Source organism: Pholcus phalangioides, unplaced genomic scaffold (genome assembly GCF_987345545.1).
Source record: "Pholcus phalangioides strain wild (caught in Gottingen) unplaced genomic scaffold, Ppha-v1.0 ptg000008l_1, whole genome shotgun sequence".
Lineage (NCBI taxonomy): Eukaryota > Metazoa > Arthropoda > Arachnida > Araneae > Pholcidae > Pholcus > Pholcus phalangioides.
The window spans coordinates 27,993,029-28,123,002 of NW_028301601.1; the positions used below are offsets into that span (position 1 = coordinate 27,993,029).

The 129,974-nt window shown below is 36.4% G+C and overlaps 4 protein-coding genes and 2 non-coding genes across 6 annotated transcripts; 4 read left to right on the forward strand and 2 right to left on the reverse strand.

Moving 5' to 3' along the window:
• The first annotated feature begins 18,703 nt into the window (after positions 1-18,703).
• LOC149084147 (uncharacterized) lies at positions 18,704-40,897 on the forward strand. The gene is made up of 2 exons (XM_089235451.1): positions 18,704-18,786; positions 38,763-40,897. Exon 2 carries the CDS (start codon positions 38,767-38,769, stop codon positions 39,193-39,195), a length of 429 nt encoding a protein of 142 aa, XP_089091577.1. The 5' UTR covers positions 18,704-18,786; positions 38,763-38,766; the 3' UTR covers positions 39,196-40,897.
• TRNAG-GCC (transfer RNA glycine (anticodon GCC)) lies at positions 25,416-25,486 on the forward strand. Its single transcript has one exon. It is a non-coding gene; the product is annotated as a tRNA-Gly (tRNA).
• Positions 27,074-27,144, forward strand: TRNAG-GCC (transfer RNA glycine (anticodon GCC)). Its single transcript has one exon. It is a non-coding gene; the product is annotated as a tRNA-Gly (tRNA).
• Positions 40,898-48,117: 7,220 nt separating the features above from the next.
• On the reverse strand, positions 48,118-52,429 carry LOC149084150 (uncharacterized). The gene is made up of 2 exons (XM_089235452.1): positions 52,321-52,429; positions 48,118-48,613 (listed from the first exon to the last, which is right to left on the reverse strand). Exons 1-2 carry the CDS (start codon positions 52,379-52,381, stop codon positions 48,198-48,200), a joined length of 477 nt encoding a protein of 158 aa, XP_089091578.1. The 5' UTR covers positions 52,382-52,429; the 3' UTR covers positions 48,118-48,197.
• Positions 52,430-53,558: 1,129 nt separating this feature from the next.
• LOC149084151 (uncharacterized) lies at positions 53,559-66,991 on the reverse strand. Its single transcript, XM_089235270.1, has 12 exons — positions 66,725-66,991; positions 65,924-66,151; positions 63,726-63,881; positions 60,825-61,127; positions 57,596-57,618; positions 57,382-57,476; positions 56,995-57,100; positions 56,618-56,807; positions 55,700-55,769; positions 55,205-55,357; positions 54,039-54,216; positions 53,559-53,943 (listed from the first exon to the last, which is right to left on the reverse strand). Exons 1-12 carry the CDS (start codon positions 66,921-66,923, stop codon positions 53,761-53,763), a joined length of 1,884 nt encoding a protein of 627 aa, XP_089091396.1. The 5' UTR covers positions 66,924-66,991; the 3' UTR covers positions 53,559-53,760.
• A 2,404-nt stretch (positions 66,992-69,395) lies between these two features.
• On the forward strand, positions 69,396-79,199 carry LOC149084152 (uncharacterized). Its single transcript, XM_089235271.1, has 7 exons — positions 69,396-69,530; positions 70,351-70,488; positions 72,369-72,410; positions 74,276-74,302; positions 76,714-76,941; positions 77,685-77,861; positions 78,637-79,199. Exons 1-7 carry the CDS (start codon positions 69,396-69,398, stop codon positions 78,865-78,867), a joined length of 978 nt encoding a protein of 325 aa, XP_089091397.1. The 3' UTR covers positions 78,868-79,199.
• The last annotated feature ends 50,775 nt before the right edge of the window (positions 79,200-129,974 follow it).

A 129,974-nucleotide genomic window follows, 5' to 3' on the forward strand; every position in this document is an offset into this window, starting at 1 on the left:
TTGATCCAATATGTATATTACATTCAAGACATTTCCGGAAAAAAAAGACTAAAACTACCCACAAAAAACATAAAAGTTGAATGCCCCATAGCATTTTTCATCAATTTTCTATTTCTTAAAATTTTCTTTTCCCCATTCGAGATAACGTTTCCGGAAGAAGAAATTTTGTATCTGATTTCTTCTTATTCAAATGGATAGATATCATTTCCTGTTTATGTCCCGAATTTAATGCATGTCGACATCTTTTTTTTTGAAATGTATTCGTGTATAAAATTTTAAAAGACATAATTATCGAGCTGAATATGACAATATTTGAATATTTTTAACAGTGGAAAAAAAAAGAACTATTAATTCATCCAAAAATGTTCTGAACACTTTCGGTAATTGAATTTTTCAAGAACTGCATACAATGATATCTCGATACTCTGCGGACCAAGAAAAAAATATCGTTGTATAAAGGTTATTGTTGTATTGAGAGGTTATATTTTAATATATACAGTCAAACCTCGTTAGTGCGTCACCCGGTTAACACGTCACTCCGCTTACCGGGTCACTTTTTGGATGTCTCAATTGTCCTCAGGCAGGAATTGGCACAGACAGGGCCTACTCCGTTTAACGAGTCACTCCGCTTACTAAGTCATATTTTTGCTCTCCCAAGAGTGACTCATTAACGAGGTTTGACTGTATATGCTCTCCGTGGCAAGACTTTCTAACGGGGAGATCGGCTCGCATTCGTGCTTTGAAGTTGAGTGATCTCTTGACACAAATTCCGGGATTTAAACTTCCACGAAACCATTAAACTGCCGATTTATCTAAAGCAGTCATTTTCAACCTCTTGCTCGCGAGCACCGTGGTGTATATTGTTATATTGAGGCTATTGCTTATCAGTCGTCAAAAATTTTTTTGCTGTTGACACATCTCTTCTGAATTGGCGTTGTTGGTACAACCATAAAAAATGCAATTGTAAGAATTTATTCGCAACAAAAAGTTGTAACTGATTAATAAAATTCAGTTGGTCGTTCCACACTGTAAAGTGTTTATCGCAGAACACTTTTGTGTATTACACAAAAAAATTAGCTTCACATCAACTTTATAAACACTTACAGAATGTATAAATTCCAAAATGCCGGTGTTTTCAAACACCTTTGAAAGAACAAACACTGAGGGGAAATTCGAAATATGCATTATATTGTAGCGATTTTGAAATATCGTAGAAAAATGTCTTTATAATTGTACAGAGTGGGCAAAAAGCCCATAGAAACTTTAAAAATTTATAAAAACCGGAAAAATAACCTAAATAAAAAAAACGGTTTCCAGGGTTAGCATCGCTAGGTCACGGAAAATTTTTTAAGACAGGAAAAAACTCAAAAACCAGCCGATAGGTGGCGCTGACGTACACCAGTCAAAGAAAAGATACGCAAATAACGAAAAGAATGCGTCCAAATCGTTTTTTACAGCAGTATGTGTTCCACATGACCACCACCACCACAGGGGATAACACATTGCAGGCGAGTCACAAATCTAGCAGCGGCATAGTGCAGCAGGTCCACGTACATGGTTTATAACGGTGAACTGGTTGCGGATTAGGAGCGCGAGTTTTCTCTTATAACCGTCTGATTTGAATATTTCCACTGAAGACGCTCGTACTAGCGCCACTTATCGGCTGTTTTTTTAGTTTTTTTTCCCGTCTTAAAAGAAATTCCCGTGACTTAGCGATGCTAACCCTACGAACTGTTTTTTATTTCAGTTATTTTTCCAGTTGTTATCCATTTTTAAAGTTTCTACGGACTTTTTCGCCCACCCGGTATAAAATGGTGAATGATATCGTGGTATCCAAAAGAGTTTAACATTAGATAAATAGGAAATTCCAAACAAGATTTGTAAAAATACCGTTGTAGAGGGAGTTATTGATATATTGATTATCGTTGTAGCGAGGTTTCACTCAATGCTAGTGCATTAAAATTAATATTTTATGATAATATGGTGATATTGAAGTCTACTAAGTTGTTCAGTTTTATCAACATCGTAATCTAAGGCTCTTGACATTTTTTTTTAGCCGTTAACCAAAATAGACAATACGATAACGTCTGCGACAAAATCCTATTTCGAATTTAAAAATACTATATGTAGTTACTAAATATTTCTAAATAATGAAATGTTTGGTTTTTTCAAGATTTGTGAAACCAGTCAGGTAATGTTAACGGACCAAACGGGGGTCCCTGAGCCCAGGATCGAACAAGATCTTCAATTTGTAATTACTTCTTTCAGGAATTAGGGTTTTTATTATTAATTCTGGAATAATTTACCTCATCATATTTTTCAATCATTAATTTCGTAATCATTTCAATAATAAAGATTATAAATTATTGTTTTGTATATATATTTTCGAAAATATAATTTTTTCGGCATTTCTGCGCATTCGTGTAACAATGTTATACCCTATTTTGGCACCCACTTCCTCCAAAAAATTGTGAAATCATGGATCACAAAAAATGTCTGGGTCTCCATCGAGGCCACCGAAATCATAAAGATACCCGCGAAACCTGTGATGCAACGAAAGAATTAACAACATGATAGTAAGCGGATTCGTACGACCCATTTCAGAAGCCTTCAAGACCTATGTTTAGGTCGCAGCACTTACGTAAAGAACCTCTGTCATAATCGGTGTATTTTGAATGCATATATTTCTTAAGTGATCGAAATACACATTTCAGGTACCTGATGTTAGGATTTAAAAAAAAGAAAGAAAACAATGTGTATATATATGTATATAAATACATATTAAAGAACACCACAACGAATAAGGCAAATGCACGAAAATATGGTTCGTGTATTTCCCTTATTCTCGTTGGTGTCTTCTTAATATTATTGGGCAAAGTTGACCAACTCTCCAATGTGTGTGTATATAGTAGCAAAATTGTATAAATAGTGTCTTTATGAAGTCTATAGATGCTTTAGATCAGCGGTCTTCAACATCCCTCGAGTCACGAACACTGACTATACGCATCATCAAACGAAGAGCACCTCGTACGGCACAACTTTGACATACTTATGCCTGAAATTGTAATCCTTTAATGAAATTTTTACAGGGTGTTTAATTGAAGCGTCGATCAAGTGCTTGTGAGCGCGAAATCGGATACCAGCATTGAACACACCTGGTGGAGCACCACGGTGCTCGTGGACAACAGGTTCAAGATGACTGCTCTAGATGTATCAGCAGTTCAACGGTTCCGTGGAAGTTTAAATCCGGGAATTCGAGTCAAGAGATCGCACAAATTCGGGACGCGAATGCGAGCCGGTCTCCCCGTTAAGAAGTCTCGTCACAGAGAGCAACAGGCCTACAACGATACAACTATTCAGTCATCATTACATGTTCAGTCACAATTAGAAAAAAAATTGACGGCAGATGGCAGCACTACACACACAACAAGCATAAGACAGAAACAAACTTCACGTTTGGTTCACAACACACACACACAGCTTCCAGCACGGCCCAGGTCTTCGATCACCTGCTAAAATCTTTTCATTGAGAATAAATACTCATAGAACCTGTTTACTTGATATTTCCTTCGAAGTAACTACCTAGTGCAGTAATGGTTTTTGACATTGTTTATACCAAGGGCGAACACATAGCTAGGCGACCACGAGGTATGGGAGTGCATAATGGAGACTAACGACTAAAACGATTGCATTTTTTTGTTCTAAATCGCTCGACAGGAAGAGAAAGAGGCACTCAACGAAGTGTTTATTCTCACCTCAAGGTGGGGATTTTTGCTATCTGTTGATATATAGGTCCGTTTCTCCCCTTTTTTCCCTCTATCTTCTGAGAAGACATCATCATCACACCCTTACCATTTAAGAACACCTCCTGCTATTTTCTCTATCCTCTTCCTCCATCCCATGCATTTTTTCTCCCTGGTCGCAATTTTCGTAAAGCTTATCTCTTTGCTCGACTATAATAGCGGCCTAAGGCCGAATGCAAAGTGAGGTGCGGGATTCGCAAACTGTGTTTGTTTCCACCTCGAGGTGCTGATTTCCGCTATCTGCTGATTGGTCCATTTCTTACCCCATTTTTTCCTCTCCCTCTTCTGAGAAGGCATCATCATCATCACACCCTTACATTCAAGAATCCATATCCGGCTATTTTCTCTATCCTCTCACTCTTTTAATATGCGCGGACGTGTCTTCCTCCAACCCCTATGCATTTTTTTCTTTCCAGTCGCAATTGTAAGTCGTATCTCTTCCCTCCACTATAACCACAGCCTAAGATGTGTATTGCAAGTATTTTTTGTCATACCCTCCATCGCCTTCGTTACTGCACTTCTTCCGAACTCGAGAATCGTTGCCATTTAAGTAAATTCTTTATCCGAGGAAACAGTCACACGGTGCAAGATCAAGGGAATAAGTTGGTTGTGAAAGTATCGGAATGGGATGTATCGACAGGTGCTTGACTGACACCAGGAGGGACCCGCGAGTCCTGAAAAGTCTGCATGATTAGGTGAGACGCAAGCGACCAAATCTTTGAAAAGCCAAGTCGTGGTTGCTCCATCACGACTATGCGGCGGCACACGGGTCTCGCCTGTGCCCGATTACCTGTCGAAACATCACATTCCAATACTTCGGTCATCTTCAACCTGTTGCTCGCGAGCACCAAAAGTGCTCAATGCTCGTGTCTGATTTCGTGATTGCGAGCGCTTGATCAACGCAATTCGAAACTTTGTAGATTTTTCAGGCATGAGTATCTCAAAGTTGCCGTGAGAGGTACTCTTCGTTTGATGATCGGCATAGGCAGTGCCTGCGGCCTGAAAAAGGTTGAAGACCCCTGCAATACATAAGTACAATACATAAGTATTGCAGGCCCCACAACCAGCTTATTTCCTCCAATCACCCCTGTATGACTTTTTTCTCGGATGAAGAATTTGCTGAAAGGGCAACGATTCCCAGGTTCCGAAAAATTGCAGCAACGAAGGCACTGGAGGAAGTGGCAAAAAAGGGCTTGAATTCCGCATTTTTAATGAACATTAGTTTAAAAAAAAAACATAACTGCACACGGTATTTACTTTGAAGGAAATACCAAGTATAAAAAGGTTCTATCTGTATATTTCACCCGTCCGTAATAAAATATATTCCGGAACTTTTTGAACGAAATGGGTGCATAAGAAAGGGAAGACGGTTATATTGAAAAATTTTAAACATCAGATAAAGTAGCTTAACTTCAAGGTAAAAGAAACGAAGTAGACGAAAGTACACATACCACGTTTCCAAACTTATTAAAAAATTGTTTGATCAACATAAAAAACTGCGTTTAGCACTAAAATATCTATCATGGCCGAGAGTTATTTTAAAGACTAGCAAAAAATTTTTATTCACAGATGGCACGATATCACGAAATATTTGACATGATTATAAATAAAATGACGCTGGCACAGGGCATAATTCATTTTTATTGCGATCTCTGCGTTGCATAAAACTACGACACTTCCATATGAGCACCCTTTGTAGCTCGGGCTATATCTAAACGATACCCAGTTTAAATACACGCATCTGCTGATATCGACTGCGTGAGTCTCGATCACTTCCGTGATTATTGTCTTCATTTTTCGATGTTGGCTACACCGGTGTTCTTCAACCACTGGGTCCGCGTACCGGTGCCGGGTGCGTGGGAATTTTCTGCCGGTCCACGAAACATTTCGCCCAATTCATGCAGCTGCAACATAATTTTAGATTAAATGAATGAAATACAGTCGAACTCTCCGTTATATCGCCAACCCCGCTTAGCGCCACAAATTTTCAGAGAGCAAATCTTTGAAAGTGCTGAAGTAGAGACTGCGTTTCCTCTTAACTTCAGGAAATAGTTCCCAGGTGGGACGTTCTTTTTAGCATGCTTGCCCAGTTTGCAAAAGAGTGCAGTGCCTTACTTACTTACTAACCGAAACGGCTACCCAGTTCATATTCCGAAGAACTTGTAACCGATAGGTCACCGCCGGGTAAAAAAAAAAAAAATTAGGACGGGCAGAGAGTGTCAAGACGATGTGTTAGGAACACAGTATCGAAAAATACACGGACAGTTAAAAGCAAGAGCTGCAGAAAAAAAAAGGGGGCATTGGTTACAAAATTGGGTATGCATGAAATGGCACTACTGGAAAGGGAGAAAATTTGCACGAGATACTGAATATAAAAACTACATTGAGAAAAGATGCAATTGTGCGCCTGCGGAAGAAATGCAGAATTAGCGGCTGGGAGAAGGGTATACACACATGAAAGTCCGTTGCAAGAGGGGCCTGGGTTCGAGTCCCGGTGGGGACAAGATTACTTTTCTTTCCGAGTTCACCTCAGCATAATATCCAGAAAATATGTTTCCTTGACATCTGGGGCTGCGAAAAAGCCTTCTATCCCTCTCTAAAAAAAGAGAAAAAAAACCCTAATATTTGTATAATTATTTTTATAGTTCTTTTCCTCGAATTTTCCATTAAAATGAACTTGCGTACGTGACTCAACTCAAATGAATCCGAGAAAAACATCCTTAGTGGAGAAGTTCCCTCATAAGAAAACGCAAAATTTCTTATTTTTCAATGCTTAATTGGTTGGACGAAGCAAGCGAATAAATATACAAATACTAATGACAATAATCGAAAAAGTAATTGTGGAAATAATTCAATGAAATCGGCAGTAGAGCGATTGCAAACTATTGTAATTAACATTGTAGCAAAGCGGGAGCACACCTCGGTTCTGTTTGATCAGTGAGACGTCACGCATGACGTCAGCTGGTACCGACGCCAGTGCCTCGTGAGACAGCCTTTATTACATCTCTGATTCCGAGCATGATCCGATACGACGCCAAACTCGTTATATAGCCAAAACTCTTTGGGACGGTGGCGTTGCAACGGGGTTCGACTGTACATGGTGTAATGATTGAGTATTTTTCTCCAGTGGTCAAATGTATGCTATTGGTTAACTCCTGGTTATGTATTTGCTTTGTCGGTCCGTAAATTGCATAGGTTGGTGTTTTTAGTAGTGGTAACTATTTATTTTCTAACTACATATTACACATACAAGGTTCTAAGTTTCGCAGGCTTTCGATGTAATCACCAGTGTTGAGTACAGCGTGTTCCCAGCGATGACGAAGCCTTTGGATATCATTGGTAATGACTAATCTATGGATGGTGCGAAGAGAGCGATCTATTGCCTGACACTTTTTCGCGTTTTCCTTTGTAGTTTCTTCACACCTTGCTCCATTTTTTACTACTTAACCGTACATGAACCTCGTACAAATTCCTCTATGAAATTTCTAACGAATTGCTACATGCCGGAATGTGTGTCCTGCTCGCCATCTCGCTACTGTTCTGTAAAATTATTCAGATGGCGTTGTGTGTTAAACAGATGGCAGTACTAGTTCAACACACAAAAAGCATCTCTGAGAAACAAACTCTACGTTAGGCTCACCACACATACACATATATATACATATATATATAATATGTACTCACTCTCATTAAAAATTCCATAGAGGGACAAGGTGCCTGCGTGCTTTAGTACTAGTCCTGGGTGACACAGCCGAGCATCGCGACCTCTAGCACATTCAATTTTCAACTAGATCATCTTCTCTTACGTCGAAAAAATTGCGACAACATATTCTGACTTGCTCGTCCACAATGTTCCTGATCCTGTGATCACTGCACTGAGCATGGGAGGGGGGGGGGGAAGCTGGTTCATTTGTTCCGAGGAAAGGTAGGCATTTGCCTTAGTTGTCATGTTAACCAGTGGTTCTCAACCTTTGGAAGCCCGCTACCCGGTAAAAACTCGTTTATGTAAGTGAAAGGCCCAGCCATATACACAACTAACGAGAAATTAATGGGAAAATGAAACTGCGAATCACTCACGACACGGTGTGACTAGTGTCAGAGTCCGGCGATTGAGAAACACCGGTACAAACAACATGGCCTGGCTCTTTTTCACATCATTTCTACAGCACTGTTGCCACTGTTAAAAATAAATCCATATATTATTTCCCTTGTACATATATTTTTTGCCGGTTTCTAAAATATTGGTCTTATTAATTTATTTATTGCCGGTCCCCCAATTATTCCTTCCATTTATTCATTTTTATTTTGCGGGTCTTCAAATTATTTTTCTTGGTTAAGTATTTTTTTGCTGGTCCTCACAAATTATCTTACATATTTATGCATGCTTTTTGCCGGTCCGTATATATTATTTCTCCTATTTGTTTTTTTTCGTCCACAAATTATCTCTCTTTGTTTATTTTTTGCCGGTCCGAAAACTATTTCTGCCGTTTCCACTGGTTCGCGAAATTTTTCAAACATTTTCACCGGTCCGCTGTTGTGAGAAAGCTGAAGAACATTTAGTAACACGTTCAGTGCAAACTTTTCCTTTGACGCATTGGCAAAAGAACAAATCAGGAGAGGGAATATTAAATCCGGAATCCCAGATGGACATAACACCGGGATTCATTTCGCCCAACAAACAACTACGCCGTGATAAGTATTTTGGTGCAAACCGCACTTTTTTCATTAATTAATTCATTTTTTGAAACGTTTCGTGGGATTTTCACCTACCCTGCACATTTTCATAAATAAAGGCAAGTTTTATAAAACTTTTATCAATTTTTTCATAATAAAATATAACACACACACCTTATAAATGAATCTGTGTCGCCTGGATTAAACCAAGCGGACTCACCGCCAGTGTTATCGTATTCTCCTGCACTAGCCGGCATGCCGTGGAACACCAGCATTTTAATTGTTGCTGGACCGTTTCGGTCATCCTGAGAAGAATGAGTTTTTTTTGGGACCACAGATATGCGTACCGCAAATTTAATGAATTTTTCCAACAAACCTATTTATTAATTGTCCAGAATCTGCGAATCGAATTTCTCGGCATGCCGGAAAATAGGAGCATTTCCGTCATGCTGGTCCCCTTCAGTTTTCCCAGCATGCTCTAACGAATGCGGGGGAATATAATACATAATTTTTGAGCATCAGTTGGCCGTGACTCGGCTCGTCCCTCTTCAGACCACACCTTTCCGCGTGTAGCCCGTGCCGTCACCGTATGCTGGCCATCGAACCGTGTCAGTTTGCTTTAAGATTTTGACGCAGCCGGTTCAGCAAATTTAGTAATGGTGATTTGGCTATAACAGCCCTGTCGTTAGAAGAGGAGAATTTGAAAAGAAAAGATGCAAAATCGAGAAAAAAAATGTGTATAAAAAAGCTATTGCATTGTGTGCTTTGGGACAAGTAAATGAAGTTTATATATCTAATATTTTTATTAACAATCACATCTATTGCACTGAATTCAGTTTTTTGGGACGGCAAAACAGATTTTATAAAAATATAAATGTCTCATGGATAAGATGTTAAAATGTGTGTAGTTATTACGCTTCCATTTAAATCAGATAAAATTTTATTAAATTTCGTTAATGTTTGTGATACAATCAATCTTCTCCCTACGCTACGAGGCCATAATTTATTTGAGATTATATCCACGCGTTAATAAGAAATTATTGTTTACTTGAGTTTTAGATTAAAAATTGTTCAAGGTAAATTTTTTTTGCAAAGGTTTTTATTTGGGTTTTCAATTTTGAATGTAAATTCTGAAATATTTAATGTATGTGTAGAACAATTTAATGTATGGGATTAATAAAGTAAATACTACTGCAAATAATCTAACTTTTTCTGTCTCTGTGTGGTGTTTTTTATTTGGACCAACCTCCACCAAATTGTTTTGTATGTACCAAACAGGAGAACTTGCAACAACTATAGAATCTTAAGAGCAGCTGAGAGTTAAAAGAGAGATGGCCAGGCGGGTGCTATTTGACTGTGTATATATATATATTTTTGTTTATATGCCGTTGGCAGAGAGGGAATAATTTCCTGGAGAGATATATTGGGGCAAAAAAGACACTAAAAAAGTAAAAAATACCTGTGGAGAGAGTACTCTTCCTCACACACACACACACACACACATACCACACACACACACACATTTTCTTTTCTTTTGCGATAAGACCCCAGCTGTGGGTGTATACCCTTCCTCACAATTACATAGAAACAACATATCCCACTTTGTGTACGTATGTAGAATCTTCTAACCCAAAATTCGCCCCTCTGCACATTGCGATTGGTGACAAATATAGTGAAAATCATTGGAAGTGTTTAGTCTCCCTGAGCGTTTTTTTCGTTTTCATAGCAATATTCGATAATTTAAAGTATTTATTGCCGAAGTCAGTCTCTTGAACAGCAATGTCCGATTTCATGGGCTTTCACAAGAGAGGAGATGGTGGAGCACCGAATAGTGTTCAGTGGAGGAGTGATGACAGAGCACCAGCCCAGGGAACTAAGACGATTATTATCCCTTTTTTTCCACTCCATAAATTTACTACACAGGATCCCATAAAAATCCCGATCTGGAAACCCACCAAAGATCTCAGCCCAGGGGTCCTGTTGCAGGATGTGTGTGTGGGGGGCATGTCGGATATAGCGAAGCATGTTGCGTGTTCTGATTCATGTTCTTTCATGTTGCGTAAGTACTAAATTTAAAATGTTTCCTATATTTTCATATACGGTAAAAAAAGTTTGAACCATTGTCTATCGAATGCATGTTCGAACCGAAATAGCGTTTTATTTATGGAGCATTGGGGATTGAACACATTCATCTCCGCGGTGCGGAGATGTGTGAACGGCTGCATTGCTTAGCAAATAATTATTCTTTGACCGTACGATGACCTACACTCGGCCGATGCACGTGTCTTGCACGGTGAGGATATGTGTGTCCAAACCTTAATGCGGATTAGGAAAATTTTAAAACCGCTTAAAGGGTAAAAAAAGTACTTAAAATTTGAAAGAGTATTTTCAATCCTCAACGAAATTTGGTGGAGTAACATTTCATTTATTGAGGAGTAAAATCTCACGCATCCAGATGGGAATAGGCGAACACTGCTCATCGCTTTCTATGTTGACAAAACCAATTTTTCTGTTCTACAGCTATTGGCTGTAGCGACAATGTTAACGTCACACTTCGCACAAATATGGTGAATGAGACAGTCTGGGTTTTCCCGCTGCTTTAGATAAATCTTATATTTAGTATTTTTTCTCTTCATATGTAACGGACTATAAGAGTTACGAAACCCACTAATTGCTGCTCCATAACGTCAGTTTAACGGTATTTATGAGGATAGGAAAATCTTAACGATGTCCCGCATTGTCACGAGTGTTGTGCCTCTGTTTAAAGATATACAATTAAACTACTTGGGGAAGTATGTGTCGGAAAATGCTCTTCATTAAAACGAGCGGGGAAAAACATTGTTTGTAAAGTTCTGGGATTTTAATCTGCTCTTAGAGAATAATAATAGTCGAAGTATTTAATTGGTTCAATCAGATAATGGGACGCTAAATACTTTACACACACGCGCTTCATTTAATCCAGTGTTAACCGTTTTAAAGGAACAATTATATAGTAAACTCTTTCTCTCTGATCATTTCATTACCATGATCACTAATAATATGTTTCAATAAATTATATGGTTTAATGGGTAATTGTTTATGAAGTACCATCGGATAAATACATGTTACTGAGTAATTACTGGGGAAAAAATTTACACTGATTTTGAAATTACTGTTTACTCTGTGAAGGGCTTAAGGTAAAATTTTATGTGTGCACCTCATTCTCTGTATAATGATAAAGATTCAATTATAAGATAATTTCTAAATATTGATAAAGGATAAATTGAGAACTTGAAAGTTTGTTATGATAATTTATTTAAAACTGAACAAATACAATGTGATTAATTGAAAAAAAAAGTTTTCTAAATTTAATGCAAAATATTTTTGCAAGTAGTTTTTTTCATGGTTTTCATTTTTAATTCTTTAATGGTGAAAAAAACCAGCGATTTTTGATTATTTTTAAAGTTTTATTTTTTGAATGAAAATTTCAACTAAAAATTTAAAAAAATATTCAATTTACAGACTCTTTTAGTATCAAATTATTAGTGTTATTCAAAGATTTAGGAACACATATACATCTAAATATTTATACATCATTTCTAAATTTCCATATTTTACGATTTGCAACTTTTGAATATCTCGAATTTCTCGATGTTTTTTTTTTTGTTTTCATTTTTGCATTTCAGCTTTTTTCTTACTGAATTTAATTGCCGTAAAAAAATGAAAAAAAATAATTAAATCTCTAATTTAGTTAATTTTCAAATTTTCCGTTTTCGCACATCTTAAACATGAATGACAATATAATTTTTAGGTTCATATTTTTCGAAACTTCAATTAGTGAGCTAAATTTAATATTTCTACCCTAAAAGTTTTTTAAACTCGAGGTTTGTAATAATTCTGCAATTGTTTTTTCCCGCACAATATCAGCCACCTCGTTGGGCATTTTGCCTGCTGTGGCGTTGTATTTGTATTTGTATTTCATTTCAGATATTTTTGTGGCATTTGTTTTAATTAACTTCTAAATAATTTTATCACAAAGTATACTGTTGATAATGAAAGATATAGAAATAACAAATTTACAAAACATTTATTTGTTACTATATTTTAAATACAGGGTGATTATGATTAAAGTTTCTTCACTCTGTGTAAGTAGTTTTTTCGACCCCGGGGTGAATAAGTGGAGCTTTTTTTTTAATTGAATGTGGTTTTTCCCCCGTAGTGCATATAGCGTATATACCAAATTTCAATGGAATATGTCCACCAGAATGGGCGCTTCACAGGTCTGTTCCAGTATTCTATTGGAAATTGGCATATACGCTATATGGACCATGTGAAAAAGAAAAATTCAATAAAAAAGAGCCACTCATTCGCCTGGTGTCTAAAATTGAACTATTTTTTTAATTGTATAAATCTCTCTCTCCCCCCAGGTCTCATAAAGATATCCTGAAAATTTGGTTGTATTCGGACGAGCTTTTTTTTTTTTGAGTAAAAAAACACACACACACAATGTGCATGATTAGAACTCGGATACCATGAACACCAATCTCGGAATCATGACATGATGAAAGAGTAGTGCTAGTGATAAACAATATAACATTTTACGAAGGATAATATACGAGCCCAAGTAGATCATGAAACAACCTACCAACCTTGTCCTATTACGAACCGTTTTCGAGTTATGGTGAGTAATCGATTATGGGAACAAAATAGGTGAAGTCTGAAAAAACCTGGATTTGTGAAATTTCTGAGAGACCTATACGCAAACTGAGCACATATTTGGAAAGCACAGAAAACGTCCCATAAGGTCACACCAATTTCATTGCAATATATGGATTCAATGGCGAGCTACAGGTTCTAAAAGATTTACGATGTTCAAAATCGAATTGTCGCCAAAATTTTTAATTTGCCAATTCCGCAAGCACCCTTATAGCTGCAATCGGTCGAATTTGCTAAAAACTTGTCCATTCCAGTAGCTTTTAAAAGAGCCTATAATAAACCAAATTGATCATGTAGTTCAGAATAAATTTACCATTTGTTTGCAATACATCACTGAAATCTGCATTCGTCGAAGTAATTGTAGTAGGTTTTGACGTCAATTTGATTTTTCACTTCACCGATCTCTCAGCTCTTGTAGCTCGCCATTAAATACGGATATCCTGTAGAATGTAGATACAGGTAGTGTCATCTTATAGCATTTTTTTGCAAAATCAAATTGTCGCCAAAATCTTTAACTGTGAATTCCGAATTTTCGTCGAATATATACTTTGACAAACGCTGATTTCAGTGATGTATTGCAAACAAAAAAAGACTAAACTTTTCCTGAACCAGAAAACCGACATGATTTATTGTAAGTTCTTTTGGAAGCTGATGGAATGGACAAGTTTTTGGCAAATTTAACCGATTGCAGCTAGAAGGGTGTTTGCAGAATTGGCGATTAAAAATTATAGCGACAATTCGATTTTGAACATTGCCAATCTTTCAGCTCGCCATTAAATCCATATATTTCAATACAATTGGTGTGACCTTATGGGATTTTTTTTTTTGCTCTTTTCAAACGTGTGCTTATACAGTTTGTGCGCAGATCTTCTAGAACCTTCACAAATTCTTGTTTCTCAGACTTGACGTATTTTTTTTCACAGTAGATTATCCACCATAACTCGAAAACGGTTCGAGATAGGAGATGGTTGGTGGGGTGTTTCATGATTCACTTGTACTCGTCTATCACCCCTTTTCGTTTGGCAGATCGGATTTACCATAGACTAAAGATATAAATAGACCGCGCACGCTATTCATAAAACTTGTCGAACGTGAAGAAAAGATGAGCTGTATTGTCGGGGGAAGAACAGGTTCTGCGCTATTACATTTGGCTCGTTTTCGCAGAACATAGTGATTTCGTGTTAATGCTAGGATGTTGCTGTAACGAAATTTGATTCGATCGAGTTGATGAAAATTTTTCTTCATTTGTTCAATGAATTTCATTCATTCTTTTGTAAAATATTTAGGGAATGTGGGATTTGAAAAAAAAAAATCAATTCTATATAATATAAAAAAATATTGAAAAACGAAATTGTTTTATTTTCCAAAAGGGATAATTCCTAATAATTTAAGACTTTTGAGTTTTTAAATCTTATTATATAACCTACCTCTTATATATACAGCCTATTTCATTTATATTTTTAAATATTCTCTTCTCATTCACTTTGTCACTTTTAATTTCGAAAATTTATTTTAACTAGGGGTTATTAAAACATAAAAATTATCTTCCAAGAACATTAAAATTACTCTAATCATACATTTATTGTGAGTATATAATTATAATGCATCATATTATGTTATGTACTGTAACACATTCACACTCATACCATATTCAGTCATGAAATATTTAAACAATAAGTAAAAGTCATTCTTGAAAAACCTTTTATAACCTTATCACCCAAAAATATAAACACTTACATAATATTTCAGGAATAAAATGAATTTTTCAGTAAAATAGCAAAACCTCATCGTCAGTACTTTTCTAAATTATAAGAAATGAAATTTCGTGTAGCGTATATATGTAATAATTTAGAGTACGTAAATGTATGTTACATGAGACATTTGTGTAACCTCTTCGCTCCAGAAGTATACATATGTGAATCTTCATTTTTTTTAGGCATTAAGTAGTTTTTAGAATGATTCTTTCTTCAAGTTAACATCTGAGGTACACATAGTGACTTCAGATCTTAACTCAGATGGTCCTAATAAAGATATTGACTGAATATTAATTAATCAATTAATTAATTGATTTTTCTTGTGTGAGGGCAATTTCACATATACAACACAAACACAAATTAATCAATAAAAAAATTTCTTTTCTGTAATAGTTTTATCTCAAGCATGAAGAGAGGTAAAAATACTATTTTTAGAGGTAGTTATACATTTTTATGCAAAACTGCCATTGTCTAGAGGGTGAGTTTTCATTACATTCTATTTAAATAAAATATTTGCCATAAATTCCTCATTCTGAAAAGTATATTTTCTTCAAGTTGAGCGAAACTCGAATAAACTCACTGGCTCGCCAAATCTCGCCAAATCTTGCGGAGACGTATATTTCAGTTAAAAGTTAATAAAACTCATTACTTCAATCATTTATTACCAAAAATTCTATTAAAACATTTAATAATAGCTCATGACGTTTGAATTTTACCAAAACTTGGAACTTTAGTTGAATTATCCAAAATGGAATCGTTAAAAACTGAGACTACGTCAGAAATCCATTGAATCGTCAATTTAATATTCCAATTTTTAATTTATAAGAAGGGGAATAAGCAAAAAAGTACTCAATTGTGAAAGGATACTGGTCCTCCTTTCCTAAACCGTTCAGAACATCCGAAAGCTGCGTAAGTGTTGGCCATTCTAATCAAAAATAAGACAGCGCGTGTAGATCATCATACGAATAGCCATAAGGAAAGCATTGAAAGCGAGATTCCCTGACCAGCCTTTTGACCGGAGTCACGTGACTCCGGATCTTTGCTTCACATTGTAACCCCTCGCGCGCTCTCTATATTATTCTTACTCTGTGGGATTTACCATGTATTAATCAATTAAGAATACACGGAAGATATTGACTCGCCAGTTATCATAAAAACTATTTTTTTAAATACAGTTGAAATCAAAACGATGAGATCACAATTGAGTGAATAATGAAGTTAAATGATTACAAATGCATTAGCAAATAAAAATTTCTCACCAATGCTTGATTTACAGTGTTTATTCACAGCATTTTTTTCTCGATTTTCTTAATGAATATTCTTAAGAACACATTTTTTTATTAATTAAATTAGAAAAGCATATAAATAACAAAAACTCTGTCTTTTTGCGTATGAAAAAAACAAAAAAGTTAGAATTCCGAATTTTCTTTTAAGAGGGACGTATATGATGCAAGAGACAGGATAATATCCTTCACCATGTTATAAGTTACATTCTTCCTTTCTCTTGAGATCCTATTTTTAGAAATACTCGAGACGTTGAGTATTGAATACTTACATACTTTGTACTTCTCTTCGAGCTAGAGTACTTTTCCCTTCGTAGGAAAGAATCAAGGTATTTTCTATTAGGATATTAAAAAAATTTTCAGGATATCGGGAAGGGGATGGAGACGATATTTCAACAAGACGAATACGGGACTCATCACTAATTGTTCTCAAAACTGCAGAATATATTAACGAGGACTGGAAAATTTATTTGCCCGACATGCCTGTAAGGTACGTAACAGGCACGTGTAAGCTATGTAAGACATGGCATGTAAAAAATTTGACCAGACATACATTTCTTTTCGTAAACATGCCTGACGCGGGAATATAAAAAAAACATTCGTATCTTTAATTTTAAGATACTCCTGAACGTATGTACCAGAAGAGTAAATTACGTTCCCTGGAACATTAATGAATGAATTCGGATTCAATTCGCTTTCCAGTAGGGGCGCGGTAGCCCAGGTCACCTAAAGTACCAATGGATGTGTTAGAGGAGTTCGGTACCCGGTTGGTCCCGGTCAGAAAATTTTCCTGACACAGGGGGGTACAACAGAAACGGCGACATGACAGCAGAAAAAATTGCTACCGCAGAAAGTCGTGGGGTTAGCGTACCCACCTCTCGATGAGTATAAAAAAAGCATAAATGAGGGAAAGGAGAACTGTCCTTAAGTTTTTGCTGCAATTTCACAATTTTTCTTCGATTTTTGAATTCAAATATCTTGGCGGATATTCCACTTAGAAACATGGAATTTTTTTATGTTGGCCTCAGGAGATCCAGGGCGAAAATTTTCAAATTGGAAGTTAGAATACAAGGGGGACTGTAAAAATTTAGATTCTTTTATTTTGTTACATACTGTGTTTTCACTCCCTAAACTGATACAGGGTAGTTTTTGAGCACCTTTGAGCATTTTTTAAATTGGAATCAAATCTCTACGACGGACGGTTGATGAGATAAAGGCCACAACAGCACTCACAGAACAGCCTACGCATATCGATAGTTATTTCTCATTTATACGACGTTTGTCTTTGGTCACAATCGGTTCCTATAAATTTTAAGTTTCAAATATACTATACAGTGTAAAAATGAACACCAATACGGTGGCTATGCATAATTACCAATTGTCTCTGTAAAAAGAAGTTTGATTAAAATTTTACTATATTTATCACTTTTACCTGAGATTATGAGTGATTTTCATGGGGGGAGGGGAAGTGTGATATACATGGAAAAAATTGCAAGCTTTCTTTTCTACAATTAAGTATTTCCACCCGACATGATACGTGAACTACACGTATTTTGAAATGAAAATTGAATTAAATTCAAAATAAGTATTAAGAAGATAAAAATAACATTATCAGAATTTTTAATGTTGGCTTTCTTCACATGCATCAACATGTGCGCGAACACATTCAACATTATCATTCGGAATCACCATCCTGGTCCATAGTTATGTTCAGTTAATCAAGTAATTATTGAATTATTATATTTGACATATGAATTATCATATTTACCAATAAGTGCTTGGAATTATACATTATCATCGATGAATATGATAAATTACCGATTTATGCACAAAAATAATAAATTTTAATTTGGGGGGAGTTTTTGCCTGATTATATTGTCCGCTATCGAAAGTGTCTGCTAATGAGGTGGTAATATTAAATTCCTATATTCCACGGGATTCCACTGTATATAGGTCATATAAAAATTCTGAGTATCAAATCAGGAATTAATTAAAGAAATTTATTACATATATCATAGAAAATATTTTAATAAATATCTCGATCAAATTATATTTCACTTCCTTTTTATATGAAATAAAACTAATGAGAATTCTAAATTTTAACGAGACCTAAATGGAATGAATCTGGATATTCGAAATTTCAAAATCATTGAAAATTTATGAGTCTGATAAAACCATGAAATAATGAATCATGTAACGATACAATCTGAATCAAAATTACTCTAATAATGATAAATTAATTTCAGCAATAAGATAAATGTCCGAATTAATATATGAAATTTACTGGGCACCAATTCATTTATGTATTCTGAATGAAAAAAAAAATTGGATGGGAAATTTTTTCTATTCAATCGAATTCTTTGATCATTGGACCATCTAATTGATACCGGAGCTCTACGATTGGCTGAGACGTGTCGTGACGTCACGGGAAACAAAGACGTGGGTCTTGGGATCTGAGAAGTTTTTCTTATTCGCTCTACTAATTCCGGCGGAACTAAACTTCCGTTGTTTTTTGTGTTTCCGGGGTTTGAATATTCCGGGAAAATTCCAGAAATACATTTTCCTCTCTTCTGAATTGTAAGTTTATTATTGACTTTATAGTTTCAAGTTTTTCTAAGATAAATCTTATCATTATTTTCTTAATTCTTCCAATTATTTTTTCATCAATTTCATTGATTATAAAACAATCTTAATCGAATTATTTCATAAACTAAAAAAAAATCACGATTGAAATTTCATTGCGGAAATCGATCATGTGAATTCAAAATTTTAATGAGACTTCATTCTCAATAACCTAAAAAAATAAATAAATTTTGATTTGAGAAAATATTTGAAAATGGAACTCTTATTCAAAATTTTCAACTAGAAATTTAATTTTCCAGACCTAAGTTTATTATATAGTTTATATTATAATAGATGTTTATTTCTTCTGAGAAATTTCTATGATGAAATTTAACTCGTGAAATTTTTTCATTTATCAGATGGAAATAACAAGTAGAATTTATTAATATTATATTAAAATTCATTTATACATAAATTACGCATTTAAATTTTTTCATTGTGTATTAAAATTTTCAGAATTAACTACAATAAGCAGTATAACTTTAATTTTGTTTCAAAAGTAACATTTAAATTGTTACAATTTTGATATATACCTGGCGATATACTCGTACATCTGGTTTTTGATATACACCTTGTGACTGCGAAAGAAATTTCATTGAAACACATTCACACACAATCTCGAATAACAATGATTTTCAGAACTGTTACATGAGTAACAATAGAGTGAAAGTTTTCTAGACAACAATGATCATTATAAACCACGGTAAAAGCATCTTCAAAATTTTCAATTTATAGAACCTTCTACGCATCTAGTTCATCGTGAATTCACATCTGTTGTTAGTTAGTTCATTTTATTGTGGAAAAGATAGATAAATTTGAATTTCGATTATTTAATAAAATAACTAACACAATAATCTCTATCTTAAAAAATTTGTATAATTATATAATAATTCTTGTTATAACTCACGCATGAATTTAACGAAATTTTAATTCAATCACCAATTTTCTATTAGTTGATTTAAAAAGAAATTATAAGAGAAGAGCAAACTTTTTTTTTTACGCAAACTAAAAATGTTTTACCATTTTATTCAAATGAAAATTGAATTCGAATCAGTTTCACGAATTTCTCGAATAAGCTGATGTTTTGACAATTTGATTCAAGTCAAATATGCTTACGCATATGGGACAGGGTTGCGGTGCCTTTTTTAGCGAAGGGACCTGAAATTTCCGTGGCAAGGTGCCATTATTTTGTCACCATCTTGATAGATGTGGGATATGATGGGAAATCGTGCAGATTTCGGTTGCTCAATGTGAGAGTCGTCGCACCTCTGATGTAGGCATTTCATTTGATTTCATACCGTGCACCGCCCAGGCTCTATCGACCATTGTCAATTTTAGCCATTGTTCCGGATGAGGGGCTGGGCCGTGTCGGGTGATTTATTATGCATATAAAATGCATTACATGAATATAGACACATTATTAAAAAAAAGGTATATACAGATTTAATTACTTCTAATTATACAAAATTTATATTGATGAGCTCTTATGATGTCTTTGTATCTCTATTGCACCCTTTGTTGTTCTCTGTGGCCAGGCGCCAGGTCATGAACCACGTTTTCCCTCGTTGGCTTGTTGAATCGGGTGAGCCATCCAACGTGGCGAGGCCAGGTCCTGGACCACGCAACTTCCCTCCTAGGCTTGTTGGCTCGGGTGTTCTTTGCTCAAGTGATCTGGAGATATGAAGCGGGTCACTTGTGTGTGATCTTGAACTGTGCCATGGGCCACTTGATTGATGCAGAACGCAGGTCTCTTAAGTTACCTAAGTTATCTGTAGGTGTGCCACTTGGTTAACTTTCACAAAATTAGGGTTTGAGGTCGCGTGTCACAACATATTACTCCGAGGGCCACATTATGCCCGCGGGTCATAAGTTGAGCATGTATGCCTTACGCAACGTTTACATACGTATGACTGAAATCTGCATTAATCGTAATTCATGAATGCAATTTGTACAGGGTATTTAATTGAATTAGTTATTTTTAGAAATGTCCTCTTTTTTTGTACCAGTAATGGTAAAATTGATGAATTACCTAGATTTGCAAACATGGCAGAGAAGACATCATCACATATTCGATCACGTTGAAGTTCATTTGCATGAAAATATTCATATAGTATAATCCTCTTTATCTTCAAATATCAGTATCTTCAAGCAGATATTATAATTTTCGAAACAAGTTTTAGGATTCTATAATTTTTGAAAAAAAGAGGAAAAAGTCATTTGACATTTTGAGGGACATTCAATCTACTTTATGCTAGTTTTTTACTACCGCCCAAGCAAAATTTCTTAGAAGATGAATTCAAATTATAGTCATAACGTGAATTTGGGCTTCCCAATTAGAGCATTTCATGAACTGCGTTCGAGAGTTTTTTTCAATTGTCTATTATTTGAAATAAACGTGTAAGTCTAAAAAGTGGCTTCAAACACAAATTTTTCAGCTTGAGGGATGTATTCTTTATAAAACCGATTTTGCGGGCCGTAATTTACCCGGAATAAATTTAATACCGACGGAAATTTCTTCTTTAGGCCGTATAACAGCAAAACTACGTTTTTAAGAATTCATTGTGAACGAAAAGTATTAATAGGAAATTTTGACGTGATAATAAATTATTTTAAATAATTATGTCAACAACTTATGTTAAAATGATAAAATCGAACTAATTTTGAATATGTTTTTAGTTTTAACTTTTTATTGTTAATTTTTATGATGCATAAATTTATGATCAAAAATTACATTTGATTTCACGTCTGATATTGTGAAATAAATAATTATTCTTTTAAATGCTTTACCGTACAAGTTTTCAAATTGGCTGGATTTTGTATGTCATTGCACGACAACTACCTCGCAAAACACCAACTCCGGCCATATCCCCATATTGCAATTCACTGCCGTTAACGAGTTGGGCTGGAAATGAAGGCGCCATCTATCGGTGATCGTCTCGAGTTCGTTAGGGAGAATATCTTGTACTGTATTCTTCTCCCCGGTTCGCACCAAGGACCAGACGGCAACGTTGGTAGACAAGCATCTTACAATCACGCCACTTAGGCGCGAAATGAAACTGCATCGAACCCGGGGCGCCTGCGTGGTAGGCGAGCATTCCACCACTACACCACCGCTGTATATATATAACATTGCAATTTAATTTCAAGATTTAGAGAATTGTTATTAATTTTATAAAGCTTTTGTTTATGTCAAAAAAAAAGTTGTCTTTTAAGTTCTACACGGATAAAATTAGTTGTCAAAGCAGCTGACGTGTCATTGCGTCGTATGACCTTTAGGAAAATGCTATCAAACGCGTAATGCATTTTCACTGCTCCGTGGAGTGGAAATTTTCAATTTATAGTCAATAATTGAAATTTTGATGACATGATAAGTTTCAAGCTGCGAATTTCGCTTTTGATAACGTTATTAGGATTAAAATGTGGCAAATTGAGGTATAAATCACGTTTGTCTGATGTTTCAGGCACAAAAAACGGGAAATTTAAAAAGTAAATTATGTTCAGACATCGGAGAAGATAATTTCTTTTATCTTCGATCAATTTGTTTTGGGAGAACGGACAGTTAATAATTTCTCGATTATTTCTGTTTTCTATTTTCGAATTATCGGAAAGTTTTTCTATGTCCTAGAGTTAGTCGTAAATAATCCGTCTAAGCAAGTTTGGACCTGGGGTACAATGAGGTCCTTCCCTCTTTACAAGCTCTGTAAAAAATGTCGTTCAAAGGGAACAAAATTGATGGCGAACTGCTTGTAAAACGAAATATTAAAGCTAGATACAAAATATTCAATTATAAATAGAAAATATCCATATTCATTTGATGGAACTGGTTCAAGGTCCCTATGCATTTCTAAAAAATAGGAAAGTATCTTAGCTATATGCTATATCTATGAAAAAGGCTTCTTTCGCGCTTCAAGGGGAGTGCCCCATGAAACACGTAGGACACTACCAATTCCACGGCACCCTAGGTAGTCGTGCACTATTTCGGTTACACTGTTATATAGGTTGTATTTTTCATTCTGTACTCAGAACCCCTGAGAACCTCGTTGGTCAATTACCAAATGACCCATAGACCAACGCTGTGTTATGACCACTCGTTATTTTTTAATTTTTATTTATGCTTCATTATGATATACGTTCTTCAGGACTCTTAGGAACCTCTTGCAGTGGTTGTTGAAACATCTCTGGAGCCACCTTAGGGACTTGCCTTTGAGTTAAGAACCTCTGTATACCTTTGAGTAAAGAACCTCTGTATACCTTTGAGTTAAGAACCTCTGTATACCTTTGAGTTAAGAACCTCTGTTTATCGCAGCTGGTTGAGATACGAACGAAGTGATTTCAAAGAACCAGGGTAGTTTTGCGGAAGTCGCAGACAGGAGAAGACCATGCCCCAACAGTAACTGTTTTTGTTCTTACTGGTTGGCCAAATAGTGAGTCTTGTGGGTTTTTTTGGCCCACCAGTGAGCATATCAAACTAATAGTTGGAAGGACGAGTAAAACGAAATCCTATATTTATATATGCTACTGTCAAAGCACGAAACGCGGAAAAATCGCTAAGTGGTCGGTGATCCCCGGCCAAAGTTCGATGTCCTGATGTAAGAAGGTCCTGTAGGCTCCGAATCCATTTTTTTCATCGTCAACGTGTGATACATGGCTATACTATATATATAATACAGTTGAATCCCGTTATAACGAGACCGTGGGAATCACTTCGTTAAAACGAAATTTCGTTATAAAGGAATTCCAGGTTACCTAGCATTGTTCCTATGTAAACTTATTTGGGGGATTAGAAAAGTGTTCGTTAAAACGAGATTTTCGCTATAACGGTATTCGTTAAAGCGTGATTCGACTGTAGTAGCTGTAGTGGATAAGTTCCACGTGACGAGAAGGAAAAAAAAATAGAAATTTGAGAGTAAAAACTATAAAAATAATCATATAGGCATTTAGTTTTTGCAGTCGAATTTTGAAAAAAAAGAAGGTTACAGCATGACCCTGAATCATGTCTTTTGTTATCCAGCTTTGGCCAGGGATCTCCTGCCACTTCGCAAACTAGATGGCAACACTCCGGAATTTTGGCCGATTCAATTTACAACATATTTGGCCAATTCGCGAAATGACCAATTACTGCCAAACTTTGACAGTAATGTCCTTGGGATGGTGATCGTTTTCACGTCAAATGTTTCAAACTATGCTGGTGTTGTTTATACATAATATTTGTACAATATGAAGGGAGATTATAATTAAAGTTCCCATGTATTGTGAGTAGTTTTTCCTCAAAAACTGCTCACCCGAATACAGCTGAATTTTTTAACATATCTTCATGAGTTCATGGGAGAGAGATTTATGAAATTAAAAAAAAAAGTTAAATTTTCGACTACCAGGTGCAAAAGTGACACTTTTTCATTGCATTTTACATTTCCCCATGGTCCCTGTAGTGTATATACAAAGTTTCAAAGAAATACGTCGATCAGAACGTGCGTTACGTAGGGCTGAATAGTTTCAGTATACTGACACACTGCTCAGACCAATGTAGTACATGGAGGAATGAATGAATTGAAAAATGTGATTTTATAACCTCCTAAACTGTAGTGTCCGTCAGTATGCTGACACTCCTCAGACTTATGTAGCGCCCGTTCTGGTAGACGTATTGCATTGAAACTTATATACGCTGTATGATCCATGGGAGAAAAGGAAATTCAATAAAATGCGCGATTTTTTCACCTTGTGGCCGAAAATCAAACTATTTTTTTAATATCATATATGTCTCTTTTCCTTGGTCTCATTAAGATATTCTGAAAATTTGGCTGCATTCGGATAGGCAGTTTCTGAGAAAAACTACTCCGCGGACGGGAACTTTAATTATAATCACTAGAGCCCGGAAGTTTGGACACTAAAAATTGAAATAGGCAGGCAAAAAGACACTTAAATTTCTGAAATAGGCACTAAAAAAAGGCATTTATAATTTTTAGAAGGCAGAAAAAATAACTAAAAACAAAGATATTAAGGGTCCAAAAACTAACAGAAAAATTGGTTGCACTTAATCCGTCTATTGTTTTAATTATAGATTATAATAAGTGCATTATTATCCAAGTTAAATTGATTTCAAGCCCAAAAAATAAAATGTTATTAGACCCTCAGGATTAGACCTATTCCATGGCCGCCATAACCAGACACGGGGCCGGTAGAGAAAATGATCTGTGGGGCTCCTTTTCAAGTTGTGAATAATTTTCGTTTATTTGGTTGTATTATTTGGAATTATACTTTCTACAGTTGAAACATGGCTATTTTCTATTTTTGTATTTAAAAAAAAATTATTTATTATTTTTTTTTAAATATTACCACGTATTTTAGAGTCCTTCAAGCGCAGGGTCCTGTGTGGCCGCATCTATCACACACCCACGATTGCGAGCTGGTCAATTTAATCGAATACTAAATTCCATGTTAAAATATAAGGTCAAAAAATAAACCTCAGAGAGCATATCTAGATCTTCTTTTCATTGTCATTCTTTGTAGCAAACGTTTCACGGGGAGAAATCGGAATGAAGTTGAGCTTGATTGCAGTGGTATGAAATGGCTACAAACGGTAGCAAGCATCGGTGGTTCAGTGGTAGAATGCTCGCCTGCCACGCGGGCGGCCCGGGTTCGATTCCCGGCCGATGCAGCTTAACTTTTTTTTTTTTAAATTTTCATTTGCATTATTTTTCCGAGTTACAAAATATAAAAAACATTCTTTTGGTGTTCAATGCCTTTCTCCTTTCAAATAAAATTTATAACTTTCCGGTTTTTCAAGTGCAGTGCAGAGCTGTTGCCCGAGAAGCCCGGGGCATGTAAAAATTCCGACCATGTACTTTTCTTTTACCACATGCCCGACGCACGCATATGAAACCCCCCTCCCCAAAAAAAAACTAATTTTAATTTGAAAAAAATGCAATAAAATTTCGTTTTCTAATTTTTTTATCGATGATGATACAAGTGTTCTTACACACACATGAGTGAAATTCACACGGAAATGCTTTCTTTGGTAGCTATTATACAAATCCGTAGTCAATGTATTTTGAACTGTTTTTTAGGCGGTCTTGATATTTAACAGCCCATAGTGTGCCCCAGAGCACTGTCTGCTCCTACCCCCGCCTTGTGTGAGGCATGACGTCAATTCATGACCTCTTGGGGACAGTCATCGGTCAGCTATACATAACGCAATCTAATGGCTGAGAGAGACACATTATGTGAAGTACGTGAAGAAACAAAAATTTCTTATGTTCCTCTGCTTTTCCAACACGGACTGCGTTCATCTGAAACAAAATCGTTCACGTCTAACGCCATCCGGTCAAAGCAAAGTTTTTTGGTTGAATTTTTCTAAGTCTTTTTGGTCACGAGGTTCAACACATGGCACCACCGATCATGACACATCAGCAGTGCCGTCTTAATGCATGGGCTCACCCGGGCACGGCCAGGGGACCTCACAAAAATGAGAAGTGATTGAAATTTTCGAGAATTTTCCAGGTAGGGCCTCAAAAACATCACTTGGCCCAGGGGCTCATGAGGCTCTTAAGACGGCCCTGCACATCAGATCACTTATTTGAGTGTAAATGGAGCTGGAAGGGGAGAGAGCGTTTTCTGATGATTATTAATACTGAAAGTTTTGGAAATAAAAAAACAAAAATGCACAAAAAGTATCCAAGTTTTACCGATTATGGCCTCTGAAATTTCCTAATGAACTTAAAATTATGTTAAAATAGACATTTACGGGCACAAAAATTTCAAAAATAGGCATTTTCGCCAAAAAAAAAGTGAAAATAGGCAAAGAAAGGCATTTATGGCATTTTGTCTGAACACTTCCGGGCTCTAATAATCACCCTATATCTTTTCTTTTGACGTTGGAATGAGTTGCTTTTATTTGTGAAACACGTATACGAAATGAAACCCATAATCTAGTGTTTTTATGATCGTGTTTCTGCAGCAGCTGTTTTAACATCGTGACGATGTCCTACCACTTATTAATGCCAACAGTAAAATAAACTCCAGTAACTCGCCAATAACCTGTTTCGTCCTTTCAAAAGGTCGGTTCTCAAGCTCAAAAAACCATAGCTTTGAAAAAAAGATAAGTAAAATATAAGGTCAATAAACCTCAGAGCATACCTGGATCTTCTTTTCATTGTCATTCTTTGTAGTAAACGTTTCACGGGGAGAAATCGAAATGAAGTTGAGCTTGATTGCAGTGGTATGAAATGGCTACAAACACTAGCAAGCATCGGTGGTTCAGTGGTAGAATGCTCGCCTGCCACGCGGGCGGCCCGGGTTCGATTCCCGGCCGATGCAGCTTCATTTTTTTTTTAAATTTTCATATGTATTATTTTTCCGAGTTATTAAACGGAACGGAATGAAAAAAAAAATTATTTTCGCATTAAAATGTTTTTCTCCTTTCAAATGAAGTTTATAACTTTCCAGTTTTGAAAGTGTGAGCTGTTGCCCGAGATGCCCGGGGCATGTGGGCAGTTTCAGTGGTTTCGGCTCGGCATGATTTTTCTATATAATCTTTGAAACCTCTTTTGACGAATCAGTCACTACATGTTATTTTATATACAGGATGGGCAAAAAGTCCGTAGAAACTTTAAAAATTCATAAAATTCGGAAAAATAACCGAAATGAAAAACGGTTTGCGCAGGGCTAGCATCGCTGGGTCAAGGGAATTTTTTAAAGACGGGGGGGGGGGGGGGAGAGAACTAAAAAAAAAACAGACGTACACAAGTCAAAGAAAAGATACGCAAATAATGAACAGAATGCCTCCAAATCGTTTATTACTATAGTATGTATTCCACATGACCACCACCACAGGGGATAGCACATTGCAGGCGAGTCACAAATCCAGTAAACGGCAGAGTGCAGCAGGTCTACATACACGGTTTACAACGGTGTGGATTAGGAGCGCAAGTTCTTATAACCGTCTCATTTGCATATTTCCACTGAAGTCACTCGTACAAGCTCCACCTATCGGCAGTTTTTCAGTTATTTTATCGGCCGAAGAGATTTGTTTTACCCATTTTCATGAAACAAATCCTTGGCGATATAGCAAGTATTTACTAAAAAAAAAGTATTAAGAATAAGTTTTAGATTCTTGTTGCCTTTTTTTATTATGATTGAAAATTTCATTGCCTCTAAAGTTAAAATAAGACACAAACAAGTACCACGAAAACTAGGACGTTTCTTTGAAAACATATGTTGGACATTCCGCTGTATAATGTGGGTGAACGTAACATGATAAACATTTGACTGATTAAATTATTCTATATCTTGCAAGCTACATGTACACTTTCCTATTGGCTCGAGAAGCTGAAAACGCAAGATTTATTCTGTAGACGCCTTTATTTTTGGTATCAAAGCAGGTTAGTAGTCAGCCAGCCCTTGTGATGCGAAATATGGAACACTCTTCATATTAAAAATATTTTCCAGTCAATAGCTGTTTTAAAGCAACCATTGCCGATGTTAAAGCCTTATATTATTTGAAAAATTAAGTTTCTTAGTGTAGATTGCGCCACAGATATACAACATCTTTCCCAAACCTTTTATTTCGGATTCAGAAATTTGATGTTTTGCATTTTGACATGCTTGTTTGCAGCTAGTTGCTAGGCACAATGGACTGCAATCTTTAAATATCACCTGTATCCCGAGCGTGTATTCTTATTTGAAATGTGGCAAATTCATGTTTCGTAAATAGTTATAAACATGGATGTGCTGCGTAGCATTTTATGTGTAATGCCGAGTTTTTCATGATGCATTACCATCTGTGAGTGGAAAAAAAATTGTGAACTATTTTTTTACTTTTCTAATTTATCAAAAAAAAAAACCGTCTACGCCATACATGCTCAGTCCCCTGCCCGTGGGGCAAATATGGCCCTTGGAGTCATCTGATGTGGGCCGTAACCTCAAACCTGATTTTGTAAAAATGAACTAAGCGGTATGTAAACCACATCATTTAATTGACTCGCGGTATATGTACAGGAATAGCGTGCCTGCCGCACACTTCCGTGATATGGAAGTGTGCCGTGGAATAAATTTTATTAGCGCCGTGGATGTGAATTTCAATTTATATTTTTGAAAATTTACAAAAAAATTAAGTTTTAAAGATGTGTTAAGCTCATACTGACATATGACACCATATGCAGTTAAAACTATGTTTACAAAAATGGAAATACATTTTTGGGCAAAAAGTCCGAAGGAACTTAAAACCGGATAATAGTACGTGGCGCTGGTACGAGCGACTTCGGTGGAAATATGCAAATGAATTATAGGAACTTGCGCTCCTAATCCACATCTAGTTCACCATTCTAAACCGTGTATGTGGACCTGTTGCACTCTGTCGTTGCAGGATTTGTGACTCGCCTGCAATGTGTTACCCTGTGGTGGTTGTACACATACTGCTGTAATAAACGATTTGCGTATCTTTTCTTTGACTTGTGTACGTCAGCACAACCTATCGGCTGGTTTTTTCTTTGCTGTCTTAAAAAAATTCCCGTGACCTAGCGATGCTAACCCTGCAAACCGTTTCTTATTTCGGTTATTTTCCTGGTTTTATGAATGTCTTTTTTTATGAATTTTTAAAGTTTCTACGGACTTTTTGCCCACCCTGTATATAACAGCAATGGTTAAATAGTATTTTCAATGATATTTCTTCTGCAGTTTTCACTATGTTAAAAGGTCTGAAACCTCTTCAAACAATCTGCGTCATCACATCTAATCTCACATAAAGTATTGTGAAAGTCAGGGAAGTGACTTGATCGCGAAACAAATGGAGATTTAGGCCTTGGAAAAAATCGATTATCTTTGAACAGAAACAAACACGCAACCGAGCGTTGTTCGAATGAAAGCTTTGAATATAAAAAAAAACGAGCAAAAAATACGTGGATCAATGTTTTAGTTATTTGACGGGGAATGCCAAACAAATGCCGTATAACAAGTACCGCTACTCCTGAAAAGAATCCATCATCATCTATCTCGGTTCGTGGACCTTCAAGCAGAAAACTGAAAGAGAGATCCAACTTCAAAAAAAACTAATTCCCGTAAGGTAGCAAGAGGTTTCTTTCCCGCTGTTTCATCGCTGGGGCCTCGGTAAAGATAAATCTACAACAAAACCAATTTCGGACAATTTTGGTTTTTGTATTTCCGATTACAAACTTTTTTTTGATGAGTCTGAACTTCATCCCTTATTTCAAGAGCAAAAAATGTCCCACATTCGTATTCAATTCACGCTACTGATAATAACAGTCGAATCCCGTTTTAACGAATAATGTTACAGCGGAAATCTCATTTTATAACGAATACTTTTCTAATCCCCCTGATAAGTTTTCATAGGAACAATGAACAATGTAAAAAACCTAGAATTCCTTTATAACGAAGCGATTTCTCCGGATTTCGTTTATAATTTCGTTATAATTTCGGGTATCGACTGTAAATTTTCCGCTTTTTATTGCGATCAAGATATTTTAGAAATGGTACATTTCTGCATCTATAGCTGCCAAAAATTACGGTAATAAAATTTTTAATAGTGATAGACCTGAATTGTGGACGGAAGTTATTAAGCTGATTGTGAGTTTGACAAGTCTTTTAACCACTTAACGTTCAAGGTTTTGGTAAGAAATTTTTATTTTCTCTATTTGACAAACGGCGATAAATATGGCCACTTTGTCCTAACCTACTTTCTTAGAAAAACGAAGAAGGGGAAAATATACAAAGAAAACTTTCAATAGATAAGGTAGACGAGAATTTTTTTAGAGTCCACTTTTTAACCCTCACCCTACGTGCTTTCTTTTACTCTCACATGTATAAAAACATACATTATGAGTGGGAAAAAATCAGAAGTCAAAGGAGGTTAAGAAAAAGCAAGGGTTACTACAAAGTTTCGTGACGGTCAAGAGAGAGGAAAGGAAACAAAGAGAACGTGTTTGAATTTATTCCACTGGTGATTGGACGTAATATTACGCCCGTCATCATAAAAAGATTAACCCTTAGGCTACGGGATTAGTGGGAGAAATGTTTCTCTCAACAGGGCAGCATAAAATAATTACATTTTTTCAGTTGTCTTTTGTGAAAGATAGATGGCACTCTCAAACTCATACGCTGTAAATACAGTGAAACCTACTTAAGATATGGACTGTATGAGACGGAAACCTGTCTTTCACGGAATAAAAAAATAGTTCCTACACTGATTAATGCTTTTATGTGCACCTTTATAAAACGGAAACCTGTCTAAAATGGAATATTATTTCAGTCTCTTGGCATTCCTTTCCCCAAATTGTGAAGAATGCTTTTATGTGGCGTATCAGAGACGTGATAGGATAATATAAAAGTGGAAAGCTATCGGACTTGTTTTCATTTAAAGAAAAATTGCCAAAGTCGTCGCATATCGTGCGATGAAATCATTCGCGGCCATAGTCCATTCGAAAGCAATAAGAAAGGCTATAAAAGGCATTGCAATAGCTTCAAGCCGGTCGAAATCCAGTGCCTGATCTGTATTTATTCAACGTGTGTCCCGAAAGCCGAAAGGTCGTTGTAGTACGCAAAAAAAAGAAAAAAAAAAGAACTTGCATGAAATATTATAAATGATCCGAAGGGGAAAATTCCAATATAGGGTGTCCCGGAAGCTTAATTACAATTCCTACTCTCTTAGCAACACAAGAGGCATTAGCACGCAGGTGATTGGTTACTACGAGCAAGAAAGACAGCAAGACGTCACGGGGGCGGAGCTTTTGGCGAAACTGAGAATTTTGCCAAATAACATACTTAAGTTCGACGAATCAAGATGAGCAAAATTTCTATAATGTTGCTACGAAACTAGGAATTGTTTATACGCGTCCCGGAACTCCCCGCACTAACTCAGTACCTCCTAGAGGTTCTAACTTGGAGGAGACGTAGAGAACATCGTTAGGAATTATAATAACATAGGGAAGCATGGTCGGAAATGCAGCGGTAGCGCGGTACGTGACCTCACAAGGGCGCATGGTCCCCAGATTACCATTTATGTCCGCTTGATATTTTTTCTCTGGAGTGCCTTGAAGGCTATTGTTTACGAAACGCCAGTAGATTCAGACATGACCTTGGTGGTACGAATCACCATCGCTGCTGCTACGATCCACGAAATGCCCGGTATCTTTGGAAATGTTCAGCAATTCATGCCGCGTAGATGTCATGCATTGATGTAATTGAATTTATGCATGATTATGCATAATTGATGTAATGCATCAATGCCAATGGGCGAGATTTTGAACACCTCCGGTGATGCTTGTTATTATTATTGTACTTTTTGGATAAGAAAGCGATTTACACTGCTTTCTGTATTATGTCCTCACTGTGCCTTTGTCTCTATTTAACTTGAGGGTGGCATTTCCGACCATGATTTTCTATGTGCTTATGATTGCTAACGATGTTCTCTCCCTCCCCTCCAAGTTTCTACATGGAGTTCTGGGATACCCTGTAAATGCAGCTCGTAGACGGATCAGAAAAGCTATTTGATTCATAAAAAAGTTGTTAGGAAACCGCCTCTCACAAAGAAGCACTGAAGGGAGGTGGAGAAGAGACAAAGAAATGGCCCGAAATCATATATTTTTGGAGATCAATAGCTTCGTATCATATTTAGTGGTGCAAAAACATGAAGCTTACATGCCATACACCGATATGGTCTTCTTACTGATACTTTTGAAATTGGCCGTCTAATCTCTGATGCTTACAAGGACCCTCGAGAACAATTTCCTACCCATTAGAAAAGATTTAGGAGGACAAGCTGGACACTTCGACATTATAATCTGTTTATTCAAATATTAGCTGCCACAAAACAGATTTTTAATCGGAAAAATATATCGGTTTTAGATTGGCCAGCGATGCGTCTTGACTACAATGGATGTAAAAATGCTACAGGATTTATCCATCGGGAGATGTCAATGTTACTCTCCGTATTTTTCTGGTTGTTTTAAGAAAAGTGCATTAAATCTGAACCTTTAAGACGGAGTGTATCATCTCTATCGCCGAAAAAAATTTCCCGTATTTAAAATTTCGTAGTACTGTAACCGTATTTCTGTGTTGAATAACAGAAATAATTCTCGTAGTGATGGATTTGCTTTCTTTCACATACTTTCTACACGGAGAAGAAAGTTTAGCCGGAACCTTGAAAAGAAATCTCTAATTATCATTAAGTTTTTCTGTTATTTTTGTTAAAATCTATTTTTTCTTTATTCAACTAACATTCCTTCTTGTAACTAGCGAATTGCATTTAAAGACATCTTTCTTTTAGGTATTTACCATCATGACCTTTATTTCCTCTTCTTATATTTGTTTCGATTTTATTCAATCCCATTAGTGTCTGAAGAAGTTTCGAACTTTCTTCCCTAATCGAATCATCGAAGTTCATTCTTAAATTATGCACATTAGATTTTTATATACCTCAATGTTCCGTAATTCAACTAAAGAAAAACTTTTTACTTGAGGTTTTAGTCAAGCACAATAAAAATATTCATTTGCCACTTAATTTTTAAGAATATTTCTCCTATTTCAATTCACACATTAATTCTACTGCATATTTAAAAACCATGTAATTGGTGAATCGTTTAAGAATACCTGATTTATATATACTAATCATTTTCCGCAACCAGATAAATTCGTCTACGGGGACTCGAAGTGGTTTTGTCATCATTGGTTATTTGCCACAAGATCTATATATATAAAACTAGCTATAATACCCGGCGCTGTCCGGGTTTTCTTCAATGAGGCTTTTTTGGATCACGTGATATCTCCCTCTCTTTTTCTTGAGGGACATACAAACCGTGTCCAAGTTAACCAATATAGCGACCTGCGCGATTCATGAAATAAACAAATCTAGATTTACACAGAAACGTAGAAATGAATATATATTGTTCTTTTTTTAAGGGGCGCTAGGTATTTCGATTCCCCCCCCCCCTGAACTTCAAGTTATCCATCTGTCTGTTCCAGCTTCCAAAAATCCTTAGTTAAAGCTGTGGAATTTTTTCGATGCACTTTTCACGGGCTCATAACTAATTTTAAAATATCCTAACCCACATGAATTTATGCAAATAAATATCAAAAGAGACAATATGGAGACATTAATTTTCATACTTGAGAAGATATAAATGAAATCAATGATATTGCTCGAATATCCAACTCAAAAGTATAGGTTTGGCTAATTACTTCGTATTTAATCTCCTGGGCTTCGTATATCTCTAAGCGAACTGAATATTTCAAAAATCGAGAATTCAATACAATTTTTGAAATTATTGATGTGTGACGGAAAACCCACCAAATTTCCGCATCTCTACAGTAAAATCGACAATTTTAGCACTGATTTCTATGAGGATCACCCTTTTCCCTGGCTCTCAAAGCGATGCTGATGATGATTATGACGTCTATTCAAAAAGCCTCATTACTGAGAGTATATTGAAAATGTGGCAAACCATTATAAAGGCATAAACTATTATACATATACTAACAGGATTAAAGAAGTGACAAACCGTTGTAAAGGCACATAGACGTCTGAAACGCATTGCTAGGGAACCACGGTAACCAAAGTAAACGTTCGGAAAGTGATTGTTGAGGCCCAAAAACCATTGTTGCCGGACAGTTTTTTGCCCATTTGGGGCATTTGCCCTGGTCTGACGAAATTTTAAAGTAGCCTATCGTTCAAGTCGGGTCCCATTTGGTATATATGCAAAATTTGGCGATGATCGATCTAAAATTGTAGATTTGTATAGAGAACATACACACACAGACACACAGAAAATCAATCTTCTATATATATAAAATTGATTTTCTGTGTGTGTGTGTGTGTGTGTGTGTGTGTGTTCTCTATACAAATCTACAATTTTAGATCGATCGTCGCCAAATTTTGCATATATACCAAATGGGACCCGACTTGAACGATAGGCTACTTTAAAATTTCGTCAGACCAGGGCAAATGCCCCAAATGGGCAAAAAACTGTCCGGCAACAATGGTTTTTGGGCCTCAACAATCACTTTCCGAACGTTTACTTTGGTTACCGTGGTTCCCTAGCAATGCGTTTCAGACGTCTATGTGCCTTTACAACGGTTTGTCACTTCTTTAATCCTGTTAGTATATGTATAATAGTTTATGCCTTTATAATGGTTTGCCACATTTTCAATATACTCTCAGTAATGAGGCTTTTTGAATAGACGTCATAATCATCATCAGCATCGCTTTGAGAGCCAGGGAAAAGGGTGATCCTCATAGAAATCAGTGCTAAAATTGTCGATTTTACTGTAGAGATGCGGAAATTTGGTGGGTTTTCCGTCACACATCAATAATTTCAAAAATTGTATTGAATTCTCGATTTTTGAAATATTCAGTTCGCTTAGAGATATACGAAGCCCAGGAGATTAAATACGAAGTAATTAGCCAAACCTATACTTTTGAGTTGGATATTCGAGCAATATCATTGATTTCATTTATATCTTCTCAAGTATGAAAATTAATGTCTCCATATTGTCTCTTTTGATATTTATTTGCATAAATTCATGTGGGTTAGGATATTTTAAAATTAGTTATGAGCCCGTGAAAAGTGCATCGAAAAAATTCCACAGCTTTAACTAAGGATTTTTGGAAGCTGGAACAGACAGATGGATAACTTGAAGTTCAGGGGGGGGGGAATCGAAATACCTAGCGCCCCTTAAAAAAAGAACAATATATATTCATTTCTACGTTTCTGTGTAAATCTAGATTTGTTTATTTCATGAATCGCGCAGGTCGCTATATTGGTTAACTTGGACACGGTTTGTATGTCCCTCAAGAAAAAGAGAGGGAGATATCACGTGATCCAAAAAAGCCTCATTGAAGAAAACCCGGGCAGCGCCGGGTATTATAGCTAGTACTATTATAAAAAGGGAATAGTCTCATGTGTTGTCACTCTTAGAAGTGACTGAAGAAGTTTATATGGTTTTCAAGAAGGCAACTCCCACCGAACACCACTACCACAGTGGGCACACCAAGTCTCAGACAAAATATCTTGATGTTATTTTGGATGAAAAGCTCAGTTTCAAAGTTCACATTCATGAGGGGAAAGTTCGTGTCGCTAAGGCTGCAAGACTTCTAAACAGAGTCTGTTACACACTTAGCCTCAAAAACAAAACCATTATGTACAAGGCAGTCAGACCAATTATGTGCTATGCAGCACCATGCTTTTCTACAGCGAAACTCTTTTTCATCAAACAATTACAAGTACAACAAAATAAAATATTTCGGTGACATACTGAGCACAATGGAATATCAGAAATCTTGACATAATGAAGAATTTGAACATTGAAACCATGCATGGCTATTTAGTCAAACTATATAGAGGATATTTTGATAGGGCTGAAATATCAGAATATCCAGATTATCAGCACATAAGAGACATCTCCCCTTATCCTGCGGGAGAGATGTTGAGGTGTCTTTGACCTAAGAACATACTGGCCTGATATGAGTCAATGAAATGGCTTAGTTTTGTGAAAAGTGTAAATAGTTCTAATTCTCTCTTCATTGATTGGAGGCATAGTGTTGCATATATACTAAACGCTACTACCCATATTTATCGTATTTAATCTTGTATCCACATGTAATTATATATATTGTATTTAATCACGAAATTAATGAGAATGAACATATATATATATACTCTGTTGTAATCATTGGATGCAGGATTCCACAATTTTTTTGTAAATTTTTTGCTGAGATAATTGACAGTTAGATTTTGTAATTGCATATGAAATGCGTTCTTGAATTTTGATACTTCACCTACTTCGGACATAGCTCTACAAATTGCAAATTTCTGTGATAAGTAAGCCACAACTTATTGAATTCATATTTTCTAAAATGATCTTAACTAATTTGACATATACTGACTCTCTGAGTACCGCATAGGCTGTAAATTTTATTATCTTTTACTGACACACCTTTTATTCGTACACTCACACACCCAACTCTATCGCATACAAACAGTTTCTTAACTTCATCCAGCTCGTACGGAGCAGCATCGAACAGGGAAGCTTATGGGAGTCTTAAAGACTCGGTACGCCCTGATAAAATGTATCTACCTCAGTCAGTCAGTCTAATGATGCCCACGTGGGAAAAATTTTCAGCTTCTGATATGGAAGGAGCATTACCTTTCTTTTCCAGAACCAGAACGAAATAATCGAAGTTTTAAAAGACTATTTTACGGCAATTTATTACTTTGTTGAGCTCCTGTTTCAGTAAATTGCTCAAGAATTAGATCTCTTTGTTTCTGTTTCGAATTATCATTAGATTCCTTTTTAGCATTTTTCCTTTGCTTCAATCTCTTCTTTCGCTATGCAACTGCAATTCATTCTGGTAACTTGCTAACATTTTAGTAACTTTTAAAGACATCTTTCCTTTTTGGTATTTACCATCGCGATGTTTGTTTCGATTTCGTTTGGAATCCCATTCTTAACAGAAGACGTTTCAAAATTTTCTCCTCTAATTGATTCATCAAAGATTATCCATAAATTATGTACATTTAATTTTTCTATCCCAATTTTTCGTAATTATTTCATGGGGAAATTTTCTCAATTTTTTCGTCAGCATTTTATAAATATTTAAATTTCTTCACAGCGAGATTTTTGCGACTGAAATTATTTTAGAGAAATCAAGAGTTCAAAGTATTTTTTTTTCTTCAATGATTTGAAAATTCTGCCTCTGAAAATTTCTTTATGTTGTTGGTACTTTTTTACAGTTGTTCAAATAACAATGCATATATTATCAACAAATTAAGAAATCCGCCATAGAAGCCTGAATGGACACCAGAACTTTACCACTGGACTTATCCCATTCCCGAGATCTCTTCCAGCCCAGCTTCGTGGCAGAGTCCGGAACATAGAAGCCTATAAAATATATACGATATATTTTGTTTGGTCTAATCACAAATGCTCGTTAGTGCTCCTCGGAAGTGTTCATTGAAAAACTCTTGAAAACAAAGAGTTTTATATTATTAATACACCGTTTTTAGAGTGTTATTGTTATTATTGATGATTTTTACATGTACAGCCGAGTTTGGTTAATTCGAAGTCCAAAGTCACTGGAAAATAGTTTAAATCATTCAAAACATTCGAATTATCCAATAAGTTGTAACTTGATCATCAACATTTACATAGGATATAATAAATATCAATTATTAAAATTTCATTTCAATGATTTATAATTATAATGTAATTGATCTTAGCTGCTACATCATTCTACTGTTCTGGAATCGACATCAATGCAGAATTTCTTGACCATGTTCGAAGCCTGATTTACGGAAACAAATCATGATCATCCGTTACGAAACTATATCCCAAATTTTGCTTATCATGTTTATACTATCAAAGAAACATACTTTCTCTCACTAACGTCATACAAAAATCTCAACTTTCCGATACTTACCATACTCTTAATGACGACAAAAATTGTGTTACACCTTGGTCTATAGGCTGAAAAAGAATATTGCGTCTCGATGCACTCCAGTTGAACAATGTTAGAATGAGTATTAAATTATCAAGAAAAAAAATAGTAGAGAGAACCAAATTTTCACACAATTTTACGTCTAAAAATTTGTTGGATATCAACTTGATCGATAAAAGCAGTCTGACATCTTGTAGAATTTTTCCAAACTAAATTTGATCATAGAAAAATCATGATTTTTTTCCCTTCTAACGTCAAGTTATCCAAAAAAATTCGAAAAATGTTCGAATTGAACAAGAAATTTCAACATTTATATCCCAAAGGGAGTGCGAATTGTCAAAGATTCGAATTAAACAAGATCTACTGCATTATTATAACTTATTGTTATTATCCATTGATATTGGAGAATACTGTGTAAATTCAAATAGTCAAATCTTATGTTGCTATTAACTTTATGTGTCGCTGAATAGTTTTTTCTTTTACACCTCAGGTGCATGGCGAGTGCCGTGTACATCGGAATGTTGATCACTTATGTGATGGCAATGCTGTTCCTAGTACCTTCAGAGCTGAAGCCCTCCAATATGGCGCAGGCGACGGTGTTTCATCACCTTAAGAGAGGTCAAGGACCACTCGAATCGGAAGCGTTTTCAATCAAAGAGAGTTACGACAGCCAGTCACCTATGTATTACGGATACCATGCACGACGATCTGGTTCATCGAAAGGGCACCACCGAGCCGAAGATCGGATGTCGTCGACAACGTGGCGTAAAAAGAAATCTTTGTCTCTATTCACTAGGAGACACCACAATGTATTTCCGAGTCTTCTGTTTCTACCGAATGGCATGGACTTCTACAATTCCGTCATACGAGGAGACTTTGGTATGCCGAGGTTCGACAAACCACGTCCATTGAGATGGGGATGAACATTCATCTCCGATATTTTGTGTTTTGTGTTTCTTCAATTTTATCTGAGTTTGTGCTTCGCTGAAACGTTTTTAAAAAATGAATCTCTTTAATTCTCGCTTCAATCCCGTCTTCGGTTGCAAAGGGCAATAGCTTCATGTTAATTTTCCATTAACATTATTAAAATTACAAAAATACACTACAATATTGCATTAACCTTACATAACTAAACTTTAATCAGTGTTACTCAGTAACTAATCTGATCGGTAGTCTATTAGACCCGGATTACACTATAAAAGTTTCATAAAAGTTCTTTCATAAAACTTGAAAAATCCAACCAATAAGCATATTGGTTACATTGGAGCAAATGTAACTGATGATCTTATTGGGTGCGTTTTTCAACTTTTATAAAAGTACTTTTATCAAACGTTTACAGTTTAATGCCGACCTTAGACGAATGTTTAGTTATCTAGGGTTAAAAAGTACTGAAAAGAAACAACAGTTAGGATGCGTTATGTCAGTGTTTCTCAACCTTTCTGAATTCAAAGATCATTAAAATGTCGGAAATACAGTTCATTCCGCTTAATGTGATCACATCGGGATTTGAGGTTTCTGATTACAATAACCGAATGATAAGTACACCATTAAAAAAAAAAAAAATCTCTTTTGCAAGTACTGTGACCATACATTCTGTTTGGCAGAACGGGACAAAAATTGCAAAAGCAGCCCCTTACGTAGATGAATCACAGTCAATACACAGATCGATTACGACGGTATATGTGAAAATTTTTGCAACAAGAAGAAAGTGGGGAGAAAAATATTCTAGCCTCCTACGAAGTCTTGCAGGCTGATAACGGTAACTTACAGGAAAAAAAAAATTAGTCTGGGGTTACACCTTTGCTTCAAAATGCGAAGGAAAACATTCAACAGAAAAAAAATTGATAACAGTATCCAAAGTTCCGATAATAACAAAATAATTTTCTCCCACGTAATAACATTGGTCCGTTCCGGTCTATGCGAAAGTGACAACAATATTCAGATGATCACATTATTCGTGATACTTGTAAGCGACGTCGACTGTAAGAGTTACGTTCCGACTTGCTCGTTGACATACTATACGAAACATGAGTGCTGTACGGAACATGAGCGCTGTACGAGACATGACTACTATAGAAAGCGTGACCACTCTACACGAAACATGAACACTATATAAAATACTTCTTTATTTTGCTTTCTCGAATAATTACCGGAAAATGCCTTTTTTTTTTCAATGAAGATTGTTTTCATCCCTGATCTTCAATAGAATCGGGAATAAAGGTAATTTGCATGATTTTGAAAATTATGCCGTAATGAATATGACAACGAATATTCACACATTTCACATATTTGCTCAGATTTTCCATCCCCCTCCCCCACCCACAAAATGCATTTTAGCAGATTTGTTCTGTAGCGTTTTTTCCCTCACAGAGGGTAATTAATTTATAAACAGAATTTGGCGATTTCGTCAACATTTGGCAACATTTTTGACGAGAATTTACTATCCCATTTTTTCTCGTGTTTTTCTTTATCGACCTGGTAACCCTAATTACAAAGAAATAAAAAATCCAGCAAAGTATTTGATTGCTTCTTAATCATATCCCATCAAAAAAGTGATAAAAATGTCAACCTCGGTTGCAATGAAACTTCAGTTATAACGACAAAATTTTATTTTATTTTCGATATACTTTTTTCGAGTTTGACTGTTAATAGAAAATGAAATTGTTGTCTCCTTACGCAATAAATATCTATTTTCATCATGAACTCATTCAATATCTAAGTATTTATTTTCCAAAAAATTACAGAATTACATATTTTATATGGTTAATGGGTCTTGTAAGCCATATTTAGTTGAAAACATTTCCATGTATTCACATGGTTAAAAAAAAAAACCACTCTTTTAACGACAGAAGGTAGAGATAGTACATTATATTCATTGGCATAGATTATTATCATTTATTGACTTTTAAGCATTTGCTTTTTTTTAGAAATTGTGGTGATACAAAAATTTTGAGTGGCACGTAATTTTGATTAACCTGCTTTATTTATCGGAAACATTCCAACAACTCATAATGTTGAATGCCATTACTACTCATAATGCCATTGAATGATATCTCAAGTAAATTATGATTGAGATTTCCATTCCAGATCCGAGCATTTAATTTTTTTTAAATGTTAAAGATATTTTTACATATTTGATACACAAAAAATACATTGAAAACATAAACATCAGTAAATCTTTATTTTATTTTTAAATGTTAATTTTTTTTGGTGAAGAAATAATTAACTTCATTTAAATTTTTTCAGCCAAGATGATGCAGGGTAAATTCATCTTCGCATGCAATTTTTTCCAGAATTTTATATAAAAAATCACACTTTCTCCGGTGATACTTTCTTCTGGAAGCCATATATTAAAACCTCCTGAAAGTTCAACATTAAATGCCTCTGATGAAAGTCTCCACAATTCGTATACATTATATTTCTTACTCGAAATTCATATAATTCTTGAAGTCAGGGTTTAACCTCCTGAGATTAAAAAAAATTTCAAACAGTGAGAAAAAAAGCAACCCGTGTGCATGTCTGAAAGGGATACAGAAAGTTTTACATGGCTTTTTAAAGTTTGTCTGGAATGATACGTTTTCTGATGATAAAAACGATGATAATGCGTTTTTACAATCATAAAACGATAATGACAACGTATCTGATGATGTCTAAAATTCTCAAAATTAAACATTTCATAACTCAGTTAGAAAAGTATTTTTTGTTTATGATGTCAGTGCATGATATGCCTTTTTGAATGTATTGAATTTTCTTTGTATATGACTTAAATCAGCGTTTTTTCAACCTGTGGTTCCCAGATCCCTGTGGTTCCATGAATAGTTTGGAAGGCGTCCACGCGGTCATTTTCATTTACTACAATCGCATGAATTAGTCCCGTAAAATTTTAATTTTTTTCGTCAAGTTTTTGATATGCAAATTATGTATAAAAATACATTTTAAATTTTATGGGTCAAAATTTACCTTCGCTACTGAGGGTCCGCGGAGCTTTGACCTTCTCTACAGGGAGTCCACGACATCGAAAAGATTGGGAAACACTGACTTATAAGAACCAGGAGCCGTGTGGAAAATTAAATTTTTGATCTTATGAAAAATTTTCGGGTGTTTGGCTTTTTGTCGTCGGAGATAGTGTCCTACAGCATTCGAAATTTTTTGTGATTGTGGAAGTTTCCTTAATAAGAATTAGCTATTTAAAAGAAATTCGATAAGAATGTACTAAGAATTTTCTAAAATAATTAGCAATTGGACACCGATCAATAACAGTGGACACCCAGTATGCATAAATTTATGTACAAAAAATTCAAATTTATCAATTACTATACTATTACCTAATTTATAATTTTCTTAGATTTGGAAGCGATCTTGAACACTATACGAAACCACTCTTTACACTAGGTTTGCTTTTTCGTGCTGACGGGAGAAATTGGTATTTGATTGAATTTACGGATGATTAGCATCTAATTTAGCTGTGCTATTATTTTAAGGAGCTTCGAGTGAAAGCATGTCACATATCTTCGTTATCAGGTGTGGATTATGTAATCTTATATTGTTGCAAATAGAGTAGTTTACGAAAACCAGTGTAATTCGCTTTATTATGTGTGCATGTGTGTACGCGTTACAATTTTCGTTTTCAAATGTGTAATTTGATTTATCTAAATTATATATTGATTGTACTCATGTTAATTGATTGTATGCGTAAATTGTGATCGATCAGCAGAGAAGAAAATGTCAAAATTGTGTGAATAAATTTATTTGTTTATTTTGCATATAAGTAGTATTTATTTGTTTATTTTGCATATAAGTAGTATTTATTTGTTTATTTTGCATATAAGTAGTATTTATTTGTTTATAAGTATTATTTATTTGTTTTTCCAATTCTCGAGCCGTGAATAGATGAATCTAAGGTGGCCCAAACTTTATGGGACATACTGTCACGCCATCCCATCATAGGCATGAATTTGTTAACCAAAAAAAAAAAAATGCAAATTCATGCCTGTGACGGTATGACCACATATCAGTATATATCTTACTGCCAAAGCCCGAAATCAGGTGGATTATGAAATGACCGATCCAGTTGACATGAATAATGTCAGACTTTCCATCTTTGGCCGGCAGCGATATTCCGATTCCTTTGATCGTTAGGGTTTCTATAGTTGCCCATAATTATATGAATGGCCATAATTATTACCAAAAATACGCCAACTTGGCAATGACCTGGATGACTGGGATCGAAGAAAAAGGATATGTAAGAATCGATATATATATGGGGGCCCAATAAAAGTCCGAAATTTGGACATTGGCCGGGTCAACTGGGAAGGCCAGTTCGCGAAATGGCTGATTTCGGGATTTGACAGTAACATATGAAAAACTATCTTGTAATATTTGTGCCATCCCAACTTTCCCCCTAAAATGTCCCGTTTTTTTACAATGCTTATGTTCTATGAAGTTAATATTCATTTATCTTATATATTTTTCATGTAAAACTTTCTTTTTCTTTCGGGAATCGCATTTTAATCCACTGTGATTTGCAGCAAAGCTTCATTTTTAGCGATTGGCGATTTTTGCTTGATTTTAATGATAATTGTCTAGTTTACTCGCATTTGGCAACTTTTTTGAGCCAAACATAAGTATTTTTTTCTCGAGGATTATTTGGTCAGCGTACGTAAATCTGTATTTGCAATAGAACAAGCTAAAAATCTTCCTGTGGTGGCAAATGATGGATTGTTAGAAATTAAATTGTATAAAAGGTAACTTTAATATAGTAATAATTTATCTTGATACAGTCAAGTTCGGTTAGGACATACACATTTGGTGATTCGAGAAGTATATGTTAGAAGCGACGTCTTGGAATCGGCCGAATTAGCAGTTGCATATATGTGTTACTGCCGAAGTTGACCCAACCAATGTCCGAAATTCGTTCTTTCGCCAGGCTTTGGCCGGCCCTTATATGTCGATTCTTATACATTCCTATATACACTCATTGCCATAAAAATTTGCTCACCCAGAAGAAGTCGTCAAAATGAAATGAAATTTTACACATGTAAGTACTACGTTGATATAAGTGATTAGAAAATCCAAGAAAAAGGATCATTTATTACAGAAAAAAGTACAGATGAACAGAAGTTTTAGTACTCTGTTGGACCCCCTCTAGCGCGAATGCACGATGCGATACGAGCGGGCATTGAGACATACAAGTTCCGTATGATGTCCTGAGACATCTCGTTCCACAGTTGCTGTAAATGTGCCTCTAGTTCGACCAACCTCGCAGGGTGTCCAACTTGTCGTCCCAAATGATCCCAGATATGCTCGATTGGTGACAAATCTGGGGACAGAGCAAGCCAGGGAAGGGTGGTAATGTGGCGGAGGCAGTCTTGTGACATCCTTGCTGTGTGTGGCCTAGCATTGTCTTGTTGAAAAATGGCTCCTGGGAGCCCTGCCATGAGTGGCAACACATGTGGCTGAAGGATGTTATGGACGTACCGCTGGGCTGTCACTGTGTCATGGATCAATATTAGGGGTGACCGTGTATCGTAAGGAATAGCACCCCATACCATGACACCAGCTGTGGGAGCGGTGTGTCGCTGTAAAGCGAAGGCAGGATTGAAGCGTTCACCACGGGGCCTCCACCCACGAACACGATTGTCATCACTGCTCAAGTTGAATCTCGATTCGTCACTGAAGACGACCTGGTTCCATTCCGTTGCAGTCCAATCCCGCCGTGCTCGACACCACTCCAAACGGAGGCGTTGGTGGGTGGGTGTCATTGGCAGCACACGTAATGGGTGCCGCGATACCAGATGTCCTTCAGCCAGGCGCCTTGCGATTGTTCGGGAAGACACAAGGGCCCGTAGTGAAGCTGCTGCCTGTGTCTGGATAGTGGCCAATGAGGCAGTTGGCTCTACGCGTGCGTTTCGGATGATCTGACGGTCTTCTCGACGACTGGTCTGTCGAGGGTGTCCTGAACCTGGTCGCCATGTAAATGACGTCTCTTCTGTCCACTGGTCCCAACACCTCCTCACAGTAAAATCAGAACGGCCTAGTTGACGAGCTACTCGCCGAGCTGACCACTCAGCTTCCATCATCCCGATGATTCTTCCCCTATCGAACTCTGACAACTGCTCATATGGTCTTCGACGGCGGCGTAACGGCATGTCTACCTCAGCATTTCCTTTGCAAACGATTAAATACACTCCAGCAAGCTCTGCTTACCTGTTTTATACTCCAAGGAGAACGAAGTTCAACGCCCTCTAGTGGCATTACGCAATGCGCAATCACGCTGCATTTCTAATCATTGGCATATCTGCCCGACATGTACCTTCAGGCCAACTTTCGTTTCGATCCCACAATTACTTCTTAGTGCGCAAATTTTTATGGCAATGAGTGTATATTCTAACTCCGGCTTCATACTTTTCAAAAAGAATTAACCATTCACAAAAATTGAAACCCATTTTTGCATCCACAGATTGTTCCAAATTTAGTTTCTTTCCTCGAACAATAACTGACTGGAACAACCTCCCTTAACATTAAAACAAACATTATTGATTGTGAAACAATTTCCGATTTTCTTTGTGACATCAATCAACTCTGTCGAACTTCATCACCGCATTCCCCTTTTATAGGCCTCGGCCAACCAATATTGAATAAATAAATAAAATATGTATCACTGAGATATCGATATTCAGATTCCTTTGATCGTTAGGGTTACTATAGCTAATCATGATAATTATGATTAGCTATGGCTTATTATAAATGACCATAATTACCACAAAAAATACGCCAACGTGGCAATGAATCGGGAATGTCCTGGAAAACTAGGACATATGGTCACCTTGTGTAGGTGGATCGCCGGTAAATTTCTTCTCAAACGGGGGGTAGGCGGCCAAGATTGAAAAGGTTTGGGAACCACTGCCTATGACTCGTAGCATCCTCCATAAAAAATGCACATTTTGATCTCATTAGTCTGTTTTATACAATATTTTTTTTATACGTGTGTATGCTTTTATTTTGCTTTTATTCCCCCCCCCCCCCCATACAGTATGTTATACAGTAGAATCCCGTTTTAACGAATACCGTTATAGCGAAAATCTCGTTTTATAGCGAACGAACACTTTTCTAATCCCCCAGATAAATTTACATAGGAACAAAGCTAAAACCTGGAATTCCTTTATAACGAAATTTTGTTTTAACGAAATGATTTCTCCGGTCCCCTGAAATTCGTTATAACGGAATTCGACTATATTAGATTTTTTTCTGGCTTATGGGAGTCTTTTCCGTATGTTATAACCACAGTGTATATAATAACAGCAATGAAAATGTATTGAAGTGAATTGGACAGAAATAGGGGATTACGAAACCATGTTATATCCACGAAGTATCTTATATACAGGGTACTTTCACGTGTACTCGAATGTATTTTTATTTTCATGAAATAAATATAGCCAATCAGTTTTTTTTTTTCCAAACTGAGTATGATATATTTTTGAGATCATACAAAAAATAAGGTATGTTTCTTTCTGAAAGAATTCTGCTTCTGTGTACTATTCAGTAACACGCACCAGGGAAAAACCAATATTTCATTCATGAAGTCTATATCGGTACTTGAACCGGTCAGTGAAAAAGCAGATTGATGGTCTTAACCGTGATACAGCATACAGCAGGACCTACACTCAGTTGATTAAATAAACGGAACGCTAGAAATATCAGCTGTATATACGAGTTATTTGTTTGATCACAAATGTTTGCTTTACATAACATCTACTTAAGTGAGTAAAGCCACCATGAAAAAACATAGACATTGACCAAAATAATAAATAACATTACCAGCAAACTCTCTCTTTTTCCCTCTTTCAGAAATTATTGTTGTTTGATTGGTTCCATCCATGAATGAGGTCGGTCATTAATATGAATAGGAGAGAGAGTTAATAAACGTATTATTTTCTTATGATACTCTCTTTCAAGCATTAGAGTGGGGATTGAATGAAGAAAACACGGACGGCTTTACCAATAATAAGCCCGTCACTGATCACTTCTTTATAAGACAATATGGAATGAAAATAGGCTATATCTCAAATGTTTGCGTAAATTAATTACCCAATAATAAATCTTATTTAGAGCGGTCTGCAGCTCTAAGGAATTGTCGAACCGATGCCGGAATTTATTGCATGCGATATTCGAAGATTTTCTGCAACAGAAAATAGTTACAAAATCAATCACCCAAAAGGGATAATTCCATTCCCATGTAATTTGAGTTCATATTTTCGTACTTCTATTCCGTTACTAAATGTTTCTAATAAATTACTTTTAGACGTCCCCCGACGGTACCTAACATGCCCCAGAACTCTGTGGTGACTCAGCTGATCCCAAAAAATGGGCCTCGATCACTACTGATGGTGCTAGTCCTTTTTGAATATTTCTTTTCTCTCTGTCAACACATTTTCTAGTTCAAAGGATGATGTCACTCTCCGCTATCCACATAAGGTTTTTAACAACTGGCTGTTGCGAAGATGAATTTTCGGAAAGAGAGAAAATTCAACTGCCTTTTTGTGGAGAACCGAACCCACGTCCTTTCACTTTCGAAAAATTTATCTTCGCGACAGCCAGTTGTGGCCTGAGTCAGGTCCGCACCCCCGTATCACCGCCCATGCCTACTTCGCTTCAAAAGTAAATATAAATTTCGTTTCCGATTCATTTTATGCCTACCTTGCACATCGTGAGAGTGACAAGCAATTCAACACAAATCATTTAACAAAATACGTTTTAGCAATTTACTGAGATTAAACTCATGAGTCGTACCGTGGAATGCAAAGCGTTTTCATGTCGAGCTAGTTTCTTACATGTTCTGTAAGATTTACATTAGTTGTTTGATTGTAATCAATAACGTTACAATAAAATTCCTTATTATACAGCATATTATTGTATCGGGGTTTAATTAACGTCCCCATCTTAACGGGTTGCCTTTGGGTCTCATTTTCGGTACCTTCTCTTCTCGGAAATTCAGTGCTCTCGGGAAGAAGCTTCTATACTTCCTATAAAGTTCTTTGTCCCCGAGGGGGCTGTGATAGAAGACGAATGCCCTTTTCGGAGTATAGACGATGCGTTGTTCTCGGATCCTGTGCTCAGTACCTGAACCAGACACGGCAACTGGCAGCTGGGACAGATTCGTCACCATCGTCATCATCAGATCGGATATTTTGATGTTTTTCTTTGGCCGTGATATAGGAGGTTCGAAGTCGTTCGGATCGTTCGCGTGCAGGTTCGGTTGGTGAATTCCGAATGACGAGTTCATCAGTGTATACGTAAGAAGCCATATCAGCACGCTGAGCGGCGGGATCAACATCTCTCTTTCTGCAAAAAAAGAAGTTTATACATTTTATGAAGGTTGAAAATATGTTTCCCACTCTTCAAATCTATAAAGAGGTGCATGAGAAAGTCTTTTTCAACATGAAATAACTTGCGAAAGACGAGTGGTACTAGGTACGCAAGTATACAAAATGACCATGTCGGATCAGATGCAAAAAGACACAAAAAAAAAAACAAAAAAACAGCAGCGCATGAAAATAATAATAATCAAGACAAAAATACAAAAATTTATATTTGTATACTGCAATAATTTTAATTAATGAAAGCTGAGACTTACTCTGTTATACCAAAAGAAATTTCGGAGAAAAACTAGCTAAGATAATATCGGCAAATACAATTCCTTATTTTTTCCTACCTTCTGCTGTACTAAATCCAAGGCTATGTAGTATAAGAAATGTTTCATCTCTTTGATGTTACGTTTGCCGCCTTGACTCAGTGGCCGTGGTCTCGAAGTTGATGTCTGACGTCAAGACCCTGCTACTTTTTCTCGCAGACGTACGTCATCAGCTTACAAAACGTACTTTATTGATGAGGATTACATTACATATTAGTTGCTTATATTAACTATTTCAAGTGAGAGATTTCTCATTATATAGTGTTGTTTTAGTGTCATTGGTATGCACGGGTGGTATTTTTACATACTTTTGTGATACTTGTGTGAATCCGAGACAAATAAATATGAGTTTTTGTGTGATTGCAACGTACAGAGGTATACTATAGAGCAATTCTTGGAAAAATTTCTCTTGGATAAAATACTTTATCGTTTGGTGGATTAACAGTGCCGTCGGAGACATGGAGAACGGTTGATGGCTTCGAAAAAGAAGTTTTAACTCTCCCCATAGTGAGCGCAAGACATTCAACCATCAAACAGGTGTTATTAAAGCGCTGAGAGAGAGACTTAGAAAGGAGTTTCCAGATATATGCAAACATTTATTCTCTAGGTTAAGAACTTTCATCAGAATTAACAGTTTGAATATAGGGATAAGAAGTGAAGTGCATTCGGAAAGAAATGCGAAAAGCAAAGAAATAGATAAAATCTAAGAAATTGTTGGCAAATAATTATCGTGTGTCTTTTGGGATATTTCACATCGAATTTTTTTTTATATTTACTTCCCATGTTTTTATGTTGCAGTTGTATTGGTAAAAACGAAGTGAACAGCTGCCATCTAGCTTCCGAATTCAGAAACAAATAACTCAGCAATTTATTTTGCTTGCTGTATTATGAGTGAATTTTAAATTTTGTTGTTGATGTCTACCGTAAAATATGCCAAAAATCAAGTATTTCAAATATAGAATCTCGGCAAATTTTTACTTAAATAATACGAAGGGTAATATTGTTTCGAGTAAAACTTCACATTCAGAAGTTATTTCAGGTTGAAAGGACCTACCTATGCACGCATTGTACAGTGATATGCCTCTTGTTCCGTACATAGGAATATTCCATCTTCAATCAAAGTGGAAGGAAAAAATAGTACTCTGTTTCTCAAACAGATGATCCCCCTCTGACCAGACTGTTGTTTGCTACCACCATGGTGCTCATCGAAGCACTCAAGAACGTTTAATTGCTTGTGCGCAATTTTGTGCTTTCAAGGTTTCCGTTGACTTTCAGACTGATCAATCTCATTCAGGTCGAATCATGATAATGTTATGATCAGTCAAATATGGCGAATTCAACAAAAATGTCTAAAATTGATTTTATGTGTCTGTTTTAAAGTACAATTATTGTAGCATTCAACACTGTTTCAATGACGAAAAGCGAAGTTATTGCTGGTGAAGAAAAACGGAATTCATGTTGCAAGGGGTTGTAGAGTTACCATGACATTGATGTCATGGTATTTTATCATGTGCACAAACTGTTTTTCATGCATTTTTTTATGGAAATTTACAAAACATCAAGATACTTTATTTCAGCAGAGGATAGCACATACAATGAAGAACATTTATAAGAACTTTTGTTTATTTATAAGAACATTTATTGACTTTTTTTGAGGAAAAAAGTAAGTAATAATTTTTTACAATTGTATTTCACGTTCGGAATTTTTATAACATAAGATAATTATTGCAATCAATTGCAAAAATCAAAATGTTTTAACGAATAGACAACACATTATCCATGGTAGAAGGTAAATCGGATTGCACAGGGGGTGAGGAACGGAAAACTATCAAGATTTTTTATTATTTATTATGCTTTCATTAGGATTATTGACTTGGCATCATGAATCTTGAATAAATTTGGCATTATGAATTCCGCTGAGAATATTCCCTCGAACGAAATCCAGAGATAATTGCTCGTATTAATCACATCTCTAACTCTGAAGCGAAAATGTAAAAAAAAAAAGTAAAAATTGAAGAAAAAAAATTTGAATGATTTCAAAAAGTTAAAAACCCTATGAAAATTTATAAAATGAAAAATAAAAAAAATGAAAAAAAAAAAAAATAAAAAAAAAAAAAAAATTAGTAATGCAATGAAATGAGTATTGAGTAAATTTTTAATGCAATTGATAAAAAAGAGACGGCTCAAAACATTCTGATACAGTGTAACCCGCTTATAAAGTCCTTACTTGTTAGTACAATTTATTTCACAGTTGCAATTCCGACTCACGCTTATCGAGATTTCTCGTTCAGAGCATTTTCCCACTTACACCGTTTATTGTAAATGCAGGATCTACCGTAACATTCGTGAGTTCAGCTGTATATTAATGAACCTACATGTAAGTGAAGAATATGAGATGGTTTGTATATCATCAATCACAGTTTGAAGTGGATAGTATCTACCGTATTTTCCTCCATATAATACGTAATTTTGTATATATATGTTACGGAAAATGGAATAAATGCGGTTATTACACATAATAATCAATATTAAGCATAATGGAAAATTAGTTGGATAAATTTTCCTAAATTAATAACTTTTAAAGGCGATTATGCATAGCATTCAAGCGTAGTAAATTCAATAACTACTAAAAAATTATCACTTTTCCCGGCGATTATGCACAATACCCAAGCGTTACGTCGTATGTAAACATGATAAAATCGTACTATATGATATACTATACATAATTCAACATGTATTGTATCATTATACTGGGGAACAATCGTAAAATTTGTTATTATATCGGGGTCCGTCTATAATCATCACTGATACCAGAACCATTGAAAATTTTTGCATATTTACCAAATTCACCTAGGGTATTATGCAAAATCACATAATAAAGGTGATAGATTTCAAGTACTTATCAAATATTTCAACGGCGCTTAGGTATTATGCATATGCGCCGGTAAAACCCATACATTTATAACACTTACCAAAACGATTGATAAGTATGCATAGAAACCAGTTATTATGTATAATAACCGATTTATTATATTTAACGTAGCATATGCAATCCATAGATGCAAATTTCATTTACAAATAATGAAATCCTAATAAATGTAAAAGATCATTAATCAAGTTTTTGCAAATCATTGCTTCCCTCTATACGTTCACTATAAATCGTGAAAGAAAATTCTCGAACTGACTTTTAAAAAATATCCATTTCTATTCCAACTTTTCAGATAATAAGCAATGATACATAATCCATACTAAGAAATCCTGATGCTCTATTAACGTATAAATCGGGGATTATATGCAGGAAAATATTGCATAATGTAATTTAGATGTTGAAGAAAAAGAAGAGAGAAGTGCCACTTACCGTCCGTGACCAGTTGGAAAGTTGTAGTGTTTCGATACAGATGTTTTTCAAGTGTGTTCATCGCTCTAGTAACATCTTCACTTAAATACTACGTCGTCTAACACCATCCACGAACACACAATGAACATATACCAGTAGCGGTAAGACGAAAACTCTTCTTTGTGGTGGTGGATTTTACTAAATGGATTTAACAAAGAACGTGTTTTCTTCTGCCTCATACAACCAGAAGTACGTATTTTGTTTATATACAAAGGGAACCCGAACGAATAATATCTCAGTTTGGGATCAGTGACGTACAGTGACTTTTTGATTCGAGTCACACGCGCCTTGGTTTTAGCAACGGCATCGAATGAAAAATTTACAATTTTTTTTTACGTCTTTGGTATTGGGGTTTTATTTGGAAATGCCAGATTATGCAAATTTTATACATCTTTTTTTTGGGATTCAACGGATTATAGTCCCATTCGTGAAGGGGGAGGAGCATGATTTGCATGCACTTTGCAAAAGAGATTTGTTCTGTAGTCTGTCGTGGTCGGTAGTTGTAAATTTTTAGACACGAGTTTGAAAAGGTGAGATGGATTTATTCAGAGGTAGATTGAAGCTCACTCACTCAATTTCACTAAAAGTGAGAGATAGATAGAGAGGCAGAGGGAGAGAATTATTTGGGTTAAAATCGAGAGCAGGTTTTTACGTGTAAACGTTTGTGATGAGTCAATGATTTTGTTCGTCAATGTGAAACTATCCGTGTGTGCTGAGAAGTCTGAAGGCCTAAACTGTTCTTATGAAAGTTACCCGTAAAAGAATCCCCCCCCCCCCGACTTCCCCTATTATATAAACGATTCTTTGATCTCTGAGGTCTCCCATTATAAATACCTGGGCATTATAATCTCTTCCGATCTCCGCTGGAACCTTCACGTTGATTATATCTTTAATAAATCTTCAAGACCTGAAACAGTCGAAAACTGAAGCACCACTTGTCGATGAATTATGTAACTATTCTAGCAATACATTTTATTCTATTACTATTTTTTCTGTGACATCCAGAACACCTCGTACATTGAATACCCACAATTTTGTAAAAATTTTAAAAATTGTGCGGAAGGTTTTTTGCCCATCATCGACACGCACAGCTCTTTATTCTCTGCAAATCGCTTTTGGGGATTGAAAACAATAGTACACTGGCACATTCATTAAACGACAAGTTCACGTTAGCTCAAAAAATGATATTGACGAAATTTGCAAGTACCAACGGAGTGGAAATTTTTATTTTTGTTGTAAGGATCACCAGCTGCGTACTGGAAAATTTCTCATATAAGACATGAGTGTTTTCTAAAATGATTAGTTTTTTTGGTTGCCTTTACAATGCTTCATAAAGTGGGAATAAAAAGAGAAATAACAAGAAATCCATATTTTAGTCCATGGAAACAAGGGATATGGTTACTATTGATGAGAGATAGTGTGACTATTTCTCTTTATCTTGAAAAGTTTCTCCTGACGATGAGCGTCATCAGATTCCTGGACTTTTCCCGATATAGTGAATTGTGGTTCTTCATTCTTCACGTGATTATCTTCTGAGCTTGAAAACACCAACTTTCCCAAAATTTCTTTCAATTTTTTCGTAACCTGAGAAGAAAAAATCAGAATGATCAGGACTTTCTATTTCAATATCTCATATTCTCATTAGCTGAGTAAACTTTTTGTTCGTTTTCAACAGTTACCCTTGGCTCGAAGATGATTCTAAGAGAAGGAACGGCAATCGCCATGATGCAGTTGCAACACACGAAAGTGCAGCCGAGTGCGAAGTTCTGCGAGAATGATGCAAGCATTCCTGTCATCCATGATATCAAGGTTAGCAGGAGTATCAACAGTGACACCCATCGAGTTTTCATGATGACACTATAGAGAAAAATAGAAATCTGATATAAATATTAAAAATTCAACTGAATTTGAAGATCTGCATAGATTATGCAGGGTCAGTATATTGCCTGGCCCGTGTGCTCATGATGCTGTTAAAATAGGACCATGAGGTCATGAGGACCATCCGTATTTTCAAAGTCCTGTCCGTATCCGTACCTTTATACATGACCGTATTTTTTTTTCTAACAATTAACAATCTTTTCCATCTCATCAGCTGATAACAAATTATAATAATTCGAATAGTTCAAATGTTCTTTTAAAATAACGCGATCCTCACGTATTCCGAAAGATCGGTTTTATCTGACCAGGGAATTTGTTAGCGTTAGGTCTGTATTTAAATTCAAACACAGACCTGCACAGTTAAAGACTAGCTCCCTAACCGTGGGTAATTCGAAATTTTAAATTAAATTAATTTTTTATTACAATTATTTTTTAAAATTAAACTTTAATTAAGTTAATTTTTAATAAAACTAAACTTTTAAATTTAAATTATTCGAATTCAAATATTTAAATTTTTAAATATTGAATTGAATTTAAATCATTAGAATAATTCAATGGAATCCAAATCAGTGTCAGTCAGTTGAATGCAAATGTTAAGATTGTATGACGCAAAGTAAAACAAGCTGTGAGAGTGACTCTGCGTATAACTTGAGTTGGCCATGCACTCCATTTGTCGCCATGAATCAGTCATCTTCTGGTTGACGTGAACTGATTTTGTTAATCATATTTGATTTGATTCGTTATTATATGTGACTTTGGCTATTGCTTGTAATTAAACCTGCTGCTGGATGTCAAGTGGTGACAATTCTCTGGCTGTCTCGCTGTAATTTAAAAAAAATATATATGATCAGACATAAATGTCCGTTTTTTTGTAGAGTAAAAATCTAAACACCTCGAATAATACTGTATATGAATTATGAATGATATATTATGAATAGAACAATTTATCTCACACGGCATGACTTACTTCGCTCTTTTTATGTATTTAGTAGATAAATTTTCTTTCGGTTTTTGTTCCCGTATCACCAAAGGCAGCAAGAGCATGAAATGAATGGACGCGAACAAGACCATGGGAACAACTGATGGCATAAAAGCCGTTCCGGTCATATCGATCCAACAACTGGGGAAAAAAATAAATAAGTAAATGAACTCATAAGAGACATTGCATTGCATGCAAAATTTTTAGATGGCGTTGAATTTCAGTACAGTTCACTAAAACTTCCAACATAGTTACTTGCATTTATGCATGTGTTACGGGCTTTTCTAAAGACGAAATAATGAATGCAGTTTTTGCATGATATCAAAACAAGTCCCAATATGTTTCAAAAATTCAAAAAAAAAAAAAAAAAAATCGTGTAATGCGTGGCAATGCGGATGAAAATAGTCGGTTGAAATTACAAATGTAATGAAATCCAAACTTATCAGCATGAACAAATTTCCGAGAAAAATTTAGAAACGTTACTTGTTCGGTTCGTTCACAAATTGGTTCTTGGCTACCGCAACAAGGACTCCCGTGATAACTGCCGGAATGCCTAAATATAGAACAGAATTGGATATTTTATTGCAATATTTGGTAGGGAAGACCAGGTATCAATAATTCTACATAGAAACGTAGTTTGAGAACTTTCAAAAGATAAAAAACGAAAAAAAACTATGTTTTTTGAGAGATGATATATGAGTGTTACGTTACGGAATTAATGGAATTTTTGATTGGCTATAAATATAGAATCTTTCGAAACGATAGATTGATTTCATATTCGTTTCAAGCATGTCGATATAAACAAATAGAAAGCCAGAACGGACAGAATACTCAGCAAGGTGTCTGACGTCGGGGAAAAAAAATTAAATGAAAACGGGGAAAAATACATTAATAAAAACAAATTCCGTATTTGAACATGATTGTTAGTCGGTCTGTATTTTTATTAATATTATTCTACAAAATGAAATGACTGCCTTGATTACATGTGAATAATCAAAGACGGAAAAAAAATGACAGAAACATAATGGTACCATATTCCCCGCATTAGTCAGTTTACCGTGAAACACGAAGGAAACCGACTTTTTGAATGTTTGGGATGTGGTCCGTTTCCATCATGCCGGGAAAAGCAAGTTTTAATAAAGGTCACAGCATGCATTTAGCCAATCATTTGATCATTTTCGTTGCAGCACGGTCATTTTCTAAACACGAGGGTAAATTAGACCGGGGTCTACAATTTATTGTTGATTCCGAACGGCAGAATTTTTTTTATATTCACCGAGAGGTTGGTGCGCTAACCCCTCGATGTGGGTCTACCTGCGGTACCAACTTTTTTCTGTGGTCATGTCGCCATTTCTATGTAGGAAAATATTTGCGAAGAAAATCATGACTTTGCATTCTCACCCCATCCGTAGAAAAGCAAAGAAACTGGAGTAAAAGTCATAACATCAGGCAGTTGCTTGAAACATCCATTATCCAATAACTGGCCAATTTCCATTGCTTCGAATACCGAGAAGAGAAATGAGGCTTGAAAGAAGAACTGTATCAGTATTGAACATACCTGGCATACTTTGGGATCGGCATCCAAACACATCTATAGAAATATCAGAATAAATCATTGCTGCTCTTGGTATTTTACGAGAGAAAGATGCAAATTATTTTAGTAACTAACGGAAATTGTAATTGTGAGATTATTTCTGTTGATTTTTTCTTTAGTAATTTGTTCTTCATACTCTAATATTAGATAAGTTTGGAAACTGTAAAATGTAATCATCACAAACTTCTCCTTTGATGTAAGCTTGGGTGCTCGACACAGCAATACATGTATAGGCTCCCACTAGGCTTAAGTCAATCGACGTTCGAGCTACACAATCCAGGTACAATAACCTTCAAATTTAAATAATTAAATACCTGTTAGAGATGCATTAAGCTCTATTAAAAAAGAAAATTACTCAACAATGATATTAATATGTTATCAAAATACATATTTTGCTTGCGAGCAAAAACAGGTTGAGGTTTTAGAAAAAAAATCTAAAATATCGTTTGAATCATGTCTCAAATGCTATATTATACACTTAAAATTTTGTGACAACATATCAAAAATCATAGATTATTATTGGAAACCCGCACACGCGGTGGGGGAAAATAAATTCTATATAAATAAGTACCTGGCGTTAATGAAAGCGCATGCACTGAAGAACGAAGCCGCTGCAACAACGTAACAGCTTAACGCTTTAGCGAGGGTCAGCGCACAATACCCCATCTATAAATATGAAAATAAAAAATTAAAGAAAATAGGAAATTCACATTTTTGGGAACGAGTGAGTTCGTGCCATTGATGAAAGGCAATTCCAAATAAAAATGATTGTAATGAAACTTTACCCTTGATGCATCCAGTTCTGAATCTGAAACAAATAAGGGAATGTGAATTTTGAATGAAAAAAAAAAAGAAATTAGAAGAAAATATGTTAATTATAAATATTGACAAATAAATAACAAATACCACAAATTCACGTAAAAACAAAGAAAATGAAGGTTTGATTGAAAACGAAAGTGAAATTCAGCAACTTCAACGACAGATGACGCTACAAACATGACGTTTGTGAGTTAAGTTTCGATTTTCCGTGCGGAAGTAGCTTTGCAAGAGAAACTAACACAAAAGTGTCAGATCTTTGGGATGTTTAAGACGCCATAGAGCAGTGATCAGAAATAGATGAGAAAAAAGTCAAATATAAATTTTTTTTAATATATTCAACATCTATAACAAATAAAAATTTTGAAAATTCATAAGAAATAGATTTGAGAAATTCACATTAAAAAACTGAGAAATTAATAAGTCGATTGAAAACAAAAGTGAAATTCAGAAACTTCGACAACAGCTGGCGCTGCAATAATGACGTCAGTGAGCTGAGTTTGATTTCCCGTGAAGCATAGCAAGGTACACTGATACAAGGGTGACAGATCGTTTGTTTTCTGAGCCACATAAGAAGAGTTTCGGGGTGGAGGGGAGCGGTGGTTCAAAGCTTAAAAATTATTGCTGATAATGAGAACTCCTTAATCTCAAAATTTATATTTCAAGTCGAGTAAAACAAGCCGAATAATTCTCAATGCTGTAATAGTAAATATACTTGAAATGTTCTTTGAATTGTTTATTGAAATTTTAACGAATTATTGATTGATACAGTTCAGATATACTCATTGGGTCGCATGCAGACAGCGAGTCTTGAGTAGGACAACCATGCATATAAGTGTAATAGAAATTTTTATTCTTTTCCATGCTATAATTGATTTGATCATTTTGTCGCAGCACGGTAATTTTCTGCACACGAGGTATAATTAGACCGGGACCTACAATTTATTTCCGAACGACAGCGTTTTCTTACACTCGCCGAGAGGTTAGTGTGCAAACCTCTCAATGTGGGACTCCCTGCGGTAGCCATCTTTTTTTGTGGTCATGTCCCATGCTATCGGAGTTCGCCATTGAATGTGAAACATATGTCCCACCCACGAGTCCCCAGACATGGCTCGGATAGAAATATTAAAGATGTTTTTGATAATAATTAAGTTGATTTGAAGTGTCTGTTGTTTGGTTTTAACATTAAAGCTTGGACTATGAATAATTTCACGAAATTTGGTCTAGTAGGCATATTGGTCTAATTTGGTCTGGTAGGCCAACAAAGAGAAAAAATCACAACGGCTGCCCGCGAAATACAGTCCACGCAGCTTAATGTGTTCGCATCGAAACACGGGGTTTCTGATAACAATAACCAAATTATAACTTCATCTGAAGAAAATCCAGTTTGCAAGTACGGCGACTATATACCCCGTTTGGTCAAACGAGACGTATGGTAAACAAATATTGGTAAAGTGGGACAATTCTGTTTTTCTTTTGTACATTATTGGTTGCAAAATGTTCAATCATTCCATTTTGTTTTCCAAAACGGTACTTCTTTTCCTGTAAGCTAAAATCCTACTTTTTTCTTTATTAAGTTATTGTGGGGCGTTAGAATGGAACTACAATGTATATCAAAAAGCCCACTACTTTTTTAAATGTATAATACGTTTCATTGATCCTTTGAGAATGTCTCTCGCAAAGAGAAATTTGAATGTAGTGAACTAAAAGGAACGAGAACTGAAAGTAAGGGCATTCTTTTGTCGTACATTTGCTATCACTATAGGAAGGCCATTGCAAAATCAGCTCCATTCCTATAGGATCCAGCGAATACTACGGACTGATTGCAACATTGAGCAGGGCAGGCATCTTCAACCCGTTGCTCGCGAACACCGTGGTGCTCCCTGGAGTACCTAGACTGCTGGATGCTCTTGACCGATTTCGTGCTCGTGAGCACTTGATAAACGTCCCAATTAAACACATTGGAGGGACTGCATTCGGTTGATTGAAATCGTCATTTCATGCTTCCGTATGTTGAACTTGACGTAAGGGGTGTTTTCCTTTTTATGATGGGTACAGGCAGTGCTCGCGACTGGAAAAAGGTTGAAGACCTCTGAAGTAGGGAAATGTTTGTCAATAAGGGAAGGAGGGAGAGATTATATGCCTTCTAGCCTTTTACATAGACTTGCAGCCTCATAACGGCAACTTACAAGTGAAAAAAAAAAATTGGTTAAATCCTAGCTTCAGAATGCCCGGAAAAAGCTTTCAATGAAAAAAATATAAAATTATCCGAATTCTCGATAACTATAAACGAATTTTTCCCCATGCTATGGTATGGGTCTGTATAATTTTTTGTGGAAAAACTGAAAAAAATATAGGCGTCCCTCGCTTTACGCGTTTATTGGTTTCGCAAAATAGTCGCATCAGACGAAATCACGTAAAGTGATTTGAATTTAACATGAGGAAGATAGGGATGTTGGTTTTTTCCAGAAGTATTTAAAAAATTGATCTCAACAGCAAAGAAACTTTTAATGGATGAAACTTTTGAATAAATCCCGTGAATTTTTAGGCTATTCGAATGAATTAAATCAATACTTTTTCCGTCCTTACTACTTCTGATTGATTCTAGTGAGTGTAGATGTTTTTTCCTGAAGAGCCTGGTATGATAAACTGATAACTCTTTTTAATGCAACGGTCGAGATTCGTCCGATAAGCAACATTTTTTGTCTTTTTATAAATTAAAATCCGCATGTTTCTTGCAAATATGAAAATTCTACTTTCCCTGGAATCACTTTTTTCAATTAAATTTCTCATGGCATTGTCAACGTATTACCAAACGTTGTTCAATAGTGAGATCTGGTGAGTTGTATCTTAGAATTTCTCTCATATTTGTCTCAGCTACATCATCAAGTCCAATGTATTCGTCATCAAGGATTTAACCATGTTATATATGTATTTTCAATTTCTAAGCCAATTTCCAAGATTAAAGTTAAACTACAAGCCGAATTTCGCAGGTTGGAATTCCTAAAATCAACTTTTAAAAATCGCATTATAGCGAAATCGCGAAAAGCGAGGGATACCTGCAAACGAATGCTAACATTATCCATGGTTCTATTAAACGGCGTACTTTGTACCAAATTTTTTTCCAAACCGAATGGTGATAATGTTTTGCGTGACTCCTAATCACAGTTCGATGGAAAGAATGCTGTTTTTCATTACCTGTCTGCTTGGTAGTCACCAGTACCGATGCACTCACTGGCATTGCTTTCCTGTTAAGGGCAGGTGCGACAGTGACCTTGTAAAGAGTAGCTGGACGCAAGTCCCGGATTTCAGCTTCAGTTTCGGCCGTGATAAGTCTGTTTTCTTGCATGAGTTGACTCTCTGGGTCATTGACGTCGTCCCATACCACCGCGTAGGCCATCTCGTCCCATCCGATGAGTTGTCTTTGCACCCACGATAAACGGATAGTCGATGCAGTCAGTCTCTCGACTTTTAAATTTTCGATTTTCCCATACTCGGGATCTGAATATTATTGCAATGAGAGAAGGAAATAGAAAATTAGCATTTAAAAACAAAAATTGCATTTTTAATTATTAGTATCATTGAATATTGGTGACAAATCTTATAGTACAAGTATCTATTAAGTAGTACCCCATTCAAGTGGATTTTTTCCAAGACGGAAATTGAACGTTGAAGGACCGGACCCACCCCACTTCACATCTCGGAGAGGTATCGAAATATTCTCGAAGGATGGGTGTATCAGGAATTTTATTAATTTGTTTTTCCTTTAAGATGGACAAAAAGTTATATTCGATAGTGTAACGCGATTAAGAAAAACATTATGAAAGAAAGTCAAGGTGCACATTTTTCATCAGAAAAAATCAGCGTAAGCAGAAGCTGATTCAGACGTTAATCCAGCTTCTTGAGATGATACTGTAAATAAGGACTTTGGTTTGTCTGCTGCATTTACCCACTGAATTGGCTGTATTACCTCGGACTCATAGACTTCGCATGCACAAATGTGTGTGATTGCTTTTCCGCATTGTTGAAATATTTTTTTTACTTCGAGGAGATAAGCCCTGAACTTTCAGGGTTTTTTAAGATGACTTCCAAAAGAAAGTGCCTCCGGGAAAAGTATTACTTATTACATAAAATTTAGCATTAAAATTCTAGAAGAAATTGTACATGTAGATGAATGTACTTTGTATCAGCTCGGTTGAAAAAAAGTTGACGAAGTGAATTATTTCTCCGCAAAAAAATGTAAAATTTGAAAGAAAATATGGATTTACTGACATTTACGTTTTTAATGAATTTTCAGAGCATCAAAAATGCAGCGTTCTTGTAAATTCCAAAAACATGAATGCTCGGGTTTGAAAGGGATATTGCTGGTATTGGGTTGGAGGCACGAAAAAGTTAGGAGGTTCTAAGATCACCTATGTTTAGAGGCGTACTCAGGAAGGAGCATAGGGGTGCATGACCCCAAGACGACACAAAAAAGTATTTTTGCAAAAATTAAAATCAAAATAAAAACCTGTATATGCTGTTTTGATAAATTTATTTTAATTTAAAATGCTTTTTGAAGGTTAGTAACTGAAAATTTCTCCAGTAGAAAATACACGAGCTCTATCAGAATTGGGTTCTGCGTACTTTTCTGAATACGATCTGATCTGTCACCATATGACTTTCTTTTTTGAATCAATGGACTTGGATGTTATGAATAAAATTGTGAAAGATTCGTAAAGATGGGGGATCTGTCTTTTGTGTGTGTGTGTGTGTGTGTGTGTGTGTGTGCAAAAAATTATACCGCGTAATAGTTGGTGAGGAATATGTCAATGAATATACATTGCCTTCCCAAGTATTTCACGGACTGTACCCGACGGAATTGGATGAGTGTCTGAACATCTACGGTGACTTCTAGCAACCGTAAGTGCATTCTGGCTTCCTTATGGATTACTCTGTTCTGTTTTTCTACACCAATAAGAAAACTTTTCATCCGACCGTAGTCAGAAATCCAGTCCTTAACAAATTCAGTATAACAGAACTCGTGGTTTGAACGTGATCTAACCAAGCTTTTCCGTCATCAGTTTGGCCGGGACGAAGGCAAAAAGCATGCTAGAAAACTTTGATGTACTGATTTGTTCAAATGAAATTCGTCCGAGTGCATGAACGAAAAGGTGCATCTGGTAGCATGGAATAACTAAACAGAGCAATCTAAAAGGAAGCGACTATGCACTTTTCAAAACGTAAACCTCTATATGAGCTGAGATGAGCATTAAAATCAATATTTTAATAAAACCAATTCAATTTGAATAATGCACGTGCAAAAAATCAATCGAGTTCACAGAATAATCCTGCAATATTAATTCGCTTCGAATCACCTGCACAATAACAACTTACTTTCGTATTGTTTCAATCATAACAAGATATTTCATTGATAGAACTTTAATTGCATTCAGTAAGTGATTCAGTAATTATATTCTGTAAGAATATACATGCAAATTATACTCAGACGTATTATTTCTTTTGCTATTACACTTTGGAGAAATAGCTTTTGAAATGAACGTATAGGGTATTGATCAATAGTTAATTGAATATTATTCTCTGAAGGGTGGAGCTTTAATTATACTCGAAACCCAAACCCGATTGTGATTACTGAGAGAAACAATACAAAAATATTATTTTAATTAATATCAGCGAGATATACACGAGTATAATAGGTCATAACACACGCTCCCATCCGAATAACATATCAAAACATGTATTTTTCGGGACGTTTGAATTGATGCAGCTAATATCAGTTATGCAGCTATCAATTTGTTTCAATTCCAAATTATATTATTTTCCGTCTCAGTTTCCGAAGAGGATATTTTTTGGGTGTGAATGTGCTGTCACTGGAAGTTTTTATGACATATTACGTGCGTGGGAACATCTCATTTCTCGCTCGCATTTAGTATTAATGTAAATTAATATTAAGCCAGAGAGAGAGAGTCCATTGTTTTCCCCAATTTATATAGATATTTATTTATTTATTTATTCATTAGCCTCATGTTGTGCATTTTACATGTACGTAATTTATTTCATATAATACAATACACGTGTTTAAATTAAAAATGTAATTACTTGGGATGTCAGTGATGCAGATGAAGTTATTGACTTCCTCGCAGCATCCACACGACAGCTGGATTTCTTTTACTCTGTCGAAGTTGCACACGCAACAGTTGGTTTCGTCGACATTTGTCTTTGGTGATCCGACGTTACAGGTATCACGAATATTTTCTATACATTTAAAAGACTCGAATTACATTGTTAACTACTTTAAAAGTGCAATAAGTTTTAAATATATATTGATGAGAGCAGAAAAACTGGTACGTCATCCAAACAACATATTGGTTGCATTCGGCAAATATATAACATGTATAACAAATATATACATGTCATAAATATATAATAATCATCTCTGCAGAATCTAAAACATACGTACTGTATATTAAAAAGACTTGGAACAGAACGTTGGTGATCCCGAGTTTTGTACCAATATACAGGGTGAATAGGAAAGCCTCCTTATCCTGGAAAAACTCACGAACCGTCGATACTAGAAGCGTACTTCTAATTTAAAAAAAAAAAGGAATCCAAATAACGTGCAGACCTCAGATACGTCACTCATATTGCAAGAGGTTGTATAGTTATCATAATTAAAATATTAACTTTTTATTTGGTCACCCTGTCCTAAAAAACCAAATTAGAGAGAAAGTGGTTGCCTTAACTCTTTTGAGCCAAAAAAAAGGGGTTTCCTTACGTACACCACTGGTTCTGTAAATGCAATTGATGACTGCGTCTCACGGGTTTCACTAATTTTAAAGACAAAACCTATTGGTGATTTGGGGTCGCTGCTGAAAAAGGTTAAGAACCCCTGTCCTGGAATATGGTACTGTTTCATGGGCTCCATGAAGGTAAAAGAATTTAATAAGCACTATGATACATTGATTATCGATTTCTTTTTTTTTTTTGAAGAATCATAAAAACATCAATTTCTAAAAAACCGTTAGCATAACAAGAATAAATACATCCAGACGAATGAGAAATTCCAAGTTTTAAGTGCAATATTTGTGTATGCAATATTTCAATTCAAATATTACTGAAAGTGTACAACACAAAATGAGCTTATTCGTTCGTTTATGTTTTTGTTGGGCTTATGAGAGACAGGGCAACAACTATTCAACTGGGCTTTTCAGGACAGGGTGACAAAATAAAAAGCTATTTTATTTTAATTTTAACAACTGTACAACCCCTTGCAATATGAATGACGTATCTGAAGTCTACGCGTTGTTTGGACACTTTTTCTAACTACGAGACGTATGCTCCTAGGATAAACGATTCGCGCGTTAGCCCAGGATAAAGGGACTTTCCTAATGCATCCTGTATACCGAAGTTTTGCACATTTTTTACACAGTACCTTGCATAGTTATTTTCTGTGAATATTTCGAGCTTACCGAAATTGGGTTTTTTTCAAGACCCTTCATTCGACCACTTCGAGAGGAATCAAAAGGAAAGATGATAAAGTTGGTGAAATTTCTTGAACAACAGCCGGAGAAGATACACATCCGATCAAACATTTGATTGCACTTTTTGCGATATGATTTTATAGAACTTTCGATATAACTATTCATTATTGATGCCAGTTCCACACACTTTGACTTTCACTTGATTGATTTTATTCTTCGATTTGCATAGTTTAATTACGATGCACTAATGTAATCTTTCACGTACTAATAAATTCTGGTTTTACCGGAGATGTCTGGGTCCCCCGGGGACCGAAGTTCTTATGTTGGTTCGTATAACTCAAAAATAAATTTCGATTGATTTTAATACATCGTCTGTGTGTGATATTCAACAGAAAGTAACACTTGGAATATACGTAGTATTTTCCGATTCTTTTATAAATATACTATTATATTTGTCGATAATTAAACTGCGTATAGGATAGCCGACAGAACGTAGTGAGTAGTAAACGCTTGTCTTTTATATTAAAATAAATTAAATGTCATTGATTTACTCATAACTTCTTGACTGATTTTGTACAGTAATGCTAGTGCAAAAATTTATGCATAGAAAAATTTATGGAGTTTTACAACTCAAAAAAATCCACTTGTGAGTTTCATATGAAATCCTAAATAAATTTACAACATTTGAAAAAAAAAAAAAGAAAAAAAAAATTATGGAGTGGTCCTATACGAATGTGGAATTATAAATACGAATGGACATTATTCATTGTTTTAAGATATATTTTGAATTTCTACATATTTTGCGCATGAACTTACCTTTGGTTATGGTATAATCGGTCATGCCAGTGAGGTTGACCCAGATATTGGCCGAAAAGGACTTCGTACGATGCTCGCAATAGATATCGAGGTAATACTTCTCTATAGGTTGGAAGATGCGGCCACCTGGGCCACATGACTCACCGGCCTTGGTCCAGATTTCTTTCTCTTTGTGTTTCCAGATACAGTAACCTCCACTCCCTGTTCTTCCTTCGGGACAATCGGAAGCTGTTTCGAAGCAGAAAAATCTTGCTTGAGTTTATACAACTGATTTGATCGTTAAGAATTTTGTATAAAAAGTTCGCGTAATAATTATGAATTATGGCTTAACCCCTTAAATGCATAGGGGCCACACATACACTTCGAACAAACATTCCGCCATGTACCGATTTATTAGAAATTCATGCTACTTGACCGAACTTGCACCTTGTACACATTCCTCTGTGGGATTTCTAACGAATAGGTACATGTCGGAATGTGTGGTATGGGTGTATGTGCGGCCCATAACATATTTACGTTATCAGAATTGCGACTTAGGTGTTGCTGAGTTCGGGACTGCTTCAAAAGTGTTTGATGCAACAACTCCATTTAGCTGCTCCGGATGGCATTTACGTGATTTTGGATTGTTATCGTATGCCTGAATAGTCCTTGCATTTTGGTGATATTTTTTTGCCTTTTCATTTGGCGATATCGAAGAAAAAAACCCCAGTCCCATGGGTTTGAAATATCAACTTGTTGATTTTCGGTCGCGGCTGAAAAACGTTAACTCCTGCTGTAACTTAATCAGAAAAAGTAACTTACAAAGATAAGAATCTGATTTCGAGTGGCTAATCGGCTGACCGTCGTCACCAATCCAAGTCATCTTGAAATTGTAAGCCTTCTGATATTTCAGACCTCCCAGTGTAACATTCTCAGCCGGACCAGTCCGTTCCATGACCTTTTCCATCTCCAACGTGAACACTTCCACTGTCACAGTCTCCGACCCACGGTTTTCGGCCATGAGTAGAGGGCTCTTCACTTTCACAAATCCATTGGGATGTACCAATACGACTACTGGCTTGGGTTTCTTTGCTCCTGCAAAGTGCGACGACAGTGATAAGGCGTTAGAAATATGATACAGGGTGCATACGTAACAGCACGCTCTGCAAATTACTGTCAATTGATGCTCAAGCAGTGTTTCCCAAAGTGGGCAATATCGCCCCCCCCTGGAGGGCGTTGGAATGGTCCAGGAAGGCGATATAAGCTATGGATTTGACATAGGACCTATGGGTTCGCTTGACTTGGGGGCGATGAGAGAAAACAATTTCTGAAAAAGGGGGCGATGGAAGGAAAAGTTTGGGAAATTATGTGCTTGAGGCATACATCCAATTAAAAAGAATATCCGAATAACGTGTAGACCTCAGATAATATCGCAAGGGGTTGCGTAATTATTACAATTAAAAAAAAACTTTTTAGACGGATACGCTGTGCTCAAAACCCAATTAGAAAGTTTTTGCCCGTTTCTTTTGAGGCCAACAAAAAAAAATTCCACGTTCCCAATTGCATTTTGATATATTTTGAGATATTTGAATTCCAAAAACAGCATAAATGAGGGAAAAAAAGCGTTTCATGCTGTTTTGCCACCCCTCAATTTTCTCATTTTTGAATTCAAATATTTCAGTGAATATTGCACTTAGAAACGCGTAATTCCTTTTGTAGCCCCTCACGAGAGACAGGGGGAAAAATCTTCATGATTCGGTTTTGTGCACAGGGTGTCCAAATAAAAAGGTCATTTTTTTTATTTTAATAACTATACAACCCCTTCTAATATAAATGACTGTTCTGAGGTGTATATAAACGTTATTTAGATACTACTTCTAATTGGAAGTTTGCCTCAACGATCAACGGTTCGCCAGTAATTTTCGGTGCGTGCTGTTCGCTTTGTGCCCTGTATATGTTACGGTAAATTTAACGAATCGGTTATTATAGATACGTACATCGCCATTCCTCTGATGAATGAAAGTTTGATTAATATATTCACTTTTACCGGCGATTATGCATAACATACAGGTGTCGTTGGTAAATTTCATAAATGCTAAAAAATTAACACTTTTTTATCGATGATTATACATTATACCTAAGCGTACCTGGTGAATTTGATAAATAGTAAAAAACATGATAGTTTTACCGGTTATTGTGCATACATTCCCCGTTACCCTCTAGGCTGATTAGTGAATTAGAAAAAAAAATTCCTGTCATATGAGATTTTATTATACCAGGGTATAATCGTGAAATTTATTATATAGGAGGCCGTATAAATCAAGGTCCGATTATAGAATTCGTTAAATAGGAGTTTCTTCTATTAGGGCGTGATTACATATCCACAAAAACTTGTAAAAATTCGTTAAATCGAAATATTTGTTAAATGAGTGTCCGTTATATCGGGGTAATAGTTAAATAGGAGTTAAATATAAGAGTCGTCTCGTGGATGGTCAGAAAAAATTCATTGAATTAGAGATTATAACCGGTTCAGACTCTGGCTCACAAGTACGGTCATCCACGTAATACATTTTATTACGGCAACGGAACCGATTTTCATATTTACCTATACGAAACGGCGATTATGCATAATTAACCGGCCAATCTTATGAAATTAATATGATTTATAATGTTTACCAACGACGCTTGGGGTATTAAGGATAATTTCCGGTAAAAATGGAAAATTTAGGCAAATTTATCAAACTTACCAAAATGGTCGGAGATTATGCATAATTAACCAGATTCATCACATTTACCGTAACGCATGCACAATTTTTGATACCAAAAATGTTTTCAACGTTACCTTCAGCGATTAATTTGACGTGATATAACGTCATCCATAACACTGTTGCACGAATTATACCAGTCATTGGGAACTTCTCTATAAAAGAAACTCTAGAAACTGAGTGTATCAAAGAAGAACGCCACGTTATATGCGAATTGAAACAGCGTTCGTGGACTGGGCACATTAGAGGAGTTTACATAAATACCCAAATAATTAGTTTTAGCGTCGACATTTTGAAATTTAATTACACGACGGATGGCACGGGATTCTCTGTAAATAAACGTCCGTTAAATAACGTTGCTTATTGATTAGTCAAATAAAATAAACTAATCAATCTCATAAAGATAGATGTTGAGATCCGAAAGTAAAATATCTACACGTCAAAAAATCACATTAATATAGCCTAATAGCCAATGCAAAGCATGATTTGCAATTCGTGTTTGCAATCCATTACAATATGTTCATCTTATCCTTTAATGGAACTATGGAAAACGTTTGTTGATTCGCACGGAGAGCAATCGCCTCGAATTGAGCCTAAATTCACGTAAGTTCAGTATTTGAATTAAGGTTTTGGAACGTTTTTTTTGTAAATTTTCACGGTTATGGGGTTCTGTGAAGAACATTATTTATGATTTCAGGATTTAAACCCGCGCAGGAGGAGAAACAAAAATGGGAGAAGAAGAAGCCTATAGGAACAAGATTAGGCTACGGATCGAGAAGTTGATGGGCCCCAAGAGGAAACCGGACGTGACGTCATGCGAATTCATGAGGGACTTGGAGAAGGCCTTGTTTGCGGAATACAAGGTAACTTCGGGAAGTTATTTTAACACTTATTCAGTCATTCATATCACTTCAGGGTACCTTACCCCACCATCGTATACTAAACCATCTTCAGACAGTGTGGGTTTTTGAGGAATGCCTCGAGTTTGAGGAATTCTTTTGGAGAAGTGGGGGGGGGGGGTTCTGATGTGAGTTCCTCTAGCATTGTCTAGATGTTCCTCTAGAATATGGCAATGCTTAATAGTGAGTTCCCGAAATGTGTATGTAGTGCCATGAAGTATGCTGCCCTGACCGAAACACATGATGGTTTTATTGAGTAAACCAGATCGTTTTCTCAGGAAATGCATTATAGGATGGTTCAGGCATACTAACGAATATTTATTTCAATGGTTGCCACCTCCGCCTACGTCATTAATACTTTTATTTTACTGAACGATTTTGTTGAGGAGATCGCCCCCTTCGTTCTTGCCCTGTATACACTTATACACGCAGGACTGACTTGATAATATTCACTGATAAAGAAAGAATCCTGGGGAGAGGGTATCATATATCACAGTCTTGTCTTTGACGAAAATGAAACCCTGAAGTTCGTCTGAGTCGTTAGCCAAGGACGCAGGAAAATGCCAGTAAAATTGAACCCAATGCGTGCCACGCATGTTTCAATCATTTTTTCATTTTTGCACAATGAAAAACTCCAGGGCAAAAGTAGCCAGTGTTTACGGTTTATGTTTATTTATTTTTTATCATGATTTTGGGGATTTCGATATGAAATTGAGATAATTAGATATTTTCTTTTAAATGATTGCCGTTAATTGATAATATTTTTTGTTGTCAATTCGCTTAGTCTGATATGCAGCGTATGATTCGAAGGAGGGAGTTCCAACAAGCGATTCATAGTCATCATAAGGTTCAACCATTGAAACAAAAAGAGGAACAAGATCCAGAGAAGAGTTTCTTCAAAGAGGATTCTGATGACGAATGGGTAATTTCGAAAAACATATTACTATTTTTTCAATGACTCTGAGAAAAAAACCATTTCTGTTTATATAAATCACACAGAATATCAATTTCCATTCGCATCCATATGAGGACTGAATTTGAATTGAAGTAAAGATCGAGGGCATAGTTATTAACTTCACAACGGAGGTGCGCGAACTTTTCAGTCCGTGGGACAGATCGGCAGGTGCTGGACAGATACGGTTATATCCACTGCTCGCGGGCCAGAAATGTGTATGTGCTATGTGACCATACGAGCCGTATTTTGCACAACATCCCTCTATAACTTTTACTGTCTCAACTTTTTTTAGTAAATGCCCTTTTTTTTCTATTTCCCAAGGCTCAGTTGAATTGTTGCAATAAAGAATTAAGACTATTTTCATGAATTATCAAATATATTACGATAATTATGACTATTATTAATCACAGTCATATAAATATATTAGTCTCACATATTTGTCAAATATATCATGCTAAAGTCAGATATTGGCAAATTCGTGATTGGTCAATTTCATTGTAAATTGACCCAGAAAATGGCCGAATTTCTGGCTTCAACCAGCCAGTTCGCGAAATGGCGAAGATCCATCACCAAATTCTGATAACAAAAGATATGATTCGGAGTTATCACCATGTTGTATTTTTTGGTGATAATTACGCCCACGTTAGCTATGGCAAACAAGCAAACCGCAATCACGGATATGAGGTGGAAATTTTTTTTTTTTCAAATATGACAGGAAAAACTATATTTCTGTATTACAGTCGAATACCGCTATAGCGAAAATCTCGTTTTAACGAACACTTTTCCAATCCACCAGATAAGTTCATATAGAAATAATACAAAAACCTGGAATTCCTTTATAACGAAATTTCGTTATAACGAAGTGATTTCTCCGGTCTCTTGGAGTTCGTTATAACGGGATTTGGCTGTATTATTTTTATAGAGATATTTTCACTGAATTTTCTCTTCGTTAACTCTCGTCACATGGAGCTAATCCGATACAGCTACTATACATAGCCATGTATCACACGTTGGCGATGAAAAAATTGGATTTTGCGCCTACCGTACCGTCTTATATCAGCACATCGAACAGCTAAGTATCTCTATGACAACTTCGCGAATTGCCCTTCCAAAACCCGAATCATTTTGGTCCAAAGTCCGATTTTCGGACTCTGGACACAACACTCGTTATGTGGCCGCACTTCGAGTTTTGGCAGCAACACATATACAGTGCACCGTAAAAGTTAAGGCACTGCTTGAGATTGCGCAATATCTGAGAAATACTAATTGCATCATTACAAATCAATTACTACTTATCAAGGAGGACACGCCCTTTATTTTCAAAATAATAAAATTACACCATACACTTTATGGACGACGTTAATCAAGATATAGACAAAAAAATCATGTGGTTATTTGAAAATTTTACTCAGTGACAGTTTTAAATTTGGTGTTCTATTAAACAACCTATTACATTATCAAGATATACGGAAGACTGGATGTTGTGATGATATTTATTATATTATTATATGAGATGTAAATTTTTTAAAGGAAGGAAAAACTCATCTCTGCTTCTAGCGGGAGTCGAACCCGGGTCCCTCGATTGCCGAACGAGTGCTCTGACCACTAAGCTACAGAGGAGATAGAGATTTTCCTTCGCTAGAGCGTATATATGTGTCATCAATTGATAATTTTATAGAGTTGCCAGGCACTATCAGAGATAAATTCATTTATGTTGATATATAGTTTTTCATTTAAATTTTCGCTTTCATTTCTTTCGATAGTTCTCTTCTGGTTTTTTCTGGCATTCTTTTTTAACGCCAGGGTGTTTTCGCTCTTCGCAATTTGATTGAAATATTTTTTTCTAGGTTCCTTTCTATTCTGAAGATAGTGACGAAAGTGATCACGATGTAAGTGTGCTTTTGAATGCGTATTTAAATTTTGCTCAATACAGATCTTATTAGAAATTTGAAATGCAAAAATTCGGTATTCTGTAATAACGCTTTAACTAGTAGTTAGTGGATGATTTATTCTTATAAGTCAACGCGTGCGAAGGAAACGGAAAGTAAATACTATATCTCTTCGAGGCGGTGTTCGACATACAGTACGTAAATAAGAAAGTAATGAGGGAATAGCACGGCCGCCCTTACGAGACGTAGGGGCCCGGCCCAAAAATAATTCCGGGACTGGAAGTGCTTTAATAATTTCGCCTCTAATTTGGCCCCGATTTTATGTCTGCTGTGGGAGTCGGGAGTTGGCATTCGAAAATTCATATATCGAAAATATGGAAAATAATTGACAGAAATAATTTCAGCACCTATGAAAAAATTCCAGAATGGATGAAATACGCAATTTTTGAAAGCAGTAATTCTAGTTATTTCGTTCTGTATGAAATCGCAGATTTCTATTCAACTGTTTATAAAAAACGGTTTTTTATTAATTGTGAATATATATATATATATACCATATATACATACATAAATATGTGTGTTATATATATGTATATTTATTTATATATAGGCGGTCCGGAGGTTGTGCACTCCTGCTGTATAGTATACAGGGTGTTTTGTAAGTGCTAATACGGCCTTTATCTCATCAACCGTCCGTCATAGAGGTATATTTTCAATTTAACCAATGCTCAAAAGGCGCTCATAAGTTTCCCTGAACCAGTTGCGAGAATGAATCAATACCTGATATAAATCAAGTGTTTTGTATATAGTTGTATAGTTTTGTATATAGTTGTACAGTTTTGTATATAGTTGTACAGTTTTGTATATAGTTGTACAGTTTTGTATATAGTACAGTTTTGTATATAGTTGTACAGTTTTGTATATAGTTGTACAGTTTTGTATATAGTTGTACAGTTTTGTATATAGTTGTACAGTTTTGTATAATGCTTATTGTATAGTAGTTGTACAGTTTTGTATATAGTTGTACAGTTTTGTATGATGCTTATTGTATACAGAAATTTTTTTTCGCTCTAGGACGGATCAACTCGGTCCCTAAGAGCTGCATAGCGTATGTATTGCTTTGTTGCGTTGCCTTTCATTTGTATTTGTATTTTTATTTTGCATTTCGTGGTGCGCTGTCTGTGTTGTGTTGTTAAAATATAAAAAAAAATAAGTAATAAATTAAAAAAAATGAAAACGAAGTGCGTAACAAAATGAAGAATCAAAATTTTGATACGGTCCCACTGTCCTCTAACTTCTAATTAGAAAGTTGTTGCCTTGTCTGTCCTGTGTGTGTGTGTGTTTGTGTGGCGCCAACAAAAAAGTTCCTAAATGCAATATTCGAATTCAAAAACAGAGAAAAGTTGGGGAACGACAGCATGGATGAGGGAAAGGAGCGCTGTGTGTCCGTTAGTTTTTTGCTGTTCTTCCATAACTTTACTCCGATTTTTCAATTCAAATATTTCAGCGGATATTGCACTTAGAAATATGGAATTTTTTCTGTTGATCTCAGAAGAAACAGGTCAAAAACTTTGTAGTTAAAAGTTGCAATCTAATAAAAATTTGGATTTTTACTTTACATTTTTTTACACACTGTATTTTCGCTCTCAAGACTGCTATATGCTAAATTTTCAACGCTTTTTGAGCATTTTACAAATTGGAGTCATGCCTCTACGACGGACGGGCCGCATTAGCATTTGTATACGATGTGATATTGATTATAAAAATTCTCTTATAATTTCAGATGAAACATACATTTCTAAACATTCATTTCATGAATACAATTTCTCATTTACCATAAAATAACTACAATTTCGTAATTTCAGGAAGAAGATCTTGGAACTGTCAAACAAGTAAGTAGAAAATTGAGTGAATTAATTTAATTATAAGTGTCTCTAAGGTTTGCTTCTCATGAAACTGCGGTGATCCAAATAAAAATTAATTAATCAATCACTAATATTAATTTGCTTTACATCATCTGATTGACGTATACTTAATGAACTAAAAAGTAAATAAATTGATTTAGGGAAGAAAAGAATAATGTGAATTCTATCTTTCACTCATATTTTTTGTGATTCTTTTTTATGTTACGAGTTAGAGCGGATAGATGGCAGCACCAAAACGATATTAATTCTCCGCTTTATATTACTCGTAATTTACGAGTGGCAGCTTAAGGGATGGGGCACCGTGAGAGTATCGTGGGTCCTCCGGGGAAGAATTGAACAACACACAGAAAAGTTGGGAAAGGACAGCATAAATGACAACAGGAGCATTTTTCCGTTAGTTTTTGCTGTTCTTTTTCACCGATTTTTGAATTCAAAAATATATTACAGAATATTGCTTTTAAGAGAGCGAAATCGGCATCCAAAAATTCATATGTTAGTACGAAATATACAGGAATGCTGAAAAAAAAATAGACATAATTAAATGCAAATTATCAAAAACGAAATTTATGAAAAATTAAAATTGAAATTTTTTTTTGATTAATGAAAGAAATAGTTCCATAATTCATGAGAGTTAAGATTTCCAGAACGGATGAAAATACAGATTAAAACAAAAAAATAATTGCAGAATTAGAATCATTTTTTTTCTAGATGAAAATGCAGATTTCCATACTTGATAAAAAATCAGAATTTAGGAAAGAAATTATCATTTCCGTAAGTGTGGGACAACCCTCCCAAAAGTGAATTTATAGGATAAGTAAAACATGAAACTGAACATAGAAGAGAGAGTTCATGAAGTTCACAAATCACACACTAACGAACGTGATTCCAGAACGATTCGTCTTCGTTAGCCGAGGTATCGCTGTAATATTCAAATGCAATATATCGTCGTTGAATTTGATTGTCAGTATCATGGCAATAAAAAATCTTTCAGTTACCCGTTTTTTAATATTTATTTAAATAATAAATTGCATAATTAAAATTCAATATACATTTTAATCATTTGAAATTACCAATAATTTTATTTTCAATTAAAAACGACAATTTTATTGATAATTTTGATGAATTTTAGTAAAATTGATATTCGGCCGTCGAATATTCGGCACTCGGCCAAAACATTAGCCGAATAACCGGTGTTCGGCTAAATCACTATTCGCCCTATCTCTACTAGAAATTCCCGAATAAAAGACGTGTCGTTATATTGCATATTAATGCATAAGTTATTTGCATACAAAGTTTTCTTTGAAAATGAATATTCACGCACACAGAACAAAGAAATAGAAAAATATACACGGGAAATAAAGTTTAATTTCTTTGAGAGAAAGTTCAGCTTTATGCGCACAATTTTCTCGGTTTCAGTAAATATTTCTTGATTTTTTTTTCAAATATTTTTTTTAGGGTTCTTTTTCATTTCATATATTCTGAAATTTTTATTGCATATTTTGGCATTTTTAATGAATATTTTCAAAGCATATTTTGGCATTTTTAATGAATATTTTCAAAGCATATTTTGCCAATTTTTTGCCATTTTTATAATCCTGGCTTTTTTTTACCATTCTTGCTACTATCAGATTACTGTACGAATCTATAGTTTTGGTTTCTCGTATCCGTTGATAGATGGCAGTTTCTGTTGAAGATTTCATTTATGTTAACAATTCTGAAATTCTAACTCAGGGGTGTACAACTTCCGGGCCGCGGGACAAACGCGGTCCACCAAGCAGTTCAATCTGGCCCGCCGTAGTTGCTACAGTTCGAAAGTATCAATACACGCAACATGATAAATACCTAGGCTGATCATATTTCTTTCATAAAAAACATGGGATATCGTCAAAAAAGTTTTCAAGGCAAGTAAAATTGCCAGTTACAGCGGGAGAAGTTTCAAACACAAGTAACGTTGTCATTTATAGCCAAAAATATTATAACAGACAACAAAAGTTGCCAGTTACAGCCGAAACATTTGTCAAAGTTACTTACAGTTTGTTAATGTGGACAGTTACAGACAAACAGACATGACCATTGAACGCTCAGAGGATGTTTGGATCATCTGGGGATGGTTTTGCGTTCTCTCCCATTCCTCTTTCACATAAATATTTTCTACAGTGTGGCCAGTTACAGCCCAAAACATTTCAAAGGCAAGTAGAGTCGCCAAATATCGCTAAAACTGCTGCAAAATCGCCAAAAGCGGAAAATGGAAAGTACTGCGAGTCAAAATGTAACGTCTGCCTATGATAACAACTGTCTATGACCCTGAAAGTTGAAACAGGCTTTGCTTAGTGTATGGTTATGTTGTAATGTTTTCGATTCCATTTCATGTGTTTTAGGTTGTGGAAAAAATCCAGAAACTCAGCTTAGAGGAAATAGAAAAGATGACTGCAGGAGAAGAATTAGAAGGAATACCCGAACCCACTGCCTCAGCAGGAGAAGATGAGACTGAGGAAGTTCAAAGAGTTCTCGCGCAAGAGGAAGTGGATCAGGAACAGGGTTTGGTGATTGAACAGAAAGATATAACGGCGACATCAGCTGCAGAAGGCGAAGGAGCCAAGCCAAAAGTAATCCGTCATTATGATCTCATATTAGGTAGATATCAAATACACACCAAAATGAACATACAGGGTGTTTTGAAAGTGATAATACAGTGTGTCACAAAGTGAAAAATATAAATTATAATACTCCAACTTCTAATTGGAAAGTTGTTCTCCTGTCTCTCTTACGGCCAAAAAAAGAAATTCCAAGTTTATATATATATATATATATATATTTATATATTCTAAAAATTTAGATTCTTTTTATTTGGTGATACACTGCACTCTCAAAACTGGTACAGGGTAATTTTTGAACGCATTTTGAGCATGTTTTATAAATTAAAATCACACCTCTACGACGGACGGTTGATGAGATAGAGGTCGCATCAGTACTTACAGGACACCCTGTATATAAATTTAGCTAAGTTTCTCTTCTCGATTGCCCATAGAACGAGAATTCAGATGCTTTGAAAATTTTCAATTTGATACGATTTAATTATCTTTTATGATTTTGATTCCATCTCATTTAATTTTATCAACTGAACGATGATTTCTTTGTGGCACATTGTGCAGTCGAATCCCGCTTTAACGAATACCGATATAGCGAAAATCTCGTTTTAACGAACGAACACTTTTCTGATCCCCTCATATAAATTTGCATAGGAACAATGCGAAAACTCTGGAATTCCTTTGTAACGAAGTGATTTCTCCGGTCTCTCTATGAGTTCGTTGTAACGGGATTCGACTGTATCATAAATTTTCTTGGTTAGGTTTTGGAAGGTGACGATGTCCGTGAAGAGTCGCATCCTGACCTCGGAAGCGAAGTCTCGATCATGGAAAAATACGCTGATGAAGATGAAAAAGAAGAGAAATTGGAAATTTTTGCCGAAAAAGAATCTTTTCCGAAGTATCGAATGCCAATTAGCGAAGAGATGGAAAATGTTGACGTAAGGTTTTTATTTTTTAAGGTTTGGCGTTATTCGGTGATTTTTAGAGAGTGCACAACAGCACTTTACCATTAGGAAATATCATATTTTGCCGATGGATTTGCTGCAATAAGTGCAATCAACCATTCGAGGGTACAGGGTATTGTAATGTGGAAGTTCTTCTCATGGTGTAACCTGGGAAACGCAAATTCTACCACAAGTCATTATAGGTCTTGATCATTGTTTGGCGCAGCATAACCTTGATGGTCCTTGAACCAATAAAAAACAAACTCCAATCCAATCTGAAAGTGCATATGCACCCTCAAATATATAGCATATATCGCCGCGAATCAGTCAGAATAATATCACATCTGCTTTATATGAAGTGCTGCTGTGCATTCGCTAATAACATCCTCAACCACCTTTGCTATTGCGATTCGACCGCACATTCTATGATCAATTTGCTTGTTTAGGTGTCATATACCACCTGTTAAAGTTTGTCTCATGAATTCGGAATGAACCTGTACATTTATAATGTTTTCTATTTTCTTATGTTGTGTTTCAGTGTATTATATTGTGTTATTATATTTGTATCAAATGCAAAATTTCAGAGTAAAAAATAGTGAAATCGGGGTTTTTTTGTGGTCGAATTCGCTTTCGACATACCGAATAACATAAGAAATGACTATTTTTGTTTTCGAACGCAGAAACATTGTCGACATTTTCTTGTTCAGTTGTAAGAGAAACTCACAATTAAATAATGTTGATGGTGGTATATTTTTGGTGGATGTTACAGTCAATTCAGGAGTTATACGAAATAGTTGAGAGGAATCTGCAGTTACTGAAAGAACGAGACACGCTGAAAGAGCAAATGGAACTGGAAAGAGAAGAGCCAGAATTGGATCAGGATAGGCAGAGAGAAGAACATGAACGGCAGAAGAAACGTATCGGGGAAATCACTGGACGGTTCCTCCTGAACCTTCCACGGAAAGTGCGCAAAGCTCGCCAAGATAACTTATTTAATTAATTACTTTTTTCTAATGAGAGATATTGTTTTTTTTATATGCTTATTGTTATCGAGATATCGTTTATCTCTCTTTATATCAATGAAAATAGACGGTTCTACGTTCATGTTATTCAGTTATAAAGACAGAGTTTGATAGCCTTGTTTCTTTAAGACCGTGTTTTATATCGCATCTTGTTTTTATATCGCAATTGCTATAAAGGTAGCGTTTGTTTTTGTTTATATCAACGAAAATAGACGGTTCTGCGATCTTGTTATTTAGTTCTAAAGACGGAGTTTGTCTGTATTTCTGGAAAAAAGTTTCACGTCCATTTATAAAAAGTTTTTATTGTATCAATCAGTTTTCGTTTCTTCATTGGAGTTGATAGCTACGCTTTATTTGATATATAGTAAAACCTCAGGGTGAGTGCCATCACCCTCGAAGTCGATTTTTCAAAAATTGAAAAATATTTAATTCAATCGCAAATCAAATGCAAAAAATTTCGTGTCAATCGGTTGACTTTTCATTTCGAAATATGAGACAGAAACAATGAGTCATGCCGTAAATGCACAAAAGAAAAAAACTTTGAACGCAATTCTGGAAATATTAATTTCATCAATTTTGGGAAATATTTATTTTATAAATTCTGGAAATATCCCTTTTTCAGCAATATTCTCAGGTTGCAGTTTTAGAGTTTCATGCATAAGATTGAAGAGTAAGAAAAAATTATTGCACCCTCAAAAATTTTGGAAATATGGCAGAAATATTTATTTGACACGTGTTAGTGATATGGACCTCCAATTTTTCATTGATGGGAAGTATTTTTCAAAAAATGTTGCATTCAGATTTTTAAAATTTTGATTCTTTTCAAACTTTAAAAATTGAAGAAACTCTAACGAATTGTCAAATATTCAAGTTCGAGGTTTACATTGCTAACGTATGTCGAATAAGCATTTCTGCGGAATTTTAGGATTTTTGGTGTAGAGAAGTTTTTCTTTTTACTTTGAAAGAATACATTAACCGAATTGCACGGAATTGTTTGCATCTGATTTCCAATTGAATGAAATTACCTGTTAATTTAGAAATATCGATTGCCACTCTTTAAATCATCACTCACGTTATTATTGTGACTTAAGCGGAGTAACTATTTAAACCTTTCAGACTCCAGCATTCATTTTTTGGAATTTCCAAAAATACTGTATTTTTGATACTCAAGAAATGCATTATAAACATAATGTCAGCCGCTGTGGTGGTCGAGTGGTTATAGGACGGACTCGCGATGCGAGGATCCGGGTTCGAACCCCACAGTGGTGGTCGGCCGAAGTTGGTTTTCCGTGGTTCCCAACTTCAAGGCGCAAATGCGAGCCGATCTCCCCGTTAAAAAGTCTCGCCACAGAGAGCAACAGTCCTACAACGATAAGTCATTCAATCATAACACTTCACTCATAATTTGAAAAACTAGTGGCAGATGGCAGCACTACACATAACAAGCATTACAGAGAAACAACAAAACTTCACGTCAGGTTTCACTACACGTACACGCACATTCCCGCATGTACCGATTCGTTGGGGGGTTCCGCAGAGGAGGAGGAGGAGGAGGAGGAGGGGCGGGCTCGGGAAGGGGGTGTGGTGTAGTAGTACCGCCAAAAAATGGCTCGGGGATCCATGATGTTCTTAAGTCAGCCACCTCGTTGGGCAATTTGCCTGTTGTGGCGTTGTAGTTGTATTGTATTGAATATTAATTTTTCAAATTTCCAATTTTTTTTGTGAAGAAATAATTGATTTCGTTCATTTTTTTTAAACAAGATGATGCAGGGTATATTTATCTTCACATGAAATAAAACATTATATAACATAAAACAGAACATAAAAAAATAGTTTAATTCTTTTTATTCACTGCCCAAAATTTAAAGCTGTCTTTTACAAAGAGCGCTATAAAAAATGCGCCTTCAGTACACTGAAGCTGGTGTTGACACAACCCAATCGTGTTCGTGGGTGTTCCCATTCATTTGTGATTTCGTCAGCTCATTTCTGTTTCATACATGCAGATAGGAAAGCTACTGGAGCATAGTCTCCCAACTTTTTTTGTCCCATCGCCCCCCAACACAATCTAACCCATAGAATCCTATGTTATACCCGTAGCTTCTACCGCCCCCCCCCAGGGGGCGTTAACGTCCACGTTGGGAATCACTGTCCTAGAGTGCAGAGACAGTTTGATGTTGAGTCTTGCGCTGAAAGAGTACGTGTTCTGGAAACATAGGCCTTTTTTTAATGCATTCTCTAGTAGCTGAGAGAATCTTTCATTTGACACATGAAATGATTCAAAAACTTTCAGAAAGAGAAACGAAGGTACTCTAGAAAAAAGATTCCGAGGTGTACCTGAATTAATCGAGTGCTAGTAATGCTGATGTGATGATTGGCTCACGATGCGGTTGTATTATATTAGCGCCAACATATAAATTCATGTTACTTCAAAACATGTTACTTCCAAAGTCCGAAATATTGACCAGTTCGCGAAGTGGCCTATTTCGTTGATTACTGATCGGTCAATGTCCAAGTTTCGGGTTTTCGCCAGTCAGTTCGTGAAGTGGCCGGAAAATTCCTGGCGAAAGTCCGATAACAAAAGACGTGACTCGTGGTCATCGCCAAGTGTTCCCGAAAGTCACGACTAGAAGGATTAAGGGGGAATTTCTATTTGAACCAGATTTTCACTGAACATGGCACCCTTGGTTGTTACCAAGGGTGGTACCATCATGAAGACAGTTCTTGCACATTTTTTGGCGAACGTGAAGCAAGAAGGCATTATACAAACTTATATATATGAGTGTTGCTATTGGAGAGAGGAGAGAAGTAAGGCAATTCCTCGAGAGAAAATGCACGTAGACATATTATCCCTATTAAGAAATAAAGAAGCATTCGAATTCTGCATGAAAATAATGAAAAGCTCTTTGGAGAAATTTTTAGAATATTAATAAATTTAACCATTTAGAACGCTCGGTAGAAAAACATTAGAGTTAAATGAGAACCTTAAGAATTATATTATGTGAATTTTAATGCATGCTATATTAATTGGTATGTAACATGGACATATGTAAATGATGTATTTTGGTATAAGAAAAAGTGAAGAGAGGGGAATTTTTAATTTCTTATTTAATTTTTGATTTGTGAGAATATACGAATTAGTGTTCGTATTACAATTGATGTCCCTGCAGAATTACTGTCAGAAGAATATATATATGTGCGTGTTCGATGATATGTAAAAAGTTTTGGGCGATATTGTACTAGGGGTCGTTCAAGTATTACGTGAGCAAAGTTTTAGCCATTTTTGACCCCCCTTCCCACCCCCTTGTCAGCAAAAGTCAGCAAAACGCTGACCCCCCCCCCCGTCAGCAAAATTCAAAATTTTGTCATCAGCTCTGCCCCTCTGAAACCTAACTCATATTTTCATAAAGGGTGGGTGATGACGTAAGCATTATCCAACCCCCCCTCCCCCCTTGTCATCAAAAGTCAGCAAACTGGAACCCCCCCCCCATCGATGATGACGTAATACTTGAACGGCCCCTTAACATGATATTTTTATAAAGTGTATTATTGTTGGGATGTACTATTGCAACATATCCCTTTTGTTTCTAAAATTGAGCAATTGGTTTGTAAAGTTCTCGAGTGGGAGAAATAGAAGGATTCCTATTCTTGTTTCACGAATTCTGAATTGTAAATGGAGATTGTTAGATTCATGCCGTCAACGAAGAACCCGAATCATTGAACAACTGCGCCGCTGCTTAGCATGGTTCACCCCATTGTACATACATGACTTTGTATATTATAATGTATATGTGTGTGTGTGAATAGATATCTATGTACATTTTTCAGATAAAGTGACATAAGGAAGGAATAAGACAAGCTGGAACTGGGAACTGGGCAGGGGCAGGCACGGCGAAATGAAGAAGAGCGGATGGTAGCAAAAAATAACTGATCAGAATCGAACCCCTTTTTGGGAAATTTTACTTTTACCTTAAATGAGAGGGAATCCAGGTGTACCTTTGATCGTCAGAACTCCAGCGTATGCCCCGAGGGGCGGGACGCTAGGACTTTAAGCCATCATCACCAAGTTGGCGTGTTTTTTCAGGATAATTATATCCGCATTAGATATGACAACTCATCAAACTGCACAGTCACGATGTCGTAATCTTTTTTTTTCTTCTTCTTTTACATTTTCTCTATTCCAACATTTAAGTATTTCCACGAAAAAAACATGTATAAGCACAACTTTAATTCAAATCACTTTACTATACACCATGCTATACCTACTTGAACATGCATAGATAGTTTCGTGAATGTAAGACAAAATCGAGAGAGAGATCCTGGCAAGATAACCTCTTCGAGATCTAAAAATAAACCTCATAAAAATACTCTATGTATAAAATTCCAGGTAGAGAAGAATTTCATGCAGTAAAGTAGTTGGAATGGAATTTATTTATTTCATTTTTTTCCCTTATATTATATTTTCGATACGCACACAAGTACTACATGAATGTACAAAAAAAAATACATACAAGTAAATTTTTTTCCCTCTCGTAACGTTTCAATCTAAAACAAGCTTTTTCTAGGGAAAAATTCAGTTTTCAGGTATGAAATACGATTTGTATATGGAATATTCCATTTTGTTTCTTTTTAGTATATTTTTTACTTTATTTCACGCATGTTGTGGGCAGGTTGCGTGTTGGAAGATCCTTAAAACGAAAATTCTATATACGATTTTTCTTCTTTTTTCTTGGAATATATATATATACATAGAAAAAAAAATTGGATTTGTGTTTGTTTTTCGGTTTACATGAAAAATAATGTAGGTATATACATTTTAAAATTTATGGCGAAGGGAATAAAACTTTGGAATATAATATATATTGTTTGGAAAACAACGGTGAAGAATTATTCTTCGGATTTACTTATATTGTTTTATATTTTGTCACGTGACACTGTATCTTCTCTAAGAAAATTTATTGAATCCGTACCGAATTGGTATTTTTTTCTTGTGGGTGACGAGTCAATTTACATTCTGATTAAAGTTTTAGTGAATTTTTCGGCGATGAAATTTGCGTGAATGTACACTGTGTGACAAAAACAAAAAACGTTTTCTTTGTGACAGGGTAGAAATTGTGATTTCCGTGTTGGTTTAGCGCGAATAATCATGAAAATGATGATTATTTCTCTCAAAATTTGCTTTTGTGGTAAGGATATAGATATTTTGTGAATTGGTCATTTACCATTGGCTGATTTGGTGACTGGAATATAGAAAATGATAAAAATATAACTTTTCACATTGATAATTGCTCTAAAAATTGTAAATAACATTTAAAATATATCACGCATCTATAGGTTTAACAGAAAATGAAATAGAATTTTAAATATTTTAAAAAAACGATGAGACTTTTTTTTCATCTTTATTCTCACATGCAATTCATTTTAACGTTTTAGCTACCAAAAATGATTGTAATAATATTTTCGATTTTTGTTCACCCTTGGATACGTGCCCCGAGTCGAGAATTCCTTAGTGGAGGTGTTATAATGGGTAAGACCCACGCTTTCGTGATGACCGTGGAGAATGCAATGTGCTATTTGACGACACAATGGACATTCTATGTTTGTATAAATCTTAATGTTTTTCCACAAGCTCAAGATGGTTTCGGATCCAGCGGTTACCTAAGAACACGTTAAGCATGCGCAATACATATATCTCAAGCTTCTTAACGGTCTTTGGGAAGTTCTTCGCAGTCCACATACTTTCCTGTATTTACATTACATATGACACATCGCATCCTCCAGGCTCATCTCTAAAAATTCAAATCAAGAGAGCAGATCGGTAATATCTTGAAAATTATTTTTGAGAACAAAAAAGGGGAATATGGTTATAAACATGAAAAAAGTTCAATTATTTTTTCGAATATTTATACACTAATATTTTACCTCTGATTTTATTTTCTGTGAAACGTGCGGATACGGGACTTTCTTTCAAACCGAGCACAACTCAGGTCTTTTTGATCATTTGCGTCGCACCACGGTCATTTTCTGCACAAGAGGGCTGATTTTAGACCGGGACCTACAATTTACTGCAGAATCCGAACGGCAGGCTTGTTTTTTTTTATACTCATCAAGGGGTTCGTGCGCTAACCCCTCGATGGGGGACTCCCTGCGGTAGCAATTTTTTCTGCGGTCATGTCGCCGTTTTTGTTGTACCCCTGTGTCAGGAAAGTTTTCGGATAAGGACGAACCGGGTATCGAACTCGCGACACCTCCAAACATCCTTTGGTACTTTAGGCGAGTATCTCATCGACCTGGGCTACCGCGCCCACAACTCAGGTCTATCGCCATGGGCAAATTTACTACCTAGTGAGTTGTGCCGGAAGTGTAAGTGTGTGTACCTAACAGTCTCAGAGCGTATCTACTGTCATGTATGATTTTTTCAGTGCTGCCATCTATGTTTCAGAAGCGAAGTGAGTGAAGTGACTGGATATCAGTACTGTTTGTAGGACTGTTGCTCTCTGTGGCAAGACTTTTTAACGGGGAGATCGGCTCGCATTTGCGCCTCGAAGTTGGAATACGGGACTAAAATTCTGAAAGCTATTTACAGTGTTTTTAAAATTATTTTATCATCAACGCAGAAAGTTCTGTTTTTTTAATGTTTACGTACGCGATTTCCGTTTAGAGCGTGAAAAATTCTGAAAACTTTCCTGTTCAACACATAAAATTGAAAAGATAAAAATTAGCAAAATTAAAATTTAAAATTCTAGCATTTAAGGATTAACTTGTTGATTCATCACCATATTCAAAACTTGTACCTTCATCGATTCGACATATTTTGTCAAAAAAGGTGCAAATTTGACGATGAATCAACGTGTCAAGAATTCGGTCAGCTGGTTTCTTAACATGTCGGTTCATCGTCATATCCACAACTTCAATGCCATATTCGAAAGTTCTCGATTCATCGATGAATTAACACTTTGCCTATTCATAAAATTCTTGAGATACTTCTGCGATGGATTGTCGGCGCATTAAATGAAAAATGTTGAAAAGCTGAATAATTTTTTTTTATTTCGGTGGTACTAAGAATCCTTTTTATCTTCCAGATATAGTGGGCACACTATCTTTAATTTCACCTGCCTGTTGTTTCCCTGCGCAGAGAACTTCGATATCTGTGCGGAGTGAAAAACATATCATACTACCTCATACAATAAATGTTTTTTCCCCTGCTTACTAGAAACTGTGTACACGAATGCAGAGGCGCCGACGTGAAGAAAACATTTGAGGGACTGGAAATTGGTGATCGTCCCGTATATACGGGACTCAAGCGCGTACGCAGGAGGAGGAAGGTGCATTGCATTCTTTTTTCATAAATCATTGGGGGGGGGGGGTAGTGCTCACAGCCTCTCTACAAAATTTATTGGGGGGCACAAATGCCCTCAGCCCCTAGGTTCCGGCGCCTATGCACAAATGTTAGTCATTCTTGTGTTCTTAGTCATTCTCAGACTCTTAATGTCCATATTTTGTGAACTTATTAATCATGAAACAATTATATCTTTCTTAGTTACTTTTGTCCATAACACAAACGGGTAAAAATAAAATGTTCATCAGCCTAAATACCCCTTTTAGAAAATGACTATATAGTACAGGGATCATTCAAGTCATACGTCAGCATCGATGGGGGGGGGGGGTTTCCGATTCACTGACTTTTGATGACAAGGGGGAGGGGGGGTTTCCGATTCACTGACTTTTGATGACAAGGGGGAGGGGGGGTTTGTATGATGCTTACGTCATCAAGCACCCTTTATAAAAATATGAAATATTTTTCATGGCATTCTCTGAACTGTGGTTTGTGAACACCTGAACTAACAATCTCCCTATTGATAAGTCTCCTAGAGAGTCAATTTAGTGATCTCTAAATGTTTCGTGGGTCCTTCAAGTGATGTAGAAATGTGTTTGGGCCGCTTAAGTACTCTCGAACTGTGCCACGCATCATTCAAGTGATCCGTAATTATGCCACGGATCACTTAAGTAATCTGGGAATGCGCTGGGGGTAACTTGAGCAATGTAGAGCTGCACTGGGGGTCGCTTAAGTGCTCTAAAACTGTGTCAACTGTCACTCAAAGGATTTTTAAATGTGCCACGGATCGCTTAAGTGTTCTGGAACTGTGTCGAGGGTCACTTAAGTGATCTGTGAATGTGACACAGGCCTATTTGTGTGACCTGAAAAATGTGCCATGGGCCTATTTGAGTGATCTGGACATATGACACGAGCCTCCTAAATACTCTGGAATTGTGCCATGGGTCAAGGATTTATCATTATATGGCTTAGAGGGTGGGACACAATGAAAATTTCTTGAAAGGAAATTGTGAGTTTTTGCCCTTCGAATAGCATTGAAATTAACAGAAATTCATTGTAACAGCATTTGATCTATGCAATTTTGATTAAAAAAAGATATTTTTTGCATTTAGAAAAATGATTTTTTGATCGTTGTGGGGGGGGGGGGGAGCACATCTTGTCCCCCCCTCTCAGTGTACAGTATCTGATCCCACCAATATGTGATAGGTGGTGGGGCTAGAGATGACGAAATTTTGCTGACAAGGGGGTTCAAAAATATATGATGTAATACTTGAAAGGCCCCATAGTATGTGTTGTATTGAGAAACTTCCTTTAACTAGAGAAGTTACTACTGCCACCTATGAATCAAAAAACACAACTGTTGATGATCCCCTCGAAATATAACTGATGTACAAAAGCATGTGCGCATATGAAAAAAGATACAGCATGGTGTTTACTAGTATTCATAAATCAATAATACAAATTAAATTAATAAATTTGCTAAAAAACTTTAATAATTGATATTTATGAAAAGTAAAATAATACAAGTAAATTATGTAAACTGTGATTATAATCGAAAAACAAATTTATCTGGCCTTTTTGTTTTTCGATTATAATTATATGCTAAGTTTTAGCACAAAATACACATTTAATTTTACTTTACGCATACATCAACTGGTAAAATTTTAGAGCAAATACAATAATATAATCAATATTATTGTTTAAAAAATATATGTTGATATCATAATGTATACAGTTTTATAATATGGCTGTATATTATTCAAAAATGAGTCACCAGTTCTGATGACGATAGTTGTAATTTTTACTTGATAGATGGCAGGAAAAAGTTCCAGTTTAATGTGTTATTTGATTTTTCTCAACACTGAATTTTCGTAGTTGTGTTTCTTGGGTAGTTGTTTTCTGAAATGCAAATATTTTGTCGCTGATAGAATTTTAGTTTTAACCGTTTGTGTTATGGACAAAAGTAACTAATGACATTATTTTTCATGGTCAATAAGTTTTCAAAATATGCTATCTGGTGCAAATAATTTTTCAAAATATAATCTGGGAATGACAAAGAATAAGAATGTTTCCGTGTACATACGGTATTTTTTGCTCCGCAGAAAGAAATTTCCCTGTATTGTATAAGATAGTATGTTATTTTGAGATTTTGCACAGATATCGAAATTCTATGCTCAGAGGAACAGGCCAATGCAGGAAAAATAAAAGCCATTATGCCCCATCTGGAAGGAAACAAAGTTATAGGGCACATTTCATGTATGAATAAAAATTTTACTTTCCCCGCTAGCATCTCTGTGTTCATCATGCCTCCCTGCCCCCATCCTGGAGCCAGGCCCCAAGATTGAGATCTTAGTGGAGGCTCCTGACTATTGAGTTTATAGTGTAAAAAAACCGACAACTCATATAAACACCCTATAATTCAATGATTATTCAAGATTAATTCCTCATGATTAATTCAAGCATTTTCGTGCTTATTTAAAGCACGTTCCAGAGTTCTTGCACGGAAGCTCTGGTGATGGTTAAAATAAAAGATCTTGATTCGTGAATATGCCTCCAATAGCATGATACGGATCCAACTTTTCGAGTCCCAACGAGTTCAATCGGGGGCAGGGCCCCATCCTGAAGTATGCCTTTAAGATATTCGAAAAACGAAGGAAATTCGAGAAAAAACAGCTCTAAATGCCGAAAAACCGTTTTACTCGGATTTTCTAAGCTGTTTTCCCCAACTTTCGCCCGTTTTTGCGAATTCGAATATCTCAGTGAATATTGCACTTGGAAACGCGGAATTTTTTTCTGTTGGTCTCAGAAGGGACTGAAAAATGACTTTCTAATTGGGTTTTTGAGCACACGGGGACTGTGTAAAAAGTTAATTTCCTTATTTTTTCATGTATATGACCCCTGAAAGAAAATTTTGATATTTTAAGTAACTGCACATCGTTTGGTTCGTATCACGTATCATCGTTTGGTTGCACATCGTAAACTTTTTGTAAATGAAAGTGTTTCTAAAGTCAACGGTTGCAGAAATATCCGCTGTGCAGCATACAGTGTGAAAAACAAAAATTATGAGAATAACCTCGGGCCCTGGGCTGGAGTTCTGCCAGCCCAACCCCCTTGTAGGACCCATGCGGGCACCTCAGTTGAATAGGGGTTTCACGATAAGATCTGACACAATCATTTGTGACAATAAAATATGTATATTAAGAGCAGAGACCCCTATGCACGGGGGAGGGGATGGGGGGACCGCTTCCACGCTGACCAAAAACTAAGGTTCAATATTTCGATTTAGAAAAATTAAAATATCGAAAGAAAATACCTTTTTGAAGGGTGAACTCAAAATTTCTCGGGAAGACAATTTTTGTGCCCTTCCCCAAGCCAAAAATCGATCCGGGGAACATTACGATTAAGAGATGGTGCCTAAGCCCTTGTAGCGGATATACAGATGAAGATAATCCGAAGCAGGGCCGTAACTTGGGGAGGGGGGGGGGGAAACTGCCCCGGGCGGAAAAATTTAGAGGGTGACAGTTTTAGGTGACAACAGAGAACACCATTAGAAAATTATCGAAATTTAAAGTTGTGGGGGCGGCAAAATAATGTTTGGCCCGGATGGCAAAAATCCTAGTTACGTTCCTGATCCGACGTCACAGCTTGTGCGGCGATTTGTGTGATGCGCATGCGTGAAGTGTTCTTTAAAATAGTTGATTTAGTAGTTTCAACACTTGTTCTGTTATTTTGTTCCGTTAATAGTTTATTCTGGCTGGTCCATGATCTTTTAGTTAAATGTTAAATGAAAAGTTGATTTAAGAGAGTTATTTAATTTACTTCCATCGGCCTGCCTCGCCAAGTTTAATCGTATGTGCTTAGTCTAAACTTCGAGTTCCATGATATGCTGATTCTGTTGCTGATCCGGCTAGAAACGGTGACACATTTATGTGAAACCGACCAAACCCTCTTTCATTTCGCCCTGGGGCTATGATGCTGATGGCAGTAGGGATAAACTTTTTTTTTCTGGATAAATATTCAAAAAATCGTGTAAGTTGCGTGAAATAGCTTCATTATCATCAAGGTTTCCACTGAACAGCCTTATAACCAGCTTCGTACGCCAAGTCTCTCCTCTGGAGAGACATGATAGCAAAGTGGCAACTGGATTGGGATATACCGGAGGCATCAGGAAGATCAACTCATGAAGTTATGAAGAAAGTAGATACTAGGAGCAGGGGCTGGTCACGCGAACTCATCTTATTTGTCACCGGTCATGGACCTTTCCCGGCAAACTTACATCGCTTTAAAGCGATTGCCAGTGACAAATGTTCTTGTCTTGAGCCTGGCACGCCCCTGCGCTACGTCACATGCTGTCCAGAAACGACACCCTATCACTTCCGTTCGCCGGCTCCCCATCTACACAGACCATGGATGCTTGGCATACTACGTCGAGAGGAATCAAGAGAAAAGATAAGAAAAATGGTGAAATTCCTTGAGGAACATCCTGGGAAGACAAGGGATCCGTCTCCTCCAGCTCCTGCAACTCCGGTACCAGCACCTCCGTTAAGGAGATCGCCGCGTCTTCACCCTGACAGTGCGCTGGCGGCACTGTTTGAAGGCGGGGAGCAGGATGAATCCTAAATCTGTAATCAAGTGTCCCGGAGATGTTTTAAAGACCTTCAACTGTGATCAAAAGCGAATTGGACAGAGTGTACTGAACTGCCCGAGCGCAATGGGGTTCTCTACCTTTCCGTCAAACAATCCTCGATCAATCAAATTTATTTGCTTATTTAATTTCATTTTATTTGCTTATTTAATTTCAATTTTAATTTCAATTTATTTATTTATTTAATTTAATCAAATTTCTGATTGCGCCTTTGCGATATGATTTTATACAACTTTCCATGATTATTTATTATCCGTGTCCGTTGCACTTTGACTTTAACTTGATTGATTTGATTCTTCTTCTTTTTACATAATTTTTAATTTCCTTTCACTATATGTAATCTTTGACGTATCAATAAATAATGGTTTTGCCGGAGATGCCCTGGACCTCCCTCCTTCGGGGGGACGGGGGGGGGGCCGAGGAGCTTACGTTGCTTCTTGCGACAGAGCCTGGTTGTCTCGCGGTTTCTCCAGTTCTCCAGCCTTATAACCATCAAGGGTTGCCCGACGAACTCTACGTTGGAAAACCCTGTTCTAGGCGGTATAATTCATCGTTGATTTCCACACGCGATGATATGCTAATAATTAATAACTAAAAAAAATTAACCATGTTTCTATCATCTCAAAAACTTGAGTATATTTGGAAACCGATGGAAATTATTTTCTATTTAAATAGAGTTAATCAATTTATTCTGTAGTTAAAGAATCGATTGATAGTTTCTTCTAATTGAACATAATTCCCATGCATACTTTTATTATGAAAATAAATTATGTTTTCGTTCCTAATTTAATTAAAACACTAACTACGTACTTTCTTTCCTACAAAAATCATTTTTTTCTCCAATTACGTTTTAATTTATTAGTATAAAAATTAATTAATTGTTTGAAATATTATCCCCCGTAGTTATAAATTACAAATAAATGCATCGTCGTTTAATGGCAAGAGACTTTTATGTGAGAAGAGCTTTTGAATAGATTACAAATAATTAATTAATATTTATATTTTTAGCTTAATTCCCAATTATTAGCATTTATTCATAAGTTTTTTCCGTTCGTCGTATCTTTTGCACGCGTTTCAATTTATTATGAGAGTATTTAATTCAGAAGAAATATATAGAGATTGCTTCGCCTAATAATTAATTGCAAATGAGAAGACTTAAGTAGCATTTATTAATATTTCTGTCTTTAATTAATATTTTTAGCTATTAAATTATGAATAGAAAAATCCTCCAAGAGCACAAATAATCAAAATAACTTACTATTAAATATATAGCTATTATACGTGTGATAAAAATTTTGGAAAAAAATATAGTAATGAGTACGTATATAAGGATGCATAAATAACAGCTTCAACCGCATTTTACTGGTGAACCGCTCATCCTAGAAGCATACTTGCAGTTAAAAAAAAACACATTTGGATAGCGTGTAAACCTTAGATAAGTCGTTCATATTGCAAGGGGTTGTACAGTTATTCAAATAAAAAAATTTCCTTTTTATACGGACACTGTGAACTTGAAGGTACAATTAGAAAGTTGCTGCGGTGTCTCTCTTAAGGCCGAAAAAAAAAAAAAAACATTCCACTTTTTCAAGTGCAATATTCACTGAGATATTTGAATTAAAAAAAACGTAGGAATGTTAGAAAAAAAAGCAGGCACCAGCAAATACTGCACTTGCAAGGAAAGGGTCCCAAGGTGACGTCTTCAAATAGTTAAAAAAATTATCGCTGTTTGTACTTATTTGAATGTGCAAATAAATATGTAAACATTCTGGCGGAATTATGTTATAGATCACTTTTAAACACACACAAAAAAAGTGAATATTTTTAACGCCAATAGAGGCCAAGAATGAATTGAAAGATTCCACAACCCTAGAGTGTTAGAGTGACGTCATTTAAACAACACGTGATCAAGCACAGCACAGACGAAGAAAGCGAGAAAAATAGAAATAACCATCTTTTTTTGTGGAGTAGAAAAGCAAGAGGGAAGAAGGGAAAAGAAAGTGAAGAAAAAGTTTGTTATAGATATCGCCAAGAAGCGCAAGAGGCTATGAGTAGCCAATTGCTATCATTTTAATAATTTTTTTTGCGGCTTTAATATTGCATTCCGGTGATAATTTTTTTTTTTGTTTTTATGCGTGTGATGAGTCTACTGAAATTTTTTTTTTTTTTATAATATTTTGAGAACGGCACCTTGGGTCCCTTTCCTTGTTAGAAACGTGGAATTTTTTTGGCTTCAGGAGAGACAGATTAACTTTCTAATTGGGCTTTTGAGCACAGGGCGTCCGTATATATTGCTAATTTTTTTATTGCAATAACTGTACAATCCCTTGCAATATCAATGACTTATTTAGGAATTTACTCAGGTGTACACGTTATTTGGATGCTTTTAATGTCTTTTGATGTCATTAGGATAAACGGTTCGCCAGTAATTTGAGGTTCGTGCTGTTAGCTATGCAGCCTATATAATATTTGATACAGGAAGGTTCAAATCTCATGGGCAAAACTTTGAGGAGTAGTAGAACACATTTTAACAAGCAATTTGTAATCAGTGAATTTGTATCAAAGATATTGTGGAAAATATTTGGTTTTATCGACCATTTAAACGACAACGAAGTGAGAAGATATTTTTGATTTCATTTACGATTGCTCAATTTTTTGACAACTCGCCTAGGGATTCTGGATATTGATTAACCCTTTCATGATCACGAACGAAATATTTCGTCCAAACGCCAGTGGAATAAATTCAATCCAGAGTTCTCTGTGTTTTCTTTCCTTCTCTCTTCACCATTACGAAGCTTTAATTGTAACCGTATGAGAACCGAAGTTTTTTTTTTCATTCTCCGTTTTTGTTTTACTCCTGTTAGTGATTTCCCCTCCCCACCCCCACATATGTCTTTCTAATATATGCATGCACGAGCGAAAGAAAACACACTTAGGTTGAAGATGAAGAGAAAAATCTGCTGTGTATATTCCCTCATCTATTATATTGTTTTTTCTTTTTCTAATTATTTGTTTTTTCCTCATTCTTCTTCCTTTTTCTAGCTTGCGGTTAGGTTGGGACAAGGTTACCATATTTATCGTTGATTCGCCAAATACTGATCGTCCAAATATGTTGCCAAAATATTGTACGTGAAGAACAATATTTATCAGCTCTCAATATTTATGCATGGGTTTTTACCTATTATTTGCCCATCATCTTTTTTTTTTTGTGACGCATTTTCAGATTTCTGATTACTCTCTCTCTCTGACTGACTGAGGTATATACATTTTCTCAGGGAGCACGGAGTCTACAGACTCCCATAAGCTTTCCTGTTCGACACTGCTCCGTACGGGCCGGATGAAGAAAATAAGAAATTGTTTGTATGTGATCGTTGGGTGTGTGAGTGTACGTGTATAAGAGTGTGCCAAAAAAAGATACAAAAATTTTTTTCAGTCTATGCTGTACTCAGTCAGAGTCACTATATATCGAATCAGCTGAAATCATTTTAGAAAACAGAAAATACGAATTGGATAAGCAATGGCTAACTTATTCGTAGAAATTTGGAATTCGCAGAATACCGAATTTAACTGTCAATTATCTGAGCCAATAATTGACAAATAAGTGTGGAATCCTCCATCTAATGGCTATAGCATCAGAACCAAAATTAGAAAAATCAAAATCAAAGATTGCATTACTTAATTAGAAACATCACTAAATAGAAATATAGGCCTATCTCTACTAAAGCAATGAAATTTTTGGTTTTGATTGTTGTACCTAAATTCTGAACTGACCGCTATAAACGTTACAAACTCAAAAATATTTTAGATTTTTAAAACGCATAACAATTAATTAGTAATAATAATTTTAATTCAATAAACCTTTTTTTCCCCAAATATTTTTTCTTCCATATTTCATTCATGCTATCATATTAATGATTTTTTTTGTTGGAAAAAGTGAAATAATAGAGTATTGGCATAAATAAGGTTAACTTGTATCTTGCCAATGAGCCCCGAATATTTGCTACCATCTGAATAATATCCATAGATAGAAATATTGGGTTTGAGCCCCCTCCCAATATTTCCAATAAATTTACGCTTATGCATTCGCTCGAATCAATTTTTTCGGATTCTAATTACATGACATTAAAGATAAAAACCGACCATACATGGGACACTTGGAAGAAAACCATGTAAAATTCGACTTTGCAAAAAAAGAAGACTCATACAAAAGCTTCAAGCCCAGATATCTAATTATAATCTCTGTGTTTAAAAAGCATCAATTATTTTTTAATTTCAAATAAAATTTTAAATTGCATTAAAATGTTTATTTATTATTTAATTGAAACATTAAAACTGCACATTTTTAAGAAATCTCACTTTAAGTGTGGTGCGGAAGTTCAAATGAATGTTCAAGAGTGCCGCGAGATATGAGAGGTTGAGAAAGATAGCCCTATCATTATTTTTCAGGACTCTCCTACAGTTACAAAGAAGTCAGTCTACAGATATAAGAAGAGACCGGAGAAATTACTTCGTTGTAACAAAATTTCGCTACAAAGAAATTCCAGGTTTTAGCATTGCTCCTATGTCTACTTATCAAGGAGATTTGAAAAGCGTTCAATAAAATTAGATTTTTCGCTATAACCGTATTCGTTAAAACGGGATTCGACTGTATAAGCTCCTACCCCGAAAATAAGTCCTAGTTAAAATCGTTAATCTAACGGCATATTTTCTATACGTCTGTTGCTCAACACGATGAATGCATTTGTAAATAATAATGTATACAAATTCTATTTATAGGTTATACCACGTGTTTTTATCCGGTTATTATACTTTTGTCCTGTCTTTTTCGTCTTATCGGGGACAGCCACTTTATACTGTCATGTCAATGATACGATTGACATTTATGCTTAAAGTAAACTACTAAATTAATTAAGTGAAAGTACATTCTGGGTGCCTTAGACTAGAGGTGAACGTGTCCAGAGTAAGACAGTCATTCTTGCACGAATGAGACTGCCTATCTCGAGACACGTGATACTGTAGGACTAACAAACAAGCTATTGAAGGTAGGGCTGACTTGGGGGCCTATCTAGGGATCAAATCAGTAGCAGCTGAATTACCAACACATTATGCTCATGTTATAAGGACTCTATTGCTGGTGCGAGTGATCCGGGCTAATGATAGGTGTGAAGATAATTAATTTAGATTTTTGTACATCCGAAAAATAGGACATAACCTGAAAATGCGCCCTTTGTACATCTTTTGAGACATAAATAAAAAATAGAAATGAGACCGTGTTTTAGTTTCTGAGAAAAACACGGGGTAGACAGAAATTTCAAAATCGTTCTTTTCTCACCCAGCAATATTATGCAGCTCTCCAGTCATATAGTGACAAATTTTAGTTCGCGGTCCTCCTGTAGGAAGTTCCCTATGGACAGGCACCGGTACGAGGACCTGTGCCACTATCAAGAGCAGTGTTTTAAGGGATGGTAGAGAATATTGAAAAAATTAATGCGGAAGCAAGTAAGGTCGGAAATGTCATTCAAAGACAATAGATGGCGCTATTTTCTAGGGATCCAGATGAACGATTCTCACTAATTTCGAGAACGATATTTATTTTAAAATGGGGACATATTGAATAAAAGCATTTTTTTTTTAAATTAAAAATAGATGCATTAGTTACACTGTTGATTACGCTATTGATTTTTCATGACGGCAAAATAATTTGAGATCTACTGGTCTGGAAATATGGAGTTTCGTCTCAAATATGAGAAATGCAATTCACCCGTTACTTAAAATATCAAAAGAATTAAACAAAAACTTCAAGAAAGGATTCGAGTCGATAAGAATTTAAAGTTCTACATTTACTTCATGAATAGGACATATGCGACTCCTTAGTTACATAATCACAAAATATACATATAATATAAATAACAAAAGATTACAACGATACCCATTTTTTCGGCGTGCCTTTCAATACTTCATTACAATTCACACACACACCACGAGCACGGAAATCGAAGTCGTGCTCAAGTATTAATTTACTACATCTTAACACCTCGACATACTCATCAAGAATCGCCCCGAGAGAAGCGAAACTTACAAGATAGTACTCCTGGAGCGGGACTTTGAGCCAATCAGCGTATTGGATGAGATCTACGTCACGGATAGTTTCCAGGAACCTAGACCTCCCGACCCCTTCAAAGTGAAAGTGGACCTCGTCCATCTAAGGAAATAATTTAGATAAAGTATATGTTATGAGATCGATCATAACACAATATATCGCTGCTGATATTAACGGCGATTACAGTTATTCGCATAATCTTCAAAAAAAAATCGTAATGAACACACAAAATTATTTTTAATATAAATCATCATCTGAATCTGCTTTATCGTTAATGTGACAGTTGATACGATGAAAATCAGAAGAGAGTTTCCCAGTCTCATTTGTTTTAGGCCAGGACTACACTATAAAGTTTTATTACAAATTTATCCATTTTCGGACCATCAATTCTGATCCTACTAAAAATTATTTCAGTCGCCAATGGAAAATATAATATTAGTCGATCATAATTTTCTTCGCTGTTGGTTTCTGAAAAGAAATCGGTGAGTTACTATTCATTTTGCTCATGGAACCATAGCCGATTAACGTTCCAAGTCCAGACTTGGACAAGGGCGAGGAATGAGAGCAGCACCAGGCCGCAAAATATTAAGAGCCGTAAAAAATATATTAAAATATATGAGAATAATTATAATTATAAAATATATTAGAATGCATTGAATATTTATAATCCATTGAACTGCCTAACAAAGGCATAGCTGGAAATTAAATAAGAATAACTATAGTTCGTTTCAGGTTAACTTTGCAGTGGAGAGAAAGGTAGAGAGTGTACTCTTCCGCCGCAAAATAAAGTTCCCATAAATCGGAGTTTTATGATGATTATTTATACAGAATATTTCAATTTTTTTAATGATTTTGTAAAAAAGAAAGGAAAAATATCGTTTTGAACCGATGTTTCTTCGTTTGAAATTTTTAAATTAGAAAAAAAAATATTGGTTACCATTATCCAAAAATCTATAGCAACCACAACGACATTTTCGCGGTATCCTATAAATCGTCCATACCTTACCCAGGCCGCGCATCGATACATTGGTTGAGAGGCTTTTGTTGCCATAGTAACGAGTGATGAGGTTCCCTCGTAGCTTCCTCTTCACTGCAAAGTTAACCTGAAACGGACTATAGGTTATCTAGGTGGTCGTGACCAAGGCCGCGCATCGATACATTGGTTAAGAAGCTTTCGTTCCCATAGCAACGAGTGATGCGGTTCCCTCGTAGCTTCCTCTTCACTGCAAAGTTAACCTGAAACGGACTATAGTAGCTCCTGAATAAAAATAATAATTTGCAAAGTATCATAAAAAAAACTTTATTATAGATCATGAATAAACTTTCGTGAATAAACTTTTGAAACTTTTTGAATAAACTGTGGATCATGCGTAAATAAACTTTGCCTAAGAATATCAATAAATCACCAACGAATAAAGCGAATATACGGAAAATATAAAATTCCTAATGCATTTCGACACACAGTTGATTGTCGTCTTCAGAGGAAAAATATACAACCACTAATGAAGTTACCCAGCAAAAAGTACATACAGAGGAGTAATAATATGCGGACGGACGAAAAATATAGATAGGCAAATGTAACCTGGGGAAGAAGAAGAAACAGTATGTAAGCCTGCGTCACAGTGAATACTAGGCGCGGACCCCAGCCCTGTGAAGTTATATGGGATAATGGCACACTTTAGTAATACTGAGTCCACGCCTTTTATTCATTGTGACGCAGATTTGCATATGGATTCTTCTTCTTTCCCAGGTTAAATTTGCATGCATGTGGTGTTCTTTTTCTCCCGATAAATTTCAAATGGAATGTCGTTTTAACGTTTGCGGAGCGGCCGTTTTGGAACGCGCTAGCGCGTTTGCGCTTCATGTTAGACCATGCATTCTTCGATGACAATTGTTTTTATTGGTGTGTACTATCACCTTTTGAAGTTTTTCTACCATTTTTTGAGTCATCCTGTATAAACAGGAAGAATAATTTGCGGAACCGCAAAAAATACTGAAACGAGAAGAATAATTTGCGAACCAGCAAAAAAATACTCAAACAACAAGAATAATTTGCGGACCAGCAAAAAAAATACGCAAACAGGAAGAATAATTTGCGGAACTGCAAAAAAAATACGCAAACAGGAAGAATAATTTGCGGAACTGCAAAAAATACTGAAACGAGAAGAATAATTTACGGACCAGCAAAAAATACGCAGACAGTGAGAATAATTTGCGGACTCGCAAAAAAATAGGCAAACAGGAAAAATAATTTGCGGAACAGCAAAAAAAAAAAAAAAAAAAAAAAACGCAAACAGGAAGAATAATTTGTGGACCAGTAAAAAATACTCAAACAGCAAGAATTATTTGTGAACCAGCAAAAAAATACTCAAACAACAAGAATAATTTGCGGACCAGTAAAAAAAATACGCAAGCAGGAAGAATAATTTGCGGACCAGCAAAAAAAAAATACGCAAACAGGAAGAATAATTTGCAGAAGAGCAAAAAAAAAAAAAATACTGAAACGGGAAGAATAATTTTCGGACTAGCAAAAGAATAGGCTAACAGGAGGAATAATTTGCGGAACACCAAAAAAAAAAAAATTACGCAAACAGGAAAAATAATTTGTGGACTAGTAAACAATACTCAAACAGCAAGAATTATTTGCGAACCAGCAAAAAATACTTAAACAGCAAGAATTATTTGCGAACCAGCAAAAAATACTCAAACAGCAAGAATTATTTGCGAACCAGCAAAAAAATACGCAAACAGGAAGAATTATTTGAGAACCAGCAAAAAAATAATCAAACAGGAAGAATTATCTGTGGACAAATAAAAAAAATACGCAAACAGCAAGAATTATTTGAAAATACGCAAACAGGAAGAATTATATGAAAATAAGCAAACAGGAAGAATTATTTGCGAACCAGCAAAAAAATAATCAAACAGGAAGAATTATTTGCGAACCAGCAAAAAAATACTCAAACAACAAGAATAATTTGCGGTCCAATAAAAAAAATACACAAACAGGAAGAATAATTTGCGAACCAGCAAAAAAAAAAAAATACGCAAACAGGAAGACTAATTTGCGGAACAGCAAAAAAATACGCAAACAGGAAGACTAATTTGCGGAACAGCAAAAAAATACTGAAAAGGGAAGAATAATTTGCGGACTAGCAAAAAATACGCAAACAGGAAGAATTATTTGCAAACCAGCAAAAAAAAAGAAAAAAAAATACGGAAACAGGAAGAATAATTTGTGGACCAGTAAAAAAATACTCAAACCGCAAGAATTATTTGCTAACCAGCAAAAAAATACGCCAACAGGAAGAGTTATTTGAGAACCAGCAAAAAAATACTCAAACAGGAAGAATATAATTTCCGGACCAGTAAAAAAATACGCAAAAGGAGGAATAATTTACGGACCGGAAAAACACATAAATAGGAGAAATTATATGCAAATGGCAAAAAAAAAAAAAAAAATAAGTAAGAGGAAATAACTTAAGGACCGGAAAAAATACGTAAACGTCAGACTGTATTTTATTTGTTAAATCTAAAATTATTAAACGGCTTCATGAATTCGACGAAATGTTCCACGGACCAGAGATCGAAGAGCACTACTACACAAAACTGTTTGGCCTCATACCCGACCGGTTGATAACTATGGGGTGACGTCCGTAAGTCATAATAAATCTCACCGAGAGGCCAATATTTAATGTAAACATTGATTTTTAACATCGATAAAAAAAATTATTAAAAAAAACGTCATAATTAAATTAATACCAAATTACACAGAAAAACTCCGAATTCTCTCCCCTCCGAGTGGAATCTCTTGAGGGTTTCTCTCTAGTAGGAGCTGAACATTCGGTGGAACCCATTAACCCCCATCTCTGTATCCCATTCTCAACCCTTTCAATTCTCGCTCTCCCCCTTAAATCTATTGCATTTGGCTCCAATTAGTTACTGATTCCCGCGCGAAATCTCGACAACGGCTCCCCAATGGGTTCTAGCCGAGAGAGAACTTCCCAATTACTTTTCCATAATCCGTTTAGCTGGTGATCTGCGTACACATGCACCGATCGGCACCACACTGATATCCATTTATATATATTTTTTCCTAGCCTCTCATCATTTAAAAGAGAGATATCTATTCATGGGACATACGTGACGTCATTCCTTGGACATCTGAAATTGCTAATTAAGAATTTATTGCACCCGGATGAGTTTTAAAGGACGGTACATCCGGGGTTTTTGAGGGGAAAGAAAAAAGCGGTATTTTTTTCAATTAGATTAAACTTGGTACTCGGATATTTATGTCCTCTCTCGAGTTATCTGATTAAAAGAGATTTAGGATTAGTCATTCAATCTCTGAGACTATTCATTATCTGCTCTGATTGTGATAATTAATGTTATAATTATGTGTCAACTAATACAATTTTTGAAAATTTGATGGAGCTGAGGTTCCGCTGCGGATTACCATGTAACCGCCCACAGCTCGTTCCCCAAAAAAAGTTATCATCCAAAATTGTAGATTTGTATTAAGAACGTGTGCAAGGTTTCCCATAAATTCGTAAATACAGTCGAATCCCGTTATAACGAACTCCAAGAGACCGGGGAAATCACTTCGTTATAACGAAATTTCGTTAAAAAGGAATTCCAGGTTTTTGCATTATTTTTATGTAAACTTATCTGGAGGATTAGAAAAGTGTTCGTTTAAACGAGATTTTCGCTATAACGGTATTCGTTAAAACAGGATTCGACTGTAGTTCATAAAATATGAAGGAATTGGGGTATATTTTAATGCGGTTAGCGAAAAAGGTTATTGTCACGAAAGAGGATTTGTTTTGATACAGAAACAAAACATAGTTCAGGTTTTTGATACAAAACATAGGTTTAGGTCTCAGGATAGAGAGAGCTACACGAATGCAAATCAAATAATTCTGGGGCTGAACATTTCTTTAACTATTATGTGTACGAAACGTTCGTAAAACTTTAGCGAGTGATTCGTTGCGTCATCCACGAATGCCTACATCACAATGCAAACCTTATGAAAACGCCAGTAACACAGGGACTTTCAGAAATGAGATGTTAATAGAAACCCTGCGTTATAACCCTGCGTGGTTAACGTTTTTATTTTTGAAATGTATGACAACCATATTTTTATGGGCATCTTTTTATCAGCCACCTCGTTGGGTGTTGTGGCGTTGTATTTGTATTTATATATGACTCTGATTCGCATATTTCTAGTGATTTGTATTCGTGCTATTGACAGAAATTCGAACTATTTTTCTGTGTACCAAAATATCTTCTTTTCAAGAGAATAACAGTAAATTTCAGTATAGCGGTATGTCCAGAGCTGGTGTTAAGTGATATAGTATAAAACGAGAGATGCTCATGGTACTGCGTCGGACGTTTGTCCTCCCTCCACCCAGAATTAGAAGTTTGAAGTTTAAAGCCCGTGACTGGCTCAATTTCGAGCCATAAGCGGGCGTTCCCTCCACCCCCCTCCCCATGAAATGAAGGTGACCGTCAGGTTCACGGGATTTTGATTCCGGGGAACGGGAAACGGCAACAGAAAGTTCTTTCCCTATCAGACCTCAGGCAACCACCGATAGATGACGGTTCAATACGCACTCGCCAAGGATCCCTGAGTCAAAGATGAGGACCGCAGTACAACATGTATCGACACAACTGCATCTTTAGTAAAATGCGGAATGGTGAAATGACCGAAGTTGGTGTGCGGTGAAGTAGCATAACGTGAAACAAGCATAACTCGGACAACGTAAATACTATAGGGACACACAAACACACCTGTTCCTGCATGTAACAAGTTCGTTACAAGTTCCACACGGTAATGCTTACGCGGTGCACGTAAGGTGTAAGGCAGCGGTTCTCAACCGGTGCTCCGCGGAGCCCTTGGGGCTCCGTGTACACTTCTCAGGGCGACTCAAGGAAAATAAATATGTAAATTTGACAGATAAATAAAAAAAGAGGCCCACGGAGTTCCGCCATAAAAATTATATACAGAAAAGGCTCTTCGAGTCAAATAGAACTCCGATGGAAAAATTATGTACTGATCCGCGAGTCAACAAAGGTTGAGAACCGCTGGTGCAGATCGTAATCACACAATCCATTGAGAGGGAATGACATTTAAATTAAACTTACAAAATTCATTGGATTGGATTTTCAATTTATTCTCGAAAGGACCACTTTGGCCAAACGGCGCCAAAGCATGACATAAATACAAAATTCATAAATTATTAATAATAATTAGCGCGTGGTCCACCTGCTGACACTTCATCGTGGCTCTAACCATATTGAACAGACAAAGTTTTGTCATACTTTTAAAGCGCTTCATCATCTCTTTATCAAATATACGTTGCGATTCGATAACTTTGATCATTTTTCGAATTTTTTATTGCCGTTTTTGTTTAATTAATGTAAATTAACAAAAGTAAAGGAATCAATTACTGGAATTCCATGACTTCCACAAGAGTAGGGCTGACAAGCAGGATCGTCTTAGGAGCATCATGGGCCCCCGAGACAAGGGATTTTTTCGGAGGCCCTACCTGAAAAATTCTCGAAAAATTCAACTACGTCTCGTTTTTCTGAGGCACCTCTTCTCTTGAGGCCCTTCGGTCACGGCCCGGGGTGGGGAAAGCATGCGTTAAGACGGCACTACATAAGGTTCGTACCAGGCGTCCTCTTCTTTCAGTTTTGAATCTGGTAACCCTATCTGAAGACCACATAATCCGTGTTTTCACTTATTTGTTCGATCATCCATATTGTCCGAATGTTTTTGTGGAAAGAAATAATTATTTTTTCTACATAAAATCGATTGTTGCAAATCTACGAATTTTGTTATCAAAATTTTCGTCTCATAAAACAATAAATGAAAAAATAATTACAGCATTGATAAAAGTGATAATTCCAAAATTAATGAAAGAATTAATGAATAATAAAATATATGAAAGATAATTCCAGAATGAAGGAAAGAGATAATTCCAAAATTAATGAAAAATAGATAATTCACAAAATTAATGAAAAATAGATAATTCCAAAATTAATAAAAATGAGATAATTCCAAAATTAATGAAAAAGAGATAATTCCAAATTTAATGAAAGAGACAATTCCAGAATTAATAAGAAATATTTTCAGAATCAATGAAAGAAATAATTTCAGAATCAATGAAAGAAATAATTTCAGAATCAATGAAAGAAATAATTTCAGAATCAATGAAAGAAATAATTCCAGCATTAATGAAAAATAATTTCAGCATTAATGAAAGAAATAACTTCAGCATTAATGAAAGAAACAAATCCAGAATTGATGAAAGCAATTACTCCAGAAATAATAATTAATAAAGGAAATAATTCCAGAATTAACGAATGAAAATTCAAGAAATAATGAAGGAAAATACAAGAAGTAATGAAGGAAAAAATTCAAGAATTAATGAAGGAAAATTCAAGAATTGATGAAAGAAATGATTCCAGTATTAATGAAATAAATAATTTGATCTTTTTTCACCTTTAGAAGAGTTCTCTATCCTTTTTTTAAATCTTTGAAACCTAATATTTAGATACCGAACTGTACAATGTGCAAATTGCCATGCGGGAAGTTTGTTTTCACCGAACCACGTAATTTCCTTGCATTTGATGTCGCTGCAGTCGCGGCGGCTGGATGCTGCTCCCTCCAGTAATATAAGCTCGGATGCAAGCCTCGGAATCTCTGTCGTCTGCTTCTCTCCAGGTTACTTGTTTTGGACTTCTCCTTGTGTCCTTAAAAAATAACCGAACTGGAAGTTCAAACTTCCAGTTCTGTTTGTGAGCTTAGCTTGTAGGGAACCGGACAAACCGTCTGTCGTCTGCTCATTAAGAGGTTCGTCATTTTGGACGCCTCCTTATGCTCAAATAAAATAGCCGAACTTTCAGTTTGAATTTCCAGTTCAGTTCACGAGCTTTGTTTATAAGGAACTTAGCGGAATAAAGAATATGGTTTTTTTAATAGAACTTTATTATCACCACATGAGTCGTTTTTAAATTTGAGATTAGATGGCAGCACATTACTATAAAGTGGAATGTGGGAAAATTCACTTTTTACGATCTTTCCTGTCTGCTAGTGCGGAGGTCCTTTGTTTTGGATGTCTCCTTGTCTTGAAAAAAATTACTGAACTGGAAGTTTGATCTTTCAGTCAGTTTATAAGGAACAAAGCTGAACGAAGAATTTAGTTTTTTATACCTGAGCTTCGTCATCACCACATAAGGCACTTCCGATTTTCAAAGTACCAACAATATTTTTAAAAATGAATGTCTTAAAGTATTCTAGAGTAGCGGTTCTCAACCGGTGCTCCGTGTGCACTTCCCAGGGGCTCCGCGGCCACTCGAGAATAATAAAATAAATCAATAAATTCGATAAACAAACAAAAAAGAGGCCTAAAGGGTACCGCCATATAAATGATATACTAAAAAGGGCTCTTCGAGTTGAACAGGGCTCCGCCAGAGAAATTATTCACTGAAAAGGGCTCCGCGAGTCAGAAAAGGTTGAGAACCGCTCTGTAAGGTTATGGAAGTATCTCCACACACACCAGGAATCGAACACGGTCCTCCTCCAATCTGGGCAAAGCGCGATAACTAATTTACATAAAGGACACACACGGCTTTCCACTCCTTATAACATACATTGTAGCGCGATGTTTGAAGTAGATACATTGCAGACTCGCCTTATTTCCGCAATAGTGGCCCAAGAATGCATTGATGCCCATGCAATGCACCGACAGCAGATGTTTTTTTTTTGTATGTGGTCAGTCCATGGCCCCCACAAGGGGTGGGCTGACAAAGCTCTAGCCCTGGGGCCCGGTGTGATTTTAATCATTTTTTTGTTCTTTCACGCTATAAATTCATTATAAAGGGGCGCCGTGAAAGTCTGGTCGGGGGGAGAGGCCCGTAAAAGATCCCAGCTTAGGGGCCCTGTTTCAGGATGTGGGGGTCATGCCTCAGTTCACGCTGCTGCGCATGTTATAAGAAAAAAAAAGCTATGGTGTCTTTTAGGGGATTGTTTTTAGCGCGATTGCCCGGTTTGCAAGAAAATCCGACGAAGGAGTTTCCCCGGATGAGACGACAAACATCTTCTATATCTGGGTTTTCCTCGGCATATTACACTCATGTCCATAAATTAAGGATAATTCAGAATCATACGGAAATCGAAATCTAAAGTAAAAATTTCACCTGTAGAATTATCACACACATCTGCAAGAATGATATGCAAATTTCAGGAAGCCACCAAATGATGCCGATAGTACGTCATAATGACGAGAGTGTAAGGGGGGGGGTGTATATAAGGAATGGTGGCAAAGAAGTGAAATTGCTCACAAGAGTTCTGTAAGGCGCTCAGTGCCATAAGCGAATAGTTATGACACAGAGGACGCATGTGAATGATTTTTTACGTGGTAGAATTATCGGCAGCCTGGAATGTGAGCGTACTCAGATGGAAGTATCCGAGGAACTTGGAATTGCCCAAAGTGTCATCTCTAGGCTTTGGCAACGATTCCAAGATAATGGAAATGTCAGTAGACGTTACAGTACAGGTCGCCCCCGAGTTACAACGCCGAATGAAGACCGGTATTTGGCAGTAACTGCCAAAAGAAGCAAACGGAGCACAGCATCCGACCTGTCTCGTCAGCTATCTGCAGCCACGGGTACCACAGTTTCAAGGAAACCGTGTACAGACGTTTGGGAGATATTGGTCTATATGCTCGCAGGCCTGTCAGATGTGTTCCGCTCACGGCAACTCACTGTCGGTAGCGATTAGCCTGGAGTAGAGAACATGCAATGTGGACATCGTCACAGTGGGTTTGTGTGATGTTTTCCGACGAGTCCAGCTTGCAGTCTGATTCACGTCGGACTTTCATATGGAGAACGCCAGGTGCCCATTACCCCAAAGACAACATCACTGAACGACACCGTTACGGTGGTGCAGCATTGCTCGTTTGGGGTGGAATTATACTGGGTTCAAGAACAGATCTGCATGTTCAAACCGGAACCTTGAAAGTCCAAATTTATCGGGACATCATTGTGGAACAACATGTACGTTTGTTTAGGGATGCCATGGGCGCAGAATTTGTGTTTATGGACAAGGCCCGTCCTCACCGAGCAAACATCGCAAACGAATGCCTTGAATCTGAGGATATAACCCGTATGGAATGGCCAGCATTCTCACCTGACTTGAATCCGATAGAGCATGTGTGGGACATGCTTGGCCGACGAGTTGCAGCCCGTAAACCACCTCCTACATGTGTACCGGAACTTCGGAGAGCATTGCTCGCTGAGTGGAGTGATCTTCCCCAAGATCAGATCGATAATTTGATACTCAGCATGCCTAGGCGTTGTACGGACTGTATTTCATCGCATGGGAGACATACAATGTATTAACCATCATACCAACCATGTAATAGTAAGTTTTTGTAAAGGAGATATTTTTTACAATTGCTCCAGGGAGCAAAAATCGTAGTTTTTATGAATGGTATCGTACATACACCATCGTTTTTGTTCTTTATCTTTTTTTTCATAAATGGGCTTTATGAATAAGTAACGTTTGTTTTGTTTCTGAACCTTTATTTGCCGGAGCTGGCATTATCCTTAATTTATGGATATGAGTGTATTTACAAAATCTGATTCTTAAATGGAATTGCTAGAAACAGGAGCCAGAGAGATTGTGATTTCCATCACAAACGCTGTACAGTTTTCGTGTACGGGGAATTGATTCACTGATAGCAACTCATCGAAAAAATTCAGCTGCAAACAGTTTATCGACAGAGATATAGTGAGAGAGTGAATGAACAGATGACTGAGAGTAAATATGAAAGAGAGTCGGTAAGTGAACTAGTGAGTGATTGATCAAGTGAGTGAGTAAATGAGTCAGTCACTCATACGGCGTGTCCGAGTGGCATGGTGGTAAGGTGCTCGTCTACCATCGTGAAGGTTGTTGTCAGGGTCCCGGGTTCGAACCCAAGGGAGGATGTCGATAAGATATTTTCCCTAACGAACTCGAGGCGACCACCGATAGACAGCGCCTTCACTTCCAACCCATCTCACTAATGGCAGTAAATTGCAATATAGCGATATGGCCAGAGTTGGTGTTTGGTGAAGTAGTCACTCATACGGTCATTCACTCACAAGGTAGCTCAATCGTTCACTAAGGGTGATATACATTGATATGGCTTAAACTATAGGTACAATTTTTGGACAGGAGATCGACACGAATCGGTTAAATTATGATTTTGTAAAATCCGTGTGGATCTCCTATCCAGAAATTGTAACTATGGTTTAAATATGTCATAATATTCATGTCGGTGAACACTACTCTAACTTGTGTGTGTGTGTGTGGCCATTCCATCACTTACTCCCTTGGCCACACACCCATTCACTCGGTCATTCATACGGTCACTCAAAAATCACTCACTCACTCGATTACTCAATCATTTACTCATTCGGTCATTCACTCAATCACTTACTCATTCGGTCATTCACTCAATCACTTACTCATTCGGTCATTCACTCAATCACTTACTCATTCGGTCATTCACTCAATCACTTACTCATTCGGTCATTCACTCATTCACTTATATGGTCATTCACTCATTCACTTATACGGTCATTCACTCATTCACTTATACGGTCATTCACTCATTCACTTATACGGTCACTCACTCAATCAATCACTCATACGGTTAGGCACTGATTCACTCATAACTCATACGGTCACTTATTCACTCATTAGCTCATTCACCAATTCATTCGGTCACTCAGTATCTTATTCCTTAGCTCATTCACACCAACTTAGTGACTTAACACATTCACTCACTTGCCAATCACCCGGTAACGCATTTACTGGTGACAAAGTAATGTTGTGGTAAATATTCCGTCTGTGAATTTTCTATCTGTGAATTGCTGTTGGTGAATTTTCCGGCGGTGAATTATCGTCGTTGCATTTTGCGTAAATTCTACCACTATTTTGTATTGGGGGGTTAGGGATGAGAATATTGTAGCTACTCCTTTCAACTGTGTTTATTATTATTATTGTTCAGTTCAGTGTGGCAATATGTGTGATTTTTGCAGTCAAAGCCGACTATCACTGAATTTGTTTTACATGCGTATTATTGGCGCGCCTGTCACACGCTCCTAGTATGATGTTTGTAATAGCTGTACGAATTGTGGATATATAAAACATGTAAATAACTAAGAATAGATATTCAACTTGAGCTCGCATATCAAACGACGCTGCGCCTCCAATACATAACAATAGTATCTGGCGAGTACCTGAATAACAGCTGTTTACGGCTCTACGTCCTGTTCGAAGATTTCAATCATTCCTCAAGCTTCGTTGCCATTTCAAAAATACAAATGCCCCTGGCAGCATTAAAAGTACCACAGGGGATTGAATGATTTGGTTGAAACAGCGTAACGAAATCTCGATCAATTACATCTCCGCTTCGTTCACTACGTGGAAATGACCACACGATCAAATGTACCTACTCATTATTTAAATCAGCGAAGGTTCATTCTTCTTGTTTTGCCGATATCCATTAGGGCCCCTGATGAAAAGCACAGATTGGCCGAGGGGTACCCCTCTCGGTACCCAGATTTCAACACACGCGAGCGTGTGTGTGTGTGTGAATAAATTGCTACTGCGTGTTCGAATTAAGGTGGGAGGAGTAGACAATGACTCACGTAAGGTTTAGCAATCCACCCGATTCTCTATCGTCAGTATAGTACTCAGTGCACTGCTATACTGCTAATATGAGGGTCCTCTGGAAGTATTCACTGCGCATACCGCGGATTGCCTCCCCTTCTCTCTCCCTCTCCTTATATTGTACATATAGCAATCCCCGCTCTATCTGCCGAAATAAGCTAATATAGGAATCTCTCTCTCCGTATATAACCTTCATTTGAATAGTACAGCTTAGGAGAGAGAAAAAAGTATCCTCCCTTTTGAGATATTTCCCATGCAACGGGATAACGAGCTCCGGTATTTCCAGTATTTTCTCGCATGTTGCCTGTGGAACACACACGGGGAAGATTGGAGAGGACTGACCCTGAAAACTCAACACTCACGTTCTGGAAAATATGTAAAAATGGTTTACGCACGCGTATGAAACGGCAATGCGTCCGTGTTTCACATTCTGACGAGATTTCACGAGCTTGATTTCATATTGTGGTTTCCTAACGTCTTATAAATAATACTGAGGAACTTCCCGTAGAAGACACGTCCAGGATACTTTTATTAAATTTCTACACTTTTTTCACACACATCAAGGGGCTTCAATGTATTTTACTACAAATTAACGGGAGCTCCTCGTTAGCAGTCAGAATTTGCGGTCGCAAGATTGTTATATAGGGGTTCGACTATATTCTCATCACACGAACTAGACTCATTTGGAATTTTTTCACATATTTATCAAATTCATCAATTACACAAGGGTATTATGCATAATCACACATAAAGGCGATACATTTCCAAGTATTTATCAAATTTACACGGCGCTTTGGTAGGTGTTATACAAATTCGCTGGTAAACGTGATAAATTTATCAAACTTACCAAGACGATTTGTAAGTATGCATAATAACCGGACTGTTATGTATAATAATCGATTCATCACATTTATCGCAACATCGATATCTAATGATGGTAATCATTTAGTTTCTACACGAAACATTTCATCAGGCGTCTTCGACTAGTTGCAGCACTGCGATGCTCGATGGAGACTCCAGGAGTTCTTCAATGCATGCGAAAAGTTTCATGCTCATCAAGTGTTGATAGACACTACAACTAAATTGAAGCTGCATTCAGGTATTCACATTTAGGTGGTCTTAGTTTAATAATTTTTTTAGTTATATAATTTAGGTGCTCTTCTTCTGATACTTAGTAAGAAAGGTTGTTGGAGACTATAAAAAGCCTTAATTCTTTAACCGAATAGCAAATATCACTGAACTGCATGTAACATGCACATCTTTTGTTCTTTTTTTTGATGAACTAGGCTTTCCTTAGGATTTTCAGTCGGTGCTAAGTATGGGTTATAGCAAAATACAATCAACGCTCGATATAACGACTCCTTTGTCCCGTCGAAAACGGACGTTATATCAGGAAGGTCGGATTATCGGAAGTAAAACATATATGATACTCGTTCTATGAAAACACCTGGGAGTTATCCTACTGGTCGTTGTAATGGAATAGACGCTAAAACGTGTGGTCGTTATAACGAGCATTGACTGTATTTCGCATTGAGAATTCAGCTTTAAAAATGTATCTGGGTTTCTCATCAATAAAGTTGGTTTGTCCAGGGCCGTCTTAAGAGCATCATGGGTCCCCGGGCCAAGTGATTTTTCTGAGGCCCTTCCAGGAACATTCTCAGAAATCTCAACCAGAACTCATTTTTGTAGGGCCCCTTTTCTCTTGAGACCCCCGGGTGGGCCCAACGGCACTGGGTTTGTCTAAAATAAAATGGTTTTACAAGAAGGCAAAATACCTTGTCAATATTAGCCAGAGGGTTAAGACCCCCCTTCCCGTCTTAAAATATAGATTTTGAACGCATACAACGAATATCAGAGATTTATTTTGAATGCATTTATCGATGTCATCCATACTTTAGTGGTTCCCAAAAGTATGTAGAACTCTCGGGGAATCAGAACAGTTAGTAGGGGTCCACACGATGTAATTCAGAACAAAATATAAAAATTATTATGAAAATATGACGAGTGATTAGAACATGACGCAGGTTGTCTTCGGTTCTTTTATTATTTAACCAAGGGGATTATTTAGCTGAATAACGGAGGGCCATCAGCATCGGCAGAAAAATCAAATTATTGTCAAAGCTGAAGCTAATGTTCTGTACTATTTACCTACGTGCATAGTTTACGGCTATGTCATGCAACCAAATAATATCATCACCTTTGATTAAAACACCAGAGGTTAAAACGTTTTACTTCACGTAGAACTATTGATTTGGGAACGGGACTCTCACTTCACTTTGTATATATACATTACTCTGGTGAATTTTTAACGAATCGGTACAAGCCGGATTATGTGTTTTGAGCGGGCTTATGGCCTTTTCGTGTTATACCGGTGCCGTCTGTCCTCCATACCTTCAAGTGAAAATTTCTGAATTTCAGTGGTATGTAAGTTGCTAGTCAGACTGTGTTGTGGAACCCAAGTAATATATCTTTGATAAAACTATTTTCACGGCTACTCAATGAAATGTTGTATAGCTGTTGATGTAGTAAAAAACCGTAAAGATATATAATCTAAAACTATTATTATTATGGGATCGTATTGTGTAGGACCTAAAATTCTTTCGTGAGTGTTTGAATGATTGCGATTAGAATATTTACATCGAAAAATGGTGAAAGTGTAGTTGATGACCGTCCAGACGCCACGTGATTCCAGAGGACAACGGAGGTAAATCCGACGATTAGCACTCACAGATGATTAAGTGCACTTGGGCAACTGACAGTCCATTGCGATTCATAACATTTACAATCTGAAGAAAGTGTAAACATATAAAAAAAAGGAATGGGACTAAAATATTATAATTCTTTCTTTTTATATCTTGATATATTTTAGGATGAACCTTTAAAACATAAAAATTACCGTATAAATTCCAAACTCCTCTCAATGCATCTGACAACATTTAAACAGCGAGTTCGATCAGCCTAATAAATCTGATATAACTGCAATCTCCAACTGCTTGTGACCAAACTCTAATATCGGTACAGAAATATACTCCATTATGAATTTCTTAGACAATTCTACAAAGCATCTGGAATCTAGAAAAAATGGGAAAACACACCCATAACGGACAATAGGAATAAGAACTCCCTACTCCATCACAAAACACCATCATAACCATTCTTAAGGACACAAAGCCTAATGCCGATGAATGAAGACGGGGTTGGGCAATATCAGTTATTTCCAGGAAGTAAAAGTAACAAATACACATGCGCCCTCAAATATATATATATATTTTCTTTAAAAAGAATTCCCTTGTCCACCGAAAACTGACCTGATGGGCAACATAAGCTTCTCCGGTCACCTATAAGTAAAAGCAAGGGGGAAAAAAAAATGAATCCGAATCCGATAAGCACCAAATGATCTTCACCAAAGTCCACAGGAGGAGAAGATGATGATACCATGGATGGTACTGACCTGTAACTCGAATCCCTTACCGTAATGCTTTCCTTTACCATTCATAGCGTAATGGGTGTTCAAAAAAAAACCTCTATCCATCCGTAAAAATTGCTTTCCCTGTAAGTGACAGCATTTCTAATGTTTACAAAAGGTTCATCTACAGGAGGATTCGGGAATCTTATTCTTTTGTGTGTACGTGTGTGTGTGTGTGTGTTATATAGCATCTAAGTTCCTTTATCTAACTGTTCTAGAATCTTCTATCCATGGGGTTTTTTTTCCTCCTCTTCCTCATCCTTTTTCTGGGAAATGAAAAGGGAGGAGGAAGGGAATAACTTGGTGTAGAAATTGGGTAAAATGGCAAAAAAGGGTTTTTTTTTCCCATCTTTTCCTTTCTTCGAGGATGAGGAACATTACCCATCTCTTTTCCCTTGGATATAATCTCTTCTATGATCCCTCTCCTCAGTTTTCTATTGTGTAGCATCCTCTTTTGCTGAAAAGATTTTTTTTTTTTGTCTGGGAGGAAAGCAGCCATGGGAGGGAACAATGTTAGTAGAGATACATGCTTCCTTATACATATATTTTTAAAATTCCTCTTAATAACTTAGTGCTATAGAAATTGTCAATATCTTACGCGTCCGTAGAGAGAGAAGGAAGGGGTTCCTTTTCTACTTTAATCTTTCCTACCAAAAAAAAGCGTGAATATAAGAGTGTATTGTATTGTAAGAAGACAAGGGAAGCTAAATTTTCTCGTTTCCTGTGTGGCTGACGACGTTATCATAATGATGTGATCATTGACATTGAAAAAGAAAATTCAATTGTTTTAATAAAGTTTATGATGATTAAAAAGTAATTTTTGAGGGGAAGCAGGTTTCTTCAACCTTTTAGATACCACGGGGGCCAGATTGAAATTGTCCGAGAAGCTCGTGGGGTCACCAACTCATACTGAGGTATTTATAATTGCAAAAAGAATACAGAGTTTGGAAAGGACTTACTCGTGCAATTTACTGTGAAATTTTAATGAACGGGGCCAATGGGGCACTGAGTTGTATTGGGACAAAAATAATTGAAGACTTTTATTTGGTCTGAAATTATTATTTTTTATTAATTATCAATTTTAATTTGGTCTGAAATTATTATTTTTTAATAATTATCAATTTTAATTTGGTCTGAAATTATTTCCTTCGAAATATATCTTGAAGTCATTTTTTTCTAACAATTATGCAATTACCAATTTATTGATTGTGAAATAATTTCTATCACAAATAGCGAAATCATTTCTCTAATTGATTTACAAGTTTTTTTTCACTAATTTTGAAATGATTCGTTTCATTAATTTTGGAATTATTTTCCTCATTAATTCTAGAATTATTTCTCTCATTGATTTACTATCTGTAATAATTTCGGTAGTCAAAATGAAATTTCAACGTTGTTTTACGCCTTAATAGAAACCTACAAGTGATTTTGACCGAACTCTTAAGGAAACATCCCGAAAATCTTCGAAAAACACGCGAAAAATTGCATCATGGTGCTGCTAGACATCGAACTATTTCCCTAAATAACCCCTACATTATCACGGACGTAATATTGCGTCCAAACGCAAGTGGAATAAATTCAAACAAGTTCGCTGTGTTTTCTTTCCTATCTCTTCACCATCGCGAAGCTTTATATTAACCCTGTCAACTGAAGTTGCTTTTTATTTCCCTCCTTTTTTCTACACTCCTGATTTTTTCACATAAATGATGCATCTTTCTACAATGTAAGAGCGAGAGAGGGTACGTAAGGTGAGGGTGAAAATAGACTAAAAAATCTTACTACCTTATCCATTATACTTATTCCTTTCCCCTTCCTTCTCCTAACGTGCGGTTAGGTAAAAACGAGGTTATCAGATTTATCGCCAATTAGAGATAATCCAAATTTGTTGCCGAAAGCTTGTACGTGAAATGATTAAAAACGAATCCATTATCAAAATGAGGCGTGTTTCTTTTTTCATGAAACTATTAGAAGATTTTAACTTTAGTTATTAGTTCGTGCATTTGTATTATAAAGCCCAGGCTGCGATCAATTAGCCAAAGTAGGTCCTCTATATCCGGAAATGGCTAAAGTGCCTATCGAATCATTATACACTTGCTCTTCTCCATGATTTTTCGAACCGAGTTCATATTTTAGCAACAGTGTTATTCTCATATGACCATTTTTTGAAAAAGATAAGAATTGAAATAGAATATTTTAAATATATCAGGAAATCTGAAACCATAATTGGTGATACCCAGGATAAATATAACCCATCATCACTACTTTCTTTCATCATTACTCTGCCGATTCAGTAGCAGTGAGCTTTGGCATAGGATTTTGCATGCATTATGCGGGGGTGAATCCGTAAGTTCACCTGCCACCCGAAGGGATCAGTATGTTCCACATCAGGATGTTCAACTATAGGAGTTTTTGTGTGTGTGTGATGCAACCGACTTTCCCGCCGATTGATCATTTCTCAAAATAGTCTAAATCTATTCTGGTATATACTTTTCAGATTCTGGTGCCGCAAATGCGTGCTTTTTGTCACTGTGATTTTTTTTTCTTTTGACCTCAGGAAGTTAAGCTCAGACTTAAACGATTTTGTATGTTTTGAGTTGAAAATATGGTCAATACGACCTTGAGGGTTTTCATCAGAAGGCAGCACTTAAAGTTGAACTTTCAAAGGGTTATTAAGATGTCTTCCAAGAGAAAGTGCCTCCGGGAAAAGTGTGATTTGTTACATAAAATGTGGCAATAAAATTCTGAAAAAAAGCCTGAAGAGATGAATATACACTGGATCATCTTGGCTGAAAATATTGGAACGAAGTGAAATATATTTCTTCACAAAAAAACTGGAAAACAAAGATTTACTGACATTTATGCTTTTAGTGCCTTTTTTGAGTATCAAAAATACAAAAACATCTTGAACGTTCCAAAAAATAGATGCTCGGGGTCTCACAGTGTTATAAATCGATTGCAGACAAGCAATTAAAAGAAAGACATTCCAAAATACGAAACAGTTCTCATCCTGATTGAAAAGTTAACAGCCTGGAGTTTATCGGTCGGTATGTAAAGCAAGTAAAAAGAAAATTTGTTTCTTCTTTAGCTAAGAATTATAAACGAGCTTAATCTCTCACCCTGATTGACGAAGTATTTCCTCCTTATTAAAAGCTTTTTATTTTAGCAATGACAAGCACAGGTATTTTGTAAATATGATTTCTTATTGGACCATATTTTCTTATCTCCCTTACTTTACGCCTGCTGAATTACATAAAAAAGCGTACTTCATAAAAAAAATGAATGACATTTTAAAAGGGGATATAATGATTTTTGCTATGCCGGCAACAGTGTTAAATCGGCTATAGGACAATATACGCTATGTATGAAGAATGAGACTTTCCGGAATAATACTTTCCTTATCATTTCTTCAGATAAAGACTGTAAACTGATTGAGATTGGATTACCGTGATCTTTACCGCGTAAAGAATGAGAAATTGGCACACCCCAAAATTCCCAATACTAATTAGCAACACTGAAAAGCTCACGAATAAAACAAAAATTAGGATGTGGAAGAGTAGATAAACAGGAATTTTGTATTTTCCGTGTATTTGCCCTTATTCGTTGGTGATTTTTCAGAAGAGAATTAGAATATCTCTGCTAAGGGAAGTCCTGACCCCTGAAGTCGACTTTTCAAAAATAACTTAAAAAAATATTTCATTAAATTAGCAAATCAAATGCAAAAAATTTTGTGTCAGTCGGTTTATTTGTTCTTTCAAAATGAAAGAAATAAAATAATGAATTATAATTCATTTCGCCGTCGTTGGGAACGGACGTGCTATTATCGCGCTCCGCTCACCGACACGCCAGTGCGCCATTTTGTGTCTTTCTTTGTGTTTTTCTTCGTTCTCGTGAGTTTTACTTAGCGTGTTGTTTATTGTTGGGTCATATTCTGCGGTGATTTTCTTTTTTTTTAGCGCACGTTGGATTGTGAGATAAGTGGTTTTTTTTTTTTTTTTATATTGCTCTCATTTTTTTTTTAAATTTTCGTTGTGTATTTTCGATCGACTTATATTTATTTTTCTCGTTCGCATTTCAATTTCGTTGTTTTTTCGCCAGGTTCGCTCGCTTCTTTGATATAAGTTCGTAGGTTTTTGGACGTTAGTGTTAGCAAACAGTGTATACTTTTTCCCGGGTACTCTCAATAACGTTGTTTTCCTTCCATTTGGGCCTATTGTTGTAGTGTTAGTGTTTTGAGATAGTTAGCTAATTCTAATAAGTATAAATTGTACTTCGTAGCTTAATACTTTTTTTTAGAGGGTGTTGTATTCTTTATATACATATTTATTTTATTCTTCGTGATTTAGTGCTGAGCATTCTACTTTACGTAATTTTTTCGTATAGTCTCTTACGTATATTTTGCATAGTAATGTATTTTACATTATTTTAATTTCCAGTTAACGTTTCTCATTTTCGTATTGTTAAGTATTATTATTATTATCTAGCTTTAGCAATAGTGTTAGTATGCCTCGACCTCGACTAGTGTTGTGTAGAGCTTGCGACGGGAGGTTTCCCTGGTCTAGGGGTATAGTAGCTGATAGTTTCAATTGTAAAGGGTGCTTGGATAGAAAAAGGCTGGAACTCGAGGTCGAAGCTTTACGGAAAAAAGTTAGGGTGCTAGAGGGCCCGGTTATAACGGACCCTCTGGTCGTCGAGCCACCTGTTGATGAAGAAGCAATCTCCACGAACAACGACATTTTAGAGGGCGAATGGGTGGTCGTGGATGAGGTAGAGGGGGATAGTGATAGGGGTTTAATCATCGGCGATTCTATGGTTAGGGAACTTGGGAACCGAGTGTGTAGGGATTTTCGGGGTTTCGAGCGCTGTTGTCTTCCTGGGGGGAAGATTGGCAACGTTCGAGACGTTTTTCATCGCCGAAAGTTGCCCTTGCGGGTGATTCTGTGGGTGGGAACAAATCAGGTAGGAGCGAATATTAGTGAGTCTCTGTCAGAATACCGGGATTTACTATTATCCGCTAGGGAGGGGGGTTCAGATGTGGCAGTGATTCCAGTGCTGCCAAGGGGTAGTAGGGGATATAGGAGTAGGATCCACCAATTCAATATAGGCCTGAAGGACATTTGCTCCTCACTTGGGGTCACGTTCATGGAGCTTCCCGCATTTACCGATAGGTGGCTTCGTTCGGATGGGATCCATCTAAATAAGAGAGGGGTCTGGGAGGTTTACGATAGTCTTAGGTCAGGTTTTTTACTCCCAGACCACGTAGTCGGGAATGCGGGTTAGTTAATGATAATCACAACAGTACTGACGGGGAATTACCCACCTCTGACTTGGATGGCTTCTCGATTGACAACAAACCACCGGGCAAATTAAAATGTGTGTTAATAAATGACAGGAGCTTGGGTAACAAGAAAGATTTTTTAGAAACTATGATAGTTGTGGAGGACTTGGATCTTATAGCCCTTACAGAATCTTGGGCAAACGATGGGGATGAATCTTTCTTACACATCTCCGGATACGATACTTTTTTGAGAAATAGATCTGATAGGAAAGGGGGTGGAGTGTTGATATACATGAAATCATGTTTGAAGGCTAGAGAGTGTAACGTGCAGAGAAGTGATATTGAAACCATATGGGTTGAACTTGAGAACAAAAGACGTCATAAGCTTATTGTTGGGGTTTGTTACAATCCACCGAATAGGGATCAAAACTATATCGCCAAAATGCATGATGAAATTTCCTACATGTGTAAGCGAAAGAGGGTTCTCATACTAGGGGATTTCAATTACCCGGGTATTGATTGGGAGAACCTTTCATCTGGAAATCAGTATGAAAGAGACTTTCTTAAGTTGGTGCTCGAAAATTTTTTGTATCAGCATGTATCAGAAGCCACTAGGGGTACTGCTATTTTAGATTTAGTTCTTACTAGTTCTGAGGATCTAGTTGAACATGTTTCGGTGGGGGAAGAGTTTTCTTCCAGTGATCATCGTATCGTCAGATTTCACTGTAACTTTTCCTCGGGTAAGGTTGATAACAAAAGACTGGTTCCTTGTTTTCGGAGAACTAACTTTGATGTTTTGAGAAGAAGGTTAGCGGAAGTTTTCAAAGACCGGTTGGAATCAGTAGGGGTGGTAAGTCAATGGGAAGAATTTAGTACGAAGCTGTCCTCTGTTTTGCACGACGTCATACCCTTTGTTCGAAAAAAGCGTGTTTGTACATCACACCCTCTATGGTTCACGGATAGCGTGCGGAACCTTTATCTTGAAAAGAAAAGAGCATTCAGAGAGTATAAAAGTGGACGAGGTGACCTATCATTGTTTACTGATAAAAGAAGACTGTTGAAGAAAGCGATAAGGGATAGTAAAAAGCAAGTTGAATCTAGGTTGGCAGATAACATTGGCTCTGACCCAAAATCATTTTTTCGATACGTCAATAATGGATGTAAGGGGACAGTTGGCCCCCTCTCGATAGGAGGCTCAAAAGTAGAGAGCAATGTAGGCATGTGTAGTGCTTTCAATGACTTTTTCGCGTCGGTTTTTAATGGAGATAATGATATTCGATATACGGGTGTTGCATGGGGTAATAAAACGCTCAACGATATTCAAGTGGAAGACGTGGAGGTCCTAAATCTTCTAAGAAATGTATGTGCAAGCAAAGCACCAGGACCAGATGATATCTATCCCAGGGTTCTCAGGGAAGGTGCTAATGAATTGTTGGGGCCAGTCGCACAGATATACAGGAGTAGTGTTGCTGAGGGTATCGTCCCGAGAGACTGGAAACTGGCTAACGTTGTTCCGATATTTAAGAAGGGTAGTAGAGAAGTGGTGTCTAATTATCGTCCAGTGAGTTTGACGAGCTCCCTCTCGAAAATTTTGGAAATTATCATCAAAAGGCAGTTTGTGAAGTGGATAGACGAGAATAATGTATTGTCGGATAATCAGCATGGGTTCAGGAAGGGGAAGTCATGTGTAACTAACCTCCTTTGCTTCTATGATTACGTGACTAAGGCTTTGGGTAAGAGCAAAAATGTCGACGTTGTTTACCTTGATTTCCAGAAGGCATTCGATCGGGTCCAACATGGCAAACTCTTGAAGCGTTTACACGAGATTGGAATAGGGGGCAACTTGCTGAATTGGATAGAATCGTGGTTAAGAGATAGGTCGCAACGAGTTATGGTGAACGGGGAATTCTCTGGTTGGACAGACGTCACAAGTGGAGTTCCTCAGGGAAGTGTCCTTGGCCCCATACTTTTTTCACTTTTTATCGATAAACTCGATCAGGGTATCGATGGAATTACTAGCAAATTCGCAGATGATGTGAAGCTAATGGGGGTAATCGGAAATGAAAGCGATAGGGAGTTGCTCCAGACCAACTTAAACAAGATTGCAGCATGGGCAAATGAATGGAGCATGACGTTTAGCGTAGATAAGTGCATGGTCGCTCATTTTGGTTCGAACAACCCACGGTTCTCTTACGAGTTGAATGGTGTCACTATCCCGGATGCAACTAGAGTCACCGATTTGGGAATTCTCATTGACGAGCGACTTAAGTTTTCTGAACATTGTTCAGCGGTTGTCAAAAAATCGAATAGAATGCTTGGTCTCATTTTCAAAAAGGTCTCTTCGTTTTCTCCTAAAGTCATTCTTCCGCTTTTTCGAGGCTTAGTTCGTCCTGGACTGGAGTATGCTGTAAGGTTTTGGAGACCATACCTACAGAGGGACGTAGACTTGGTTGAAGGGGTGCAGAGAAGAGCTACGTGTGTCCTCATTGGCACACAGGGCTTGAGTTATGAAGAGAGACTTCATTTTTTGAACGCAGGTGTCAAGGAAATATGATCGAAGTGTTCAAAATTTTCAGCGGGATGGATAGTTTGGACCATTAGTACACCGTCAATCGACTGCTTTTACAAGGGGACACCAGTATCGATTGGTGAGGGACAATGCAAGGTTATGGTGCGCAGGGAATTTTTCTCCAATAGGGTTGTTAATAAATGGAATAGCTTACCCCCGGAGGTAGTAAATTGTAACACAATTGACACGTTTAAAAAGAAATACGATAAACATGTTGGGGTAAATCGAGAAGCTATCCATTCTTAGAATAAGACAACCATAAGTATTCTTTATGGGCATTGTATAATATTTTATCATGTGTATATATTGTTTGTAATTTGTGTTAATTGCATTTTTAATTGGGTTGCTGTATTTTTGAAACATATGACAACCATATTTTTATGGGCATCTTTTTATCAGCCACCTCGTTGGGCATTTTGCCTGTTGTGGCGTTGTATTTGTATTTGTATTTGTAAAGGCGTATAAGAAATAGCACTTTGAACTCGATTTTCTCTGATTGCAGTTTTTGATTATAATGCAAAATTATGAAAGAAATACTGCATCAAAACTTCTGAAATTTCGCAAAAATGTTCATTTCACATGTATTAGTAAAATAAAACTTGAGCTTGACAAATTTTCAAAGGTTTACGAATTTGTATATTTTGAAAACTCTGAATTCAACATGTTTTTTCAAAAATATATTGGACGAATTGGTTATATTGGAGGTTAACAGGGATTTTACCAACACATTGCCAAATAACCATTTGCTGCAAAATTTCGGACTTTTTGGTTTCTTTTAATCGCATTTGAAAACAAAAACTGCAATCTGAGAAAATTGCATTCAAAGTGTTTTTTTCTTCCAAACATTTATTATTCATTACTTCTTTCTTATATTTCTAAAGAACAAATTAACCGATTGAAATGAAATTTTTTTTGCATTTTATTTGCAATTTAATGAAGTATTATTTAAAGTAATTTTTTTTAAAATTGACTTCAGGGGTCGTGATACCCATTAATTGCTCGAATTGCTATCGGAAAAATCACTGAGGTTTTATTGATTCAATAAACAATTTATATCGGTAAAAAAATTTTTTTTTTACTTAAGAATATCGAGCGTTGATTATTCTTGATACGCCCATGCAAATGAAACTACGAATCGATAATCCCACTATACATACAAGACGAGATACCCAATCCCATTCAACTAGATCCTTGAACATACCCCTAATAAATTACCATCTCGTGTTACGCACGTGCCAAGTTCTAGAAAGAGACGACGACAAAACGTCTTATAAGTAATTGAAAAACTAGAAAAATAAATTTGAGACTTCTCTCTCCCCAGAATGTAATAAATTTTCAGAATACAACGACCGTCTCCGAAAACTTTTTTTCTCTCGCCAATAACTTATAAAAATCACATGAAGGGGGGCAACAAAACAAAAGAAATTATACTAAGAAAGACGCCAATTTGAAATTGGCGCGATATCTTAGACTCATCAAAAAGCCAATGAATAGAAGTTAAAATTATTTTTCTATCATAATATTTTTTAAATAGCAATTTCTTTCAATGAAAATTCCGAGATGGGTATTTTTTCTCATTTGTATAGTCCATAGATCTCCATTATAAAGCCTGAAATGTGATAAATTAGCCAAAGTAGGCCCTCCCAATCCACAAAAATGGCTAAAACGCCCTACCTGTCATATACACTTGCTCGACTCTCATAAGAGATTTCCGGGCGGAATCGCAGAAAGGTGGAGTGCTCGTGCTCCTATCACTACAACAACTACGAGCGCTGCCAGTACCGTATACTGCCACGACCACCATGTCTCCCTTCAGGGAATTGTACCTCCTACTCCTCTGTATCCTCTCGACACCCCCGTTCCGCTATTCACCTTTCCAGTATTTCTATGGTACTCTTAATTCGATGGCGTAGCTGCACACAGCAGTGGCGGTGGCGGAAACATGGCGAATTATTATTATTATGACGGCTGTCTGTGTCAGAAAAACGTTTTCTCTCTCTACACACTCTCTCTCTCTCCCTCACTCCGATCCGAGTGCCAACATTTTCCCAAGAATTGCGTTTTGAGAACTGCAAAAGAAAGGGGTTTTGGAGGAGAACGGAGCCAAAAATGGAACCTATAGGGGAAAGCCAAGATGGTGGAAGAGGTGCTCGTTGTTGTTTTTGTAGAAAGAATCACTGGGATATAATATGTTTTGGATATATATATATATATACACCCGCAATGGGTTTTTCCGCTTGTTTGAATGAAAACAACTCGAGGAAAATTATTTGTTTCTTTTAGGTTTTTGAGGAAGCAAATTCCTCTTGTTTTACCCCCGGATATGAGGAAATACAGAAAACTTGAAGGGTATTTTCCTCGGGATACAAACACGTGTATCTGACAGCATTCAAAGCCGGATATACATTTTTCTACGGAGTTTCAGAATTACTTTTTCGAAACTAAAAGACTACGGAAAAAATATTGATAATTAAATCCGTGAGGAGATTGCTAATTAGCTACCTCACTTGGATTCTTAGCTGTTTAACATGACATATACAGGCTTTCTTTAGCTTATTCGTGTGTGAATGAAATATTTTAAAATATTGGAAATTGTTTCCGAATGACTTTTCTTAATTTGAACATTTACTTTACTCGAGACTGTCTGTGTATACCTGTGAGTTGTTTTCTCTGCGAGTTAGTTTGTGATGTTTGTTTCACGGTGACAATCATCATAATGCGGTGAAACTACGGTGATTTTTCTAGAAAGTAATGTTTATATATATTCCAGTATTTATAGAGACTGATCTGAAAATGATTCTCAGAGGGCATGGATATTTCTGGGGAAAACCAGGAGAATAGATGACGGTGGTTGGTGAATACCATTAAGTAAATATGTTAATACTGATGGTGGTTAGAGAGAGTTTTTGAGGCTGTAATTTCCAGTTATTTCTCAGGTATTACTTCGAAATTCTTGGATTCAAAATCGATGAAATGAAGGATAGGTAGACTAAAAGGAACTTAATTAATCGGAATTTATAGAGGCATTTTAAAGATTTTCTAAGATACTACTAAACCACATATGCACCTCGTCTATATTTCTCTTCGGAACCTCTAACGAATTGGTACATGTTAGAACGTGTGTGTACGTGTAGTGAAACCTGACGTGAAGTTTGTTTTTGTGTAATGATTGTTATATGTACTGCTAGCATCTGTCACAAGCTTTTCTAACTATGAGTGAAGTGTAATGATTGAATTATTTGTCGTTGTAGGTCTGTTGCTCTCTGGGCGAGACTGTTTAATGGGGAGATCGGCTCACATTTGCCCCTCGAAGTTGGGAGCCACAGGTAACAAACTTCAGCCGACCATCACTGTGGCGAAGGTGGGGTTCGAATCCGGATCCTCGCCCGTCACTATGACCACTCGACCACCACAGCGGCAGATACTAATGACCATGTTAAAATCATTATTTATTATTTTTAATCAGAAATGTAAATTATCTATTATTTAGAAAATACGAACAAAAAACAGTCTTATATCAGTTTCCAAACTAAGTGTTAGATGACGAGAAAAACTTCCATTATTTTGAGACGTTCTGTACAGCAGCTGTTCTAGTCACGTAGCAATGCATGGTCTATGGACGTTACAACTGAGCTTTTGCGCGTTAATTTAATTGAAAATGCACTTTTTAATTAATTTATGTAATTTTTTCTTATAATTTATCTGTGGACCCGGGGGGTTCAGCCTTCCCAATTGGGATCTACTGTCATACACCAATGTTTTGATAGCTCCCAATTCTGGGGACTCCATAGGAATTAACCAGGGCATGGCACATCCAGCGATCCAGTAAGCTAATGCACGAAACGCCCAGGACTCCCCAGCATTTCCATTCTGCATTGCTATGTGAATTAGTCAAGTGGATGTACCCTACCCCCGTACTAGAAGTTTGTTACCCTGGCAAACTCCAAAAACACCCTGGCCAAGTTAAAAAGGATTCACATCTTGGCTATGTTTTCTTCATATTTCCTATCACAAAATTGCCGCTAACACCCCTGAAAAAAAAAATACAATCAATCGTATCAAAATGCACACGCACAACAATTACACGGAACAAACTAACCCAGTTTGGGTGGATTAAAATCGCATCATAAAACCAGTCTCCCTAAAAATGGGATTACACTCACCGTCGCTAATCTCTGTACGTTTCCGGGTATAATATATACTTCCCGGATATTTTCTTTATTTTTACGGTGAGTGAGGAATCGCAGGGACTGCAGGCAAAGTCAATAAAATTAGCGAGGACTTAATAGTACCAATAAATTAAGTCTTGCCGAGAGAGAGAGACGGAACCTCCCTCCCACTCTCATATATATATCGAAGATGGAGAACAGACAGAGTGAGAGAGAGTTTGAGGAAAGTGATAAAAGCAGTAAGAAGCTTTGGGATTTTCGAAAAGGGCGCGATTCAATTTCTGGCCACCGCCACCACCTCAGTTGCCTTTGTCTGGCGATAATTTAAGCTTAAATCACCCATTGGGAAAACTGACAACCTCTTTGGCGTCTTCTTGTCCCGGGGATGGGAACATGACCGCTTTATGATACCCGAGCAATTAAAACGCCGTAAAAGGATCTCACTCTCACTCACCCTGTCTTGAATGACATCGTAAAAGTTACATTTTATCGCAAGTCTGCGAGTTTTATCTCTTCTTCTTTTTCTGATATATCGTACTATTACTATTTCTGTTCTGTTATGTTATCACGTGGGGCGCGAGCGGGAAACAATGGAACCTCCCGTAAATGAACCTCATCTAGTAGGTGCGAAAATTCTGATTCTGGTATTTATAAGAAATGCGACTTTTCTACATCGTAAGGAGCTGAGAAATTAATTGTATTCGAGGGGTGATGATGAGAAGGCCACGCTAATGAACTCGAGCCTCGTTAAACGCTTTAAAACACTGGAATATTCGAACGAAAGCAAATCTCTCAAGTTGTAATGGCTTCGAAAATTGGCTCTTCGCTTTGAGAACTCAACTTTTTCTGCTATGTGTAGTATCGCGCTCAGTTGATTTCGAGACTCCGCTAATATCAGGTCAATAGCTAGCTTCTCTCGTCCATTTGGGAACTTGAGAGAGACGTTGAATCAATTTCACTTTCTTTAGGAAATCTTACAACTCTGAACGATGGCTTTGTATTTGAATGAACCGAGTCGATATCTATGCTTTACCCTGATACGAATAATTCACGATTTCAGTTACGAAAATTGGTTTCCGAACAGTCGTAAACCTACTGTAGAAGTGTCATGTAACGGGATGATATCATTTATTTCTGAGGGTGAGTTACATACCTACACTGCCTCATTGCACACAAATAGGTTTACTCTTCTCATTACAATCACGAGATTAAATAGAAAGAGCAACTATTGTGTCCAAAAAATGTGTATTGCATGTCATGTTGTTTTAAAAAAAAAGCACTAATTAGAGATCGGGTCTCTGACAAAGAAAGGGTCTCAATGTGACGTCTTCAAATGTTTTGGAAAAATTGCCACTGATTTTACTCATTTTAAATATGCTCAAAACATAAAAATAAAAATCCGACATAATTATTATGGGTCACTCATAAAAGAGGTAAATATTAATGTTTTGAACGGACAAGAATGAATTTAACGATCTCCCCAACCCAAGAGTGACGTTATTTAAACCATACATGATCAAGTGTAGCACAAAGAGAAAAGAAAAAAAAGGAGAAATTATAAAAGCAAAACTTCTTTCCGCTTTCTTTGCGTTAGCTTTATTTGTTCTATTATTGTTTTGTTTTTTAACATATAAGTTTTTTAACATATACTTGTAGAAACTAATAATTAATTTCTATGCTAAAAAAATAACGAGGAGAGAAAGGAAAAGAAAGCTTTTTTTACAGATATCGCCAAAAATCGCTAGAGGCGATGCGTAACCGACTGTTATATTTACCAATTTTTTGCGGCTTTAAAGATTCCACTCCTCGGATAATTTTTTTGTTTGTCACCAATGACCCCAAGAGGCATACGAAGACCACTTGCGTTAGCCTAATTCATTAGGCACTAGTCAACTACATCATATCAGTCCTCTAAAGAATCCTCAGTGGAAGGTTAAGCCTGACCACTGAAAATTCCAATTTTGAATAATTCGAATTTTTACGAATCCCCATGAGTTTTCTATCTACTGTAAAAAAATCTTGTTTAGTTTCGAACTTCTATAGAATGTATTTGATGATTTAAAAATGAATGAAAAAAAAAACACCATAATTTTTGTATGAGCAAATTTAGTTTGGAAAATTTCGGCAAGAAGCCAGTTTTTGCATTTCTCGATCAAGATGTTAAACAAAACAAAAACTGAAAGACTAATAAAAGTTTTAACATTCTGGTTTTCTCCACTCTTTTTTTTCATAATTTAATGCCTAATATCGTTCAGCTGGAGTGCATCGGGACTGTGTACCACTTAATACCGATTATGCTTTTCAACCCGTAGGAACAAGGTGTACCGTTGAACAGCTGCGTCGTCATTAAGAGGATGGTAAGTATCGGAATGTTCAGGTTGAAATACGTTAATGAATGGATATTTCTTTGATAGCATAAGAGCAGAATAAGGGAAACAGTTTCATAACTGGTGAAATGCGCCAGCAAGTCAGGCTGTGAACATGGTCACGAAATACTGCAATGATGTGGATTCTAGAACGGTGGAATAATGTTGCGGCCGAGATCAATTATATTAAAATTGGAAATTATTGAAATTTGGAAAACAGTTTCACATAACACTGATGATAAAAAAAATTATAATTGATAATTATTATCTCTTAAGTGAACATTGATTATTAAGTTGGAATTTGTAGTCGTTTTACAGATCCAGGATAGAGAGAGAAAAATTGCATATAATTCGAATTTTGGATGATTCGAACTTTTTTTCCAGTGACTTTGGACTTCGACGAAGTTGGACTGCAGTACGATTTATCACGTCTACCAACGACGCGACGTTTGGGTATCTTGCATAATCGCTGATAAGAGTGTTTAGCACTTTTTTAGTACTTATTCAATTTACCAATGGCACTTGGGTACTAATCGCCGGTAAATGTGATAAATCTAGGGAAATTTATAAACTCACTAAAATGCTCAACGATTAAGCATAATAACCGCATTTATCACAATTATCGTTGCATATACATATTGAATGAAGATATATGAGTTTCTGTGGTTTCGCAACTTCTCGGCTTGAATTTGAACGTGTCTCCGATTGGGAAAGTGTCTCCGCAGAGAGAGCAGGCACACACCTTCAATACTACGTATACACTATCTACCAATAAGTATTTGGACACCTGTGATAGAAAAGAAAAACTAACTTTATTCAAAATCAATAGTTGGTAGAGCCTCCACGAGAGGCAATTACAGCGTGAGCCCTCCGGGGCATACTTTCGACAAGTCCTTGTGTGACGGCTAGTGGTATTTTCTTCCACTCGGCTTGGAGAAGACATGTCAGTTCCTTCACCGATTTTGGACGGGTAGGGCACCCCTTAATTAGGCGATCCAACTCGTCCCAGAGGTTCTCGATAGGGTTCAGGCCTGGGCTCTGGGCAGGCCAGTCCATTCGATGAACCCCATTGGCACCATACCAAGCCTTGGTTAACCTCGCAGTATGACAGCTGGCATTGTCTTCCTGGAAGTAACAGGGGTCCACCCCGTAAAACTGCCACAACGTAGGAAGCACATTGTCATCCAAAATAGTGCAGTAGGCATCGGCGTTGAGCTTACCATGAATGGGGACCAAGGGTCCCAGTCCATACCAGGAGAAACACCCCCAGACCATAATTCCACCTCCGCCGAACTTGACTGTTGGCACAATGCATTCTGGCAGGACACGTTCTCCAGGCAGACGCCAGACCCAGGCTCTGTCATCCGAACGGTAGAGGGTGAACCTTGATTCGTCGCTCCAAAGACCCCGTTTCCACTGATCTACGGTCCAATTTCGATGTGCTTTGCACCACATTAACCGAGCAATGCGGTTGGACTTTGTAATCAAAGGCTTATGGGCAGCAGCACGACCATGAAAACCAATCAGATGTGCTTCCTTACGTATGGTATTCATTGAAACAATACTCCCGGATGCCTGTTGAAACTCCTCGCGGATGAGGGCCATCGGTTGGGTGCGGTTCTTCCGAATTTCTCTGGACAGCACCCGTCGGTCTCTATCTCCCAGTTTCGTTGGTCTGCCGACTCGGGGCAAATTCCGACAATCACAGCTCACCTTGCACTTCTTCATTACATAGGCCACTGTCGATTTTGAGTACTTCAGCTCACTAGATATGTCCCTTAAGGATCGGTCATTTTTGTGATACCCGATAATTATACCTTTCTCGAAATCAGAGAGCTTCGAACTGCGTGGCATCTTGCATGCAACTAATGCCGATGTTGTTTCCTACACGATATATACCGGCGGAGGGCATGACGTATCTCAGGACCGCAGATATCGTCATTTGCATAGGTGTCCAAATACTTATTGGTAGATAGTGTATTAAGATAACATGAAAATTTATGCATTTGTGTGCCATTTTCATTTCAAATTCACCGATTACAACGTTAAAAAATCTCGCCACAGAGAACGCTAGACCTACAACGATACAAATATCCAATCATTAGACTTCACTCATAGTTTGAAAAATAGGTAGTACAACACTGATATTTATGTACAATACTAGATACGCTCTTAGATTGCTGGGTACACATGTACATTTTTGGCAGTTTAGGTAGTAAATTACACATGGAAATAAACCCTAAGTGTGCTCGGTTTTAAAAAAGGAAGGGAAGATTAAGTAAAAGTATTTAGTGTTCTCTTATTATGATAAAAAGATACAGTCTACACTCGATATAACGACCCCCTTCGTCCCGTCGAAAACAGACGTTATATTGGGAGGGTAGTTGTTATATCGAAATAAAACATATATGATAGTCGTTCTATGAAAACATTTGGGA

Bases quoted from the DNA above. Each gene is read 5' to 3' on its own strand.
- LOC149084147 (XM_089235451.1), top strand. From the start codon at position 38,767: ATGGCGAGTGCCGTGTACATCGGAATGTTGATCACTTATGTGATGGCA.
- LOC149084152 (XM_089235271.1), top strand. From the start codon at position 69,396: ATGGGAGAAGAAGAAGCCTATAGGAACAAGATTAGGCTACGGATCGAG. The intron at 74,303-76,713 runs GTAAGTAGAAAA...CATGTGTTTTAG, and splicing joins ATCTTGGAACTGTCAAACAA to GTTGTGGAAAAAATCCAGAA. The intron at 76,942-77,684 runs GTAATCCGTCAT...TTTCTTGGTTAG, and splicing joins GCGAAGGAGCCAAGCCAAAA to GTTTTGGAAGGTGACGATGT.
- LOC149084151 (XM_089235270.1), bottom strand. From the start codon at position 66,923: ATGGCCGAAAACCGTGGGTCGGAGACTGTGACAGTGGAAGTGTTCACG. The intron at 63,882-65,923 runs GTAAGTTCATGC...TTAAATGTATAG, and splicing joins CGATTATACCATAACCAAAG to AAAATATTCGTGATACCTGT. The intron at 55,770-56,617 runs GTGAGAATGCAA...TTCTATATTTAG, and splicing joins TTTGCTTTTCTACGGATGGG to GCATTCCGGCAGTTATCACG.
- LOC149084150 (XM_089235452.1), bottom strand. From the start codon at position 52,381: ATGAACACACTTGAAAAACATCTGTATCGAAACACTACAACTTTCCAA. The intron at 48,614-52,320 runs GTAAGTGGCACT...CTTTTTTTGCAG, and splicing joins TTTCCAACTGGTCACGGACG to AAAGAGAGATGTTGATCCCG.